Source organism: Pseudochaenichthys georgianus, chromosome 5 (assembly GCF_902827115.2).
Source record: "Pseudochaenichthys georgianus chromosome 5, fPseGeo1.2, whole genome shotgun sequence".
In the NCBI taxonomy this organism is placed as follows: Eukaryota; Metazoa; Chordata; class Actinopteri; order Perciformes; family Channichthyidae; genus Pseudochaenichthys; species Pseudochaenichthys georgianus.
In genome coordinates this window covers 43,733,706-43,877,884 of record NC_047507.1, presented here as the reverse complement: position 1 = coordinate 43,877,884, position 144,179 = coordinate 43,733,706, and the positions used below count along the sequence as shown (strand labels likewise).

At 42.3% G+C, this 144,179-nt stretch overlaps 1 protein-coding gene across 1 annotated transcript; it reads right to left on the bottom strand.

Annotated features, from left to right (window-relative positions):
* Positions 1–22,577: 22,577 nt before the first annotated feature.
* Positions 22,578–143,214, bottom strand: phf2 (PHD finger protein 2). The gene is given in 26 exon segments (XM_071203241.1): positions 22,578–22,717; positions 23,487–23,796; positions 23,876–23,985; positions 24,067–24,162; positions 24,813–25,099; positions 26,718–26,884; positions 35,215–35,282; positions 35,803–35,981; positions 36,066–36,181; positions 48,940–48,972; positions 48,974–49,058; positions 49,256–49,371; positions 49,373–49,636; positions 52,885–52,974; positions 53,059–53,123; positions 53,126–53,149; positions 56,339–56,380; positions 56,383–56,444; positions 56,730–56,817; positions 57,905–58,071; positions 58,153–58,335; positions 58,420–58,561; positions 61,169–61,329; positions 61,596–61,710; positions 63,902–63,987; positions 142,754–143,214. Coding segments are annotated over 26 exon segments (3,243 nt in total). The 5' UTR covers positions 142,852–143,214; the 3' UTR covers positions 22,578–22,628.
* Between the last annotated feature and the right edge of the window lie 965 nt (positions 143,215–144,179).

Genomic DNA, 144,179 nt, shown 5'->3' with positions numbered 1-144,179 from the left:
AGGAACTTGAAGATCAGCTTGTTTACTTCATTTCTTGATTTACTTTCGTGTATTGACTTGAAATCCATGTCCTTGATGTTATGTTGTTCCAGTGCAGTTTTCAGAATGAGTCTTTGTCTGTTATAATCCGGGAAGCTAAAAAATACATGATGTAATTTTTCTCCCCAATTTCCGGCGCCCCCGATGGGTTGATGCCCACTTAGCATTCACCTATACTGCCTATGCCAAGGGCCATCCCTGGTGAAAACAATATGACATCAACAAAAAATAAGACAGACAACTACAGATAGCACCACACATGATGGTTACTTGTTATTATTTAGGGCTGCCTGTATGGATCAGGTTTCTGCCAAAGTGAGCCGTTTTACAAGAATAATAATATGTTCTGCATTATATCAACCGTATTGGTACAATGACAGATTTTGGAACATTAATTCGATTTTTCTCATGGCAGTTAGACTCTGGAGACAAACCAGGGGACTTTATTTGTATTTTTAATCTGTGTTTGATCCAATATTACATTTGGTTTATATATTAGTCACTTTCTTATGAAATGTCAGGTTTTAGGCCTTGGTTTGAACATTCAATCCTGAAAATAAAAAATCAATCAATCAATCAATGTTTATTTATATAGCCCAATATCACAAATGTTACATTTGTCTCAGTGGTCTTCACAGTTTGTACAGACCAGATTAATGTTTCTTTAATCCTGACCAGAGGTAAGTAAATCTGTATAAGAAGACGAGTTCAGGGATAGAGGAGAAAAGATTATGGTATAATTACAGAGCCTGTCCATTTATAAATTGAGGAAATCAATGTTAGTCTGTTAACCAAAGTGCAGCCATCTGATAATGTACTATCTATTATTAAAGATCAGAGGAAAATAACAGAACGAGAGGGGTTAATCCGGAATAAAAATAAAGAAGCAAAGAGATTGTAAAGCAGTGAGAAGGAAAAAAGCTTGGTGTGTCAATTCATTACATTGCCAGTATTTTTCGTTGTTGTGAAAAAAAAATCGCTCCCTCAGATTTTTTTACAGCCCCCTCAGTCATTTCATCCTGGAGCCGGGCCTGTCCCAACCACAACCTTCAATTGTGTTGAACACCACACAAAAGTGAGTGCAGGGCAGTAAATGTCTTATGGACTGATGGAACCGCGGCCAAAAGACACCAGATGTGTGGCTGATGTTGTCAGGCAACATTTGTCCTTCTTTGTTGATACAAATGTGGTCTTTGTTTTCTCCTCACATATGCTCAAACTATTGTTTAAATATTCTAGACATTTAAACTGACAAACTTGTCTGTCATCCATCCTTAATCTTCTGAGACCCACGATTTGTCGATCTTCCCGCGTCCTGCACCCCGACCCTTTCCGAGCGCTTCCGAGCCGCTCCGATTACAACGAGAACGTGACGTCAGATTTACACTAGACGGATCCTTTCTAGCCATAACCATGGTTCATAAATACGGACGGTATTCAGCTAAAGAGAAATTGCCTGTGTAAAGTAATGTGCCAAACCCTGACACTAGAATTAAACTAGTAGACGTTTATAAATCTCCTGGACCCAGTATGCAATGAACACAGTATGAACACTTCGCCCTTAAAACTTCACCGCAGCCAAATAGCTGGTTATCATTCACCCTGTAAAGCAATTAGCTCGTTATTGGCTATGTTTACAGAAGCTCTGGTGTGAAGGAATTCCCCTGGAAATGGTGATTACTGCGGGATCTGGAAATCATTCGAAGAGGAACTTACACTTCAGTCAAGTTGTGTTACAGTGTGTTTTTCGTTGCCCATTTGTGATTTTAACAGCAAATATTAAAAACATTTCATGTTGGTCCCCATCACATCAGTGCCAAGGGTTATTGTGTTCACAGGCTTCATTTTACAAACCCCTGCTAAACGAAACACTTCATCACTAGGATTGAAGTCTTAGTGAAATATACTAGTTTGTTTTGTCTTGTTACAATAAATCCTGCAAAGATGAGTGGTGTGATTCCCTGAAGGAGCCCTTTGGTCAAATAGTGTTTAGTTTAATCTGCTCATGCATTGCTGTGAATAAATGCACCAGGTTATCTGCAATGTTTTAAAAAAATAATAATATGTAGAGTTATTCTAGAACAGCTCCACACATTTTAGCGGGACAGAAACAGACCAGAAGAGTTTACAGTCAAGCTTAGTAGGCCAGTGAGCATAAAGCTGAGTGAAATTACAATCATACAGCAAGTATCCTTCTTGGTGGGTGGTCCCTGCTCTGCTCGCTGTGGAAACTGAATTAGTGCCCGGACAGTTTCGCCTGAAATCTGGAAACATTCTTTACCTTCCAGAAATGAGCCTAATATAGAGCTGTAATAAAACACCTCCAGCCTCTAGCGTGTTGTTTTACCAAATAACATCTAACTGGCCATTACTCCCCATTAAGGCTAATGGTCACACTAATTAGGGTAACCCCATAAAAGGCTCTGTGTTTAGACCCAACTGTGGACAAGCATTCACTTAATGACAGAACTGACCACTTTAAAACAATGCCAGTGTGCACTTTTAAGCAGGCCATTAGTCCTCAGCCTTTTGCATATTGCAATGTTGAGAAGTGCCTGCAGTTTGGCCTGTTCTGAGGTTATATATCTCATCATAATATAACATTCAATTAATTAGGTTTCAAGCCATGGACATATTTAATGTCAGGATCCTACTAAGGTGATGAGATGCATGACAACTGTAACTCCACTGAGTTGGACGTCTTAAAGCTGCACTAATATGTGTAAGGAAATGGCTCAGCAGCTTAACGCAGTTCCCCTTAGCTCTTGAGAGCATTGTAGCTTCTTTCAGCCCACCATTTAGTTTGAAGACTTGTAACTGTACTCTTGACACGCCCATCAACTTTGTTTCAAAGCTTTGTTTCAAACTCACACGGCAGACACACACAGCCAGAGGCTAGCTGGTGATAAATGCTTTAGCAGCTAAAGACACGGATAGCCTTTCCTTCAGTCTTTGGTGAAACTAAAACACAGATACAAGAGGGGGAAAGTTGGACTAACACTAAAGGAACTATCGTTAAGCCAATCCAGACATTACAAAAATAAAGGAGCCCGTAACATTAAATTCAATCATTATAGGTACATTGAGAAGTTCAAATACTTCTGTCAATGTAATGATTGATCTTTGATGTTACAGGCTGCTTTATCTGTGCTAAGATAAACAGTCGTGGCGTGGCTAGCTAATGAAATGCTTTGCCGGGCCTTTGAACACTTGGACCAGGAAAAAAAGAGAGGAACGTTCTTGTGGTTCGATCGGTTGGGATTGTGTATTTAAAACAAAAATAAACACTTCAAGCCGGCTACAGTTGACGGGTTCAAAAGTTATCATGAGCAACTTAAAGTCAAAACTTAATTATACAAAATAGCACCTGGTATGAACAGAACACACAGGTGAGTTGTTGATCATCTCATCATTTGTGTCTCCCCCCGCTTACCCCTAGCTTGCTGCCCATCTTCAGTGGAAGTGCAAGTGAAAGTAATCAAGCATACCTCTGCAATCCTCTCCAGTAATGTCAAGTGACACTTATCAAAATCCAGAGGACGTGTTTGCTCTGAATGAAACAGAAGAAAATAATTGTTTGCAGTGGAGCAAAGAATGCTTTAAAAGCTGCTGATTTTCCCTCTTTTATCCGGTTTCCAACCAAAGTCTTTGAAATACTTTTAGCAATCAAGACGTTTTTCTCGGGATGTACCACACAGCTTCTACCGAATGTATAGAGCCGGTTTAAGCTGTAATTTTTGTTTTCATAAGTAAGGCGGCATGGTTGTATAGAGAGCCGGCATACCGTTTTAATTGTATTCTTGTGGGTACCACTGATTGCCAGTCTGCATTGCTGCTGATTAACACCGGCTCTGGAGCGCGCTGTTGTCCCAGGTGCTCTGTGTTTTGAGAGGGAAAGCTTCCAACATTAAATACTTCACAGAGGAAGTCTCTCCCAGGGCCAAGGCTGCGCAGCCAGACCACATTGAAACACTTTGTGTGCTTTTACTTCCTCCGCTTTGTGTTGGTTAATGTTAGGATTTGTGTAATGGTGATCACAGCGAGCAGCAAAATGACATTTGCAGGCTTACTGAATCTCTAGGCCAGTCAGAACAATTAGCTTTGTTTTCTTTCCCCGAGCATCCACGGCTGTTTGGATCTCTGCTGCGTAGCTCTCAACACCCAAGATTAACCTGAATTGTTGTCATCTGAGTGAATGGAAATTGGGGGATTAGTGCTATGTTGTTTAGGCTGGAATGGTCGTATACATTAGAGACAATTGTTGCTGCAGATCAAGCAGAATCATTTCCCTTACCCACCACAGTATCGCATGTTGCACATTTTTATGCTCCACTGATGATTTGTGTGAATCTTGAACAGTCCACATTTCAACACTTCCATTCTCCTCAACACGTGTTCCAACAGGCCCAAATAATAAGTGTTATTATCTCTGACTGGACTGTAGAATGGTGGCCTGAGCCGACAGCAGCGAGTGTGTGTAAGTGTGTGTGTTACGCAGTTTAGTGCAGCAGCTTGTGGAGCCGTTAAACTGACTTGATTAGTGCAATTGGAAAATTCAAGAACAGAGCAGCTGCTTTGATTCTGCCTGATTGCTGTTTGAAGGAAACGGCTGAGAGGCATGGTCAGGAACCCTCCCTTAAAACACGCACATGCACGCACACACACACACACACACACACACATATACACACGCACACACACACACACACACACACACACCACATGCCGACCTCCTACCATATTTTCACTATTCCTTAGCTTGCTCATTTCAACTCCTGCCTTGTGAATATTAGCCGTATGTCAAACTAACCATGAAATAATGACAATTATTCCCCTGACATTAGCGATGAATGAATCATGCTGCTTCTGAGCACCCAGAAACTTGAACACAAACAGCTTTAGATACAACCATTTGGAAGCTTGAGTGTGGATTGTTCCGTTGCAGTAAGAGGCTTTGTGTGGTTCTATGTTGCCCGACAGCGATAAGCCTCCACATGAAGCTGCAGATCTGTGGGCCAGCAAACATGAGTGATATTGCTCAGGGACTTGGAACGACCATAATGATAAACTCTCAGGTCTGCAAGGTCTCTGCTCACTGGACAGCCTGTTTTGCTATTTTTGTCGCTGGTACTAATTCTGAAGTGATGAATGATTGTCCTCGATAAGACTTTTCAAAAAATATGTTTCAAGGAGAAAATGCACAACGGTGAAATTAATCATATTTAATTGGATTGCTTTAATTTCCCACTAACTGCTTTCTTAATCTTTAAACACAAGCCACATGAATGCATATCCTGTGATGATTTTGTCACATAAAACTCCAGCTCAAATGTTTCAGCAAATAGCCACAGCCCTCCAAGACCAGCTCCAATACGGTATGTGCTTTGTTCTGTCACTCACTGAGCTGAAACACATTATTTCTCTCCACATGCCAAGTCTGCCGTAATGAATGTACATACATGCACTGTTTCCTCTAACTCCCTCACTGCTGAAACATGAATGACTCAAAATCAGTCCAGGAAAAGTGTTTCACAAAACATTTATGTAGCAGGGGAAAATATAGTAAGGTGAATGAAGTGTCATTTTGCTATTTTTTATTTGGAACAATCTACCTAAGTAAAGCAAATGGCAGGGGAGGAAACAGATTTGTACTCTAAAACAAAATGTCTATTATTTGTTTTTCTGTATTTTGGAGCACAAATAAAAAAATTAGTTCTGTCATCCATCAACCACTAATTAACTGCTCATTTGCCAGCCTTTGGGTTCAAGCGTTCAGCCAATTCATCACGCCCAGCAAACAGCTCCAGAGGGGGGGTCTCCTTGTACGGCTACAGTGGGATAACAGGAAGCTATAAAGATATACAGTATTTGTTGATTATTGCTACTCAACAAATGTTTTTCTTCCAGGCACATAGTGTATAACATCATCACACTTTGCTGATACACTATGTAGCTTTTACAATTTATTAACAGTAGATTATTGTTTAAAGTGTTTAATCAAATGTGAGTTGTGCACTTGGTGGTGTATGCCACTTAAATAAGAAATATTTATTCATGAGTCATAATTCGAGTGCATCATTTTACACATACTTACACAGTGCCTGACATATTTGAGATTTAAGTGAGCTTTGTTATCTCAGCAAACACTTGTGTGTGTGTGTTAAAATATGTGAAATCTGCTGTCATCCATAAACCAAAAAGCCTGTAGCTTACATTTGACAGTATATTGTGCTAACAGTAGGCCTTAGTATAAATACCAAACAATTCGCATATTGGTAATGAAACGTTAGCATGTCATAAAAATTTCAAATCTGTCACTAATTACCTGTTAAAAAAAGTAACCAGTAATTTATTTTAATCAACCCAATATTAAAAGTATGAATCTTGATTACTTTCCGTTACTTTTGGAATATCTCAATATCAATATGCAAATATGCAAACTATTCCAAGTATTGGACTCCAATACTGAGTTTGATGATGAAGTATCAGTTTAGCCCTAAGCCTGTTTTTCAGGTCTCAGGCTCGAAAATGACATTCCCAGAATAAATGTCCATATCTTCCCTTCTAAAAGGGTTAAATTAATAATATTGTTTCTCAAAGTAATGATAAACCTGTGAATTGGATGTAGAAAAGTCAGAATCAATATAGATGTTTTTTATTTTAAAGAAAATTCAGATTGAACATTGTAAAAAACTGTAAATTATTGTGTCCGTCCACTAATTATTTTTTACTTATAGTGAAAACTACCCTTGGATGATGGTAAGGTAGACTAAACGCTTTAGGAATCCAAAAACATATAAGTACCCTGTATAAAGATTGATGCAAAACAAGTGATTGACATCTCTTTCTGACCATTAGAGCCAATAGAATCAAAGGGGAATCTCCCCACTCACACACATGGTAAAACGAAAAGGTGGGGGCTTTGCGGACGCAGTTTTGCATGAGAGTGAAGCTATAGAGCTATAGCTCTAGCTCTGACATCTGGAAACCGAAACGCAGGTTTATTGCTCATGGATTATCAGAAATAATGTCAAAGGGACACAGACACATTGGATTAACATATGGATTAACGTCAGCATCGTTTTGATCGTTTTAATGCCATTGAAGACCACTTTTAACCAGACTAGACACAGGTGAGCCATGTTAGCGTTTTTAGCTGCCTAGCGCCATATGTTTTGATGTGTGTTCTTGTTATTATCTCCGCGAGTTCGTATAATTGAGTGATAATGAGGTTACCCATCGATTCTGTGTCTCCTCACGATGTGAAACGATATGTTGTTGGATGTGCACATTTAAATAATAAGGTTTTGTGAGTGAATTTCGGGGCAGTCATCTGTTAGCCTTTTACCGCTCGTTGCTAATCCAGCGTTAGCATTGTGTTTTTTTTTTTTATTTAAAATAAATAAAGTTAGATGAGTTTCTTCCCGTTACATGGATATAAAACATTCATAGTTTATTAAATGAACATGCCCTCAGACACTGTTTCCTGCAAGATGTTGCAGGAGGGCCCCGGTACCGGGCCTCTTGGGCTTACAGCAATCTATGTTCCGTCCACTACTTTACTAACTAATATTTGTGCTGTTAAAATTGTTTAGCCTAATATAATGTTTATGTCTGTTCAATGTTCAATTAGTTTCCAGGTATTCCTTCCTTCGTTATGATAATCACTTGTCAGATTAATAGCGGTCATTATACACGTAAATATACTTGTTAGGTATGCTATCCATACATACACTCAAACTTGATTTTTTTCAGTAGCTAGTAACATCAGTAGTAGTAGACATGTTAGTAGATGGATTTACCCCTAAATACTAAATTTCACAGTTGGCAGGCAAAGCTTGCACTTAAAGGTGGGGTAGGTAAGTTTGAGAAACCGCTCGAGATCGCTAGAATTTGAAAATACACAACCGGAGAAAATCTGCCACTTCCTTATAGAGCCCCTCCTCCAACACACACGAACACGCACATGACCAATGATAAGAAAAGACGCTCGCGCGGGATTGGAGCAGGATGTGACGCACATTTACAAACCCTTTAAGCTCTCTGATACCACCCAATGAATGCACTGCCTTGCTTGCAGAACCACGCTACACAAAGCAGATAGCAACAACACCTATAAAAACTTAAGCATAGACATTTAAAAAAAGGGGCTACTGTATTGACATTTTCAAATTATATTTAATGAAAAGGCCCTGACAAAACAGCAGGGCTCTATTTCAGTAACTATTAACTATAGAAAAAAAGACAGCAACAGCTGACATAAAATCTTTGCTGAGCCTAAGGATAATCATAAATGAATAACATAGTGAAAATAAATATATTGCAATGCTCAAAACAGCAGCATCCAACCGTCTCTAATCCTTGGATATGACATGTCACTGCATGCATGCACGGAGCAGCTGTAGCGCGGAGATCATCATCATCATTCTGTCTTGTATTACTTAACAAAAAAAACAAAAGACGTCTCGTTCACGGGTGCGAGCCGGCTCCCGTCGTTCACTTAAAAGAGCCGGCTCGTTCGCGACCGACACATCACTAGTTGGAAGATTTTTTTAACGCTGCTGTGTGGACTTCAGAGCATATCCACAGGCTTGCAAAGTAACACACACCTTTCTACAGTAACGGACTGCAAGTGAACGCATATTGCTCTGTGTATGGCTGTGAGAAAAACACACCCTTACTAAGATATGTGATGATGACTTCAGAGCCAATCAGTCAATCATTCCCGTGGAAATCTGTTCATGACTAAATGTTTCTAATCTGGCATATAGGGATCGTTTTCTTGGCAGACAAAGTGTGTGTGTCTGTGTGTGAGTGTCTCTGTGTGTGTGTGTGTGTGTGTGTGTGTGTGTGTGTGTGTGTGTGTGTGTGTGTGTGTGTGTGTGTGTGTGTGTGTGTGTGTGTGTGTGTGTGTGTGTGTGTGTGTGTGTGTGTGTGTGTGTGTGTGTGTGTGTGTTGTGTGTGTGTGTGTGTGTGTGTGTGTGTGTGTGTGTGTGTGTGTGTGTGTGGATGGATATGTTAAAGTGGGTGTTTTCGGCACAGTTGCCAGCAGGCAGTGGACACGTCTTCATGTCTCTTATGACAACGAAAGAGGGACATTACACTCTTGTTGTTGTGCAAATGGAAAACCATTTAAATTATGAAATGATTCAACCAAACCAATCTGTTGCTTTGCATGTTCCAATTACAAGCACAATTACTCAGAAATAGAATGCGTAGGGCTAATCCATTTAAAATGAATCACAAATGGTATGATGAATTTCAAGCTAACATAAATAGAGCAGCCCAATTAGGTCCATTTTAAATCCTAACTTCCCCGGCTAATCACCTCTTGGAGCAAATACAGAGCCGGTTTGATTTCACTTGGAGTGGTTATTAGGGGAAGGAATGCCCAGAGATAGTAAACAAAAAGTGCGACCCCCTCCCCCAGCAATTACCCTCGCTCTAGCATGCATGCTGAAGCCTATTGCCAAATTAGGTTGTTTCGTTTTGCTGCAATGTCTCTTCCCTGAGCAAATGTTTCAGGTCCCTTGTTCTCCAAGAAGCCAACGGACTGTTCACCAACAGCGTGTGCTTGCATGGAGGTGAGCAGCACACCTGTCACTCTATGGGGGGGGGGGGGGGGGCGGGCGTTAAGCTCTCCACTGTTGATGATCCACGCTGTCAGCAGGAGAAAGGGCTGACTCGTGTTTGCTTCTGCCTCACATTCCTATTAGATTATTAACGTCTGGACATGTAATTCACCCTTGCTACATAGAATATTTGTAAATAAGGTAAACAAAGGCCCTTTGGCTAGCGTAGTAATATTATGACTGTAGCCCTGCTCAGCTGAAATACTGCCTCAGTGTGCTCTGCGGCCGCGGCCCGCTCAGCCTAATGTGCTCCGATAGTCCCAGCAGAGGATTTTCTTACAACAACTCCCGGCCGCTGCTCGCTTGATCAGGCCCAGGTCTCAGTGTGCTCATTCATTCCGCGGCCCCCCCTAGCATGTGTGTGTTTCAATGTGTGTGGGTCGGCGTGTGAGAGCTCACCTCTGCAGTAATGACAGCCCACTGAAAGGGGACCTGTGGTGAGCCAGAGCCGACCAGATCTGTTCAAGATGGCTGCAATCAGGCGCTCAGGACCGTGTCATTGCTCGGCCTTCGCTCACAACACACGCCGGTTAGAGGCCGCTGATGAGCAAGCTTTCCTCCGCCTCAGACATGAGAGTGTGTGGCCCTGATGATGGGGATTTAAAGTGAATGTGTCCTGATTCTACTTCTGGGAGCTTTTTAGCCTCTCTGCAGATTCCTCTTTGAGTACCATTCAGTCAGCTTAGTCATAACCAATGGATTTTGTGAGCGCTCAAAGCGTCAAATGCTAACTGTAAACATTACAACTGTTAAATCTGTTTAACATAATCTGACTCAGGGCGGCGGTGAGGCCAATCTCTCTGAAGTGTAGTCCCTGTAACACATCATTTAAAGCCAAGTGTTGCTGACATGTAATTTAAATCACCATAAAAGGACTAAAGTGCAAATATTTGTGCCACAGGGAGGAAAATGTGTTAAATCAAACTTTAATTGTAATCATTTGAGCTTCCTTTGCATTTTGTGCCCACGCTTTGAAACCCGAGACAGAAAAAATAGACACGCCGCTCGTGGTAAAAGAAAACCTGGAAGAATTTACCCCACTCTGTCCTTGTGTTTAGGATAGTCCCACGTAGCAGGGACACACATTATGTACACCATTTACATCATGTAAAGAGAGGTCACATTTTGTAAAACATCTTAATAATGTAATGCATAGGTGTGCAATGTGAGGTGTTGTGAGACTGGCTGTGTGGACACTGTGAGGACACTGTGAGGACACTGTGAGGACACTGTGCAGCCGGCTCTCTGTGTTATTGCAGCTGTAAGTGTGCCAGCCAGGGGAAATGTGCCCGCAGTTCACCTGGATTAGAAGCGCTAACCCAGCTCCTCTGTGGCACGGCGTAATGGTTTGTTTGTTTCTGGGGCTTTGCTTTTAGAAAATCATTCCATATCTGTCATTTGGTTATTGTCACAATGTCCTAAAAAGTGTGGGGGGGGGGTTTACTGGCACGTTTACACTCTTTAGTTAAACAGTCCAACTCTGTGAACTCTGTAACAGGTTCCTGAGACGTGTTCTTAGCCTGTGGTTATAAGAGTCTCTCTGCGCTCACATTGTTTCAGCAGCCAAGTCTCTCTGTCGTCAGCAAGCCAAACCAATGAGGCCAACATCATGTAAATGATCACTGCATTGTCTATAAATCACATGGTCCACAAATATGGTATTGTGGCGGGTCATCTCAAATGAGCATGGGATAGTGTTATGCAATTTTCCATTACGCATTTCATTTTTTTACTTGTTTCCAAAAACAACATTTTAAATTCCCCTAAAAAGACCCTGAGGAGGGAAGATAATTAACAGACAAACAAATAGCCATTTGGAGGGAAGTTTAGCTGGAGTGTTCCTTGATGCAGCTAAGTGTGTGTAATGGCCCCCCAGATGTCTTTAGCGTTCCTCCCCATTGAGATGTGGTGGCTCACACACCACTGGCTCCCTGTCAGAGGCCTATCTGCTACCACTTACTCAGAAATGCAACAAATTTACTTATAATTACTTAAGATTCTGCTGTGCTTGTTGTGCTCTGACAGTTCATTTATTTTGTTTGATTGCTGCCAACTATTTATAGTCCTCTGGATTCTGCAATAAGACAGAAGTGTCCATGATGATTATCCCCTAGTTTCAGGGTGTTTATTTACTCACTGAGGTCCAGGAGAATGCGGCTGTAATTCACGTGCATTCAAACATCGATTGACAATTCTCGGGCTCTGCTCATTATCTTACAATCGTGTGTTCTCTGACGGCTTCCCATGCTCTGCTGTATAGAGGCTTGTCTACTGTGCGTTGGAACAATTCAGAAACGGAGTTTACAATCTAAACGTTTAGATAGAAAAAAATATGTCAGTTTTCGAGCATTGTTAATAATAAAAACTCCATTAAAATATATGAAGAAATAACCCATCGTGAAATGGTTTCATGTGGAGAAGGTTTTCTATTTCATGGTGCTTCCCCTTTGATAATGGAAACACAGATTAAAACATTAAATCATAAGGTCCATAGCTAACACATTTTCAATTAAACTTTTATTTTCAAGTTTGGATGTCTGCAATATACAGACAGCATTTTTTAAATAGCAGAAAGAGCACTGGCATCATATGTTATATTGTTAATCTACAAATGCAACGGATGGATGGAGGGTAAGAGTGCGGCGAGTGGCTGCCTCCAGCGGCGGCCACGCTCCATTTCAGCTCCACAAACACACCACAGCGCTTACCTGATTAAAGGCCTTGTGCCTGGCTGTGGAGGAACAATCTGGTTCACTAACGGCACTTTTCCACTGCAGCAAGTAGCACGTTTTTTTGCTTTCCCACTAGGAGTAGTTCCGGCTCAGGGCTACCTTTTCACCCTTTTCTGGCCCTCCAAAATCGAAGTTCTTTCCAGGCCAACAACCGGGCTGAATATGCTAAACTAATGACCTAAACACTCTCGACTGCTGAATGGTCTGAGAGAATCGCTGGCAAGGGGGCTACAACTACAACATAGTGAACATATTTTACCGTGATTTAATTGTAATACACGTTTCAAATGAATTAATGCTTTGACAAGTCTGCGGACAGACGGCAGGCGAAAAACCTTTTAAAATGCGTGTGAGGAGATCGGATCGATCAGGCTAAGCTAACGTTGTATGCTCTGACCGTCCACACTCACAACAACGGCCTACAGACATAAATAAACCAGCGACTGTATTCGCCATGATACAGGCAGTCTGTGGTTTGTACTTGTTTAACTTTTGTCTAGTTTCTGAACAGATATGAGGAGCTGTGAGCTCTGAGGGCTAACAGCTAACGGCTGATGGCTGATGTTTTGGTTTTGTGGTTCGCATTGAAGATGACGTCACGGCAGATATATGCAGAGTCGCTCCGCCCGCCGAACAGCCGATCGCCCCGCCTACACTGCGTTACTATAGCAACTAGGGTTGCACGATAATTATCGGCACGATAATTATCGGTCCGATATTAGGAATTATGACGTCATCCCGATAAACCCAATACCAGTATTAATAGCCCCGAAAATATACAATATATTTTTTGGGTAAAAAAAAAGTAAACAATACTGCGGTGTGGGTGGATTGGGATGAGGGGCGCTTGTTTTTCACTCGGCTCCTCCCGTTTTGCCAGTACTGTGGTATTAGTGATTTAGGAAGAGGGGGAGTTCTTCACAAATCCAGCGCTCCTAATACTTCGAACCTGATCAGTCACCTGAAACATCGCCATCGCTACGATGGTGTGTTAAAAAGCGTACGAAGACAATAATACAATACAGTGGTGTGTGTGTGTGTGTGTGTGTGTGTGTGTGTGTGTGTGTGTGTGTGTGTGTGTGCGCGCGCATCAAGAGAAGAAAGTGAGGGGTGATAGAAGAGTGAGAGGGTGATCAAGAGAAAAGAGAGAGGGCGATCAAGAGAAAAGAGAGAGGGTGATCAAGAGGAGAGAGAGAGGCGAGCGAGAGAAGAGAGAGAGGGGCGATCAAGAGAGAGAGAGGAGGGCCAGGCAAAGAGAAGAGAGAAAGAAGAGAGAGAGGTCGATCAAGAGAGAGAGAGTCAACTAAAGTGGAGACATGCAGAAACACTACAGTGAAGTGTTCTCCTGTGAGAGGGTGATCAAGAGAGGAGAGAGAGAGGGCGATCAAGAGAAGAGAGAGAGGGCGATCAAGAGAAGAGAGAGAGGGCGATCAAGAGGAGAGAGAGAGGGCTATCAAGAGAAGAGAGAGAGGGGGGCGATCAAGAGAAGAGAGAGGGTGATAGAAGAGTGAGAGGGGATCAGAGAAGAGAGAAGAGGGCGACTCCAAGAGAAGAGAGAGAGAGTGATGAGAGTGAGAGGGTGATCAAGAGAAGAGAGAGAGGGCGATCAAGAGAAGAAGAGAGGGTGATCAAGAGAGAGAGAGAGGGGCGATCAAGAGAAGAGAGAGAGGGTGATAGGAAGAGTGAGAGGGTGATCAAGAGAAAAGAGAGAGGGTGATAGAAGAGTGAGAGGGTGATCGGTGTGTCCTTGGGCAAGACACTTCACCTGAACTTGCTCCTGTGGGTATTGTCCACAGTTTTCTGACCATTGCATGTATGATATTTGTGTAATGTGTGTATATGTAAAAGCGCTTTGAGGTCATTGAAAAAGCGCTATAATAAATGTAAGTATTTATATTAATTATTATATTATCAAGAGAAGAGAGAGAGAGGGTGATCAAGAAAAGAGAGAGGGCGATCAAGAAAAGAGAGAGAGGGCCAGCAAGAGAAGAGAGAAAGAAGAGAGAGAGGTCGATCAAGAGAAGAGAGAGTCAAACTAAAGTGGAGACATGGCAGAACCCTACGTAGAAGTGTTCTCCTGTGAGAGGGTGATCAAGAGGAGAGAGAGGGCAATCAAGAGGAGAGAGAGAGGGCAATCAAGAGAAGAGAGAGAGGGCGATCAAGAGAAGAGAGCGAGGGTGATCAAGAGAAGAGAGAGGGTGATAGAAGAGTGAGAGGGTGATCAAGAAAAGAGAGAGGGCGATCAAGAAAAGAGAGAGAGGGCGATAGCAGATTGAGAGGGTGATCAAGAGAAGAGAGAGGGCGATCAAGAGAAGAGAGAGAGGGTGGATAGAAGAGTGAGCGGGTGATCAAGAGAAGAGAGAGAGGGCGATCAAGAGAAGAGAGAGAAGAGAGAGAGGGTGATCAAGAAAAGAGAGAGGACAATAGAAGATTGAGAGGGGATCAAGAGAAGAGAGAGGGTGATAGAAGAGAAGAGAGAGAGTAATGTAACCTCTTAATGTAACTGTATAACTAAATGTTCAAAAAGTGCTCAAACTTCACGTGTGCTAACAGTCCAGCCGTGAATACATCTACGGGACAGTTTTGAGATTTCTTCAAATGCTGTTGGCATGGCAACACAATGCTCACCATGAAACACGGTTTTCTCATAACTTCAGTGAAAATGCTCCAAACGGCCCAAAACTTCACAGCTTCGGTAACAATGCAGCCATCAACGCATCTAAGCGTTATTATGGGATGTCATCAAATGCCGTTGGCATGGCGACAGATCATTCGCAATCAAGTTAGTTAAAAAGTTTGCAGTTCAAATATCCTGATGCTTTTCCACAGCCTTTTCACTTTCTTTTCTTCTCTCATCACACATTCAAGCCCCAGTGTTCATGTATCATTTCAATCTAAATTCTTCACTTTCTTCAGTACATTTCAGCATAGCAGTTTAGCGTCAGACTTTCAGCATAAAGCATCCCCACTAGCAATTTCTTCAGGAATTGCATTCTCTAGTTATGAATGTTGTTACATCAAGGCTGAAAATTAGGATGAGCACCAACGGTCAAAACTTTTTTTTTTCCTGCGCCCCCCCCAGTTCTGGCGCCCTAGGCGAACATCTACAACGCCAGTGCTACGGGCCGGTCCTGCTGGCCTACCAAGGCCTAACCATACCGTACTAAGCCTTGCGAGGTGCTGCAGTGGGATACTGTGGGAGTCCTAAAAGAAAGACGAGGCATAGATTGACTAGATAACGTCCAAATGAATTACGGACGCATCACTGATCGCATTGATGCAACTTAATAGCCACAGGTTTTTTTTTAAAGGCAGGCGTGTCAGAGCAGCTAGTTGTGATTATTCATGAGTGATGCTGGCGTGGACTCCAGTTTGGATCCCCAGCACTGATTTGAAAGGAGAAAATCAATTGTAAATGTAATCCCTGATGATTTAAATTGCCATCATGTGCAGAGGTTGCATGGTAAATGCCTTTTGTACCAGCCTGGCCTCTAAACGTTTCTGTCTTGTAGTATAGCCCTAATGTCTGCAACTGCACAACATTCATCTTGATAATGGAGCCTGGCTGGATTTGTCCCCCATAAGGAGCCCAACTTAGAGTTAAAAGGAAAACATCCAGCCAGCAGGCATGTGACCACGTAACTTTAGCCAGAGAGGCCTACGCTTCCTCTGTTTGCTGTCATTATGCCCTCAGTAAGCCACATAAAGGCCCAGCCATCCTGTCCAGTTTAATGTGGAGATCACTGCACTCCTCGCCGCTGCGCCTGATTGGCTATTATCTAAATGAACCAATGTTCTATATCAGGGCTTGTGACTACATAACTACCCTGTTAATATTCAGAGGAAGTGCTGGAGGTCAGGGAGCTCTCAGCCGCTTGACCTCGGGGTCGCAGGAACCTGAGCCGCAGTGTGGCACATGGCAATGAATGAGCCCTAATGATTTAGATGGTATCTGTTACACAGCCCAGGGAAGCCAATCTCTCCGGGCAATCTGGCCGTGATGAAAAAGCAGGGGTTCGAAAATAAACCCCACTTGTTTCAGAGCGGGGTGGCGCTGCACGTCACTGGACCCAGTTAGAGCTCCAATAATCACACACAATGAGCACACAGCAGCCGTAGATGCATTTTGTTGTACAGGGAAAGTGAGTGCAGGAAATGCAGCCAATCATTTGGACTGTTTGTGTTAACTCAGTGCTTAAGTGACTTCAGCACCTTGTTGCATGAGGGCCTCGTGAAGGGGGCTATCGCAGCAGGCCTCTCCGGAGGATTAAGGGAGGGCATTCGCCTCAGCAGGGCGAAAAAACAGGCCATTCGTGCAGATGTTTAAGACACTTGTTGATGTGTGGTAAGGCTTGAGTTTCTCTAGATTACTCAGGTAAACATTGAGCTTATGCAGAGCCACAAAAGCTTGAGTTTAAAGAGTGCTTTCAAACTGTTTCCCTCCATACTGCATGCAAACAATGAGGGAGGTCATGATATCACCACGAACACCACCAACAGCCAACAGCCATCTCCAACTGGAATATCATTTACAAAAAACGAATTAATTATATATTGGCAAGTATACTCATATCATTTTCTATTACGAACACATAACATGACCAAACTATTTAAAATCTCATTTGTTTATAAAAATTCGTACACAAAGAATATTCAGTGATTTCTAACCGTTATAAAATTAATCATAATAAAAGCGGTCGTTAAAGGTGGGGTAGGTAAGTTTCAGAAACCGGCTCGAGATACCCTTTTTGTTATATTCCATGGAATGCTCTTAACGTCCCGATAGCAATGAATATCTGAAGTGCTTTGACAACAAATCCATAAAAAAATGTCATCTGTAGAAGCCGTGATACTGTAAAAAGTACAACCAATCCGTTTAGACGGGGCACACATTTATCTCGTGCTCTCATTGGTCATGTGCGTGTTCCTGTGTGTTGGAGGAGGGGCTCTATAAGGAAGTGGCAGATTTCCTCCGGTTGTGTATTTTCAAATTCTAGCGATCTCGAGCCGGTTTCTCAAACTTACCTACCCCACCTTTAATTTAAAAAAACTATAGAAAATAAAATGTGTTTAATTTGAAATAGGAAAAATGGTTTATTACACAACAAATGAAATAAATAATTTTGAACAGTTCAAGTCTTTTAAATGATGTGGCCTGATTTATAATGTCACCACCAGTCAAAAGATATGCATTAATAAAACACATCTTAGGCACTTGATATGATTGTTTGTTAGTGATTGGCAGTATTTATGCAGATCTGTGACAAGAAGCAAAAGACACATAATGATCCAGGAGGTGAGTCATTAAGGAAAGGAAAGGCTTCATTGATATGTATACCTGAACGCATGCAGGGAAGGAGTGCTTGTTTTTGCTGTATATGTCTGGCCATTTACATTGACTAGTTCTGGCAATTATACCTAAATAGATCCTTAAAATAATCCATTTAAATATGTATATATATTCCCAGACAGAATGATCAGGTTATTACTATAGAATTATTACTTGCTAGGAATATTTGATAAGTAGATTAAGTTAACGCTATCTCATCAGCTTGCTCAACATGTGTCTGTCTCTTGACGGGGATTCATTATAGGGCAGTCATTCTGACAATGGTTGGAGTAAAACGGTCTGGTCCAGTAGTGATGCTTTCTGTCGTGTTCCCTTTCCTCTAGTGTGTTCTATAGTGCATGTAAATGGTCTGCAAAGGCTAACATCCCTGTGTTCCCCCCTGAGGGAGTTTCTCCCCCCCCCCTGCCTGAAACATGCTTCTATTCTATTGCTATGGGCAGGACCTCTCGAAGCTGTTGGCCAATCACAACATAGCTGACCAGCATCTACTTTGCACGATGCAAAACAAGAAAATGACAAGGCAACAAAGGTAGACTTTGAAAAGTGTGTTGTAGAAAATAATTTCAACACTTACTTCTTTGAAATAAATACTATCTTCTGCTCGCTACCACACCATGACTTGTACTACAATCAGGAGTCCTCCTGCATCGCATTCGTGCCTTCTGCTTCTTCTTTCCAAAGATGTTGGGCATACGCACATAAGAAATGTAATTATGGAAGAATCATTAGTAACTGCGAGCGATGATTTTTAATTTCTTGCCGTAATACAACAATGATGTTACTCAGTACTAGTAAAACATACATTATCCAGCAGGTGCTTTAACCAGGGGTTTGTATTTCATTATAACATGCAGGTCGTCCAATGAGCATTGTTGGGCGGATAGAAACGTAAAAACATGGTTAACGTCCAAAGGTTTAATAAACTCATTTTATGGCACGTAGAGGAAGTGTTCTCTGCAGTCTGAGAATTAAACACCTTCTCCAGCAGGCCTTGAGCATGCTCACATTGATCATGCCCTCAGGTGGGTGGGCTCTCACTTCACTCGTCGGTCAGTTCCTCGATGTGCGTCAAAGATCAACGATGAAGTGTTGTTTTCCACTTTCAAACCTCACCAAAGGTTAAGGACACGGCACCAGAACACGAGCCTCGGTGTTTGTCGTTCACTTCTCCGTCCTCCATCCTCCATGTTCTCCATCCTCCATGTTCTCCATACCTCCATGTTCTCCATCCTCCATGTTCTCCATACCTCCATGTTCTCCGTCCTCCATACCTCCATGTTCTGCTGGCGTCGCTCTTTAAAGAGCTGGGACATCTACAAGCACTTACATACAAATAAAACAAATGCATCTACCTGTTGGAACGGCAGCATGTGACATCCCTGCTCAAGTATACATAGCACGTGACAGTCACATCATGTTGTACTTCCAGGAATAAAGGGTGTGTGTGTGTGTGTGTGTGTGTGTGTGTGTGTGTGTTTGTTTGAGTGTTTGCTTGTGTGTGTGAGAGAGGGGACTTCCTATGGTTGACAGAGCAGGTAATCCACGCAGAGGCAAGCAGCTTTAAACAGCTGCAGGTCTGCCACCTTTCATCAGTGCCCCCCCCCAGACAGCCTACAAACTGTCAGTAAGGCCGTGGCCCCGGGGCCCCTACTCACTCGTAGATCTCCAGCTTTACCAGTCTGTTGGCAGAGGAATCACCACACATTATTACTTATGACACCCTGAACTCAGAAGAATGGGATGCATAGATGGCAGAGGGGGGGGGGGGGGAGTAACTTTGCGTCCCCGCGCGGCCGGCCACACAACGGCAAAGCCAACCTGACATTCCTGTGTAATGAACACATCTCTCACACGGCACGTTTCTCTTGACCACTTGGGACCCCCATTCAGGACCGGAGGCTTTTCAAAGCAACCCGTTCACATCTGCGATCACTGAGCGCGCGGCGTGGCCATGAAGGCAGTTAGCCTGGAACACTCTGCAGGCATTGTTTTTAACACACTGACATTTAAATTGTGATCCCACTTGCCCTTTGGAGGGGAACAACTGGCTGCTGGAAGTGGCGAAGCAACTCGGAGCGAGATACTTATTTTCCTAACATTAAAGCATTTTGCATGACTTTTGTTACAACATTCTAACATTGGACACATTCACGAGAAACGATGGACACGTTTCTCACTTGTTTCTCTCTCAGTGGTAAGTTGGCCACATACGAAGAGTAACTGCTCTGATTTGGACTTCACATGTTAAACTGGAGCACAAAGAAAAGGGGCTCCGTTTAGTTCCAGTGAAACCAGTGTCTCTGAGGACACGTGGTTCATTGGCTGATGCCGCAGCTTGTGCTAACAATTAGCTAACAATAACAACTCACTTTGATGCTAACCAGGGTGGAAACAGGGTCGTGACCTTCAACACAGTCCCAGATCTGATGCAGAAATTAAATGAAACATCAACATGGGAAATGCACATTCCCATAAAGATCGCCATAAGCGTCGAATCAACTTTGTCCTGATGCATTTTGATTAGGGGGTAAACAAATGATTATTAATAGTGTTAACGTGTGGAGACTTCACATGACTTCCGCTTCACTGGATCAGTTCAGAAAGGCATCAAGTAAGTGTTAACTGACTCATTTAGTGTGTTGAATGTGCAACGATTCATGTTCTCAGAACGTCCTCATTAAAGTTCACAGCCTCTTCAGCCGGGCTGCGCTTTCCTCGTCACAGGATACGCACCAACACGCGGCTTACAATGAGCCGAGTGCGTTCTAACGTCGAGTTCTAATATGCAGATCATACTCAAATGTTGCTGCTCCATGTGTTGCTCTGACTGCGCAGCTCAGTCAGAGCAACACGAGGAATGGTTTCCATGAATGGATGTGAACCCTGGAGCTCAGGGTGGTGTAAAGAACTGGAGAGCACTTTTCCGTTAATACATGTTTAATGGTGTTGGCTTTGGCTGGGTTTAATTAATGACTTGGCTAAAGCTCTGCTTCAGCTCCGGAGGCCAGACCCTGAAGTGAGTGCAGAACCCGGGTCGCTTGATGCATCCTCAAAGCAGGAACTCGGTTAGTCGTCAGAAAGACGCCGTCACGTTGCAAGTGGAGAGGAACACATTACACGGTAGGTTTTACACAGTAACTGTATTGCAAAAGTAAACAAGGCGGACAGTCATATCATTAACAACAATATGTTTGTTCCTCAGGATTTCTCGATGTCTTAAAAAAGTGAGCAATGATCTCGAACAGAATAGTCTAAATACAGAAAAATATAGATTCAGGTCAAAAAGGATTGTAAATACTTACTAGTACTGCGAATAACAGTTAGGGAAGACGGCTACAACAGGTATGATCCACTGTCTGGCACAGCCGATGCATTTAATAGGTCGGACATACAAAAATAAATCACAACAAAACAACACAAATATTGTACAAATAAAAACCTGAAAATATGCCCCGCTGAAAGTTCGATGGGATCGATCTCCTCTGTGAGAAGTGGACGCATGGAGTAAAGGTGTGACTAAAACATTGCTGCTATACAGTATACAGCGCATTACACTGAACATGGCCTGACCAGAAGAAAGGGGTGTGGCTATAACTGGAGTATTAGCAATAAGATAATAACACATGGTTCCTATCATAACATTACATTAAGACAGTATGGAGATACAATGTGTGCTAATGGAGATCCTCGTGTGTAAAATGTTCCTGATGTCCCCTAACACACACGCATCCTAGAAAAGGAAAGGAAAAACAACAACTGTCTGCTAAGGGAAATTTCACAAGTTGATGAAATAATTAAAAATAATATTCTTAGGAATTTTACAAGTATAAAAAGCTACAAACATTAATAAATTACATCACTGACACATAAACAATTCACAAGGTGCTAGTAAAATAATTCCGAAAGCCTTCATGATACTACACGTGGAACAAGAGGCTGGTCGCAGACACACCGTTTCCTTTTCCTGTTGTTTCAATGTCCTCCAAGCTGCGTCTCTTGTTCAAACAGAATCACCATACGGTTAGCTTTGTGTGTGTAAGGCCAGATGACAATACAATGTGTTATTTCTTCAGTTGTTTTCCAGACAACACCTTTAAATCTAACGGGGTTCAAAATGAATTTCTGCCTTTAAAAATATTAATACAAATCTAAGTAAAGCAAATGAAAACAAAAGACATGTAGTGGAAATGTAGAATGAAGCCTTAAGGGAAAGGAAGGATAGAAAAGCAGTCATTTAACAGGTTATGTACACGCTACATTCTCTAAACTGTACTGTGTGAAGGTGCTGCCTGGGAAATGAAGAGGAGAGAGAAAGTATCCCCATGCCACTGCACACCTGACATAGATGAGGCTTATCATTGGCTACAGCGCCACCTACTGTCGCACATCCTATGCTTTTCAAGTCCAGACACTTGTGCTTTACAGTTGAAGTAGGCTTCCTGTCTATGACTCCAATCCAATAAATACTTAAGTGTTAACATAAAGAGAAAACTGTGGGGGGGTGGGCGCAATCATCAGTGTGGCAATGATAAGCTGCATCCATAGGAGAAGTCCCCATACCCTGCCTCAAGCGCACATGCAACTTAACACATGCAAGGGATACTTTCACATCCTGGAATGACTGCAATGTATTTTTACTTCATCTGTTTGCAACCCCTGATAAACTGACAGCTGTAGTAAAATGAGACATGTTCTCTTAAAAAATATTTATAGTAGGTTCTGTACATCTTAATATCTGAAAGTTATAAAGTATAAGTAGAGGCAAAAACCTATTTGAGTGATGTTCTTCATAGAAATTGAAAAATGTATGATCTTGGGGGGGGGGGGGGGGGGGTCCGGATGGAGTCCCAGTCCGGCAGCAGCTGCCGCTGCATGCTACAGGAGGAGCTTTCCATTCCGATGGATCTTTAAAATCTTTCCAAGTCTCTGTTTGGCTGTTGCCATGCCTTTCTTTAGCCGCTTCGCTGTGAAGAGAAGAAGAGAGGAAGAGAGGAAGACAGGGTGAGTGTTCCGCTGCTCTGATCACCTCCACTTCAGATACCATAAGGTCAGAACGGCTTTGTTTCCGGCCCATAAGTGCCACCAGCTGGCCGACAGTGGAACAACATGATGTGTGTAATAACAGATTGTCACCTGGAGGTCATCGTGTTACTGACGCTGCTCCACAGACAGGGGGGCTATCTGTTATCCTCCGATCACTGTTACGTGACTGCACTAGCCTTCAGCACAAGCACAACACGTCTGCAGCCCGTTCTCATGTCCAACTAGATGAATATACTTCGCACCTGCTCATTGATAACATTCACTAATTCCATATTGTATTCCACTGACTGGAGGAAGGCTTAGTCTATATTTGTTCATCATAAATGTTTGTAATGCCCGTCTTACTGACTCAGACTTTAATGTGTTACCAGTTACTGACACTTCTTGAGAAATCATTGGGACAGTCTTCTAGGTTTTATAAATGTCTCACAGATCAGAAAACAAGCCAACCGTAGCATGCTAATATTAGCTTATTAGCACAATGCAAAGGGTCTTAGCTATTGTCTCTGATGCTGAGGCAGCTGGAGGATCAGCTGTTGTTAGCGTGGCCGCGTGGAGGGCAGCTAGTTCGATAGCACGGCTAACAAGTCCGATAGCACGGCTAACAAGTCCGATAGCACGGCTAACAAGTCCGATAGCACGGCTAACAAGTCCACACATAGCGGCTCCGAACATGTGGTTCAGGCTCACCTTTGGCGTCTGCCGACACCCCGCGCTCCACCTTGGCCATGCTGCTGCTGGTGGTGCTCATGGAGTTGCTGCTGTTGTTGGGAGAAGAAATCGAAGGTCGCCTTTGGCTCAGAAAAACGCCGGGCGCCATGGGCTGCGGCCCCCCTGGCGACTTTACTGTCCCTGTGTTGAACTCAGGGTCCGTCAGGCTGCCGTCGTCCACAGTGTGCTCCGGCGAGCTGCTGTCCTGAGAGGCTTTCGGCGGCTCCTCGATTACTATTGCCTTCTTTTTGGTGCTTTTCTTCTTCTTCTTATTCTTCTGCTGCTCCTCCTGTCGACGCATACATGTGGTTGAGCAATGCTTATAGGAATAGTTGCTGTTGTGATGTGAAACTATTGCAGTGGCATACCTGATGAGAAAGCTTTGCTGCAGCTGCGGCCAGCCCCGTCTCGATGGAGGCCACGCGCGCCCCGTCTCTCGCCGGCCTCTCCTGCCGAGGAACCGAGGGTCCTACCCGCGCTTAAATCACACCCATTCGGAGGTTTAGAACACATACGCCTTTTAGAGTAGAACTTCCATTTCAGCAATACAAGAACTTACCTGTCGGGCTGTAGGGAGTGTCGTCACTGCTTTTTCGTTTTTTTGATCTGGATTTGAAAACCGGATTATCCTCTTCAGACTCCAACGAGGGATAAACTAAAACCCAAGATGGAAAGCATTACTGACAAGTTGGGCGGCCACGTTTCCGATGAAAGGATGTAAGCAACTTAACAGTACCGGCCAATCATGTCACAAATGTAGAACATTGAGTGTTACTAAAGTGCACTTCTTTCTGTTTTCCATGCATGTGAACTTTCCACTGACAGCATGCAGACAGCTGTGAGACAGCTGTGGACTGCACAGGAGAGCTCTCGTGTCTGACAATAAGATAATCAAGATCAAAATGGCCTGTTTACAAAGGAAGAAATGAGTGCCAGTGCTTCACACCGGCCTGGACATTTGTGATTCATGCAACTAATTAGACCCAAATCAAAAGTTCAAAAGGATGTAAATGAACGATTGGCAGCTCATGTTAATGGCTTACTAACAAGCTGAGCAACTCTTTGGATTGGACTCACAAAGAAAACACTTCAAAGAAAAAAAAACACAACTTGGAAAAACACCAAAGGCACATTTGGAATAGAAGGCACACAGAATAAACCCTATTGTGTGCTCTGTGTAATGAGAAGGAATGGAAGAGCCACATATGGGTCCGGTTTGTAGCAGCGCCTGTGCACGGAGGATCAGTCCCGACCACGCTGAGCAACATCAACAACGTCTTCCTAAACTAAAATAGGACGGCTTACCATAATCAGAGTCCTTGAAACACGCGTCCATGTGGTCCTGGTCGTCATCGTAATCCAGACTCTCAATGCTGCTGCTTTTCCTGGGTTTCTTAGGGAGCCGTTTGGTGGGTCGCTTGCTGTTGCCACCGCCCGCCCCCCCGCCCGCCTTCCTGCCGGCCGGCGTGCTGTGGGAGTTGCTCTTGGACTGGCTGCTCCACGGCTGCTGCAGGCTGTCTGAAGACGACAGGTTGGCCATGGACAGCATGCCCTGAATGGCCTCCTGTGTGCTGGGAGATGCAGGTGGCTGACTGTAAGTACGTCAATAAAGAATACACAACAACACAGCCATTACACAGCGGTCAGCACGCCGCAGAGGTGAAGAGTAACTCAGAGGTATGATCGGCCATGGAAATGTCAGCAGTATTGCTGTATTAGTATTATCATTTGACACCAGCAAAATATAATCAAATGTTAATCTGTAAATACTCTCCATGGAGATATACTCCCACACCTCGCACACTATGAAGCTGCTCGGCTGCACATGGAGCCGAGTGCGACCTCTTCATTCTCTGCACTCACCACGTTGCTCTTAAAGCCCAGAAACTATTTTACAGGGTACAAAGTAGACCATCACGCTGGGGGGGGGGGGGGGGGGGGGGGGGGGAGTTCTGCTGACAGAACCTGCTTCACTTGAGAGTTAGCGAAGATATAAAAGATCTACTTTTTCATCCAATTACATCGTTGTTGAGCATTTTTTTGCCAGTTGTTGCTCATGAAGGAGCATACGACCTAGAATGTGTCTGTTGTAGGGATGACTCGCGATGCATCGATTGTAGCGTCTTTGCATCGGTAAAAAAACGAATTCATATAATATCCCCTCATCCTGTCGGCACTCTGCAGACACAACCTTTGACCTCTGCTTCGCACTACGGAGGCCGAGAGTCTCAGTGATCAACACACATGAAGTCGAGGAGAAAGAGAAACACAGCGCACCCAAAAATACCTACAAATCAAACGTTTGGCAACACTTCGGATTGTTCAACAAAGACGGACAACTTGAAAAATCGCTCGCAAATTGTAAACGATGCCGAGCCGCTTTAAAGTACACACGTAGTACGAGGAACTTAGTGACGCACATAAAGAGGCGACATGGGGTCTGCGGCTGAAAAGAGAAACCTGGAAGTTAGACAGCGTGAAATCACTCAGAGGTGTTCTGTCAGAGAGAGGTGTTTAGTGTACAGCAGCCTGTGACGGCCAATAGCAGTTTAATGTCTGCCTCACTGTAAGCAGTTATGAAAGACCTGTTTGTGAAAGAGGTTGTTTCTTTATTGTTCCTATAGAAACCACTGCTTCCTGCTCACTGCTGAGTCAGCCTATGGATGAGTGTTCAGCACATCAGTCAGCAGCTGTATGGGCGTTGCTCGATGGTAGCTGTTATTTGCACATTGTTAATCACAGGAAATGCATCCTTACATAGTTTAACTGTGAGGTGTTGTACAATGGCGCTGCACTCTGGAGACAGAGAACACTACACTTGTGAAAAGGCCTGTTTGTAGGGTCAAAAAGGTCAAAAAGCAACGGCATGATGGCATGCACTAGTAGAGAGAACCAAATATGTAAAGCACTTTACTGTTAATGTATGATTTGCTGCATATGAGGAATAGAACAAAAATCCTCTGTCGTCCCAAATTGAAGTATCATTATTTTGCATCGTGTTGAATCGCACCGTATCGCATAATGTTGAATCAAATCGTATGGAACTGTATCGCAACAGGGGTGAATGGTATCGTATCGCATCGCCTGGTGCTTCAAATGTATCGTATCGAGATGCGCATCGCATCGGCCTCAGTGAGGGAGATGCACATCCCTAGTCTGTTGAGAGGAGAAACAAGAGGAACACTGCAGTGTTGCAGGAGCTCAGTCTACCTGTTGGTGCTGTAGTCAATCCCTCCCACTTGCTTGCTCGCCTGCAGGAGGTCAAGAATCCCTGCAGCGCTTCCGCCCTTTTTCTTGACCTTAGAGTTGCGACTCTTCACCTCAGGCTTGACCTCTGTGTCTATGTGCAGAGTCTCTTCATCTGAAGAGTCCACGCTCTAAGGAGAAAGAGACAAAAGACACACAGAGGAATATGGTGTAGCTTCAAAGTTGAGACACTTGCAGCCAAAGTTGTTTTCAATGTGACTTCTCTGATCACATTGTTCAGGTTGTGCCTGTTCATTACTTTTGAAGGTTTTTCTGCAGTTCTTACAGACACAACTGAGCTTTGGCCCACTTCTTTGTGGTTATTTAGTTCAACACAAATGTATTTGGAAATATGCATGTAGGACTACGTTACGGTCTGTAGGACTACGTTATAGTCTGTAGGACTACTTTACAGTCTGTAGGACTACTTTACTGTCTGTAGGACTACTTTACTGTCTGTAGGACTACTTTACTGTCTGTAGGACTACGTTATAGTCTGTAGGACTACGTTACTGTCTGTAGGACTACGTTACTGTCTGTAGGACTACGTTACGGTCTGTAGGACTACGTTACATACTGTCTGTAGGACTACGTTACATACTGTCTGTAGGACTACGTTACATACTGTCTGTAGGACTACGTTACCGTCTGTAGGACTACTTTACGGTCTGTAGGACTACGTTACGGTCTGTAGGACTACGTTACATACAGTCTGTAGGACTACGTTACGGTCTGTAGGACTACGTTACATAGTCTTTAGGACTACGTTACATAGTCTGTAGGACTACGTTACGGTCTGTAGAACTACGTTACGGTCTGTAGGACTACGTTATATAGTCTGTAGGACTACGTTACGGTCTGTAGGACTACGTTACGGTCTGTAGGACTACGTTATATAGTCTGTAGGACTACGTTACGGTCTGTAGGACTACGTTATATAGTCTGTAGGACTACGTTACGGTCTGTAGGACTACGTTACGGTCTGTAGGACTACGTTACGGTCTGTAGGACTACGTTACATAGTCTTTAGGACTACGTTACATAGTCTTTAGGACTACTTTACGGTCTGTAGGACTACTTTACGGTCTGTGGGACTACGTTACGGTCTGTGGGACTACGTTACATAGTCTGCGGGACTACGTTACATAGTCTGCGGGACTACGTTACTGTCTGCGGGACTACGTTACTGTCTGCGGGACTACGTTACTGTCTGCGGGACTACGTTACTGTCTGCGGGACTACGTTGCGGTCTGCGGGACTACGTTACTGTCTGCGGGACTACGTTGCGGTCTGCGGGACTACGTTACTGTCTGCAGGACTACGTTACGGTCTGTAGGACTACGTTACGGTCTGTAGGACTACGTTACGGCCTGAAGGATTACGTAGCTGTCTGCAGGACTACGTTACGTCTGTAGGACTACGTTACATAGTCTGCAGGACTACGTTACTGTATGCAGGACTACGTTACTGTCAGTTACATACAGTCTTTAGGACTACGTTACGGTCTGTAGGACTACGTTATATAGTCTGTAGGACTACGTTATATAGTCTTTAGGACTACGTTACGGTCTGTAGAACTACGTTACGGTCTGTAGAACTACGTTACGGTCTGTAGAACTACGTTACGGTCTGTAGGACTACGTTACATAGTCTGCGGGACTACGTTACATAGTCTGCGGGACTACGTTACATAGTCTGCGGGACTACGTTACGGTCTGCGGGACTACGTTTCGGTCTGCGGGACTACGTTTCGGTCTGCGGGACTACGTTACATAGTCTGCGGGACTACGTTACATAGTCTGCGGGACTACGTTACGGTCTGCGGGACTACGTTTCGGTCTGCGGGACTACGTTACATAGTCTGCGGGACTACGTTACATAGTCTGCGGGACTACGTTACATAGTCTGCGGGACTACGTTACATAGTCTGCGGGACTACGTTACGGTCTGCGGGACTACGTTTCGGTCTGCGGGACTACGTTACATAGTCTGCGGGACTACGTTACATAGTCTGCGGGACTACGTTACATAGTCTGCGGGACTACGTTACGGTCTGCGGGACTACGTTACGGTCTGCGGGACTACGTTGCGGTGTGCGGGACTACGTTGCGGTCTGCGGGACTACGTTACGGTCTGCAGGACTACGCTACGTCTGTAGGACTACGTTACGGTCTGTAGGACTACGTTACGGTCTGTAGGACTACGTTACGGTCTGAAGGATTACGTAGCTGTCTGCAGGACTACGTTACGTCTGTAGGACTACGTTACATAGTCTGCAGGACTACGTTACTGTATGCAGGACTACGTTACTGTCAGTTACATACAGTCTTTAGGACTACGTTACGGTCTGCGGGACTACGTTACGGTCTGCGGGACTACGTTACGGTCTGCGGGACTACGTTACATAGTCTTTAGGACTACGTTACGGTCTGTAGGACTACGTTACGGTCTGTAGGACTACGTTATATAGTCTGCAGGACTACGTTACGGTCTGTGGGACTACGTTACGGTCTGCGGGACTACGTCACACGGTCTGCGGGACTACGTTGCGGTCTGCGGGACTACGTTACGGTCTGCAGGACTACGTTACGGTCTGCAGGACTACGTTACGGTCTGAAGGATTACGTAGCTGTCTGCAGGACTACGTTACGGTCTGTAGGACTACGTTACATAGTCTGTAGGACTACGTTAGTCTGCAGGACTACGTTACTGTATGCAGGACTACGTTACTGTCAGTTACATACAGTCTTTAGGACTACGTTACGGTCTGTGGGACTACGTTACGGTCTGCGGGACTACGTTATATAGTCTGTAGGACTACGTTATATAGTCTGTAGGACTACGTTATATAGTCTGTAGGACTACGTTACGGTCTGTAGGACTACGTTACGGTCTGTAGGACTACGTTACGGTCTGTAGGACTACGTAGCTGTCTGCAGGACTAAGTTCCTGTCTGCGGGACTACGTTACGGTCTGCGGGACTACGTTACGGTCTGCGGGACTACGTTACGGTCTGCGGGACTACGTTACGGTCTGCAGGACTACGTTACGGTCTGTAGGACTACGTTACGGTCTGTAGGACTACGTTACGGTCTGAAGGATTACGTAGCTGTCTGCAGGACTACGTTACGTCTGTAGGACTACGTTACGTCTGTAGGACTACGTTACGGTCTGTAGGACTACGTTACATAGTCTGTAGGACTACGTTACGGTCTGTAGGACTACGTTACATAGTCTGTAGGACTACGTTACGGTCTGCAGGACTACGTTACTGTATGCAGGACTACGTTACTGTCAGTTACATACAGTCTTTAGGACTACGTTACGGCCTGCGGGACTACGTTACGGTCTGCGGGACTACGTTACGGTCAGCGGGACTACGTTACTGTCAGCGGGACTACGTTACATAGTCTGCGGGACTACGTTACATAGTCTGCGGGACTACGTTACATAGTCTGCGGGACTACGTTACATAGTCTGCGGGACTACGTTACGGTCTGCGGGACTACGTTACGGTCTGCGGGACTACGTTACTGTCTGCGGGACTACGTTACTGTCTGCGGGACTACGTTGCGGTGTGCGGGACTACGTTACTGTCTGCGGGACTACGTTACTGTCTGCGGGACTACGTTGCGGTGTGCGGGACTACGTTGCGGTCTGCGGGACTACGTTGCGGTCTGCGGGACTACGCTACGTCTGTGGGACTACGTTACGGTCTGTAGGACTATGTTACGGTCTGAAGGATTACGTAGCTGTCTGCAGGACTACGTTACGTCTGTAGGACTACGTTACGGTCTGTAGGACTACGTTACATAGTCTGCAGGACTACGTTACTGTCAGTTACATACAGTCTTTAGGACTACGTTACGGTCTGCGGGACTACGTTACGGTCTGCGGGACTACGTTACGGTCTGCGGGACTACGTTACGGTCTGCGGGACTACGTTACGGTCTGCGGGACTACGTTACGATCTGCGGGACTACGTTACGATCTGCGGGACTACGTTATATAGTCTGTGGGACTACGTTACGGTCTGTAGGACTACGTAGCTGTCTGCAGGACTACGTAGCTGTCTGCAGGACTAAGTTCCTGTCTGCAGGACTAAGTTCCTGTCTGCAGGACTACGTTACGGTCTGCGGGACTACGTTACGGTCTGCGGGACTACGCTACGTCTGCAGGACTACGTTACGGTCTGCAGGACTACGTTACTGTCTGAAGGATTACGTTACGTCTGCAGGACTACGTTACGGTCTGCAGGACTACGTTACGGTCTGCAGGACTACGTTACTGTATGCAGGACTACGTTACTGTATGCAGGACTACGTTACTGTCAGTTACATAGTCTTTAGGACTACGTTACGGTCTGCGGGACTACGTTACGGTCTGCGGGACTACGTTACGGTCTGCGGGACTACGTTACGGTCTGCGGGACTACGTTGCGGTCTGCGGGACTACGTTGCGGTCTGCGGGACTACGTTACATAGTCTGTAGGACTACGTTACATAGTCTGTAGGACTACGTTACAGTCTGCAGGACTACGTTACTGTATGCAGGACTACGTTACTGTCAGTTACATACGGTCTGCGGGACTACGTTACGGTCTGCGGGACTACGTTACGGTCAGCGGGACTACGTTACGGTCTGCGGGACTACGTTACGGTCTGCGGGACTACGTTACGGTCTGCGGAACTACGTTACGGTCTGTAGGACTACGTTACATAGTCTGTAGGACTACGTTACAGTCTGCGGGACTACGTTACGGTCTGCGGGACTACGTTACGGTCTGCGGGACTACGTTACGGTCTGCGGGACTACGTTACGGTCTGCGGGACTACGGTACTGTCTGCGGGACTACGGTACTGTCTGCGGGACTACGGTACTGTCTGCAGGACTACGGTACTGTCTGCAGGACTACGTTACTGTCTGCAGGACTACGTTACTGTCTGCAGGACTACGTTACATAGTCTGCAGGACTACGTTACATAGTCTGCAGGACTACGTTACATAGTCTGCAGGACTACGTTACATAGTCTGCAGGACTACGTTACATAGTCTGCAGGACTACGTTACTGTCTGCGGGACGGTCTGCGGGACGGTCTGCGGGACGGTCTGCGGGACGGTCTGCGGGACGGTCTGCGGGACGGACTACGGTACGGTCTGCAGGACTACGTTACGGTCTGCAGGACTACGTTACGGTCTGCAGGACTACGTTACGGTCTGCAGGACTACGTTACGGTCTGCAGGACTACGTTACGGTCTGAAGGATTACGTAGCTGTCTGCAGGACTAAGTTACGGTCTGAAGGATTACGTAGCTGTCTGCAGGACTACGTTACGGTCTGCAGGACTAAGTTACGGTCTGCAGGACTACGTTGCGGTCTGCGGAACTACGTTACGGTCTGCAGGACTACGTTACGGTCTGTAGGACTACGTTACATAGTCTGTAGGACTACGTTACAGTCTGCAGGACTACGTTACTGTATGCAGGACTACGTTACTGTCAGTTACATACGGTCTGCAGGACTACGTTACGGTCTGCGGGACTACGTTACGGTCTGCGGGACTACGTTACGGTCTGCGGGACTACGTTACGGTCTGCGGGACTACGTTACGGTCTGCGGGACTACGTTACGGTCTGCGGGACTACGTTACGGTCTGCGGGACTACGTTACGGTCTGCGGGACTACGTTACTGTCTGCAGGACTACGTTACATAGTCTGTAGGACTACGTTACAGTCTGCAGGACTACGTTACGGTCTGTAGGATTACGTAGCTGTCTGTAGGACTACGTTGCGGTCTGCGGGACTACGTTGCGGTCTGCGGGACTACGTTGCGGTCTGCGGGACTACGTTGCGGTCTGCGGGACTACGTTGCGGTCTGCGGGACTACGTTGCGGTCTGCGGGACTACGTTACGGTCTGAAGGATTACGTAGCTGTCTGCAGGACTAAGTTACGATCTGAAGGATTACGTAGCTGTCTGCAGGACTACGTTACGGTCTGTAGGACTACGTTACATACGGTCTGTAGGACTACGTTACATACGGTCTGTAGGACTACGTTACGGTCTGTAGGACTACGTTACATACGGTCTGTAGGACTACGTTACATACAGTCTTTAGGACTACGTTACATACAGTCTTTAGGACTACGTTACATACAGTCTTTAGGACTACGTTACGGTCTGTGGGACTACGTTGCGGTCTGCGGGACTACGTTACGGTCTGAAGGATTACGTAGCTGTCTGCAGGACTAAGTTACGGTCTGAAGGATTACGTAGCTGTCTGCAGGACTACGTTACGGTCTGCAGGACTAAGTTACGGTCTGCGGAACTACGTTGCGGTCTGCGGAACTACGTTGCGGTCTGCAGGACTACGTTACGGTCTGTAGGACTACGTTACATAGTCTGTAGGACTACGTTACAGTCTGTAGGACTACGTTACAGTCTGCAGGACTACGTTACTGTCAGTTACATACGGTCTGTAGGACTACGTTACGGTCTGCGGGACTACGTTACGGTCTGCGGGACTACGTTACGGTCTGCGGGACTACGTTACGGTCTGCGGGACTACGTTACGGTCTGCGGGACTACGTTACGGTCTGCGGGACTACGTTACTGTCTGCGGGACTACGTTACATAGTCTGCAGGACTACGGTACTGTCTGCAGGACTACGGTACTGTCTGCAGGACTACGGTACTGTCTGCAGGACTACGGTACTGTCTGCAGGACTACGGTACATAGTCTGCAGGACTACGTTACATAGTCTGCAGGACTACGGTACTGTCTGCAGGACTACGTTACTGTCTGCAGGACTACGTTACTGTCTGCAGGACTACGTTACTGTCTGCAGGACTACGGTACTGTCTGCAGGACTACGGTACTGTCTGCAGGACTACGGTACTGTCTGCAGGACTACGGTACGGTCTGCGGGACGGTCTGCGGGACTACGGTACGGTCTGCGGGACTACGGTACGGTCTGCGGGACTACGGTACGGTCTGCGGGACTACGGTACGGTCTGCGGGACTACGGTACGGTCTGCGGGACTACGTTACGGTCTGCAGGACTACGTTACGGTCTGAAGGATTACGTAGCTGTCTGCAGGACTAAGTTCCTGTCTGTAGGACTACGTTACTGTCTGCAGGACTACATTACAGTCTGCAGGACTAAGTTCCTGTCTGTAGGACTACGTTACTGTCTGCAGGACTACATTACAGTCTGCAGGACTAAGTTACGGTCTGTAGGATTACGTAGCTGTCTGTAGGACTACGTTGCGGTCTGCAGGACTACGTTGCGGTCTGCAGGACTACGTTGCGGTCTGCGGGACTACGTTACTGTCTGCGGGACTACGTTACTGTCTGCGGGACTACGTTACGGTCTGAAGGATTACGTAGCTGTCTGCAGGACTACGTTACGGTCTGTAGGACTACGTTACATACGGTCTGTAGGACTACGTTACATACAGTCTTTAGGACTACGTTACATACAGTCTTTAGGACTACGTTACATACAGTCTTTAGGACTACGTTACATACAGTCTGCAGGACTACGTTACGGTCTGCAGGACTACGTTACGGTCTGCAGGACTACGTTACGGTCTGCAGGACTACGTTACGGTCTGCAGGACTACGTTACGGTCTGCAGGACTACGTTACGGTCTGCAGGACTACGTTACGGTCTGCAGGACTACGTTACGGTCTGCAGGACTACGTTACATAGTCTGCAGGACTACGTTACATAGTCTGCAGGACTACGTTACTGTCTGCAGGACTACGTTACTGTCTGCAGGACTACGTTACTGTCTGCAGGACTACGTTACTGTCTGCAGGACTACGTTACTGTCTGCAGGACTACGTTACTGTCTGCAGGACTACGGTACTGTCTGCAGGACTACGGTACGGTCTGCGGGACTACGGTACGGTCTGCGGGACTACGGTACGGTCTGCGGGACGGTCTGCGGGACTACGGTACGGTCTGCGGGACGGTCTGCGGGACTACGGTACGGTCTGCGGGACTACGGTACGGTCTGCGGGACTACGGTACGGTCTGTAGGACTACGTTACGGTCTGAAGGATTACGTAGCTGTCTGCAGGACTAAGTTCCTGTCTGTAGGACTACGTTACTGTCTGCAGGACTACATTACAGTCTGCAGGACTACGTTGCGGTCTGTAGGACTACGTTGCGGTCTGCAGGACTACGTTACTGTCTGCGGGACTATGTTACGGTCTGCGGGACTACGTTACGGTCTGTAGGCTTACATTACGGTCTGTAGGATTATGCTGCGGTTATGATGGTATGGTGTCAATGACCACACAAGCACCTGCTTCATATTCATGCCCCATCTTTTACTTTCAGCTTAGACAACATTGTATCTCTACACTTGGATTTGAGTTTTAAAGGAGCATTGCAGCATGGTCTTGTCATGGAAAGCTTGATAACCAGGAGTATGCCATCTGTAATACGTACCGGTTTCACCAAGGGCTGAAACTTTGGTTTCTTGGCTGGTTGAATGGGTTCTTTAATGTCCGACAAAACTGGAAGAAAAAACATTGACCATTGAGCAACAGCTCAAACACAGGATGCAATGGAAATATTGCTTCATTTTGGACAGTAAGGCTGGTTGTTAGTGCCAATACCATACTCGATAAAAACAACAATCTATACTTTACTCTGGTGAATACACATTCTAACATATCTGAAATGTCTTTCACAGGGTCTCACTTTCACACGCTATGTTGTGTGGTTCTAGTGATCTAGCTAGGAAGACAATGTCTCAAAGTGCCCAGTCCCCATATACGCAGGTTTTATCATTCTATTGAAACGCCGCTCACGCAAGCACAGTTTAATAAATGTACACATAAAAAGCAACACACACACACACACACACACACACACACACACACACACACAGTATTAGCTCGTTGTTTGACACAAGATAACCTGTGACCTAAACGCTGTGTGGGTGTGGCCAACATGCAAAGAAAAAGCTATGTTTACATAAATACTGTGAACGTGAGGTCAAGGCCTCCATCCCTGCCACAAAGGGACACTCACAGGACAGATCTCTCTTGACCGCGTTCTTTTTCCGCCTGATGGGGAACTCGTCAATCTTCAGCTCCCCCTCATCTGAGACGTACTCGTACTCGTCTCTCACCGGCTTGGATTTGTCCTCTTTTAGGTTTTGTAATGATCCAAACACACTTGAGTTGGTCTGAGGTTTCAGCATCTTGGAGCTGAAAAGCAAACACAGGATAATGACGCAGTGTTGGAGCTGCTGCTATGATCACTACAGAACACCTGAGAGCGGGGAAACATACCCCAGCGTCTTCTTGTGAGACATGGTGAAGCTGAATCTGTCTTTATTGCCTGACAGTGGTGTTCTGTCAAATTTGCAATCTTCTTCCATTTTCAGCAGGGAATCTGGTTTACTATTCTGTAAAGTTACACAGGACATATCGTAAGTTCACTTTCACATCATAGCATTTTTATGTTTTACATTTTAGCCCTTTGTTTTGCAGCTCTCATCAACCTGGTGAACTTGGTGGAGCCTTTATTATTTTGAATGTTTCAGATAATAATTAAATAAGATGATTTAATGTTAATGTGGTGTTGGCAGCTAGTTGTATTTCCTCCAGAGAAACAATCTAATGAATGGAATCCATGCTGGCGGCTTTCACACTGCCCATTCAGTCCTGCCGGTCAGCGCGTTATGTTTACTTAATAGTGAAGTCTTTAGTTCAGATGTTTATTCTAAGCTTCATAGGATTGATTTTTATTTTATTTATTTTCCATTCATACATTATATTGTAGGGGTGTAACGGTACACGTACCGAAATTATTCGGTACGGGCCCTTCGGTTCGGTACACGTGTGTACCGAACGAATATAACGTTAAACGTAAAAAGTTGAGAAAGTGAACAACGTCTTGGAAGTAATCTGAGGTGCTGCGTCGCAGCATTCAGAGTAATTTGCTCCCATTGGGCTCAGCGCGTCATAGAGCGAGCAAGTCATTTCATTGGATGAGAGGGCATGCTATGAGAGCTGGTCAGAGGGATGCGTTCAAATTTAGTCGGTAATTTGAGGAACTGTCGAAATGGCGAACGCAGATAAAGTTGAGCTCGAAAATCCTCCAGCATCATTGAAGTCTCCGGTTTGGGAACATTTTGGTTTCGCAGTTACGAACAAGGATGACGGACAAAGACAGGTGGACCGAACCAAAGCTGTTTGTCGGCATTGTTCAACTAAAATTGGTTACGCGGCTGGCAATACATCAAACTTGCACACTCATTTGAAAAGGCATCACCCGAACGTGAATATAACCGGTACCAAAAGAAAAAAGACTGAAGTGCAAACCCAACTCCCGCTAGCATTTAGCCTCCACCACTCGCAAAAAGTTCAGACCGAGTCAAAGCTATTACAAACGCCAAATATCCTTATGTTGCCATGTTAGCAGAGCGCTACCTGGCTGTATCTGCTACCTCTGTCCCTAGCGAGAGGGTGTTCTCCACAGCAGGAGACATTGCTAGTGCCAGCAGATCTGCCCTTTCGGCAAGCAATGTGGACAAGTTCATCTTTCTTTAAACAACATGAAAATACAATGACAAGCAAGTCATAATGTCAAACTGGCTGCTTAGGTACTAGTACAGTACAGTTCAGATACAGATTATTTCAGTTCATCGAAATGCTGCACTGTTCATTTGATTATATTTTGTATTTATTTGAGTGAATATTCACAGTTTAATAATAATTAAAAACCCAAAACTAATGCTGCTGTACCGAAAACGTACCGAACCGTGACCAAAAAACCGAGGTACGTACCGAACCGAAATGTTTGTGAACCGTTACACCCCTATTATATTGTACTAGTTGCTTTTATAGTTAATTTAATTTACAGTGAAGATGAATGTACGGTTTCTCTATCTTTTAATTACGACTATCCATTTCTGTAAACGGCCATGCTCAATACACGATACAATGGGTTCAACTTCAGGGAACATTTTCTAAATAAATCATGGGACCAAAATGTGAAGCCAAGACAGGAGCACATACTGGTGTGGCTAACCGAAAGCTATTGCTCTTCCAGGATTCTTGCTTCTGAGATTTTTATGTTCACAGTTGATGGCATTTATTGTAAGAGGCTTTGGATAAAAGCATCAGCTAAATGTCCTGTAATGATGTTTCTCAGAAACATTCATATTTCAAACACAAAATGCCGCTTAGTAGCCTACTGTAGCAGCCACCAAATAGCTAGAATCAGCACATGTACGGATGCAACATATGCAGTTATATCGGATGTAAACTGCTGTTATTTGACTTAAAAAGGTCCCATGTCATGCTTTTCTGGTTATTGCCCGTCCCCTTGTGTGTTATGAAGGTTTTTATGCATGTAAACGGTCCGCAGAGTCAAAACCCTCAAAGTACACCCTGTAGCGAGTAAAACTCTAACAGATCTATGGAGATATCTGCTGTAAAATGTATTATCTCTTGGATTTACACACAGCATCTATTGCACGTCTGTCCGTCCTGGGAGAGGGATCTCTCCTGTGTTGCTCTCCCTGAGGTTTCTCCCATTTGTTCCCTTTAAACTGGGGGGTTTCTCTGGAAGTTTTTCCTTGTACGATGTGAGGGTCTAAGGACAGAGGGTTTGAGGACAGAGGGTCTAAGGACAGAGGGTCTAAGGACAGAGGATGTCGTTTTTCTCATACTGATATTCTGAACAATCTGTGTTGTTGTATTTGCTGTAAAGTGTCTCTACTGTAGGCTATTTTTATTATGTACAGAACTTTGGCTCCACCAAAAATCGTTTATAAATGTGCTATATAAATAAAACCTGATTTGATTTGAGATACTCATTGTCCATTGTTTACTTCCTGGGTACTGTGTGTGCTATGACGCAATACAGTAATGCCTTATCCGGAACGAAATGGACCAATCCGTGGAGCCGTTACGTTACGTCCGCGGAGCCGTTACGTTAAGCCCCCGCTGATTGGTCCAAATTGACCAATCCACGGACTTCCTCACACACTCAGTGCAGGCAGCTCTGCTGATCTCTCCTCCCTGGCTGCAGGCTGATAACAGACAGTTGGGATCTCTCTGCAGACCCATTCTCACAGCGTTTATCAACCTTTTTCTTACTCAATATCAAGCCACACTTATTGTTTTTACTTCGGCTGTGACTTTGTGTGTGCTCAGGATGAGTTTGGCTGTGTTTCGCTGTGTATCGCTAAACAAGGAAACCACACCTCCACGGAGCTCAGCGCGATTCACAACGTCCCGACCAATCAGAGCACACTGTGCTCACAGGGAGGGGGGGGGCTGGAGCTACAACGAGCCGTTAAAGGCAGAGAGTGAAATTCAGTGAATACACGTCGTTTACAGAGATGCTGAGAAACCAATGTGAGTTTGGAACATTGCACAATATAAATCTATTCTAGTGGATCAGTGGAAATGGCCGTGACATGGGACCTTTAAACTTAGGATGGATGATCAGTACCTGTTAGGGGTGTAACGGTACACGTACCCGTACCGAAATTATTCGGTACGGGCCCTTCGGTTCGGTACACGTGTGTACCGAAGTGTACCGAACGCATATAACGTTAAACGGAAAAAATTGAGAACGTGAACAACTTCTTGGAAGTAATCTCAGGTGCTGCGTCGCAGCATTCAGAGTAATTTGCTCCCATTGTGTTCAACGCGTCATAGAGCGAGCAAGTCATTTCATTGGACGAGCTGGTCAGAGGGATGCGTTCAAATGCAGTCAGTAATTTGAGGAACTGTCGAAATGGCGAACGCAGATAAAGTTGAGCTCTAAAATCCTCCAGCATCATTGAAGTCTCCGGTTTGGGAACATTTTGGTTTCGCAGTTACGAACAAGGATGACGGACAAAGACAGGTGGACCGAACCAAAGCTGTTTGTCGGCATTGTTCAACTAACATTGGTTACGCGGCTGGCAATACATCAAGCTTGCACACTCATTTGAAAAGGCATCACTCGAACGTGAATATCACCGGTACCAAAAGACTGAAGTGCAAACCCAACTCCCGCTAGCATTTAAGCCTCCACCACTCGCAAAAACTTCAGACCGAGCCAAAGCTATTACAAACGCCAAATATCCTTATGTTGCCATGGTAGCAAAGCGCTACCTGGCTGTATCTGCTACTACCTCTGTCCCTAGCGAGAGGGTGTTCTCCACAGCAGGAGACATTGCTAGTGCCAGCAGATCTGCCCTTTCGGCAAGCGATGTGGACAAGTTCATCTTTCTTTAAAGAAACATGAAAATACAATGACAAGCAAGTCCTAATGTCAAACTGGCTGCTTAGGTACTAGTACAGTACAGTTCAGATACAGATTATTTCAGTTCATCGAAATGCTGCACCTTAATGTTTATTTTATTTTATATTTATTTGAGTGAATATTCAGAGTTTAATAATAATTAAAAACCCAAAACTAATAGTTTATGTTTTGTGAGTACTAGTACAGTAAAGTTCAAATACAGATTATTTCAGTTCATCGAAATGCTGCACCTTAATGTTTATTTTGTATTAATTTGAGTGAATACATTATTCACAGCTTAATAATAATTAAAAAAATATATGTTATGTTTTGTGATAATTTTTTCTGCTGTACCGAAAACGTACCGAACCGTGACCTAAAAACCGAGGTACGTACCGAACCGAAATGTGTTGAACCGTTACACCCCTAGTACCTGTCTAATCAACTCATTGCAAGACAACAAATGCAATCCCTCTTCTGTGATTGAGAGATTGTATTTAAAAGAAATTAGTGAAATCAGAATGATCACACATGCTAAACTAAATGTAGGAACGCAGGAATGGCCTGACAATCACCAATGAGCACACTGTGTGGTTGACTGTGATCCAAGAATATTCTTTTTCAAAAAATCCCTCTACAACCATTTTGTCTTCTAAATAAAAAGGCATGTGAGGCGTGTCGTGACCAGAATGCTTTCTGTTCACCGAGGATAACGGAGATCTTGATGACTCAGCAGAGCATCAGGGACCTCAGGGTCTCTGCTCCAGCTGCAAGTGTTTGATGTGAGGAGATCATTTGGCATGGAATGTTCCATGAAACCAAAGTCCTTTTTAAAGAAGAGGGCACATGTAACTACTTGGATTGAAGGCGGCCGATGGGGACGAGGTGTGATTTCACGAGGTGAACTCAACAATACTTTTGGAGGATCTTACATGTTGTTCCTGTTCAGCTTGAACCAGTGAAAACTCTTTGAGTCCTTTTACCAAAAGTCTGAAATTATAAAGGCTTGTGATATTCTTGACTTTTACATGCAGCCATTAGTTTAAATCATCAATCATCGACTTCCGGTTATGGTGGCTCGCTAGAAAGACGCAACTATCAGTGCTCCGCCAATTTCTATCTTAAATACTGTTTTAAACATGTTTTATGACAAACCATCGCATCTACGGAGAAGAGAGTGAAATGTCGGATGCAGCCGGAAAATCGACTAAAGACGAACGAAATCACTTCAGTCTAAACTAGAAACCTCGGAGCATCCAAGCTACACGTGGAAGCTAAGAAAGTTTTCCTAGCGCTAGCATAGCGCCAGCCATGGCCTCTGTTGAGACGGGTGAGATCGGGCTGGGGAAGCTGGCTCGGAGAAAATCCTGGTTGCCATAGGCTCTCTAAAGTCTGACACAAGGACTTGATGGCATTATAGGGAGTGAGAAAGGAGGTACGTGAATGCTCAGAACGAATTGCAGAGGATGAAGTAAGAATGTCATCCACCGAGGATGACGTGAGCTCCTTGCAAGCTAAGGTGAAAACACTCGAGGCTAAAAAACACCAAGCTAGAGGATGAAGTGAAGACTTGGAGGCAAGATCCAGGTTATCCAACTTGAGACTGGAGAATCTGCCAAAGACGCCAAAGGAGGGGATGCTCGTGCTTTCCTTGGAAACTGGATCCCAGACGTGTTGAATTAGGACCAGCTACGTTCAAAGTTTATACTGGAGAGAGCTCACAGAATCGGCCAGAGGAGGGATGCTAATGCCCCACCAAGAACATTTATCATGACATTCCTAAACTATAGGGACAAGATGGTTGTAACGAAGGCAGCCAGGGCAAAACAACAAGATCCTATACAAAGACCAGCAGTGAGATTTTACCCAGACTTGGCTGCAGGAGTGCACAAGCGGTAGAAGACGTTCGATAATGTCCCGTCAGAAACGACTGAACCTGGGGATCCGGTACGGCATGCTATTACCGGCTCGGCTCCTGGTAACCTACAAGGACAAGTCGCACACTTTTGAGAACCCGTCTGCTATGGAGAACTTCATCGAGCGGATTACAAGAGAGGAGGGACAGGCTGAGTAACGTTGTTAGAGTATAACTTGAGTCATGACAGCTGGCGTCATTCTACAGTATTATTTTAGACAGGGGCGTGGCCTTTGTTGAATAACCAGGAAATACACATTTCGATCGCTTCTTCTGTCGTTTCCATAGATCTGTTGGTATATTTGGCTCCATAGGAACACTTTGATGCACATTCAGTCCCAGTGTGTGAGGTTGTGGTTGCGATGCCGATATGCGGACGTGTACAGCGAGGACTACAAAAGACACACGATGGTGACGGGGGATGTCTGTTCAAAACATTGCAAACTTGAATAAATAATTTAAACCATTTTAATTTTGCCAGACTTATGACTGAATATCGTTCTTAAATGTGATACCAAGTCCATCTGAGACCTGTGAACACCTTCAGACAGCCTCAAGTGAAGCACACGTTGTTTACTCACAGTTTGAAAGCAGCGTGGAGAAGTCTTTTCTAACAATATATAACATTGGGGTCTGATTCCACACATGAGTCGCTAATTACGTTAGCCCTGACCTAGCTTTTATTTCTGGGTTTTTTATATTCACACCATACGTCTCAGTATCTCGCCAACGTTGCATGGCGTATTTAAGTTAAATGTTTGAAAGCAATAGCCTTATGAGGTTGAGTTAATAAGTACTGCAGAGGCCAGCTCTTATGGAGATTGCTGATTTAAGTTAAATCTGAAGCTGATAATTAGCTATTCAGCTACATTTGTGTTAAGCCCTGCAATGGCTGGTTAACAAAACGGGTGTGTGTCGTTTTATGACAAGGGTATGTGGAGCCTTCAGTTTAAGATTGAAGAATGAACGCATCTTTTTATTTTATTTAGGGACTTTTATAATCTTGAATTTTGCGGCATAACATTTGTTGGCTCCTCCTGAGCTCCTGATTTCTTATGATTACATGGCGGTTAGTAATGTAAAACAAAGGTTAGGAATAGAAGAATATTGGAGCTGAAGCACATGCTGTGTTAGTGCGGTGACTGTCAGCTATGAGGGGAAGTGTCAACATGAGGAGAGGGGTGCGGCCCGTTGGGGTGGATGCATTTGGGAAAGGGGTTAAAGTTCACATGTTGGATGTGGTTTTGAACAACCGTGTTATGTTTCTTAATGTTTTTAATGTATTTCTTATTTTTATGTACATGTGGGTAACCTAATCTGTGTCAAAGGTCATGTTGCAGGGTTTGGAGGTTACATTTACTTCCTGGAATTGCAGAGGCCTGCAAAAACGTAAAACAATTAAACAGGTTATGAATAGAGTAAAAAAGTAGAAAAAAAAGTAAAAGGTCTGCAATCTAAAATAGTTTTTTGCAAGAGACACATTTACTGCCAAAGGCTGATATTAGAATTAGGAGGAGGTGGGCGGGACGTGTGTATTCAGCAACCATTTCTCCTCTGGCTAGTTTCTAAATCAGTAACATTTCAGGTAACAAATGTAATCAAGGACAAGGCTGGTAGATACTTAATTGTTCAGGGTACTCTACTAACGGAGAACTTGAATTGAGTTAATGTATATGTCCCCAATAATGATGATCCAAAGTTTTTTAGGGACCTGTTTTATACACTTTCAACACCTTTACTGGTAATTACATCATAGCAGGGGGTTTTAATTGTGTATTGGATCCAACAAAGCATCGGTCAGGGGGCTCAGATAAAGCACACACCAAAAGCAGGGAAGCCTTACTTAGTATTATGAAAGATTTAAATTTGAAGGACATCTGGAGAGAATTAAAGCCTGATGCTATAGAGTATTCTTGCTATTCTGCTTCTTACAAATCGTATTCCCGTATTGATTACTTTTGATATCAGAAAATGTGGCTTCTAAAATCAAAGACGGCACTTATGATGGAATCCTATTTCGGACCATGCACCAAACTCACTGCTTCACTCAACGCTGGTGAGACATTCTTCTAAAGGCGAATCCAACACAAACGGTTGCAAGACTCAGACGTATATTGGCAAACCAATTGATTTATATTTTGAGACAAATACATCGGAAACATCAGCATCTATAAGATGGGAAGCTTTTAAAGCATGTACTAGAAGCCACATTATTAACTACACAAGCTCTAAATCCAAAAAGCTGGTCATAAAATGACAGGGTATATGCAGGAATCCTGAAGTCAAATGTAATACCTTTTAAGACCTTTTCCATACATTTTAAGACCTCATCGCAACTTTGAGTTCTAACCGGTTACCTTGGCGACACACTTTACCTCACATTTACTATATTGATTGTAAGATAGCACAACTAAACAGAGTGCAGACAGACTACTGAAGCCTCCTCTCCACATGAACTTCAACCTCTCTGTGAAGGTCAGGTTTAGTGCAGCATGCTGCTTTGCTGCTTCTGTGCTCTGTGCTCTTTCATTCCAGTAGAACCATCAGAAACCAGTATTTGACCAATAAACAAAATAATTGACAAAACTTTGAACTATGAAATATATGAAACTTTGGTGAAACTTTGGGGTAATGCCATATAGGAGCTCCCTCACAAATACCCAGGGGTTAAATTGGGCTGGGGCTGTCCGGGGCTAAGCCCGGCACATAGGACGATGCTCTGACGTCATCACCCTCACACGTTTGTCATATGTTTACAAAAAACGATAATATGTTAAGACTTTTCTCGTTCTTAATATAGGACTATATTTAGGGTCGATATGTGTTACTTTAAAATAGCAGATCTCTGTGACGGATATAGTTTGGCTTAGACCCCAGGCCTGTAAGTGGCGCTGCTGCCAACGAAACTTAAAATAAGAAGCAGCATTTTATGCACGCTATGCATGGGGCCGCCTTGAGGGGTTTCCCGACATGTTGTTTCAGTAAATTAAAGGGTGTTTCATGTTGTCGTTGCTGTGGACCTTCTTAATACCTTGGAAAATGCCGGTTTAATACTTTTTAATAGCCTTAATTTCGCTAAATTGATTGATCAACTTTTAATACTTTTTAAGACCCGCGGACACCCTGAATGACTGTTAGAATCAAAAATAAAAACCCTGGAGAGTGAGGCCTTTCAGAAACCCTGCCCTAAAGTACAACAAGAACTGCTGGTACTGAGGTCCCAGTATAATGAATAAAATATATATATATATATATATATATAATATAATGAATGATCAGCTTCTAAAGCAGTGGCAAGTCTACTAAGACTCAAACAAACATTTTACGATCAAGGAGAAGCCTGGAAAGATATTAGCGTGGCGCATTAAACCAATTACAAATGGTCTTATTACGTCAATACAGAACAATAAGGGAGATAATATAGTCGATCCTATAGAAATAAATTAGGCTTTTAAAAATGTCTATGAAAATCTATACGACTGACAAGTCAAAATAACTTCTTAGACACTCTCAATATACCGAGTATCCCAGCAGAACTCAGACGTAGTCTGGAAGGGGAATTATCACTAGAAGAGATCTCTAATGCAATTGATCACATGACATCTGGAAAAGCTGTAGGGCCAGGTGGCCTACCTATAGATATCTACAACAAGTTTAAATATAAAATACAAACTCTTAAATATGTTGCTAGAATCTTTAAAAAATGAAATCCTCCCACCATCACTGAGAGGAGCCTTCATTACATTGTTACCAACACCAGGGAAACCCTGCAATCGATGCAAACATATAAGACCAATAAGCCAGGTGCATTCTATTTACGATCCTATGATGGAATCAATTACAAGCACAATAGATAGATGGAAGCAAATGCCGATCTTTTTAATTGGGAGAATTAATATATAAAAAGTAAACATACTCCCAAGTTGCTGTATCTATTCCAAAACATCCCCCTGCCTCCTCCTCCAAACCTATTTTCAAAGTTAAGGAAATTATTTTAGAATGTTCTGTGGAACGACAAACGAGCCCGCCTGGGCTTGGCCCTCCTGTATATGCCCCTATGATAGCCTGTCCTAGCCCTCTCTGGTGCTACTGGGCAACTCACTTTAGGACTAGTATGTTTTATTTTACAAACCACAACGAGGGATGGAGTCCCAATGTTTAGAGTTACTCTTCCCATGTATTTGTACTCAACTAGTGTGAAGACGGGACGGGGTGGCGCAGTGGTCTGTGCATCCGATCATCAGATCAAGGGGGGTGCTGGGGAACTTCAGTTCGAAACCCGCTCCCGCCGCCACTGCGTCAGGCCGTTGTGTCCTTGCAAGACACTTCACCCGGAGTTGCTCCTGTGGGTATTGTCCACAGTACATGTATAATACTAATGTGTACTTGTAAAAGCGCCTCGATGACCTCGAGGCGTGAAGATGGACGGTGTGGCGCAGTGCGCTGTGCAATGATCATAGATCAAGGGGTGAAACCCGCCGCTGCTGCGTCTGTAAAGCCGGTGTGTCCTTGGGCGAGACACTTCACCTGAACTTGCTCCTGTGGGTATTGTCCACAGTGACCATTGCATGTATACAAATATGTGTAATGTGTATATGTAAAGCGCTTTGAGCATCTGGAAAAGCGCTATAATAAATATAAGGAATTATTATTAATTAAGACACTTTTTTTTATAAACTAACCCTATTACTAGGAACATGATTAGAGTCTGGCATGAAGCGAGGAAGTACTTGGGCGAACCTTTCTCTCTCACGTTTGAGTCCCAATTTAGGGAATGATGACATTACTCCAGGCAGAGCGGATAGTGGTTTAAGATTTGGTCAGATCAGGGGGGTCCAGAGAATTCAGGATCTATATAGGCTCGATGATGAGAAACTGATGTCTTTGAGGAGCTTGCAATCAAGCACAACATTTCACCGAAGCATTTTTCAAATCAGGGGTAGACTTATTAAGGGTAACATGCCACTGCCCCTTCCGGGCAAGTGGATTTTCTATTATCACCGGCCCCACCATTGTAACCACTGGCCCGGAGCATTCATCCAGAAAACATTGACTAATAATGAAGAAAAATAAAACATTTGTTGCCATAGTAATGTATGCACTAACTACATTACTACTTGTACTACAAACATTTTAATTCATCAGTTCTTCCTCATTTCCCTCAATTGTTTCATATTTGGTTTATTAAAATACTGATATTGTGGTCATGCTAAAAAAATTCTGCTATTATGAGTATAATGCGCTTTCTGCCTTCCTGTCGTCAGGAGTCAGACATGTACTGGCTATGTAATAGATTAGAACCTTCATTATCCTGAATGCTGGGACATTTCCCTCTAGCCAATACCTTTATATTGTCTACTCTTCACTTACTTGTCAGCAGGTCGGCATTGATGTACAGAGCCGACAGAAGACCTTGTTATATTGCCATCATATGAGAGGTGCAGTGACGCGATACTCTGTAGTGAAGGAGCGTGCTGCCGCTCACGGGAGCCTGCTCGCGCTGCGCTCTGCAGAAAACAGCCGTTTGCTTTTCCCCCAACAACGACGAGCGACTCACGGAACGCTGTGTTGTAGCGTTAATAAACAAAACTATTCAACTAAATTGTTAGTCAAAATACCAATACCACAGGACCATTTTTTTTAAAGCAATATCTTTAGTGGCCCGAGCGGGCAAGTGGGAAGTAGGTTATGCTGGCCCGGTGTGTCTAAATAGTGCTTCGGGCCAGCGGGCCATTCATGTCGAGCCCTGGTGATGTTTACAAATTAGAAGCTATATTGGAGCAAACCAAAAACAATTACTAACTTTACCTCCATACTCACTACTAGAGACAATAATGTTAAGGGAATGTTGGGGAAGACTTCATTCTGCACTTTATATCTGGCTCCCTGAGTCCTCTGAAGCTAAACGTGGAAATTGGAGGTAGGATTTGCAGGAAGACAATTGATGAGTGGGAAGGTGCCTTTAAGAAAGCTCAATCACAAACAGAATACCCGTCTCAAGCTCTTACAATATAACTGGCTGATGCGTATATATACGACCCCAGAAAAGCTAAACAATGTAATGGTAATATCCCGGACTTATGTTTTAAATGTGGACAATCTAAGGGAACTTTCTTTCATTGTGTTTGGGAGTGGACCACGATATATATATATATATATATATATATATATCTATATATATAAACGTTATAAACGTTTTGGGAAGAGGTCAAATGTATGATAGAAGAGATTTGATCAATGCAGACAACGCATGATGGCACTTTAATGGAAACGTTTTGTAACAGCCAAGTATTGGAAAATGGCTAAAAGAACTGTCTGCATGCGTCTCATTAGAGAAAATAACCAATTCAGTTAAAGGAAACAAGAACTATTAAAAAAAGTATGGGGCCCTTTCCTAACTACTGGAACATGCGATCTAGAGAGTATTCTGCAGATGACTGACGTCCCTCTGCTGGAGGAAGGATGGAAGCCTTCACGTCTGGCTTCACAGGGGCCGATACAGGAACAACTCCTGCCCACTGCAACACCACTCTGTACCAAACCACCTTCTGCTCCAGCTTCTCTTGATTACTGGACTTAAACTTCCACTGTACATTTTTACATTCATTCGAAATTTGTATTTCCACTTGTATATTTTCCACATGTATATATAGTTTATTTTTTGTTTTATATTCTTACATTTTAAAAATGTTTAATGCTATTTTATTTCTGAAATATTTTGGACTGTTTATTTCATGCGTCTTAATTTCTCTTATTGCCTTGTGTTTTTTATGCGGCTGCAACGCAAACATATCTATCTATCTACATGTACATGTTTTTATATTTCCTTACTTAGCATATCCACGATTCCACGTGTTTGTGAAGTTAATTTTAGTTATGTGACTTGTAATGTACTTCATTTTGTTATGTCTTGTGGATGTTTGTGTACTGTCTTATATATTGTCTATATAAACAAAACAATTAAAGAAAGTGTTTAAAAAAATCATCAATTTACATCAGCTTACCTTATACTTCCATTTTGCTTCCGTCTTGTTTTTTATTCTGCTCTCTGAATTCAAACTTTTCTGCGTTTTTCTGCTTCGATATTTCCTTCTCCGATATACTCAGGACCGTTTTTAACAGCCTGAAGGAGACACAATTATCAACAGTGAAAAGTAACTGTGGGTTCCTTCTCTTCTCTGCATGTTTGGAAGCAAATAAAGATTACTTATAAAGCGTTCTGCTTAATACAACATGGCCTAAGTGAAGTCACAACTAAGGATACAAATAATCATTCCACAAAATAAGAACATATCATTAACAGTTACATTACACACTCACCTTGTCTTTTTGGGCTGGTCCATTTTGCTCAAGATGTCTTTGGCATGGGACTCAAGAGCTGCAAAGCTGGAGGGTTTGGGAGGCGGCGGCGACGACGACGACGACGACGACTCCTGCAATTTTTTTCGCTTTCTTCTTTCCTCCTTCCTTGACCTTGGGCACCTTTGGAGGCTTGGGGGCCTTAGGCATCTTGGGGGGTTTGGGAGGCTTCGGAGGCTTGGGGGGTTTGAAAGCTTTCTTTCTGGCCTTCTCTCTGCTGGGCGAGGGGACATGGGCCGGTGAGACAGGCTCTTCAGGCTCTTCAGGATCTGAGTGTGTGGGTGGGGGGTCCTCCACTGGAACCTTGATGCTGGGCTCACTCTTAATGGCTTTTGTTGCATTCTAAAGGAAACACAGGGAACGTTAAAGCGTATACATTTGAATCTGCAGTTAAATCCCTCTTGAGACTATTTAAGTTCCCCTGAACTAGTGCTGAAATTATACGTCAATTCATTTATTTTAAGATCACAAATAAATGGGTGAAAAAGTGAAAAATCAATGCAGTGTAAAAATAGATAGATTAAAGCTTATTTGATTGTATTTGAGACCTTTATTCAGTTTGTATTGTGCTGATGGTTTGGGTGTTTTACTGGTGTGTAGAACCTCGGCCCTGTGAGCCAATAGGAAGAGAGTAGAGGCGCTAACATTTTCATTAACTTTAAATAAGGTTTGTGTGACAGCAATATTATTTGCAGAAGTAAAAGGCTAACATGGTTGAGTTTTGGAACAGGGGGTGAGTTTAAACACCCCCAGAACAGGGGGCGAGTTTGACACCCCCAGAAACAGGGGGTGAGTTTGACACCCCCAGAACAGGGGGTGAGTTTGACACCCCAGAACAGGGGGTGAGTTTAACACCCCCAGAACAGGGGGCGAGTTTAACACCCCCAGAACAGGGGGCGAGTTTGACACCCCCAGAACAGGGGGCGAGTTTAACACCCCCAGAACAGGGGGTGAGTTTGACACCCCCAGAACAGGGGGCGAGTTTAACACCCCCAGAACAGGGGGCGAGTTTAACACCCCCAGAACAGGGGGCGAGTTTGACACCCCCAGAACAGGGGTGTCAAACTCAAGGCCCCTTTGTATGTGGCCCGGAAGGGTTTGCAAAGAATATAATATACAATAGGTGTAATAGTTGAATGTATGCCTTCAATGATGTTCCTAGACGTGTGCTTTCAAACATAGTTATTTATGAAGTTACAACCAGAACTGAAATAATAAAATGTAAAGGTCCCATGTCATGGCCATTTCTACTGATCATGATCCCCTTGTTGAGCTCTACTAGAATAGATTTACATTGTTCAATGTTCCAAACTCACATTGTTTCTCAAACAGCATCTCTGTATAGTCTGTGAATTCACTCTGTCCTACACGGCTTGTTGGAGCTCCTGCCCCCCCCTCCCTCCCTCCCTATGAGCCAGTGGCCGAGACAGCGAGACACAGCGAAACTCAGCCCGAACACACACACACACACACACACACACACACCCGCAGCCTGGCTGGGAGTTGGTGTGTGCTCACACACGACAGGCCCTCGCCGCGTCCCGCCGTCTCAGGGAGGAGAAATCGGCGGAGCTGCAGCTGTGTGTGTCAGGGGCGGTGCCAGGGGGGAGCTAGGGGTGCTGAAGCACCCCCCCAGGATTGCCTAAGCACCCCAAGAAATATGTGTTTTTTCCCCCCCGAAAATTATTTTTATTAAATTAAATTAGAACAATTATTGATTACATCAATGCAAATGTGAAACAAATAAATGTTTGACAAAAACATAAAGCCAACACAGGTGATATGATTAGGCCAATGGCCAGCACCCATTCGATTTTTGACCTACCCATAGCTAAATGACTTTGACACTTGAGTGACTTTCTGTTAGCTGGAGCCCCAAATGATTTGCTAACCGCAAAGTGACAAAGGATCGTTTTTTAGTCCTTAAACGTCCACGTGTGGACACTCAAAACTACCTGAAAGCGAGAGGGATTGTGCACATAATAGGCCTCGTAAGTACAAGTAGCTTACTTCTGGGTCTGTTTCATTCAAGCTCTGCGCGTGTGTGTGTGTGGCACGAGCCATTTTGTGTGCGTGCGCAAGCGAGAGAGAGCTCGCGCACGGTGGGTATCTACCGGAGATCGTTGTGGTTAGCATCTGGTGCTAGCTAGCCAAGCTAACGGATATAAGGAGCTTTTTCAACAACAAGGTGGAGGGAGAACTCTCTCCTGTCAGACTGAGAGTCTCAGATAACCTCAGCTCAGGTGAAGTAAAGGACTCTCAGTGTTTAGATAGTTAACTGTAATCTAGTTATCTCAGTGGGTCTCAAACGGTTTGTTTTAAAAAGGGGAGTGATTTGTAAAATATCTATAAAGAAATAGAAAATCTGTTTACAGTGCTGTTTCATATGTATGTTGAGAGATACTGTATATCCATAGATCTCTTCATTTTGGCTCTCAAAGTGCACCAGATTGATGCTTTTAACTTCAATATTTAAAAAAAATATCTTTTACTAGAGGAGGTGAGGACCCTCCTAGAGGAGGTGAGGTCCCTCCTAGAGGAGGTGAGGTCCACTCCCCACTTGAAAAATAGCACTTTACCCCTGCTTACACCTGTATGCCGTGAGCTGATTACCGAGCCTTCATTGTAACAGTCGCGGGTGCACTGTGTGTGTGTGTGTGTGTGTGGGGAGTGTTGCAGTAGAAAATGTAACTGTAGCGCTGGTGCATTAATGGAAAACGCTTAATGTTTGAGCACCCTCTATGAAACGTCAAGCTACCCCACAGCACCCCCTAGAGAAAATCTCTGGCGCCACTGCTCTGTGTGTGTGTGTGTGTGTGTGTGTGTGTGGCACATCACTGTACCCAGGAAGAAAAAGAGACAGCACAGACAGGTCTTCTCTGTGTTAGAGCTTTACTCCCTACAGGGGGCACTTTGAGGGTTGACTCTGCAGACCGTTCACATGCAGAAACACCTTCATAACACATGGGGACGGGTAAGAACATGACATGGGACCTTTAATATATATTATATATTAAGTCTTAAAGTTACAACCGGCCCTTTGAGTGCAACCATAATGTGGACTGCAATGGACTTGAGTTTGACGCCCCTGTGTTAGACCATGACTGTAAGTTAGCATGTGTTATAGTCGTTATACCTTAAGATACCAGGCGGTCTTGACCATGTGCAACGACATAGTTCACGATGTGGTTGATTGACACGTTTTGTTGCTGTTTATTTTCTCAGTGGCCAGTGAGTGCACATAACCTCTAAATAATGAATATTATGGATTTTATAGGCTACATATAAGAAAACGATTTATATTATAACTCTTTCCGCAAATCATTATTATATCTTATTATTGTTATATAGCCACAGTCTATGGTCAGCAGATTGAGCAGCTGAGAGACCTATATTAGGGCAATATGAAACACTGCAGCTGAATACGAACAGCGCAATGTAAGGTAGTGTTTGTGTGTTAGCCTGCGACACACACTTCTCTGTCATGCACACAGCGGATTGATTCAGCGCTTGAGATATCCTTGGACTCGCTCTCAGATCGCACATCCCAACAATGGCTTCTTCTCGATGTCAATAATGAAATATGATACCTCTGAGAGCCGGATCTCTTTTGCAAGATCTTTGATGAGCTGTGATGGTTTCATGTTCTCTGGAAGCTCATCTTCGTGTTCGAGTAGCGCCTGTTGGGAGGAGAGCAAAGCGTTTACACGTTCCACCACAGCATGGGCGGTCAGACACACATGGTGATGTGCGTATGTCCATACCTGCTTCTTAGTCCAAGCTCTGAAGGCTCCGTTAATGATTTTGGCACCGTGTATTAGGTATGGGCTGGTTGCTTATTGGCTTTATGTAAACCTGCAGGAAAGAATGCAGTATGTTATCATTGGGAAACTGTCTCATGTTCACTGTGCGCTAAGCAGTTCTGCATGCTCCATGTCCACCTTCCTAAGAAGCCCGAACAGCACTCTGACGCTGTCTCACTCCACATCAGAGTGAGGTACAGCACTCTGACGCAAGTCTCACTCCACATAGGTATCATCACATCAGAGTGAGGTATAGCACTCTGACGCTGTCTCACTCCACATCAGAGTGAGGTATGCACTCTGACGCTTGTCTCACTCCACATCAGAGTGAGGTTATAGCACTCTGACGCTGTCTCACTCCACATCAGAGTGAGGTATTGCCACTCTGACGCAGTCTCACTCCACATCAGAGTGAGGTAATATAGCACTCTGACGCTGTCTCACTCCACATCAGAGTGAGGTATAGCACTCTGACGCTGTCTCACTCCACATCAGAGTGAGGTATTGCACTCTGACGCTGTCTCACTCCACATCAGAGTGATGGTACAGCACTCTGACGCAGTCTCACTCCACATCAGAGTGAGTATTATAGCACTTCTGACGCTGTCTCACTCCACATCAGAGTGAGGTATAGCACTCTGACGCTGTCTCACTCCACATCAGAGTGAGGGTACAGCACTCTGAACGCTGTCTCACTCCACATCAGAGTGAGGTATTGCGACTCTGACGCTGTCTCACTCCACATCAGAGTGAGGTATTTGCACTCTGACGCTGTCTCACTCCACATCAGAGTGAGGTACAGCACTCTGACGCAGTCTCACTCCACATCAGAGTGAGGTATATAGCACTCTGACGCTGTCTCACTCCACATCAGAGTGAGGTACTGCACTCTGACGCTTGTCTCACTCCACATCAGAGTGAAGTAGTATGCACTCTGACGCTGTCTCACTCCACATCAGAGTGAGGAATAGCACTCTGACGCTGTCTCACTCCACATCAGAGTGAGGTATTGCACTCTGACGCTGTCTCACTCCACATCAGAGTGAGGTATAGCACTATAGAGGACTGGGCACGTTGAAGAGAGCTCGTGTGCTCCTGCATCAAGAAGCCTTCTGGACGCCTTGTCCAGAAGGCTTCTGGACGCCTTGTCCAGAAGGCTTCTGGACGCCTTGTCCAGCATGGGGCCTCTTGTTCCAATACAGTTTCAAAAAGGTCAGATAACAAGAATGTTTAACGGCCAATAATCATTTTTAGACAAGAACAGATTACATAAACAACATGGATGATCTTTTCTCAAGAATGTAATGAAGATGTATGGAGTAGAAGTAGGTACTGTCAGGGCGCTCTGCAGATACTGATGTCTGTGGGAGGCTCTCTCACAGACTGGAGAGGTCACACCCCTCCTCATCCACATACATGACTATTTGTTTTGTGTTGTGTTAATTATTTTGGTTAGTGTTTTTGAAAATACTCACCAGTTAAACTCCAGCCTGATTTAAAGTAAGCTTTTGTAGAATTCTCTGTAATTCAGTTTGATGGCAAAACAGCATTGTCTTAATCAGGTCCCTCTTGTTACGGTGTGTGAAGCAGGTAGGACCCAAATGCAGATTAACGTACAATAATTCCTTTATGTTCAAGGCTATACTGACAAATACAGAACAGAACACTCACCGAGGACAAGCCAAACCACAAGACAACCCGACAAAGAGAGGACAGAAAACCCAGAACTTAAATACCCCAGGACTAATCACATAAAACACGAGACAGGTGAGGAGGGAGCAGAAACACATAGGTACCAGGTGAACACAATTGGGTATCAGAGAGGGAAACCGACAGAAGCAAACAGGCAGGAAACGGGGGTGAACACTTTACAAAATAAAATAGGAAACCAAAGATAGAAAAGGACAAGAAAAATACCAACGCAGACAATCCTAACACCTCTCAGGCCATTAAACCCCGTGTGGACTGGGAGAGGTGCCCGTCAGACTGGAGCCTCTTCGCTCTGCCACCTCTCTAATGTCTGCACCCTACACCTGTATTCCAATGCACTGTGTGTATTTGTACTGTGTGTGTATTCCAAAAGATATATAAACAAAGTGGAAAAGTGAATTTCCACTAGGTTAATATCAGGGTTTCCGCTAGGATTTTTTCTCGCCGGTCAATGTCCGGGCAGAATTTATTTTACCGGACTAATTTGAAACTTACCGGTCATATTTCAATAATAATAATAGTTGTGTAAGCAGAGTTTCCGTTAGCAGGTAATCACCGGACTATGAGCAGATATGCTTCAGTTTAAAACTCAGTTCACGGGGCTCATTTTTATATTGCTTCAGTTTATAATCGTAACAGATCGAACAATTCAGATTCATTTTTCAATAATGATTTCCAAAACAACAAACAACATAATTATTACATTCAAACAAACTACTTGTAGTAGATAACGTACATTATTCAGAAGTTTACATCAACTTTGAATAATAAACGGGGAGAAACGGATCCTCTCTTTCCCTCTCTCTCTCCTCTCCTCTCTCTCTCTCCCTCTCTCTCCCCTCTCTCTCCTGAAGCAGGTCAGTTTCTCAAGCAGCTCGCTAACAGAGGGCGGGGCTTCAGGTGATCATGCAGAGCTGCGTGTCTCGGTCAGACTCAGCAGCTGATCTGATCTCTCTCTCGCTCCGGTTACACTTCACTCGCGTTTATGTCCATATCGATCAGATCCAGCTCTCCTGATCGGCCTTTATAGAGAGCACCGATCAAACTATTAAGAGTGGAATATCGGCCGATAATGACCGGCGGCCGATCGATCGGAGCCTCCCTAATTATTACCAGACATTTTGACCGGCAGGTTTTGAATTTACCGGTTTTTAATAAATTTTACCAGCTAAAAACCGGTAATTACCGGCTAACGGAAACCCTGGTGATAAAGGTTCATCTGTATGGGTATAGTACCAGCAGCCTTTTTCCAGCACTGCAAAAGCTGATCTTCAGTTAAAAGAATAGTGTTGTATGGTGTGTGACACGTTGCGTGCAGCACACACAACCAGCCTGGCTTTACCGCTTACACACCCACAGAGCAGAGAGGAAGCAGCAGCCAGAAGGCGGTTGATGGGGGGGATTGATGTGAGAGCATTGTGCTCTTCACCTGTGCAGCAGACATGCTCACACATGTATCTCTGAGAGGGACAGTACATTCAAATACTACAGATGAGATCCAGTCATACATCCAGCTGTGTTGATAGGTTACCCTTGAATCGCTCGAGGAGATGCCGTCCGACATACCAGCACGCGTCTCGAAGTTGGGGAAGGGGGTGAGAGTTTTGACCTTTAGCCGCTTCTCGATTTCATACGCTCTGAGCAGAATAAACAAAGATGTGTCAGCTCAACATTAACATGCATCATCAACAGTCCTATTGCAATACACAAGTTAAATTCATAATCAGATTGGTGGAATTTAAAAACAAGTCCTTAATGAGGAGAAAAGCTCAGCCAAGGACAAATCTGAATGTCATCAAGTCACACCGATCCCCCAGTTTAGGACACGACTGCCTGCAGGCGCCATGGCGACAGCACTTAGAGTAAAGAACAATATATACCTGAGGAGGGCAAGGCGGCGTAAAGCATGAGTGAGTGCTCACCTCATCTGCATCTCCACACTCAGGTTGTGGACGAAGTGTCCCGAGAACGCCAGGCAGTCCACCGGGGTCAGGATGGCATTGATCCAGCCTGAGGACACAATCACAGCTCAAACACCGTGGGGACATTTATTGTGTCTGTTGAAGGACACATTATGACTGGTACAGGTGTTCTCAGATACAGACACGTCTCTGAAGTGTTTGTCTGAACACCAAACAGATCATCGCAGCATTACCCCACAATCCCCTCTGTTCAGCCGTTTCCAAAGTGCTGATTCTCTGTCTGTTACTGTAGATGAAAACAAGGAGCCCCTCCCCACGCCCCTCTGAGAGACATTTGGTTACAAAGAACTCAATGGAGCTCTAGAGGAGATTCAGGTGATAAGGGGGGGGGGGGTTACCTTGGTTGCTGATCGGCTAATGGTTTAACAGTGGTTCTCAACTGTTGGGTTGCGACCTAAAAGTGGGTCGCGGACCCGTTTCGAGTGGGTCGCGGACCCGTTTCGAGTGGGTCGCGGATGTGTGAGTGAAGACAAATTTGGAAAAAAAATGTTTGGGAAAAAAGTCTAACTTTTATTTTGAAGGCCCGATTTTCTAACGCTGTGCATGCAGTCGGCGTTAGACTGGAAGTACCGGGGACCATACACGGTTTTGAAAACTTCTGTCACAATAGGCGCGTTCACACTGCGGTACTTTTCCCACAAAGGTTCATGATCGCGTTCACGCCAAAGAGAGCCGGTACTAAAGTTCATGATCCACGCTTATGTATGCCTGATTCAGCTAAATCAGACAGAGCTGAACTGAATATCATTTATTTATATTAACAAATATCTTAAGTTACTTCTTTATCACAACGTACCATATATGCTTTTTTGTTGAGTATCAAAGTATTTGAAACTCTTTAACCCTGATTTCTCCTACATGTAGGACTTTGAAATACACACTTTTTTTAATGAATAATTAACATTACCTTAATTAAAAAGCATAAACACAAGACATCCCATTTACAGAGACAAAACAAAGTGACAAGAAGCTGGAAGCATGTTTCGGTTTATTGCATTGACTGATTCATTCTCAATGTGCTAATAAAAGTGTTCCCCTCTCTGATACGCACAGCCTCCACTTCCTGTGGGCCGGTCTGAACTCGTTCTGCCTGGTTTGTTATATTGGAAACATACCTGATGGGATGAACAGCGTCTGCCCTTGCTTCAGAGTGCATTTGTAACACTTGTCCACCTGGTCGGCAAAGAACATCTCGCTGTGATTGGACGACGACCTCCAGCGCTCGTACAGAGACAGGTTGGCAGAGGTGGGCTTGATGAGAAAGAAGATCTTCTCCCCCCTGCAAACACAATCACATGTTCTAGCACCATCACTGTCGTACGAGAGATGACAACAGGCGTGACGCTGAGGGTGACAGACCGTCAGGACGTGGTACCAGACGGAGGCGCCACCACACTCGATGTGGAAGTCTGTGTAGCTGTCTTTGACACAGATCAGACAGTATTTAGTGACTTTGGGCTTCCCAAGCAGAGCATCATCAGGCCAGTAGTTTTCTACCCAGGACAGCTGACGTACAATGTGTGGACTTTCAACCATAGTATTCATCCTGACGCAGCAAGAGAGAAGCAAGATGAGTACAAGCACTTTCTCACTTCATTTCAAAAATCCCGTCAGGTAAAGAGCATGTTACCGTGTGTCCGAGAACTCCAAGTTGATGACATTCAACACCTTCTTTCTGTTTGTGCTGTAGTAAAAATCTACAAACTCTTTGAGCTTCATCTTGCTGTCGGTCTGTTTGGTGACGTCCACCACGTCCACGCCCACATCTGGACCTGAGACAGAAGGGACAACACGTGAAGAAAGCTGAACCGCACTGGCTAACATCTGCTTCTGTCCATGTGTTCCACGTGCCCACGGAGGCAATGGAGACACGTACCTGCCCCCATTCAAAGGGTTATTGATGCACTGTTTTTATTTACTTAATAAAACACAAACAGTTTGAAAGGATCCACTTTGATACAGACTGGGCGGCAGACCTAAGCGCTTGGGTGGGCATTTCATATGTAGGTACGTGGTAAACACACTAGCTTAAAAACTAATCGTGCTGATTGATCACAAGCATATATCTGCATCTGATCGCTGAGCGGACAACAACATGCTTAAAGTGCATCTCAGAAACCAAAACCACATTTCCCGGAGCATCACCGATATATTCTCTGTAAGGGGGTCCGGCCATGCTTTGGACACACGTGCTCTATTTGTTTACATTCTGGCTCATTTACATGCAGAGAACACACACAAACACACACACACCACACACACACACACACACCACACACACACCACACCACACACACACACACACACACACACACACACACACACACACACACACACACACACACACACACACCACACCACACACACACACACCACACACACACACACACACACACACCACACACACACACACACCACACACACACACACACACACAACACACACACACACACACACACACACACACACACACACACACACACACACACACACACACACACACCCGTTTATTCTGACTGACTGTTAGGTCTATCTCACACACGTTTATTTTAACTAGATATGTTACAGACCCAGACAGTTTTGCCGCTGATTTCTCCTGGGAGGGCCCAAACTCTACTATTCCTGCATTCAATATACAGCAGCAATAGTAGTGATGATAGAACTCATTGAAGTTGTACTGCAGTAGGCTGGTTGTAGTACTAGTACACAAGTAATGCTTGTAGTAATAACACATGTGGTAGTTGCAATACTGCAGTATTTTTAGTAACAGTAGTTTTGTTTGTAGCCTTTATTTAACCAGGTGAAGCCCCTTGAGATCAAAAGATCTCTTCTTCAAGGTGACCTGCAGGACATTAGTTACACATATAACATAAAAACAACAGAACAACAATAAGGACGACATACAACATAATGTACAGGGTACAGTTTACAAAACTCTATTTACAGTGACAGGTACCGTGAGTATCAGACAGCATGGCACCCAGCGGAGTTTCAGAGTGATGCAGGGGAACCAAAGTGCTCAGTTTCAAACAGGTTTGCAGACTGTTCCAATTTAGTGGAGCTGCTCAACTAAAAGCTTTCTTCCCTAAGACAGTCCTAGCACTTGGCACATTTAATAAAACAACATCATGAGATCTCAGGCAATACGTACTTTCAATTCGTCGAGAGATCAGAGAGCAGATATAAAAAGGTAGTTAACCCAACATAGCTTTATAGATGAACATGTACCAGAGACTGAGCCTCCGTACAGTTAGTGAAGGCAGACCTGCCTTCGCATACAGGGTACAGTGATGAGTCAGTGCTTTACAGTTAGTCACACATCTCAGAGCACTGTGATAGGCGGCATCTAACTTGACCAGGCAATGTGCAGGTGCATTCATATAGATCAGATCCCCATAGTCCACCAGCACAGGTAAAAGGTCACAGAGCCTTTTCCTGGCCTCAAGGAGAAACAGGACTTGTTCCTGTAGAAGAACCCTAGCCCTCAGCTTTTTAAGCAGATTAGTGACCTGAAGTTTAAAAGAGAGACAATCATCAAGCCAGATACCAAGGTATTTGTAACAGACAACAACTTCAAGTTTTGTTCCTTGCGTAGTTACAATATCTAAAACAGGCTCTGGTGACTTTTTAGCTTTTGAAAAGAGCATTACCTTGGTTTTATCCACATTTAAAAGAAGCTTTAATTCAGAGAGCTGAGTCTGAATAGTGTTAAAAACAGCTTGTAATTTAACAACAGCCTCTTTAATGGAGGGACCTGCACAGAACATCACAGTATCATCCGCATACACATGTAAAGTAGCTTCATCCACATTATCACCTACGCTGTTAATATATATGGAGAATAAAAGTGGTCCTAAAACAGAACCTTGAGGAACACCATTAGAAATGTTTAACCACTCAGAAGACAGTCCATCAAAATGAACACATTGGGACCTTTCAGAGAGGTAGTTCACAAACCACCCACTGCATGGCTGGATATGCCAATACTGAGTAGCCTCTGCTTTAAGATGAGATGATCAACGGTGTCAAGCGCTTTGGAAAGGTCAATAAACAGAGCTGCACAACTCTGCTTATTATCTAAAATAGTAGTAATGTCATTTACCACTTTCATTGTGGCAGTGATGGTGCTGTGTTTCTTTCTGAAGCCTGACTGATGTTTACACAGGATGTCATTTGTACAAGAACCTTAGCCAGAACTGACAACTTAGAGATTGGCCTATAGTTATTTAAAATAGTTGCCTCCCCTCCTTTTAGTAAAGACATTAGCTAACAGAAGTTAGCAGAGAGCAGTCCTGCAGTATTTATAGTAACAGTAGTTAAGTCATTAGCTAACAGAAGTTAGCAGAGAGCAGTACTGTAGTAGCTGCTCAGATTCTTACCAACGTAGTTCTCCACATCACTGATGTAGAAGGTGGGGGGGGGCACGCTCAGGCCCAGACCCTCCTTCTTCAGAACCAGGAGGGGCTCGTTGAAGCCCCCGTCCTCAAGGTAATCCATGGTCAGCTGACCGCCGCTCAGCTTCACCACAACATCATCAGCACTGACACACACACAAAACAATTGTAAAGCAGAATTTGAAAAGTAATTTGATACTGCCCCCTAGTGGACTTATTGTTAAGTGAGGAATACTTTGGGAGATTGAACAACTCTTTCGAGTCACTAATGACATTTCAAGAAGCCTAATCAACAGTGACAGTTCAATAGAGTGTATTGTAGGGAGATCTGATTCTGATTATACACAACGTGTCCCTGTTTGTAGTTCAGTAATGAGACATGAGCACAGCAGGATGTGTGTCATGTCTTTACCTTGGAAAGGTCCTGCTGCGCAGCTCCTTTATGAAAACCTGGCTGCCGTTCTGAACAGCTTTGATATCTGTGCTTTGTCCTGTGTCATGTTTGCTCCAGTTCTTTTTCTTTTTCACTGAAAAACAGAAAAACAAATGACATTCAAGAACAGTAACAATGCAGAACAACACAGCAAGACATGACCTGGGGCCTCATTTATAAACGGTGCGTATGCTCAAAAGATGGCGTACGCCAGTTTCTAAACAATGTTTGCGATTTATAAAAAACAAACTTGACAGGAAAACGTGCGGTCCTCCACGCAAACTCTGACCCATCCGTATGCGGTACGCACAAAAACGGGAGATACGAGAAACTGCGACACCGTTGGCAGAAGGAAGAATGGAGAGAAATATGTGGAAATAATACCATAAATAAAACGTTACCTCTCATTTATCAGATATGAAGAATTAATTCGCAAAAACTGATTGAAGCCAATCTTAAAATGATTTAACAAACGCCTGTTTGAGACTCCTCAGTGCACACAAAAACATAACTTAGAGAAATAAATATATACAGATATGTTATTGAAAACCACCTTGAATATGTTGTCTTAATGTTATGACATGTATTCTCATAAATGATGCGGTCTCACTGTCTAAGTGAACTGTGACTGTAAAAACTACACTGCGCATGCTCAGAGTATTGTCCTATTTAATGTGTGTGGCAAAAAAATAATGACCATAGGGGCATAGAGCTGCCATCCCCACCATACGTCATCTCACATCATTCAGAGCTGATTGGCTGTAAGTACGTGTGCCGCGAAAAGTGTGGTGGGTGAAGAGGAGACGAGAGAGACGCCTCCTAAAACCAGGAAGTAAGCTGCGCATGGCTTCCCTCCACAAAAAAGCAATGAGATTTCTCCATAGGATTTTAGAAAATAGCTCAAGATAAGATCTGTGGGAAACGTACCTGTTAGATAAATGCACTTTTTGTTCAGCCGGATAATATCCACATGTCTACCCTACTTTTATCATTTTCAAATCATAAATCTATCGATTAGATTTATGATAGACTTTTGAAACTACAAGAAGATAAGGAGGACTTTTACAAAAAAGTAATAGAGATTTTTGTCCAGAAGGATAGGCAAATGGACTTCATCTTCAAGTCAAGGTAAGACTGCAATTGTATTGAAAATGGGATCTTACTAAGAGAGAACAATTCAATATGTAAATGATAAAATTACATTTTTTGGGTATCCTTTCGTTGAACTGTCTGTTTAAAATTAATCGAAGCATCAGACTAAAGAGGCTTTTGAAAATAATATTATATTTTGATTTAGGTCAAAATATAATATTTGTAAACCTGAAGAGTCAGTGCCAGTGCCTCACCAGCCATGAACCTCACTGCAGAAGCTTATATATAAACATCAAGTGTTTTGTGCCCCACCACTTTTGTACATATAGAAACGCCACTGTATACTATCATGTTTAATCATGTCTTATGCCGTTTGCTAAGACTTGATAAGTCGCTAATAAAACACAGGAGGTATGGAAACTAAGAACACCATATGTTTGGTAGATTTGGCAGCTGATATAACACATTTGTTTTATTTCGTTTAACTGGTGGATATAGAGTTGCTGCGGGGGGTTGAGACGCACAGGCTGCAGTGGAGACGCTGCGCACAGCTGATCGACAGCTGGAACACAAACCACCAAATAAAAAAATAAACATGAATTGACTCCACTCCGCAGGGATCCCCCGATACTTTCTTACAGTCTCTCATCAAGGGGGGGTCTCCTGTCCCCGGCACACACACACACTGCCAGAGGAAGTATGTGTATTTTGTCATTAACCTTTTTCGGACCACTTATTTATTTCTGTTGGTGACGATCCGACCTCCTGCTTGCTGCTACTCTGGTCAAACGGCATCCACCAAACAATGTGATTTATCTCCACCTCCCCAAAAGAACCAACATCTGACACGGTGTGAGACGTCTTTTTTAGCTGTTCTGTCGTCATTTCCTGCTCTTCTTCCTGCAGTCAGTCAGGATGAATATTAATACGGGGTGTTTCTTTGACTTTGATTGTGATTTATAAAGGGCAACCGGTGTAGGACGTGCCGCACGCATCGGAAAATGTCTGTGCGTATTTATTTGCTTTGTCCTACGTAAGCAACCTTCCCACGTGAATCCTACGCAAGGCTTTATAAATGAGGCCCCTGAACACATCATTTTATTTCATATTAAGACATTTAATAATGTTTTTCTTAGAAACACAGTTTGATTTGGAGGGGAACTCTGAGCTAGTTAGCACTACTTGCTACTTACCGGTGGATTTGCCGTGGTTCTTCTCACAGTTTGGACAGTGATATATGTCAATATCTGGAGCGTCATCTTCATCCACCTCAACACAGCTGAAACAGAAGCATGGTTTAAAGGTTAGGAATGTGAGCATAAAGAGCGTTCTGCAGAGCATGTGGACGCTGCTGGGCTCTGAGGTCTCTGTCTGCTGTCATGGTGACAGCATGCATGTTTCAGTTGTAACCATTATTTTAATGATCAAAACATCTCTGGGCTGTGAAAACTGAGTAGCCACCCTGAAAGTCCCGCCCACCTGAGAGGTTTGTGTCAGAATCGCAAACAAAAAATGACCGAGCCCAAAGAGAGAGCTGCAGCGTAGCCGCAGAGCCCCCATAGAGAGCAAACGTCTGATCATTGAGAAAGAAGCAAAGGAAACTGCAAACAATAAGAGATGTTAGAAAAAGAAAAAATACTTAACATAATTACACAAATGATATACTTATACTTTTGAAATTACATTATCTTTGCTTGACTTAAAAAAAAAAAAAAAAGGGTTATCAAACTCTTATTGTGCTTGATACTGAGAAAGACACACACTGCTGGTGGCCTTAATCACATTATGAAGTCAAACAAAACTCTATGCTGGAGCTGCAAAGTTTCAAGTTATCAACTTAAAGGGGACCTGTGCTGTCTAAGACGCTGTCTTATTCCAGCCAGCAGGTGGTGCTGTTACTTTTTGTTTCTTCTTCTTTTGTTAGTACCAGCCAATGGGAAAGACTTACATTAAAAACACAGGAAGTGATACCCACATGTGAGTCGTGGTTGAAAGGGACAGAGAGGAGAAATATCATTGTTTGAATCTGCATCCATCCTTCTTTGCGATGTTGTTGAAAGCATTGCTTGTAAGTATTTTTGGCTTTTGTACGTATTCTTAAGAGGATATCAACGATTATTTTGAGGTTTCAATGTTTAAGTAGATTGCTATTCATTGATGTTTGATGTATGGTTAGCACATGTTTTGTAGTGTGTATTACACAGCACTTTTGCATGTAAACATTTGATATGCATATGTTGTGATGTTTGTGAGTGACGTAATTAACCGTTGTATTCTATATTTCTGCATCACAGCTAAGTGTCTAATTTCAATGTATATTATGTTTCTTTCAGTTTTACTCTGTTGACTTGTGGATGTAAACATCTTATTAAAGAAGATAAACGCTTGCCACTTGTCGAGGAGTTATCTGTCTGCATATCTGTACTCATAACGACAGTGAGGGCAGAACAGGAACTATTATGCAAAATGCACTTTTTAATGTCTTTTATACATAAACATGTGTCCCCGGTGTGTAAGGAGACTTCACAAAGTTTCAGAAAATACAACCCTCTCTCTTTTCCTCCTTACCCACATCTCTAAAAGAACGGGGGTGCAAACGAGCAGATCCAGTATTTTTCTCCTCTGACGTCAATGGCGAAATGTGGCACATGTGATACGTCCCAACCTATCATCTCCGTATACAGTCGTCTAGCGGAATCCCCTCCCCCAGCTGTGTGTCTGTGTATTTAGCAGGATGTCTGCAGGAGGGACTTAGAGTAAAGTTGTTATATATAATCCATATAATGACACTGTTCTAGCGGTAAACACTTAAGAAAGCACACGTCAGATAACATGACGTAGAAAAGATCACTTTTGCCATTTATGTGCTAAAGTTTTACTTTTAAGTTTGACTTGCTTGTAAGCGCTTTGAGCACCAGGAAAAGTTCTTTATAAATGTAATGTATTATTATTATTAAGTAGCCCCGTTAGCCCGTTTCACTAAGTGTTGATTTTAGACTCTTGGTGTTGGACTTCTGTTCCGTGTAGGTAAAATGGTTAATATCGTCTGTTGGCTGAGTTTCTTCCCGTTAAGTGGGTATGCATCATTAATAGGTTGTTAAATGTTAAGAAGCCTTGAGATGCTGTTTCTAGCAAGATGTTGCGTCTGCCCCTAGGTCTGCCCCCGGGAGTCTCACAATAATAAGAGCGCTGTTAGGAGAGATGACGAGTGGCATTCACAGTGGCCAATCAGAGTGGTACTCAAACCGGATACGTCCCACGGGATGAGGGTTCCCAACCAACCAGAATTGTTTAAACTAAGGAAGTAGCGTAATCCATATACCGATAGCAGCACCATTTGTCCAGCGGCTTAACGGTATACCGATACCGTCCAATCGGCTGCCGGGAATGACTTAGTACCGGTTCTCGATACCCATCCCTAGGTCTCACTAAAAAATCTATTAGAAAGCTGCAGCTGATTCAGAACGCCGCTGCTCGAGTCCTCACTAACACTAAGAAAGTGGATCACATCACTCCTGTTCTGAAGTCTTTACACTGGCTTCCTGTGTGTCAAAGAATAGATTTCAAAATACTGCTGCTGGTTTATAAAGCACTGAATGGTTTAGGCCCAAAATACATGTCTGACCTCCTGCTAAACTATGAACCATCCAGATCTCTCAGGTCTTCAGGGACTGGTCAGCTTCCTGTCCCCAGAGTCAGAACTGAACATGGAGAAGCAGCGTTTAGTTATTATGCTCCAAACATCTGGAACAAACTCCCAGAGACCTGCAGGTCCGCTGCAACTCTGACTACTTTTAAATCCAGGCTGAAGACTTTTCTTTGTGTCGCTGCTTTTAATTGATATATTCATATCTTAAACTGCACTGTAACTTTTATTCACATATTTTTTCTTTTAATGTTTATTTTATTATCTTTGCTTTTTAATGATTGTTTTTAAATGCCATTTGCTTAATGTCTTTCATTTGTCTAAAGCACTTTGAATTGCCTTGTGTTGAAAAGTGTGTGACAACCCTGTGGTTGTCCACCAGGTGGTGCTGCTGTAACCTGTGTGTTTCTTGTAATCAGCAGTGATGGGACCCACCTGTGGCACTTGATTCCAGTAGATAAGAGGGCTGCAGCACAGGCTCTCCCTCTCTCTCAGCTGCCCTGCTCGGTGCAGCAGGACACCGCTCCTCTGTGTGTTTTATTGTTGGTTGTAACCACTGTGTTGGGTAAAATAAACGATTGTTTTGGGCAACTCCTGTGTGGAACTGTTGTCCTTATGTTGCAAGCAGAGCCAGCTTGTAACAGGTGCTATATAAATAAACTTGCCTTGCCTTTGCATATGAAACTTTGTTTAACATTTTGTTTAACAGCTTCATCTGAGTTAAGCATAAAGACTGGAAACTGGTGGTTAACTGCTTAAATAATTTTCTTTTACCTTTTAGGGGGCAAAAGAAGCCCAAAACGCTTTATACAGCTATTAACAACCTGATTTGGAACAACACAAGCTTCAATAGCACCAAAGGTTTGTTGCCAACTGTATATCAGAGGTCGTCTGCTGATGAGTTCTGTGGAAAGGGTTGGTGAGAGAGTTGAGACTGAGCCCAGAATTTAAAGAAAATTGAGCTGCAGAGTTACACATGTTCTGCAATAAACACAATCATTTAATACAATGCTAATATTGAACAATACTGACTTGCATTGCTATTGGTTGTACTCACAGCTGTACAGCTAGCCGCTTGTGGAGGACTCCAGTGACACACAATGAGTGCCAGGGAGACATTTAGACCCGGTTTAAAGGAGGACGATACGGTTGTATCCGCATAGTTTATATTGCGTATAGCCCTTTCGTTTACACAAGGCCGTAACAAAACAATAGAAACGGACCCCGCAAACGATAACGGGTCCCAAGGTGGATAGATCTGCAAACGGAACGCTCTGGCGGGGGCAAACGGCTCCGTTTGTACGCCTCTAAGCGATCATTTCCCTCTCCCCACCTCTCCTGCTCAGAGATCAGCTGCTGGGCTGTCAGGAGAGGGGGAGGAAAAGAGAGGCTCCGTTTATTATTATTATTATTATTATTATACAGAGAACAGAGTCGTTATCAATTAGTTTTAAAGCTCAATAAATAACAAAGAAGACCTCTGACCAGCACTTTTCTAATTTTGTCCGGAAGATTTAAACTTTAACGGACATGTTTTTGTGTTTTTCATCTGCTGGTGGACTACCGGAGAGCATTACAGCAGGAGCACACAGCAGCAGCAGCAGCGCCACTTACAGGCCTGGCATATGTACTACAGCGTATCCAACGGTCTCATGTGAACGGACACGTTTATTGAGCCGAATGCGTGTGAACGGAAGACTTTTTTGAAAACGCATACGGTGCGCAAGCGTTCCCGTATAAATGGGGTCTCAGACTGCTTTATATGCAGGGGTGCACATAACCTGTTTGCCCTGGTTCTCAAAGGAGCACCTGGAGATGTTGCTTGGTGCTCATCCTTAAAATGAAATAAACCGTAACTTTTGAGGGGTCTTGACTTTATTTGCCAGACACACGGTACTGAACACACGTGCAAAGGTGAACACTGGACACACATGCAGAGGTGAACACAGGACACACATGCAGAGGTGAACACTGGACACACATGCAGAGGTGAACACAAGACAACATTAGCACGACCAGTAATCAAGCTGTCATCACTCCCCTCCTGACTGTTCTCCTCTCTGTCAGACATGGTAGCTGAAGATGTAGGCTACTTCTTCCTCTCTGGTTGAGTCTGCCATTAGCTGCTTGCATCCACAAGTCAACAGCTGGGTTTGGGTCGAAAGTCTCTGTCATCTTAGACAAGTGGATGTAATCAAATAAGTATGTGAACATAACCAATAACCTACCATAGCCAATAACAAATTAATGTAACTTATTTGATTTGTGTTGTTCATTCATATATATTTATGCATTATTTTTTTAATCTCTCCAGTTTTAAAGGATATGTCTGGTTTACTGTCCTATAGTTTACATTGGAATGATTTCACACCTCTTTATCCTAATAATTATAAAGGAGTGCCTTGAAAATATGTGTTTACATAAATTGTGACCAAACGGTTTGAACTTAGATTAAAGTGAACTATCTAAACCCTCAGAGTCCTTTACCTCACTGAGCTGTAGTATCAGCCTCAGTCTGACTGGAGAGGACTCTCCTCCACATCATTGTAGAAACATCTTCTTCTTACATCCGTTAGAGCAGCTAGCACCAGATGCTAATAACAACAGCGGAGCGCCGGTACCGGGCGGTGCGCCCTTCTCTCTCTCCCTCGCTCACTCGCATTTTGGCTGCGAGCTGCGGGCGCCAGATAAGCCAACATCCCCCATTTTCATCACTTACAGCGCCCATCGTACAGGGCAGATGAAACGTGTAACCGGGGTGAAAAGGGTGTTACATTTACTTAATTATGAATGTTGTTACATCAAGGCCGAAAATTAGGATGAGCACCAACTGTCAAAAATGTTTTTTTCCCTCCCAGAGCTGCCAGCGCAGCGCCTCCTTTTTTTGGCGGAGGTGCGCATGCGCACCTGCGCACCAGTTATGTGCAGCCCTGTTTATATGAGATCTGTTCTCTAGTAACTGATCGGTATTTACTGTATCCCCTATTATGAATTATTTGGGAAGTACTCATTAATGATTTGTGGATTATGAAGTCCTTTCTGATTCGATCATCACAAATGTAATAGTTGACTATTTGTTAGCTACTTTATAAATTATGATTAGGAGTACCACTGCCAGTTACTTCCTTATCTCTTCCTCGTTTGTTTCCTGCTTTTTGATTCCAGTTCTTATACATGGGCTCAGATCAGTCTCAAAGTAAATAAATGCACACAGAAGGACTCACAAATGTAATTCGTGTAAAAGCGCTTTTTGTGTGTGAGTCTGCATTTGTGTGTGGATTTTTGAGACTCCCCTGACGACACTAGATTCACAAATTATTCACAACCCCCCCCTGCCACCTCTGTAGTACACATTTAATAAACAATTCATCATTTGTTGTAGACCCAAATAAATAAAATAAAATAATAACTCATTTTCAAAAAAAGATAAAAGCTATTCTTAAAATGGATGAACGAACAATAGATTAATATTTCTTTGAGTCCACATAAGAAATAAAAATAATTGAGAAAAGAAAAAGAGATAATGTTATCTAACAAAACCCAGTTTGATTAACATTCCCTGGATTGCACACTTTGTTTGTGTGTGTGGATTTGTACAAAAAAGCTGTTCCTGCTGACAGACATTAAATCCGTCTCTCTTTATTTGTATTGTGTTCATAATAGAAATGAATTGGAGATCATGAGAAATGTTTCCTATAAATGAACACAATGTTTGTCCACTATCAAGTAGTCACATATTTTTGACTAGATTATACATTAACAAATAAAATAACAGTATAAACTGAGGAGTGATTCCCTTTAATCTGTTATCTTGCGCTTTTTGATAGAGCTTATAGTTAGGGCTGATTAGATTCAGCCCCTAGTTTTGCTGCTATAGGCTTAGACTGTCGGGGGACACCTTACTTCGTCCTTCTCTCTGTCTGCACCTGTGTACTCATGTTCCGAATAACCCGGCTTCCCCAACATTTCTTTTTGGTGTCTATCTGCGCCGGGATCCTGAGTCATGGCTGATCCTGTTGCTGCACTGAAAAAGGTGCAACGACTGTCATTTAATCAAAATATATTTAGAAAATTGGTCTAATTAAGAATCATGGTTTCCGTTTGCCCAGAAGCAAAACACACCCCCCCTGAAATAACTTAAAAACAATATTTAACCTAAATCGTTATTTTCACTTTAAAGCATGTCACATGACCACGTGACGTACAAAGCAAGGTGACTTCAAGATTTGCTGCAGCCGCCATTACACCGCTACCCACTGTCTGTGAGAGTGTCTGACCCAAAAACACTTTTAAATAAGGTAAGGATTTGAAATGGTTGTTTTTTTTGTTTTAAACTATGTTTAAATGTTTATCCATTTAGTGTCGTGTTAAGATAAACAACTCATGTACCATCTGTCTTTGTATTTGGCTATGTGTTAGCAAAGTGTAACCACATGTAACCATTTATTTTAAGGATGGCTTAACCAGATAATTTTCATACATTTATCATGCAAGTGGCAATTTTGTGTTGTGTCGGTTTGACTAGCGAAAAGTTTAAATAGTTGCAAATGTTATATTGGTTTCACATAAGGTATTTTATATGGGGCTATGGTTTAGCAAGTTTAGCCACGTGTTAGCTAGTTTTTAAGCTAACCAGGTCATTTTCATAAATGTATCATGCATGGGGTGAACTTCTGTTGTGTCAGTTTGACTAGTGAAAAGGTTGAATTGTTGCGAACGTTATTTATTTTTATATACGTTGAAATGCATATAACTGTGAGTGGCATGGGCCTTTGGAGTAAAATGAGTGTTTAATTCAAGCTTGTTTATGAACAGGGGCTGGGGCTAAACAGAGCACATAGAACAACGCTAACTTAATCAGCATCGCATGTCTTCATCAAAAAAATCTATTTAAAATGCGTGCTCCGCTCATAAAAAAACCTGCAGCAACGCTTCTGCCCATTCACTTTGAATGGGGTGACGTCACGCTTTGCCGAACTGCATTGTGGGAGCAAAGCGTATTGTATGAATTGTAAGGTGTCCTTGGGTGCTTTGAAAGGCGCCTCTAAATATAATGAATTATCATTATTATTTATCATTATCTGAAACGATGTAATACCTTTTTTAACTTTTTCCAGTCACTTGCCCCATGCATTCAGCAGCAGCAGGCCTTTCACTTTGATTTTATCCCGTTATGAAATGTCATAATTTCGACAATAAAGAAATGCTACATAAACGTTACACAGATATGCCGGTAATGAATATTACATTTTGTGAGGAAACTTTTCCACCAATAATTCCAATAAGTATTACAAAAAGTATTCACTTCAGGTTTACGAAAGTAACTATAATCAAATGTAACGCAAGCTGAATACAGTTACTTGAATTTTGTATTCTGATTACGTAACGCCGTTACATGTATTCTGTAACAACCCAACCCTGGCAGTAGGCTAAATAAAGGGGTGATAGACAGGTGTTCACATTACATTACATGTTACTTGTTAGACGCTTTTATCCAAAGCGATTTACATACTCAATACTAGGAATGGGTGTCGAGAACCGGTACTAAGTCAGTACCGACACCCGATTAGATGGTATCGATATACGTTAAGCCGCTGGACAAACGGTGCTGCTATCGGTATATGTGTTACGCTACTTCCTTAGTATAAACTAGGGATGGGAACGATTAATCGAATATTCGAAATTATTCAGGTATTCGAATATGAGAATGAGTTATGAATATTTTTCAAATTTTTTCTAACTAATGGACAATTTTCGATTTAAACCTCGATTTTTTTCTGTTTTTTTCTAAACAAACCAGACCAAGGCAACATTTAAATACATATTTTCTTTATTAACACAATACAAATAAATGAGATTACCAAGTAGTCTAGGCCTATGTGAACAAATCAGTTGTTCAAGAATAAAAAAAATAAAATAAAAACAGCACCACGGCACTTGGCTGTCATTTATGCGTAAAGATTTTTTTTAAATCAAACTGAAAAAAAAATCTCTTGTAGGCCATCCCTGAAAAAACTTGTAAAATGAAATACAACAAATAATAAATAATGATAATGAATAATAAAAAAATACCCTCAAACAAAATAACATCCGTTTAACTTTCTGGGAAGTTGTCTTTCCACAGACCTTACACAGAACAGTTGTGTGTTCTATGTATGACCGCTTGTACCCGAACCACTTCCATACAACTGAAGTAGCACCTTTTTTAGGAATGAGTTCTTCATCTGTGTTCGTGGACATTGTTATGGTACGTCTGTCGGTGAAGCGGTGAATGTGATTGTAGTAGGCTATGTGACTACCCGATCTGCAGCTCTGCACATGCGCACAGTGTTATAAATTAAAATCAATGTTTTGATGGCATAAAGTACCTTAAACATACCGTCAGTTTAAATGCTGTTTTATACTGAAAACCAGAAGTTCTCGTGCGCAGTTGTTAAGCTTTTATTCTGAAAATCCTTCATCTCCGGTTAGCATTTAGCATGTGGCTAATATACCATTTACTATAGAGGTGAATTTAGTAGCGATATGACACGGAGTGTTGCACACCGAAACCTACTGATTTCAACACTACAACTACTGTATAGACGTCGAGATATTATTATTGCTGAATATTAAATGAAGGTACAGTTTATTTGAATACGTTTGTTTACAGACGTGGGTAGCATGAGACAACAACCGGAACTACCAGAAATGAAACCAGCCGTGAAGTTTTTCCTGTATTGAGTATTGATTACAGCGTTCAAAACCATATAAAATGAAAAGTCATGAAAGAGATAAGGAGGAGAAAAGGCGTGTTTAGTTATATATGTAATGTACAATGTCTGAGTCCTCTGTTATGCTCAACAACGAACAACGAACACAGCATAACAACAGCAGATCGGGCAAAGCTACAGATCGGGTAGTCACAGGCAATGTGGCTGAGTTTTGTGCGCGTTCTGGAAAGTGAGAGAGTAAGCTACTACGGAGTCCCTTAAAGCAAAACAAATCTGCGGAGTCTAGAAATGTTTTAAAATCGTGATTTTTCGGTTCAGCCATTTCACAAACCGTAGGAAAGTAAAAATGCAAATTAATCGTGAAAACCGAAAAAATCGCCCAGCCCTACGACAGTGCCATAGCTAAATGTGTTAGGTCTAAAGGTATTTTGCTCCGCTCACCGGTCCCTCACAGTGGGCAGAGCTGCAGGTGCTGATCTCTCTCTCGCACGTCCGGTTATACTTCACTCACGTTTATGCCCAAATCCATCAGAAAACCAAGTTATGTTTTAAGTATGCACTATATTGGTTTTTTGAAACCGATACCGATAACTTCCTGCTTCTCAAGACCGATACCGATAACCGATAATAATATTATATATATATATATATATATATATATATATATTAAATGTACCTGTAGTTTGTGCACACCTGGTGGTAAAAAAAAGACTAGTAGTGAGCAAATGACATGATCATTACTAGGGCTGTGGCGATACACTAATCTCACGATACGATACGATACACGATATTCAGCCAACGATACGATATATATATCACGATATTCAGCCAACGATACGATTCGATACGATTCGATATAAATCGATACACTTATATCATTTTCTGAAAGATTTTAAACGGACAGTGGGATTTTGGTGACATCTTGTGAGTGTTCCATTGACTTGGATTGAATTAATTCAACTGAAAACTGAAAGCATCCATTATACAATATATGGCTCTGACAGAGAGTCTCCAGCTTGCAAATACTGGACAAAATTAATCAAAAGATGTGGTGAGAAAATTTGTTTCATTTATTGAAACAGTGCAAACTCTAGCTGTAAAGTGCAGTATCACAATGGACAATGGAGAATGAAAAGGTGCAGCAGGTGGCGGAACACGGGGGATTTGAATGGGACTTGTTAGAAATTAAAATCAATGTTTTGATGGCATAAAGTACCATAAACATACCGTCAGTTTAAATGCTGTTTTATACTGAAAAACCAGAAGTTGTTGTGCACAACCAGTTGTTGAGCTTTTATTCTGAAAATCCTTCATCTCCGGTTAGCATTTAGCATGTGGCTAATATACAATTTCCTATAGGAGGTGAATTTAGTAGCGATATGACACGGAGTGTTGCACACCGAAACCTACTGATTTCAACACTACAACTATAGACGTCGAGATATTATTATTGCTGAATATTAAATGAAGTTACAGTTTATTTGAATACGTTTGTTTACAGACGTGGGTAGCATGACACAACATTCGGAACTACCGGAAATGAAACCAGCCGTGAGGTATTTTTGGAGTATTGATTACAGCGTTTAAAATGTATTAAATGAAAAGTCATGAAAGAGATAAGGAGGAGAAAAGGCGTGTTTAGTTATATATTTAATGTGCAATGTCTGAATCCTCTGTAATGCGCAACAACGAACATTGGAGACGTGGAGGGCCGATCCCCAGCAGCGCCAACCGGCCCACAGGGAGGATTCAGCAGAGGATATTTAACAGCTGGAAAGGTGGAGCTCGCTCTCTTCCCTTCGCTCACGAGAGCCAGAACACAGCTGTTTTTCTGACTGAACCATCTTCTGCTTGTAACATTACCGCGCTTTTTATTAATTAAAGTATACATTTGAACATTCTCAGAGACTCACTTAGTCTCCTTTTTAAAGCTTCTCTCCTGGACGCGAGTATAACGAACACAGTTATCAGACTTAATGTATCGATACCCGCGGCTGAAATATCGATACTTTCTCGGAAAATTAAATATCGATATATATCGCAAGATCGATTAAATTGCACAGCCCTAATCATTACTACTATGAACAAAACAAAGCCAAGAACAGTTTTGACTCTTCAAAGTGACCATATTTATTTTCCCAAATAAAGTTCTTGCCTTTTTCAAAAGCCTCGTCGATAGCGATAGGTAAAAGCCCCGGTGCCTTTGCAGCTGGCTTTGGATTCGCCGCTAGTTTAGCAGCGCAGACGTCTTCGTACGCTTTTAACACACCATCGTAGCGATGGCGATGTTTCAGGTGACTAATCAGGTTGGAAGCAGGGCTCGAGCTTAAGGACGTCCCGTCGTCCCGGGGCTGAAAAAAATAGTGTCGGGGAGGATAAAAAATAATTTTGGGACGAATTTGGGACGAGAGTTAAAATAAAAATATCCTGCTAACTCTACTACAAACGGCGATGAAAATGAAACCGACTGCACGTTTTGTGTAGCACACAGTTATTAAACCTCCTTGTCAACATAAACACACACGCACAAAACATTTAGCAACCAGCGAAATACACACACATGTAGCCACTGCTGTGCCGCTGGCTGTCAGCCAGCCGCCCAGCTGGCTGTGCCCGCGAATTCCTGGTCCGCAAATTCGCGCTCTCTATGGTCTAGCCAGATTCATATAATATGGCTCTGGGTCTAGCTATGTACTGAGTGTGTGTATTTCGCGGGTTGAGTGATGTACAATGACAATGGCATCCCGTGGAGGAATTCTGAAATGTTTTACCGTTACATCACAAAAACGCACAGCAGAACCAGACCCTGGAGCACCGGCCTCTTTATTTACTTCATCCCCTATGAGTAATAAGGCTGAGATGAGAACCCTCCATCGTATTTAGTCCTTAGCAATATGCTGCGCCTCTCCCCATGTAGGGATGGGTACCGAGCCCCGGTATTAAACGGGCCCCGGGCCGGAATTATTAAAGACAGTGGTAACGTTAAGCTCCGACGTTATCAGACTTTTTATCGGTACTGGAGACATTTAAAAATATATGTCACAGGGCTCGACATTAAGGATGGCCCCGGGCCATCTAGCATTTAGCATTTAGCTCGGGCAATGAAGCCTCACCTGCCCGATCAGGGCAATCTATTATGCCAGTATCATGCAGCTCGCGGATCCAGTAATGAGTGACCCGACAGTAAAAACTAAACATATCTATAACTAGTTTAGGTAGTTTGAGAAGTAATTAAAATAGCTACGTGTCACGTGTGATATTCTAACCTGAAGTGTGTGTTTTGTCCGCTCACCGCTGCATGTGGTTATGCAGAGCTGTGTGTCGACTCGTCAGCAGCAGGTGATCTCTCTCTCCCGTCAGATTAGACTTCACTCGCGTTTATGTTCCATATCGATCAGATCCAGCTAGTTCTAGCTAATGATATGACTACCTGCTTATTAAAAGACACCTAAACAATAAGTGTCCACTATGCAACCGGGTGAGGCCGCAAAGTATAGCACAGCATTATGCATTTGTTTACATGCCCACCGGAACCCTGAGGCATTACCAACAGATCAACGCACAATCAACCCATACAGGACATCTCTTTCTCCACATTAAGTGTTAGACATTAGAGTTGACTATTCTTGTCTGTCACATAAGTGGCGCAACTGAATACTACCCGGACAATGAATCGAATGCAACACATTTTCGCGGGAATTTCAGTTTGTTACGGATTCTGATGCTGAATACATAATGATCAAATAATTGAAGTCAGAGTGTATTACAATGTTTCTTAGTCCACCAAAGCAAGGTGAACAACCTGGAAAGAAGAGAAAAGACTGAGCTGTAGCCCCCCCCGAAAAAAGAGAATCAAAGTCATAGGTATGTGCCCAATAATATTTTCTTCAAAGTAAATATTCAATATTTTTTCTTCATAAGTAAATATGGGCATAACATGTTTTAATAGATAATTTTTTTATGGTGGGCCAGAGACAGGAATATAATTTCACATTTGTTAGTGATATAAATGATTTTTTATGGTGGTTCCAGAGACAGGGATTATAATTTGACATTTTGTATGTGTTTGCAGATGTGCTCATCAAGCACCTGGAGAAAAGATTCCAAGATCTCCAGAAAGGGAGTGTCCCTTCAAAATGTTCCATCTTCAACCCCAGTCAGAGGGCCATTGAGTCCGTTGAATCAGCAAACACAAACAAGAAGAAGTGAAATTAAGAAATAAAATTGAAATTGTACAATATAATATCGTGGTGGTTCATCTTATAATTCTAGAGAATGCACCAGACAACATCTAAGACATGCAGGTCCCCAAACCTTTCGTGAGTCATTTCGTCCGCGCGCATTTTTTCAGGGCCATCTCTATTGGACTCAGGGCCACTGTAAATTAGCTTAGATAGCCCACAGGGCCATCTCCCCAAAATCCTTAATGTCATGCACTGTGTCATATGTATTATTGCTACATACACATTATATCGCAGTTTTAGTTTCACCAACTCCGTTTCTAATATGCAATAAGACTAAAACATGCGTCTATGATGTATTTTCGAGCTTTCCAATCCAGATGAGATCTCTCTGTCCGTCTATGTGCGAGGGGGCGGGGCCGTTTGTAAGGTCTCCTGACTGTGTTACAGGACTGTCATCCTGGTTAGTGGTTACTCTGGGTTCTGTCTTCAGGACACAGTGTTGGAATTTTTTTTGATAATTGGATGGGACTTGATTGGATTCAATATTAGAGTAATTTTCTCGTTTGTGTGGTTGGTTTATATATATAACGTTTGTATATTTAACTATATTTGGCCTTTGTTTATGTGATGAATGATTTACTTAAAATAAAAGGTTGATGATTTGTATGATGTTTTATTTATGTTAAAGGTCACTTTGAATGATTTTACTAATTATAATGTAATTCGGGACGGTCCACATTAATTTCGGGACGGCTTGGATTGTATTTTCGGGACGGTTTCCGGGAGGATGGGGAAAAAAGTTAGTCGAGAGGCCCTGGTTGGAAGTATATAAGCTCGTTTGCCTTTTTTCCTCCTCGTGGAACTTCTGCATTTGCATTTGTTAATACAAATAGCAAGCGAACTATCTAACTCTGAAACAGTCCCCATACTACCGACGACATGTTTGTTTACTGTCCTGGCTTCATGGCCCGCACACCATTTACGTCACAGCCAGGCATGAGGGAGCATTAGGGAGCGCTGGATTTGTGAAAAACTCCCTTCTTCCTAAACCACTAATACCACAGTACTGGCAAAACGGGAGGAGCCGAGTGAAAAACAAGCGCCCCTCATCCCAATCCACCCACACCGCAGGATTTTTTTCTTTTTTTTTTTACCAAAAAAATATATTGTATATTTTTCGGGGCTATTAATACTTTTTATCGGTTTATCAGGATGACGTCATAATTCCTAATATCGGGCCGATAATTATCGTGCACCACTAGTTTTTAAGCCTGAAAAGCTCTAGGTCTATAGCTGTCAACTGTTCAAACTGTGATCACCAGTTCAATACATTTGACAAATTCGACTTGGTTTTCTATACTTATTTTGAACATGTATTTATTTACATTTCGGTTAATCGGTTAACCATTTTTTTGGGGGTCGAATATTCGAATATACATTTACTTTCAAATTCCCATCCCTAGTATAAAACCATTCTGGTTGTTTGGGAAACCCTCATCCCGTTTTGATGTATCCGGTTGAGAGCCCTCTGATTGGCCACTGTAAATGCCACTCGTCATTTCTCTCAACATCGCTATTATTATTGTTGTGAGACTCCTGCAGGCATGGCTGACAGAGCGAAGTGGATCGAAAGTCTGGGTGCACTTTAAAAAATGTAGTGGCGATGGTGCAATCTATGTACTCAATTAGTTACTTGTACAGTGTAGCACCTCATTCCAGAACTCCAGCTTACAGCCCTCGACCTGCCTAAGACCAGTAATCGAGGAATTGTAAGCCCTCCCACTATTTTCCAAGAGGGCGTTGCCAGATTTTCAATTTCAGGTTTTTAACCAGGGAGATGGCGCTTCATTCACAAATACAGAAAGACAAGTTTCATGGACTTGCAGTTGTGTTTGAAGAGCATTGAACACATCAATATTTTAGATCAACTAAGTATCTAATCTTGTAATTCAATAATATATAGTCTTTATATAGTAAATAATCATAATGTAATGTTTACATTACACTTTTATTTGTTATGCTCATACTTTTACCTTTACAATTGTTTGCTTTAATATACAGTATATTTTTTTGTATATGTGTTTGCTTCCTCCTGCTCCCTTTCGCACACATACTGTATGATTTATTATTAAAAAACAGGTCTGATTTTAAGACTATTTCTGCGCTCATAAAGAATGATAAGAATAAGAATAATGCGTATTGAACTGGTTTCATTAATTTGTGAGTTTATTTAACACTAGAACCGCCAATCGGGTGTGTTGTGTGTGGTGCAATGTAACTTTTTCCAATAAAATATTAAAGTCTCCCAGTCCGGACTTTTCCTGAAAGTGGTGGTTATGTGTTATGTTATGTGTTATGTTATGTTGTGTGTTAAAAATTGCATTCCAATAGCGGGATTGACGGTGTTTAGGTAGGCCTATACAAAAACCTCTGGCGGTTCTAGTGTTAAGGTAATTAGGTACTGTAGAAGCCCTTTTTTATCAGTAACGAATTTAGCAGTTGAACATAAAAGTCCAAGCTAACACTTGCAATGACAGTGTTGTTCTAACTGTAAGCTTGTTCACTCCATTGCGGCTTTCACACCAGCGCTTTCAGGTTCTAGCTTCCGAGCGGTGAGCTTTGCTGGTTCAGCTCCGGTTTCCCTTTTCAGCTCCCGCTCTGTTCACACGGCCCAACTGGCCGCCCCAGAGTGCCCCTGCTGCGTCATGACGTCACCGTTTATATAAGCTGATTTGCTCCCCAACGGCACCCATTACGGCGCTCACACAACAACAAAACTGCGTCGGGTCGATGATCGTGTTGCTTTTAATCACACGAAGCCAGAATAAATTGAAATAACGCCTTTTCCCAACCTTATACTTTGCTCCAGAGTGCCGTGGTTCATTGTTTATTAATGTGTTTCTGCAGAATTTACCGACCGCTGCAGTGCTGGCTGCTCTTCCACGGGAGTTTATTCTCCCGTTAGCTCCCGGTTTAGCTCACACTGCAGCGGCCCGCTCTAAAGTATTCACTGTCCGACTCACCCAAGCAGCTGATGCATAGCCCCAGTTCCCCTTAGCCTAAGTGAATGTGTGTCAGTCTGAATTGACGCTGTTTGGTATCAACAACGCTGTTATGAAAGTTTCTCTGGTATAAAACGGGTGATGTTAGCATAGCAACCGAAGCTAAACTGACTACTTGCATCCGATAGCTGCAATAATCAACACAACACGTCTGCCTCTCTCTAGGGCTGCACGATTCTTGCTCAATGTTGAATCACGATTTTCCTCCATAAGAATTGAGATCACGATTCTCACACGATTCTCATCGTTTCAATGAAATATGTATTGCACTCTTACTCTTAGACGTCACGTCTCTCTTGTAACAAAAACATAACTTTGTCTTTAGTCTGTAGTTGCTGAACATTACAAACATGTAAACTACATTCAAAATGTGGAACCTGGAGCCAACTATTGTGGCTCTTGAAACGGACACCATCAACATCAAAGTGCGTTGACTTAAATCCAAGTCTCAGTTTCTTGGCTTTAAACAAAGTGCTGACTTAAACTCAAGTCCTCTCTGGTAACAAAACATACAGTAAACTAAAATAAAGATATTGCTGCTGCCTGAGTGCTTGAACATAAAAAATAGAATTGTTGCAGCTTTATAATAACAAAATGTAAACGTTGCAGTAGCACCTGTCCACAGTGACAGGAACACCCAACTACTGTACAACAACACCAACCTGTTTGTTACAGGGAGGAATGCACTTCAGTTACTCAAATACCTCACCACAGTGCTGAATATAAAAACAAAACAGTCACAGCTTTAGAATAATAATATAAAAAAAAGCCTAGCCGGCTAGCACCCAGTTCAACTACTGCACTTAAAGGTTCTTGTACTGAAAAAACATAAACTTAAACAAAGTGCCAGACTCCACTGAGTAGTAATGTCACTGAATCAAAAGGATTAACTTAATACTGCAGTCAGTACTGAATATAAAAACGGAACAGAACATAAAGTTACAGCTTCAGAATAAATGTAAATAAAGCCTAGCTGCCTAGCTACTAGCACAGTCCATCTACTTTTTTCGGCACAAGCACAACTTCCCTCTCACTCTCGCCAGAGTCGACAGAGTTTACTTTGACGCGGGGGGGGTGAGCAGCAGAGGTGGGGAGAGGCGGGGCTATTGCCTCATCATTATCAGAAAATGATCGTATAGGGCATACACACGGAGCCGTTGGACCCCCCAGAGCGTTGCGTATGCCGTTCTATCCACCTTGGGACCCGTTATCGTTTCCTCAGTCGTTTAGTGCCGTATTCGGTCGTCCTCGTGTGGCCCGAACGGTCTATATGACACTAACAGTAACGCAAACGACCGTTTCATCCTCGTGTGGCCGCAGCCTCAGGACTGTTTAAAAAACGGTAACAACGGACTATTTTTCTTAGCGGATGCATGTCAATTTAAATCAATACAACTATTTTTTAAATCAATAAAATATTTTCTAAATCCATAAAAGCATTTCAATTAATCTTGGGAGTCATGTCGAAGCGACTTGTTCCTTATGGGGAAAATAACACCCTTCATGCAGATCAAGATCCCTCCGCTACGCGTTGGGATCCTGATCTGCCAACGAGGCTCCATTAAAATATAAATATGTTTAGTGAATTACTGAGTTTAGGCACGTTATTAACGTTTTAATGAAATTGAATTACAGTATATTCATATGTGTCAGTGATTTCATGTCAATTCGGCGAACATAAACATAAATGATCGTGGTGAAAATGATGATTAAATTAGGATTAAAAATCGAGAGCCGAGCTGCATTTCCTCCCGTTCGTTTTTTCGACTAAAACAACATAATTTGTTAAATAAACACATGGTGATGTTTTGTAAATGATTACATGTCTCTTATTTAGCCACAGAATATGACATCCGTGACATATGGATCTTAACAAAGTACCGCTGTACATCCAGCGTACTGTATCTGACTTTATTTCACATGAGCTCCAGTGTGGAACCCCACTGCACCCCCTGGTGGATCAATGATCCATTGCAGCTGGCTTCATAATATTACATTTATTTATCACGGGGGAGGTCTCAAGTCAAGCTGGAGGTTTTCCCTTGAGCGACGGCAGATCACGTACCAATCACGGCCCTCGCGTTTCACACTGTCTGAAATGAAGCGCTACATCTGTAAAGGGGGTAAACAAGCAACTTAATGAAGCATTTGCAAACGAGACACTCATTGAATCTAAAACGGTGCAGCGTATTTGACAGCCTAAACAATGTGGCTGCTAGCGATACTGCTAATAGTGCTAGCACGCTAACAAACGTCCTCCTCAGTGCAACCTGATACGATTTGCGGGACAAATGGGCTCAGATCAGTCTCAAAGTAAATAAATGCACACAGAAGGACTCACAAATGTAATTCGTGTAAAAGCGCTTTTTGTGTGTGAGTCTGCATTTGTGTGTGGATTTTTGAGACTCCCCTGACGACACTAGATTCACAAATTATTCACAACCCCCCCCTGCCACCTCTGTAGTACACATTTAATAAACAATTCATCATTTGTTGTAGACCCAAATAAATAAAATAAAATAATAATCATTTTCAAAAAAAGATAAAAGCTATTCTTAAAATGGATGAACGAACAATAGTTAATATTTCTTTGAGTCCACATAAGAAATAAAAATAATTGAGAAAAGAAAAAGAGATAATGTATTAACAAAACCCAGTTTGATTAACATTCCCTGGATTGCACACTTTGTTTGTGTGTGTGGATTTGTACAAAAAAGCTGTTCCTGCTGACAGACATTAAATCCGTCTCTCTTTATTTGTATTGTGTTCATAATAGAAATGAATTGGAGATCATGAGAAATGTTTCCTATAAATGAACACAATGTTTGTCCACTATCAAGTAGTCACATATTTTTTGACTAGATTATACATTAACAAATAAATAACAGTATAAACTGAGGAGTGATTCCCTTTAATCTGTTATCTTGCGCTTTTTGATAGAGCTTATAGTTAGGGCTGATTAGATTCAGCCCCTAGTTTTGCTGCTATAGGCTTAGACTGTCGGGGGACACCTTATTCGTCTTCTCTCTGTCTGCACCTGTGTACTCATGTTCCGAATAACCCGGCTTCCCCAACATTTCTTTTTGGTGTCTATCTGCGCCGGGATCCTGAGTCATGGCTGATCCTGTTGCTGCACTGAAAAAGGTGCAACGACTGTCATTTAATCAAAATATATTTAGAAAATTGGTCTAATTAAGAATCATGGTTTCCGTTTGCCCAGAAGCAAAACACACCCCCCTGAAATAACTTAAAAACAATATTTAACCTAAATCGTTATTTTCACTTTAAAGCATGTCACATGACCACGTGACGTACAAAGCAAGGTGACTTCAAGATTTGCTGCAGCCGCCTTACACCGCTACCCACTGTCTGTGAGAGTGTCTGACCCAAAAACACTTTTAAATAAGTAAGGATTTGAAATGGTTGTTTTTTTGTTTTAAACTATGTTTAAATGTTTATCCATTTAGTGTCGTGTTAAGATAAACAACTCATGTACCATCTGTCTTTGTATTTGGCTATGTGTTAGCAAAGTGTAACCACATGTAACCATTTATTTTAAGGATGGCTTAACCAGATAATTTTCATACATTTATCATGCAAGTGGCAATTTTGTGTTGTGTCGGTTTGACTAGCGAAAAGTTTAAATAGTTGCAAATGTTATATTGGTTTCACATAAGGTATTTTATATGGGGCTATGGTTTAGCAAGTTTAGCCACGTGTTAGCTAGTTTTTAAGCTAACCAGGTCATTTTCATAAATGTATCATGCATGGGGTGAACTTCTGTTGTGTCAGTTTGACTAGTGAAAAGGTTGAATTGTTGCGAACGTTATTTATTTTTATATACGTTGAAATGCATATAACTGTGAGTGGCATGGGCCTTTGGAGTAAAATGAGTGTTTAATTCAAGCTTGTTTATGAACAGGGGCTGGGGCTAAACAGAGCACATAGAACAACGCTAACTTAATCAGCATCGCATGTCTTCATCAAAAAAATCTATTTAAAATGCGTGCTCCGCTCATAAAAAAACCTGCAGCAACGCTTCTGCCCATTCACTTTGAATGGGGTGACGTCACGCTTTGCCGAACTGCATTGTGGGAGCAAAGCGTATTGTATGAATTGTAAGGTGTCCTTGGGTGCTTTGAAAGGCGCCTCTAAATAAATGAATTATCATTATTATTTATCATTATCTGAAACGATGTAATACCTTTTTAACTTTTTCCAGTCACTTGCCCCATGCATTCAGCAGCAGCAGGCCTTTCACTTTGATTTTATCCCGTTATGAAATGTCATAATTTCGACAATAAAGAAATGCTACATAAACGTTACACAGATATGCCGGTAATGAATATTACATTTTGTGAGGAAACTTTTCCACCAATAATTCCAATAAGTATTACAAAAAGTATTCACTTCAGGTTTACGAAAGTAACTATAATCAAATGTAACGCAAGCTGAATACAGTTACTTGAATTTTGTATTCTGATTACGTAACGCCGTTACATGTATTCTGTAACAACCCAACCCTGGCAGTAGGCTAAATAAAGGGGTGATAGACAGGTGTTCACATTACATTACATGTTACTTGTTAGACGCTTTTATCCAAAGCGATTTACATACTCAATACTAGGAATGGGTGTCGAGAACCGGTACTAAGTCAGTACCGACACCCGATTAGATGGTATCGATATACGTTAAGCCGCTGGACAAACGGTGCTGCTATCGGTATATGTGTTACGCTACTTCCTTAGTATAAACTAGGGATGGGAACGATTAATCGAATATTCGAAATTATTCAGGTATTCGAATATGAGAATGAGTTATGAATATTTTTCAAATTTTTTCTAACTAATGGACAATTTTCGATTTAAACCTCGATTTTTTTCTGTTTTTTTCTAAACAAACCAGACCAAGGCAACATTTAAATACATATTTTCTTTATTAACACAATACAAATAAATGAGATTACCAAGTAGTCTAGGCCTATGTGAACAAATCAGTTGTTCAAGAATAAAAAAATAAAATAAAAACAGCACCACGGCACTTGGCTGTCATTTATGCGTAAAGATTTTTTTTAAATCAAACTGAAAAAAAAATCTCTTGTAGGCCATCCCTGAAAAAACTTGTAAAATGAAATACAACAAATAATAAATAATGATAATGAATAATAAAAAAATACCCTCAAACAAAATAACATCCGTTTAACTTTCTGGGAAGTTGTCTTTCCACAGACCTTACACAGAACAGTTGTGTGTTCTATGTATGACCGCTTGTACCCGAACCACTTCCATACAACTGAAGTAGCACCTTTTTAGGAATGAGTTCTTCATCTGTGTTCGTGGACATTGTTATGGTACGTCTGTCGGTGAAGCGGTGAATGTGATTGTAGTAGGCTATGTGACTACCACCGATCTGCAGCTCTGCACATGCGCACAGTGTTATAAATTAAAATCAATGTTTTGATGGCATAAAGTACCTTAAACATACCGTCAGTTTAAATGCTGTTTTATACTGAAAACCAGAAGTTCTCGTGCGCAGTTGTTAAGCTTTTATTCTGAAAATCCTTCATCTCCGGTTAGCATTTAGCATGTGGCTAATATACCATTTACTATAGAGGTGAATTTAGTAGCGATATGACACGGAGTGTTGCACACCGAAACCTACTGATTTCAACACTACAACTACTGTATAGACGTCGAGATATTATTATTGCTGAATATTAAATGAAGGTACAGTTATTTGAATACGTTTGTTTACAGACGTGGGTAGCATGAGACAACAACCGGAACTACCAGAAATGAAACCAGCCGTGAAGTTTTTCCTGTATTGAGTATTGATTACAGCGTTCAAAACCATATAAAATGAAAAGTCATGAAAGAGATAAGGAGGAGAAAAGGCGTGTTTAGTTATATATGTAATGTACAATGTCTGAGTCCTCTGTTATGCTCAACAACGAACAACGAACACAGCATAACAACAGCAGATCGGGGCAAAGCTACAGATCGGGTAGTCACAGGCAATGTGGCTGAGTTTTGTGCGCGTTCTGGAAAGTGGAGAGAGTAAGCTACTACGGAGTCCCTTAAAGCAAAACAAATCTGCGGAGTCCTAGAAATGTTTTAAAATCGTGATTTTTCGGTTCAGCCATTTCAACAAAACCGTAGGAAAGTAAAAATGCAAATTAATCGTGAAAACCGAAAAAATCGCCCAGCCCTACGACAGTGCCATAGCTAAATGTGTTAGGTTCTAAAGGTATTTTGCTCCGCTCACCGGTCCCTCACAGTGGGCAGAGCTGCAGGTGCTTGATCTCTCTCTCGCACGTCCGGTTAGACTTCACTCACGTTATGCCCAAATCCATCAGAAAACCAAGTTATGGTTTTAAGTATGCACTATATTGGTTTTTTGAAACCGATACCGATTAACTTCCTGCTTCTCAAGACCGATACCGATAACCGATAATATATTATATATATATATATATATATATAATATATATATTAAATGTACCTGTAGTTTGTGCACACCTGGTGGTAAAAAAAAAGACTAGTAGTGAGCAAATGACATGATCATTACTAGGGCTGTGGCGATACACTAATCTCACGATACGATACGATACACGATATTCAGCCAACGATACGATATATATATCACGATATTCAGCCAACGATACGATTCGATACGATTCGATATAAATCGATACACTTATATCATTTTCTGAAAGATTTTAAACGGACAGTGGGATTTTGGTGACATCTTGTGAGTGTTCCATTGACTTGGATGAATTAATTCAACTGAAAACTGAAAGCATCCATTATACATATATGGCTCTGACAGAGAGTCTCCAGCTTGCAAATACTGGACAAAATTAATCAAAAGATGTGGTGAGAAAATTTGTTTCATTTATTGAAACAGTGCAAACTCTAGCTGTAAAGTGCAGTATCACAATGGACAATGGAGAATGAAAAGGTGCAGCAGGTGGCGGAACACGGGGGATTTGAATGGGACTTGTTAGAAATTAAAATCAATGTTTTGATGGCATAAAGTACCATAAACATACCGTCAGTTTAAATGCTGTTTTATACTGAAAAACCAGAAGTTGTTGTGCACAACCAGTTGTTGAGCTTTTATTCTGAAAATCCTTCATCTCCGGTTAGCATTTAGCATGTGGCTAATATACAATTTCCTATAGGAGGTGAATTTAGTAGCGATATGACACGGAGTGTTGCACACCGAAACCTACTGATTTCAACACTACAACTATAGACGTCGAGAATATTATTATTGCTGAATATTAAATGAAGTTACAGTTTATTTGAATACGTTTGTTTACAGACGTGGTAGCATGACACAACATTCGGAACTACCGGAAATGAAACCAGCCGTGAGGGTATTTTTGGAGTATTGATTACAGCGTTTAAAATGTATTAAATGAAAAGTCATGAAAGAGATAAGGAGGAGAAAAGGCGTGTTTAGTTATATATTTAATGTGCAATGTCTGAATCCTCTGTAATGCGCAACAACGAACATTGGAGACGTGGAGGGCCGATCCCCAGCAGCGCCAACCGGCCCACAGGGAGGATTCAGCAGAGGATATTTAACAGCTGGAAAGGTGGAGCTCGCTCTCTTCCCTTCGCTCACGAGAGCCAGAACACAGCTGTTTTTCTGACTGAACCATCTTCTGCTTGTAACATTACCGCGCTTTTTATTAATTAAAGTATACATTTGAACATTCTCAGAGACTCACTTAGTCTCCTTTTTAAAGCTTCTCTCCTGGACGCGAGTATAACGAACACAGTTATCAGACTTAATGTATCGATACCCGCGGCTGAAATATCGATACTTTCTCGGAAAATTAAATATCGATATATATCGCAAGATCGATTAAATTGCACAGCCCTAATCATTACTACTATGAACAAAACAAAGCCAAGAACAGTTTTGACTCTTCAAAGTGACCATATTTATTTTCCCAAATAAAGTTCTTGCCTTTTTCAAAAGCCTCGTCGATAGCGATAGGTAAAAGCCCCGGTGCCTTTGCAGCTGGCTTTGGATTCGCCGCTAGTTTAGCAGCGCAGACGTCTTCGTACGCTTTTAACACACCATCGTAGCGATGGCGATGTTTCAGGTGACTAATCAGGTTGGAAGCAGGGCTCGAGCTTAAGGACGTCCCGTCGTCCCGGGGCTGAAAAAAATAGTGTCGGGGAGGATAAAAAATAATTTTGGGACGAATTTGGGACGAGAGTTAAAATAAAAATATCCTGCTAACTCTACTACAAACGGCGATGAAAATGAAACCGACTGCACGTTTTGTGTAGCACACAGTTATTAAACCTCCTTGTCAACATAAACACACACGCACAAAACATTTAGCAACCAGCGAAATACACACACATGTAGCCACTGCTGTGCCGCTGGCTGTCAGCCAGCCGCCCAGCTGGCTGTGCCCGCGAATTCCTGGTCCGCAAATTCGCGCTCTCTATGGTCTAGCCAGATTCATATAATATGGCTCTGGGTCTAGCTATGTACTGAGTGTGTGTATTTCGCGGGTTGAGTGATGTACAATGACAATGGCATCCCGTGGAGGAATTCTGAAATGTTTTACCGTTACATCACAAAAACGCACAGCAGAACCAGACCCTGGAGCACCGGCCTCTTTATTTACTTCATCCCCTATGAGTAATAAGGCTGAGATGAGAACCCTCCATCGTATTTAGTCCTTAGCAATATGCTGCGCCTCTCCCCATGTAGGGATGGGTACCGAGCCCCGGTATTAAACGGGCCCCGGGCCGGAATTATTAAAGACAGTGGTAACGTTAAGCTCCGACGTTATCAGACTTTTTATCGGTACTGGAGACATTTAAAAAATATATGTCACAGGGCTCGACATTAAGGATGGCCCCGGGCCATCTAGCATTTAGCATTTAGCTCGGGCAATGAAGCCTCACCTGCCCGATCGGGCAATCTATTATGCCAGTATCATGCAGCTCGCGGATCCAGTAATGAGTGACCCGACAGTAAAACTAAACATATCTATAACTAGTTTAGGTAGTTTGAGAAGTAATTAAAATAGCTACGTGTCACGTGTGATATTCTAACCTGAAGTGTGTGTTTTGTCCGCTCACCGCTGCATGTGGTTATGCAGAGCTGTGTGTCGACTCGTCAGCAGCAGGTGATCTCTCTCTCCCGTCAGATTAGACTTCACTCGCGTTTATGTCCATATCGATCAGATCCAGCTAGTTCTAGCTAATGATATGACTACCTGCTTATTAAAAGACACCTAAACAATAAGTGTCACTATGCAACCGGGTGAGGCCGCAAAGTATAGCACAGCATTATGCATTTGTTTACATGCCCACCGGAACCCTGAGGCATTACCAACAGATCAACGCACAATCAACCCATACAGGACATCTCTTTCTCCACATTAAGTGTTAGACATTAGAGTTGACTATTCTTGTCTGTCACATAAGTGGCGCAACTGAATACTACCCGGACAATGAATCGAATGCAACCACATTTTCGCGGGAATTTCAGTTTGTTACGGATTCTGATGCTGAATACATAATGATCAAATAATTGAAAGTCAGAGTGTATTACAATGTTTCTTAGTCCACCAAAGCAAGGTGAACAACCTGGAAAGAAGAGAAAGACTGAGCTGTAGCCCCCCCCGAAAAAAGAGAATCAAAGTCATAGGTATGTGCCCAATAATATTTTCTTCAAAGTAAATATTCAATATTTTTTCTTCATAAGTAAATATGGGCATAACATGTTTTAATAGATAATTTTTTTATGGTGGGCCAGAGACAGGAATATAATTTCACATTTGTTATGATATAAATGATTTTTTATGGTGGTCCAGAGACAGGGATTATAATTTGACATTTTGTATGTGTTTGCAGATGTGCTCATCAAGCACCTGGAGAAAAGATTCCAAGATCTCCAGAAAGGGAGTGTCCCTTCAAAATGTTCCATCTTCAACCCCAGTCAGAGGGCCATTGAGTCGTTGAATCAGCAAACACAAACAAGAAGAAGTGAAATTAAGAATAAAATTGAAATTGTACAATATAATATCGTGGTGGTTCATCTTATAATTCTAGAGAATGCACCAGACAACATCTAAGACATGCAGGTCCCCCAAACCTTTCGTGAGTCATTTCGTCCGCGCGCATTTTTCAGGGCCATCTCTATTGGACTCAGGGCCATCTGTAAATTAGCTTAGATAGCCCACAGGGCCATCTCCCAAAATCCTTAATGTCATGCACTGTGTCATATGTATTATTGCTACATACACATTATATCGCAGTTTTAGTTTCACCAACTCCGTTTCTAATATGCAATAAGACTAAAACATGCGTCTATGATGTATTTTCGAGCTTTCCAATCCAGATGAGATCTCTCTGTCCCGTCTATGTGCGAGGGGGCGGGGCCGTTTGTAAAGGTCTCCTGACTGTGTTACAGACTGTCATCCTGGTTAGTGGTTACTCTGGGTTCTGTCTTCAGGACACAGTGTTGGATTTTTTTTGATAATTGGATGGGACTTGATTGGATTCAATATTAGAGTAATTTTCTCGTTTGTGTGTTTGTTTATATATATAAACGTTTGTATATTTTAACTATATTTGGCCTTTGTTTATGTGATTGAATGATTTACTAAAATAAAAAGGTTGATGATTTGTATGATGTTTTATTTATGTTAAAGGTCACTTTGAATGATTTTAACTAATTATAATGTAATTCGGGACGGTCCACATTAATTTCGGGACGGCTTGGATTGTATTTCGGGACGGTTCCGGGAGGATGGGGAAAAAAGTTAGTCGAGAGCCCTGGTTGGAAGTATTATAGCTCGTTGCCTTTTTTCCTCCTCGTGGAACTTCTGCATTGCATTTGTTAATACAAATAGCAAGCGAACTATCTAACTCTGAAACAGTCCCATACTACCGACGACATGTTTGTTTACTGTCCTGGCTTCATGGCCGCACACCATTTACGTCACAGCCAGGCATGAGGGAGCATTAGGGAGCGCTGGATTTGTGAAAAACTCCCTTCTTCCTAAACCACTAATACCACAGTACTGGCAAAACGGGAGGAGCCGAGTGAAAAACAAGCGCCCCTCATCCCAATCCACCCACACCGCAGGATTTTTTCTTTTTTTTTTACCAAAAAAATATATTGTATATTTTCGGGGCTATTAATACTTTTATCGGGTTTATCAGGATGACGTCATAATTCCTAATATCGGGCCGATAATTATCGTGCACCACTAGTTTTAAGCCTGAAAGCTCTAGGTCTATAGCTGTCAACTGTTCAAACTGTGATCACCAGTTCAATACATTTGACAAATTCGACTTGGTTTCTATACTTATTTGAACATGTATTTATTTACATTTCGGTTAATCGGTTAACCATTTTTTTGGGGGTCGAATATTCGAATATACATTTACTTTCAAATTCCCATCCCTAGTATAAACCATTCTGGTTGTTTGGGAACCCTCATCCCGTTTGATGTATCCGGTTTGAGAGCCCTCTGATTGGCCACTGTAAATGCCACTCGTCATTTCTCTCAACAGCGCTATTATTATTGTTGTGAGACTCCTGCAGGCATGGCTGACAGAGCGAAGTGATCGAAAGTCTGGGTGCACTTTAAAAAATGTAGTGGCGATGGTGCAATCTATGTACTCAATTAGTTACTTGTACAGATGTAGCACCTCATTCCAGACTCCAGCTTACAGCCTACGACCTGCCTAAGACCAGTATCGAGGAATTGTAAGCCCTCCCACTATTTTCCAAGAGGGCGTTGCCAGATTTTCAATTTCAGGTTTTAACCAGGAGATGGCGCTTCATTCACAAATACAGAAAGACAAGTTTCATGGACTTGCAGTTGTGTTTTGAAGAGCATTTGAACACATCAATATTTTAGATCAACTAAAGTATCTAATCTTGTAATTCAATAATATATAGTCTTTATATATTAAATAATCATAATGTAAATGTTTACATTACACTTTTATTTGTTATGCTCATACTTTTACCTTTACAATTGTTTGCTTTAATATACAGTATATTTTTTGTATATGTGTTTGCTTCCTCCTGCTCCCTTTCGCACACATACTGTATGATTTATTATTAAAAAACAGGTCTGATTTTAAGACTATTTCTGCGCTCATAAAGAATGATAAGAATAAGAATAATGCGTATTGAACTGGTTTCATTAATTTGTGAGTTTATTTAACACTAGAACCGCCAATCGGGTGTGTTGTGTGTGTGCAATGTAACTTTTTTCCAATAAAATATTAAAGTCTCCCAGTCCGTGACTTTTCCTGAAAGTGTGTTATGTGTTATGTTATGTGTTATGTTATGTTGTGTGTTAAAAATTGCATTCCAATAGCGGGATTTGACGGTGTTAGGTAGGCCTATACAAAAACCTCTGGCGGTTCTAGTGTTAAGGTAATTAGGTACTGTAGAAGCCCTTTTTTATCAGTAACGAATTTAGCAGTTGAACATAAAAGTCAACTAACACTTGCAATGACAGTGTTGTCTAACTGTAAGCTTGTCACTCATGCGGCTTTCACACCAGCGCTTTTCAGTTTCTAGCTCCGAGCGGGAGCTTTTCTGGTTCAGCTCCGGTTTCCCTTTTCAGCTCCCGCTCTGTTCACACGGCCCACTGGCGCCCCAGAGCTGCCCCTGCTGCGTCATGACGTCACCGTTTATATAGCTGATTTGCTCCCCAACGGCACCCATTACGGCGCTCACAACAACAACAACTGCGTCGGGTCGATGATCGTGTTGCTTTTAATCACACGAAGCCAGAATAAATTGAATAACGCCTTTTCCAACCTTATACTTTGCTCCAGAGTGCCGTGGTTCATTGTTTATTAATGTGTTTCTGCAGAATTTACCGACCGCTGCAGTGCTGGCTGCTCTTCCACGGGAGTTTATTCTCCCGTTAGCTCCCGGTTAGCTCACACTGCAGCGGCCGCTCTAAAGTATTCACTGTCCGACTCACACAAGCAGCTGATGCATATCCCCAGTTCCCCTTAGCCTAAGTGAATGTGTGTCAGTCTGAATTGACGCTGTTTGGTATCACAACGCTGTTATGAAAGTTTCTCTGGTATAAAACGGGTGATGTTAGCATAGCAACCGAAGCTAAACTGACTACTTGCATCCGATAGCTGCAATAATACAACACAACACGTCTGCCTCTCTCTAGGGCTGCACGATTCTTGCTCAAATGTGAATCACGATTTTCCTCCATAAGAATTGAGATCACGATTCTCACACGATTCTCATCGTTTCAATGAAAATATGTATTGCACTCTTACTCTTAGACGTCACGTCTCTCTTGTAACAAAAACATAACTTTGTCTTTAGTCTGTAGTTGCTGAACATTACAAACATTACTACATTCAAAATGTGGAACCTGGAGCCAACTATTGTGGCTTTAAACGGACACCATCAACATCAAAGTGCTTGACTTAAATCCAAGTCTCAGTTTCTTGGCTTTAAACAAAGTGCTTGACTTAAACTCAAGTCTCTCTGGTAACAAAACATACAGTAACTAAAATAAAGATATTGCTGCTGCCTGAGTGCTGAACATAAAAAATAGAATTGTTGCAGCTTTATAATAACAAAATGTAAACGTTGCAGTAGCACCTGTCCACAGTGACAGGACACCCAACTACTGTACAACAACACCAACCTGTTTGTTACAGGGAGGAATGCACTTCAGTTACTCAAAATACCTCACCACAGTGCTGAATATAAAAATAAAACAGTCACAGCTTTAGAATAATAATATAAAAAAAAGCCTAGCCGGCTAGCACCCAGTTCAACTACTGCACTTAAAGGTTCTTGTACTGAAAAAACATAAACTTAAACAAAGTGCTAGACTCCACTGAGTAGTAATGTCACTGAATCAAAAGGATTAACTTAAATACTGCAGTCAGTACTGAATATAAAAACGGAACAGAACATAAAGTTACAGCTTCAGAATAAATGTAAATAAAGCCTAGCTGCCTAGCTACTAGCACAGTCCATCTACTTTTTTCGGCACAAGCACAACTTCCCTCTCACTCTCGCCAGAGTCGACAGAGTTTACTTTGACGCGGGGGTGAGCAGCAGAGGTGGGGAGAGGCGGGGCTATTGCCTCATCATTATCAGAAAATGATCGTATAGGGCATACACACGGAGCCGTTGGACCCCCCAGAGCGTTGCGTATGCCGTTCTATCCACCTTGGGACCCGTTATCGTTTCCTCAGTCGTTTAGTGCCGTATTCGGTCGTCCTCGTGTGGCCGAACGGTCTATATGACACTAAACAGTAACGCAAACGACCGTTTTCATCCTCGTGTGGCCGCAGCCTCAGACTGTTTAAAAAACGGTAACAACGGACTATTTTTCTTAGCGGATGCATGTCAATTTAAATCAATACAACTATTTTTTAAATCAATAAAAATATTTTCTAAATCCATAAAAGCATTTCAATTAATATTGGGAGTCATGTCGAAGCGACTTGTTCCTTATGGGGAAAATAACACCCTTCATGCAGATCAAGATCCCTCCGCTACGCGTTGGGATCCTGATCTGCCAACGAGGCTCCATTAAAATATAAATATGTTTAGTGAATTACTGAGTTTAGGCACGTTATTAACGTTTTAATGAAATTGAATACAGTATATTCATATGTGTCAGTGATTTCATGTCAATTCGGCGAACATAAACATAAATGATCGTGGTGAAAATGATGATTAAATTAGGATTAAAAATCGAGAGCCGAGCTGCATTTCCTCCCGTTCGTTTTTTTCGACTAAACAACATAATTTTGTTAAATAACAACATGGTGATGTTTTGTAAATGATTACATGTCTCTTATTTAGCACAGAATATGACATCCGTGACATATGGATCTTAACAAAGTACCGCTGTACATCCAGCGTACTGTATCTGACTTTATTTCACATGAGCTCCAGTGTGGAACCCCACTGCACCCCCTGGTGGATCAATGATCCATTGCAGCTGGCTTCATAATAATTACATTTATTTATCACGGGGGAGGTCTCAAGTCAAGCTGGAGGTTTTCCCTTGAGCGACGGCAGATCACGTACCAATCACGGCCCTCGCGTTTCACACTGTCTGAAATGAAGCGCTACATCTGTAAAGGGGGTAACACAAGCAACTTAATGAAGCATTTGCAAACGAGACACTCATTGAATCTAAAACGGTGCAGCGTATTTGACAGCCTAAACAATGTGGCTGCTAGCGATACTGCTAATAGTGCTAGCACGCTAACAACGTCCTCCTCAGTGCAACCTGATACGATTTGCGGGACAAATACGGCTGCCTCGACCTCGACGACAACATTTGATTTTTTTAATAACTCGGAGACAGTAAGCAACTTCTAATGTATGTTCCTGAATAATCCCATAGACAACGTCAGTCAAGAAGCGGCAGCATCCACACAGGATAACGTTAGGAGAAGTCAGACAGCGATGGCCTCTCCATTCTCTATAGCTAAACGAGAGATAATGGCACAGGATCAGAAAGCAACCTGTCATAGGGCTGTCGCAAAGTATATTGTGAAGGATATGCAGCCCTTCAGTACAGTGGAGTCCAGTTGGTTTAGGTACGTTTGGTAGCCGGTAGCTGGCTTAGCATAAATCGCTATCTAATTGTTAGGTAAGTTAGCCCTAGTTTTGACTTGCCCAACGTTTGAATAGAAGCAGACTAGGACGTTGTGAGCATTCTTGCACTCTGTTACTTATTCTTAAATTGGATGTTCTGAAAAAGCTACAGCATAGAGTATTGGCAGGTAGCATATAACCAGAAGTGCAAAGATGTAGCATAGTATTTACAGAGTGTAGTAAGTTATTCAGTTTAAGTGATGTAATAAGTTACAATATACGTATATAATTAAATATGTATGCTTGTTGTTATGTTTACAACTGTAGGGAGATGACCACAGCCATTAACTCTAATTACCACCCCCCTTCCAGAGACACACTGTCTAACACACTCATTCCTGCTTGGTATGACATTGCAAAAGAGAATCTGAGCTTGCCAGTGTGGCAAAAGTTGCTATTACGAGTGATGGGTGGATCAGTATTACACAGGACCACTACATAACGGTCACACTCCACTACATTAACCAAGGCCAGTTGAAGCAGAAAGTCCTTAAGACACAGGCAGTATACGAGTCTCAGAGTGGGCCTGTTGTTGCTGAACAAATAGACGAAGTCCTGGCTGAATTTGGGGTAAAACAGAAGGTCGTCGCCATAACTGTCGACAACGCTCCAAATATGGATGTGGCTGTACGACAGCGCCAAACAATAAAGCTCAGATGCTTTGGGCATACTCTAAACCTTGGGTCTCAAAAGGTGTACAATATGCAAGCTATCTCTAAGTGGTCAGCAAGGATCTGAGATTTGATTGTTTGGATCAAAAGATCCTCAATCATTAAGACAATTTTCAAAGAACAGCAGCGTCTCCTGGGTACGAAACTTTGCCTCATTGTTTCAGTGTAATTCAGACAGGACAGGAGGAATAAATACATTTTAATTGGTCATCATTTATATATTTCTGGCCTGCCTGACCATTCCGTGGTCCTTGATGTAAAAAACAGCTGGAATTCTCTTTATCTCATGGTGGAGAGATTTGTGGAGCAATATCCTGCAATACAAGCAGCATTCATGGACCCGCGTGCCAAAAAGCTCATGAAGAGAGACATGAAGATGAATTCATTAATGGTCTAAGCAAACATAATAATGCTATTATAATAGGTCTTTAAAAAATAGTTAATTGTTGTCAGGATGAAGAAAATCAATGTCATGATATAAACAAATAATTGTATAACTAAATGGTCAATATACAGAATACATGATCATTTTGTAATTTAATATCAGACAACAGATCACAGATAAAGACTTAGGAGGGCTGAGGACATTATCAGTCTGATGCTCATGCTGTATACAATAGGGATGCTCCGATCGATCGGCTACCGATCGATATCGGCTGATACTCACTCTCTGCCGATCGATCGGTGCTCTCTAAAAATGCCGATCGTGAGAGCATGACGTAAAATGATGACGTAAAATACATCACACTTTTCTCTGTGCGTGGCAAAACAAGCTCGCCAAAATGGCTTCACCAGTCTGGCAGTATTTTAAGGTGTCCGAAAATGACAGTAAAATAGCGGTATGCAACGTGTGTGAAGCAGAAATCCTGCAGCTCCACCCGCTGTGACGGACCATTGAGCGGAGCAAAACACACACTAAGAGTTAGACCTAACACACTTAGCTATTTTATTTACCTCTGGACCAAGCTAAACTAGTTATAAATATGTTTATTCTTCACTGTCGGGTCACTCATTACTGGATCAGTGAGCTGCATGAGATACTGACTGGCTGTCAGGAGAGAGAGAAAAAGAGAGGAAAGAGAGCGCTTCCGCTCATTTCTCATGTGTTATTATCCAAAGTTAATGTAAACTTGAATAATGTACTTAATTTGAATGTAATAATTATGTTGGTTGTTGTTTGTGGAAGCGCCAGTAAATGAGCCCCATTAACTGAGTTTTAAACATCACTTTAATGGAAGATCCCCATAGGCCCCGCCCACTCGATCGGATCGGCCGATACTGATTCCGGCGATCGGGACTTTCATCAACAGTTATAAATAGGGTTGGGTATCGTTTGAATTTCCACGATTCTGATTCCGATTCTACTTTTCGATTCCGGTTCTTAACTGTTCTCAATTCCGATTCTTTGAGGGGCAAGGGAAAAAAATTATACATGCTTCTTCCACCAAAGAAAATTACATTTATTCGAGAAACTTTTACACAGGTTAGTTTACAGTAATATTCACATTCATCAGTTTATTTGTATTCACTGCTATGTAACTGTAACCTGAGAACCACTGAAGCTACAACAGTACAACAGTCCAACTTTTAAAGGAAACCCCCCCCCGATTTAAAAACAGTTCTTGTTGAGAAAAACAAGCATGTGACTTTGAGGGGCAAGGGAAAAAAATTATACATGCTTCTTCCACCAAAGAAAATTACATTTATTCGAGAAACTTTTACACAGGTTAGTTTACAGTAATATTCACATTCATCAGTTTATTTGTATTCACTGCTATGTAACTGTAACCTGAGAACCACTGAAGCTACAACAGAACAACAGTCCAACTTTTAAAGGAAACCCCCCCCCCGATTTAAAAACAGTTCTTGTTGAGAAAAACAAGCATGTGCCTTCTCAGGCATACCGGGAAGAAATGTTTGAACATTTTAAAGTAAAATGCTTCAATCTGGTGAACTTTAAGCAGAATTACTAGAGACTAAATCTAGGGGGTACAACTCTAAACACCCATATGAAAAAGATCGGTTTACATTTGAATAATTAAATAAGTATGTGAACATAACCAATAACCTACCATAGCAAATAACAAATACATGTAACATATTTTATTTTTGTTGTTCATTCAGATCTTATTTTACTATTTTATTTATGCATATTTTTGTATCTCTCCAGTTTAAAACGATATGTCTGGTATACTGTCTTATAGTATACATTGGAATAATTTCAAACTTGTTTTATCCCAATAATTATAAAAGAGAGCCTTGGAAATATGTGTTTACATAAATTGTGACCAAAACGTTTGAGACCCACTGAGATAAATTAGACTAAAGTGAAATATCTAAACACTCAAGAGTCCTTTACCTCACTGAGCTGTAGTTATCAGCCTCTCAGTCTGACTGGAGAGGACTCTTCCTCTAGATTATTGTAGAAACATCTTCTTCTAATATCCATTAGAGCAGCTAGCACCATATGCTAATAACAACAGCGCTGGTACCGGTTTACCCTCCCTTTCTCCCTAGTTATAAATTGGTTTGAATCCTACTTAAAGGACAGAAACAACTTTGTTTCTATAGGTAAATACAAATATGAGTTGACAAATATGACATGTGGGGGGTACCTCAAGGCTCCATCTTGGGGCCTCTTCTCTTTAACATCTACATATCTCATATACAACATCTCAGATAATGAAAAACAACAAAATAAGTGACCATAGTTATGCGGATGACACACGAATTTACATAACCATTTCACCAGGAGACTATGCTCTAATTCAAACACTGAGTAATTGCATTGAACAAATCAATATTATATCTGCTCTCTGATAACACAGAGAGTTGCAAGCAGCTATTGTCTGAGGTCACATGATGTAGTCTTGTTAGATGTGCCAAGAGCAAGGACTGTCTTAGGTAAGACAGCTTTTATGTGCGCAGCTCCACTTGCTTGGAACAATCTTCAGCAAGAATTGAAACTGAGCAATCTCATTCCTCTGCATGTTTTTAAAGCTAGGCTAAATGAAATGCTTGCTGATACAATGGGCACTTGTAAATGTCTATAACTATGTATCCTGTAAATATAATGTATAATGTCCTTTATTGTTTTATGTTTCATGTGGAACCTATATGCTGCAGGTCTCCCTTGAAAAAGAGATCTATGATCTCAATGGGACCAATCTGGTTAAATAAAGGTTTGAAATGAAAAATGAAATGAATGACTGGGTGTGTCAGAACTTTCTCCAATTAAACAAAGACAAAACTGAGGTAATGTTTTTTGAAGCCAAGGCAGAACATATAAAAGTTAGCGCTGTGCTTCAGTCTACTTGAAAGGTACCACGATACCCTGCCGTTAAAAATGTTACGATTCCTCCGTTTCATTAGTATCGGTACTTTAAGAATGACGGGGAAAAGTACTCCGGTGAGAAAGTGCCATTTTAATAAGAGCCGTGTGTTCAGCGCTCTGCTTCCACTCCCTGCACTGCAGCCGTGCCTGCAGTCCCTCCCCTCTCAAGCACGCTCTAAGTCCCTCCCCTCTCTCGTGCACGCGCTAGCTGCCAGAGCATGTGAGAAGACGAGAAGCATAGCTGCAAGTGGGAGTGAAACTGCCGCTGCGCCTCGGCTTGTTGACAAAAAAGACGCCAGAAGCGAAAAACAAAAACGTTTTTATTAGTGCTGTCAAAATGATTGCGTTAACGGCGGTAATTAATTTTTTTAATTAATTGCGTTAACATATTTAACGCATTTAACGCATGTGCAGAATGGCCCGCCCCATACGTGCCACCAGTGGCAGCGCCAGGGTATGGCTGGGGTAGGCTACACCCATACCAAGAAATGGCTTAGCCCCACCATGAAAAATGATGTTAAAGTTAGCAAAATAAAGTCTGCCAGACAGCAGTTAGTAAGATTGATTTCAGTAGCCACGGTTTTGAAAACTATTGTCACGAAGTGATCGTCTTCTCAATAGAACATCTTTGATAACGGCGTGGTGTTGTTGCAGGAAGTCCCGACGGAGAATACTTTTGCTGTAGTACAGGGCAGAGCCATATAATAGTAATAATATGGCTCTGGTAGAGGGGTGCACATAAATGGTACGCAGTTTATGTGCGTAATCTGAAATGCATACCGTCACTTGTGTCACTCACAAAGCGCATTTGCGTACCGACGTACTTGTGAAGCTTTTCCAGAAAGCGGTTAGATCACCGGACGACAGAGTCGGTCTCCGTGTGCTAGGGGTGTAACGGTTCACAAACATTTCGGTTCGGTACGTACCTTGGTTTTTAGGTCACGGTTCGGTTCGGTACGTTTTCGGTACAGCAGAAAAAATTATCACAAAACATAACATATTTTTTTTTAATTATTATTAAACTGTGAATAATGTATTCACTCAAATAAATACAAAATATAATAAAATAAACATTAAGGTGCAGCATTTCGATGAACTGAAATAATCTGTATTTGAACTTTACTGTACTAGTACTCACAAAACATAAACTATTAGTTTTGGGTTTTTAATTATTATTAAACTATGAATATTCACTCAAATAAATATAAAATATAATAAAATAAACATTAAGGTGCAGCTTTTCGATGAACTGAAATAATCTGTATTTGAACTGTACTGTACTAGTACCTAAGCAGCCAGTTTGACATTATGACTTGCTTGTCATTGTATTTTCATGTTTCTTTAAAGAAAGATGAACTTGTCCACATGGCTGCTGAAAGGGCAGATCTGCTGGCACTAGCAATGTCTCTTGCTGTGGAGAACACACCCTCTCGCTAGGGACAGAGGTAGTAGCAGATACAGCCAGGTAGCGCTTTGCTAACATGTCAACATAAGGATATTTGCCGTTTGTAATAGCTTTGGCTCGGTCTGAAGTTTTTGCGAGTGGTGGAGGCTTAAATGCTAATGGGAGTTGGGTTTGCACTTCAGTCTTTTGGTACCGGTGATATTCACGTTCGGGTGATGCCTTTTCAAATGAGTGTGCAAGTTTGATGTATTGCCAGCCGCGTAACCAATTTTAGTTGAACAATGCCGACAAACAGCTTTGGTTTGGTCCACCTGTCTTTGTCCGTCATCCTTGTACGTAACTGCGAAACCAAAATGTTCCCAAACCGGAGACTTCAATGATGCTGGAGGATTTTCGAGCTCAACTTTATCTGCGTTCGCCATTTCGACAGTTCCTCAAATTACTGACTACATGTGAACGCATCCCTCTGACCAGCTCGTCCAATGAAATGACTTGCTCGCTCTATGACGCATTGAACACAATGGGTGCAAATTACTCTGAATGCTGCGACGCAGCACCTGAGATTACTTCCAAGAAGTTGTTCACGTTCTCAATTGTTTACGTTTAACGTTATATGCGTTCGGTACACTTCGGTACACACGTGTACCGAACCGAAGGGCCCGTACCGAATAATTTCGGTACGGGTACGTGTACCGTTACACCCCTAGTGTGCACAGACAGGGCTGCTGTTAACATCGGTCTGTACAACGGAATTGTGCCAAACTACGCCAACCGGCTGCGGAGGGAGACTCCCCCCCCCTTCACTGGAGAACTACGCTAAAACAGCTGATCACAACGTTCACACTCTGTGGTCACGAAGTACTCCACTAGCCGCCGCCCCCCCCCTCTGTCGACTTTCCTGAAGTACTCCCCCGTTGATAGAAATCAACACGTAATGAATTAAGACCCCACGATGATGATTGATAGGTGTGTGGGCTGTCTTTCATTTTGACATGCAGAAAAATGTTATAATAAACATAGATACTGTATGTTAAATGGATATATCCGCCATCTTTCATTTATCTTTCCATTCCCACAACAATATACATAAATAAATGGCATATTTTGGACATAGTTCGAATGGTGATTAATCATGATTAATTAATTTTTAAGCTGTGATTAATCTGATTAAAATTTGTAATCGTTTGACAGCCCTAGTTTTTATAGATGATGCTTAATTGTATTTAATACAAATTCTTGTCATTGTTCTCATTGTTTAAACGTTTGTTATGGTTCTGGTGTGAAATAAAGCACAATAATTAAATGTAAGACTGTTTCCCTTTTTTTAAGAAAAGTATCGAAAAATAATCGGGATCGCAATTCTTGACTTGGTATCGGTATCGAAACCAAAATGTTGGTATCGTGACAACACTAGTCTGCAATGTTCAAAACAACAGATAGAGCAGAAATCTAGGTGTAGTCATGGACTCTGACCTGAGTTTCAATAGTCACATTAAAACAATTACTAAGTCAGCCTACTATCACCTAAAGCATGGTTCTCAAACTTTTTTCAATAATGCACCCCCGTTAAAAAAAAAAATTCAGCCAAGTACCCCCTGATCAGCGCAAAAAACGATTTGTTAGGGAAAAAATGCCTATATAAAGAGGTACAGTGCGCTGCACCATCAGTGTCTGATTTATTAAAACAACATTGTAACTGAGAAACACTTAAATGCTACATTTCAAATGTTTACAATCCATTAATAAATTCATGGCAAACCAATTTTAACATCATGCAATAACACTAAGACGACATTAGTTGCATTGAATTGATATTTTTAATAAGTTGTACTTACAATGTAGTGAGAAACATGGGCTTGTCATTCTCGGTGACAGGAAGGCCATTGCAGTTATTACACTTCGCGTTTTAAAAATATGTGTAACTGTTAATATAAAACCCACACTGCTCAAACGTTGTTACTTTTCCTAAAATTGGTATATATATATATTTTTTTTTTTTAGCGGCGCAAAATACACTAAGAGTTAGACCTAACACACTTAGCTAGTTTATCTACTCTGGAACTAGCTAAACTAGTTATAAATATATTTATTCTTTACTGTCGGGTCACTTATTACAGGTTCAGCGAGCTGCATGAGTCAGGAGAGGGAGAGGAAAAGAGAGCACCCCTTTTATTGTTCCCATTTTATTATCATCCATTACTGTAAACTTTTGAATAAAGTAGTTAATCTATTATTAGTAGTTTGTTTAAATGCATTCATTATGTTTGTTTTTTTCATTAACATAAATAAATCTCACGTACCCCCTGCAGTACTCCAATGTACCCCTAGGGGGCCGCGTACCCCCATTTGAGAACCACTGACCTAAAGAAACATATCTAGGATTAAAAGACTAATGTCACAGCATGATTGGAAAAAACTTGTCCATGCTTTTATCTTCAGTAGACTCGACTACTGCAATGGTTGTCTCACAGGTCTCACTAAAACATCTATTAGAAAACTGCAGCTGATTCAGAACGCCGCTGCTCGAGTCCTCACTAACCTAAGAAAGTGGATCACATCACTCCTGTTCTGAAGTCTTTACACTGGCTTCCTGTGTGTCAAAGAATAGATTTCAAAATACCTGCTGCTGGTTTATAAAGCACTGAATGGTTTAGGCCCAAAATACATTTCTGACCTCCTGCTAAACTATGAACCATCCAGATCTCTCAGGTCTTCAGGGACTGGTCAGCTTTCTGTCCACAGAGTCAGAACTGAACATGGAGAAAGCATGCGTTCAGTTTATTATGCTCCAAATATCTGGAACAAACTCCCAGAAACCTGCAGGTCCGCTGCAAACTCTGACTACTTTTAAATCCAGCAAGAAGACTTTTCTTTTTGTCGCTGCTTTAATTGAAACTGAGCGGTTGGGTTTCGTTTTTGGTTAATGAACATTTGGGGCTAGTAACCCCAGGGAATCGTGTCTGGGGACTTGTCCTGGCTGGTTTTCTCTGTGTATGCTGCTTGGGACGTCTGTGCCATACAAGCGTACACAGCTCATGTTCGGAGAAACCTTAAAGAAAGGCATCAGTAAAATGGAACTTCTGTGTGAACTATTCATATCTTAAACTGCACTGTAACTTTGTATTCATGTACTTTGTATTCATGTATTTTATTATGTATTTTTTTTTAATGTTTCTTTTATTATCTTTTCTTTTTAATGACTTTCTGAATGTCTTTCATTTTTGTAAAGCACCTTGAATTGCCTTGTGTTGAAAAGTGCTATATAGATAAACTTGCCTTGCCTTTCAGCGTCATGTTGTCAAGAAACCCAGGGTCTCTGCACTGGAGGAACTCTTCGCTGAAGATGATAAAGAGCTGCGGAGGAGCCCTATTCAACAGCAAAAAACTGTGTCAACAATCCTTGAGAACATCAGGAATGAGCTGTCAGTCTACAGAGGCCTCCTTCCCATCCATACATCAGAAGACCCTGCCCACTGGTGGTGGAGTAAGAAGGAAACTTTTCCTATCCTCTCTCGGCTCTCCACCTACCTCTGTGTTCAGGCTTCCTCAAACGCCTGCTGAGAGAGTGTTCTTCACAGCTGGCAAACACTCTCAGTAAGGAGAGATCTCGGCTCCTCCCGGAGAAAGTGAACATGCTTATCTTTTTAAACAAACTGTTGAGTGCAGCATTTTGGGGTATTTCGTTTTCATTCTTGGACATGTTTCCATCTATTCATTTAAAAAAAAAAAAAATGCTTGTCTCATACTACCTTTTTTCATCTTCTGTATGAGGGAAAACCACAAAAAAAATGATAGGGCGGGGCCCTTTAAGTGATTTTATCTATTTTTGTCTGCTTCTGAGAAGCTAATGTATAAGTTATTTCTGCAAGAAAATCACAATAAAATGACTGTTTAATCGTCACATCTTGTATTCATGTCTATCATTTTGAACACCAAATTATTGAAAAGTATCGATAAGAGTATCGATAAGCAGTATTGGTAAACAGTGAAGTAAACTATTCGACATGTCCAAAAAACAAAAATACATTAAGCTGCTAAGCCCCGAGCCTGTTTTTCAGGTCTCAGGCTCGAAAATGACATTCCCAGAACAAATGACCATATCTTCCCTTCTAAAAGGGTTACATTAATAATCTTTTTTCTCAAAGCAAGGTTACACCTGTGAGTTGGATGTAGAAGTGTCAGAATCAATATAGATGTTTTTATTTTAAAGTAAATTCAGATTGAACACAGTAAAAAAAATTAAATTATAGTGTCCGTCCAAAAAAAATAATTACTTGTAGTGAAAACCACCCTTGAATGATGGGATGATAGACTAAAAGCTTTAGGAATCCAAACTATAACATATAATAAGTACCCTGTATCAAGATTGATGCAAAAAAAATGACATTTGACCTTTTTAGACTTTTTAGACTTTAGGATTTCACCTATCTCTGGCCCCCCTTGCTCAATTTTGCTGATTGACATCTCTTTCTAACAGTAGAGCCAATAGAATCAAGGGGAACTCCCACATACTCATTATTTGGTAATATGTGTGTGTGTGTGTGTGTGTGTGTGTGTGTGTGTGTGTGTGGTGTGTGTGTGGTGTGTGTGTGTGTGTGTGTGTGTGTGTGTGTGTGTGTGTGTGTGTGTGTGTGTGTGTGTGTGTGTGTGTGTGTGTGTGTGTGTGTGTGTGTGAGAGACTGCCGCATAGCCAAGACTGGAAGCTGCGATAACTCTGGTGGCTACTAGGGATGCCAGCGATTATTCGATTATTCGTTACAGTCTCCATAATCGAATATTATTTTTAAAAATCGATTTTTTTTAATATTTTTTTTAATTATTATTTATGTTTTTTTTTTTTTCTGGCTTAGTTTCAACCAAAATAGACTAATGCTAATAATAGTAATAGTATTAATAATTGTAAATGGCCATTGGTCACACCACCAGTTTGTTTTAATGTAAACTTGGAGGAAGCCAGCATGCATTGCAGAGCAGACTGCTGCTGCAGCACACACCGACCCCGCCCCGACCCCCCCCTCCCTCACACCGACTCCGCCCCGACCCCCCCTCCCTCACACGTGCGAATAAAGATGGCAGGTAAAAAGTGTTCCTCCTCGTGGAATTACTTCGAACTTACAAGTCCAAAGGAAGTGAAATGCAAGCTCTGCGAAAAGACGTTGGTATATCATAGCTCAACCTCCACAATGCGTTCGCATTTGAGTGCGAAGCACGCCAAAGAGATTACAAAGAAAGACGCAGCACAGCCGGCCATTACCAACTTCACGTCAAGGCCACGTCGTTGTGATGACATGCGTGCAGGTGAAATAACTGCGCTAATCACCAATATGCTAGTGAAGGACATGCTGCCAATACGTTTCGTGGAAGGAGGGGGTTTCCTTAAGCTTATGGCATGCGTGGAACCAGAGTACAGGGTCCCGGGCCGTACTACAATGACCACACGTATAGAAAAGCTGTACAAGGATAAGGCAGAAGATCTGCGCAGAAGCTTGTCAACTGTCTCAAAGGTGTCGATAACCACCGACGGGTGGACAGCACTCACAACAGAATCGTACGTTACCATAACCTGCCATTACATCGACAGTGAATGGAGATGAAGAGTGCGGTTCTACTACCCGTGCAACGCCGAACGGCACACGCAAGAATTTAGAGCCGAGCTAACCGAGTCCTGGGGGATACTGGAGAAAGTGCTGCGTGTGTACATGACAACGCGAGCAATGTCACTCTCGCCAATAATGAGTACTTGGATTGGGATTCAAGTCCATGTTATGCCCATACACTCCAACTTGCAATCAATGATGGATTCAAGCTGAAGGCCATCCATCATATTGTCGCTGGTTCCAGTCGACTTGTGTCACATTTCCACCACAGCACAGTAGCAACACAGCGCTGTGTCAGAAACAGGTTGTTGTTTGTTTCTTGTTTGCACGTTGCACCCCTTTCTTTTCCTTTCATTTTTATGGAAGTAACCAAAATGATAGAACTTGCATACAAACACGTTTTTTGCTTCTTTTTCTTTTACTTAAAACTGTGATGTGACAAAGCTAATTCTGATTATGTTTCAGGTTGATCAAACACAATGCCAGTTCACCGCCTGATACAGTACTGCCGTACAAGGTGGAATTCCATCTACGACATGTTTGATCGCCTGCTGGAGCAGCGCTGGGCTGTTGCTTGCGGTTCTTTCTGACCGAAGGTGGTCACAACTCTGTCAGACTCTAGGACCCTTGACCTGGCCGATGACAGCTGGATCGTGATGGAAGAGAGTCTCCCGTGTTGCGCTCCCTGAAATGCGCTACTTACTGCCCTGTGTGGAGAGTCAGGGGTTTCCAGCTCCCATGATTTATCCTGTAACAGCAACGTTGCTGACCAAACACCTGCCTGTTGCTCCAGGAGAGTCTAAAAAGGTTTGCGGAGTACAAGCAAAACCGTGTCTGTGTCACTGAAACGGCGACTGAAACCCGACAAAGTGGAGAGTGCCAAGAACGTTCCGTTCATCGCATCGTTTCTTGACCCGCGGCATAAACATCTGAAGTTTGCTAACGATGCGCTCAGGGATGCTGTCAAGGCCAGAGTCAAGGAGCTGCTTTCAGCTTTAGGAGCAGACGCCAGACCAGAGATCACCGAGGACTCCTCTCCTCCTCTGATTCAGCGAGGGGGGTCTGCAGCGAGGGGGGTCTGCAGCGACCAAGAGACCAAGTTACGACAACAAGTCAGCAATGCTAACACTGTTGGAGAAGAATACCACGCGGAGGAACCTGTAACTCCTGAAATGGAGTTAAGTCCTACTGTGATGAAAAGTGCATCGCTCCCCATTTGGATCCCCTCGATTGGTGGAGAGTAAAGGAGACGAAGTACGGAAGGTTGGCACAACTTGCGAGGTCATATTTGTGTGTGCCGGCCACATCTGTGCCCTCGGAAAGGGTTTTCCTCGGCGGCAGGACTAATCCTTAACCGCTGCGCTCTCGGCTACACCCTGAACCACGTTGACCAGCTCATCTTTTTGAACAAGAACAACTAAATACAGTAAGACGTTTTGTTGTTGCAAGTGAAGCTTTAATTTGTATTATTTGGAGCCTAATTTCTATAGCCTAAAAGACTCACTCGCTACTGTTTGTTAATGTTCAATACAATAGGCCTACTGTTATGTTAATAGACTATAATGCCATTTTTGATTTATTATTTCGATGCAATAAGCAAGTGGATGCTATTGTTTTTGTTAACTGATTACTGCATTATTATTTATTCGTGATTGTTAACTAGGCTATGAAGGTGAAATTGTAACGGCCTAATTGTTCTAGTGCCTGCCATTGCCTTTTTTTTTGAAGATGCGAGATGCACGCACACACAATAGGCTATTTATTGAATGTATTTAAATGCTGCTTATTAATACAGGCTACATGATGGTGGTTTATTTTTTGTTATTGTCTAAAGTGCCTGCCATTGCCTTTATTTGAAGATGCGCGATGCGCATCTTCGGCGGTCGGCGGTCCGGCGGTCGGTCGAATAATCGATTATTATTCGACAGGGGCTGCCGAATAATCGATTATGATCATGGTCGGTTTCTGGCAAACCCTAGTGGCTACCATTAGCAGCTAACTTTTACTCTCCGATTTTTACATACAAATTGAGTTATGGATTTAAATAAAAAACAAATATTACACAGAAACATTATCAACCTATGGATTAATTGATTCAGCCGAGTTTTTTCTCATTTTAAAAGGCCATTGAACCAGTCTTTTGATCAGATTGACAGCTACGGTGAGACGATCTCCCGTAAAAGCTCCGTAAAGGTACGTGTTGTGATGTCTGTGTTTGCTTCCCCTGCGAGTTCGGATCACTCAGTGATGATATATATACCAGGGTTTCCCACACATAGACTATACTTGGGCGGGCCGCCCACGCCTAGGTATATTAACGGCCGCCCAAGTATATTTCGCAACCCATTTAGTTTTTTTTTTTTTTTATTATATAATCTTTTGTATTCTTCCGTGACCACGACGCCATCTGCGATCGATTAACTTGTGGACAATGATCCCTTGCTCCCTTGCTCTGATCTCGCCTCCTTCTGGCCTGTTAAGTGGCCTGCCTCACACAGGGTGACTGGCTGTCCACATGATGTGGCCTGCCGACATGGCCACTGTCATACAGATCATAAATCAAAGCCCTTGATTGGTCTCTGTGTGTCATTCAAGCTCGGGATAACCTCAGCTCAGGTGAGGTAAAGGTACTCTCTGAGTGTTTAGATAGTTAACTTAGTCTGAGTTCTCAGTGGGTCTCAAACGGTGTGGTCACCATTTATGTAAACACATATTTCCATTTGAGAGGGTAGTGATTGGTCTAATGGATAGCGAGGTGGGGCTGAAGATCGGAAGGCTGTGAACACCACCACTAGTGTGCACCACTTAGTCCTTAGTTACTCCAGGGAGAATGTCACTGTAATCGGTCATTATAAGTCGCTTTGGATAAAAGCGTCAGCTAAATGAAATGTAATGTGATTAGTAAAATATGCATGAATAAATAAATAAAAAGTTTTACTAGGTGAAAAAAGGTAAGATACACTTTTAAAACTTGTTAAGAGAAAACTAGTCTTTGCTTCTGCCTCAAAGAGGAGCAGGGGGAGAGGAGGGAGACAGGAGAGGCTGATTCAGGAGCACAGACACACTCACAACTATAAATGAACCAAAAATAAATTAATAAACAAGTTTCAGTGTTTTTTGAATATTGGAAATGAGATGTTTGGTTATGGCCATGATTTTATGATTATTGAAATGTATACAGTTCTGTTTAATATAGGGTGTTTTCCATAGATATAGTCTCTTTATTTTCCCCTCAAAATGCACCAGATTGATGCATTTAACTCCAAAATAAAAAATGTAATCTTACCGGGGGGGCATGCCCTGGACCCCCCTAGAGGATTTGAGGTCGACCCCCACTAAAAATCACATGATAGGTTCCTAAATACATTGATAAATACATTTATGTGTTTTAAATAGTAACCCATATGTTCATGTGTGGGTAGTAATTTAAACTATAGGGCTAATCATTATGGGCCCTGCCTGTACCTGTTCGCTCGAGAGGGGTCTGGCCTGCAGACCTCCACTCTCAGTGACAGTTCCGGTGCAGACCTCCACTCTCAGGACACCTCCACTGTCAGTACAGGAAGTGCACTCTAAGAAATTCCAAAATAAAATCACCACTATCAGTAACAGTGCCACTTTCCAAATAGGAAATGCACGCAAATACAAAATAAAATCGGATCGTGACACTTATATAATACATATGTATATGTATATATACGGACATCTTGTATTGTAGTTACTATCAGTACAGCCGCAGCGCCACTTTCAGAACAGGAAATGCACGCAAATACAAAATAAAATCGTAGTGACACTTATTATATACATAAAGTATATAGATATATATAAAAATAGGGACACCTTGTATTGTTTACTCTCAGTACAGCACCACTTTCCGAACAGGAAATGCACGCTAATACAACATAAAATAGCACTGACACTTACTATCTATATATATATATATATTTATATATATATATTTATATATAAATACGACATCTTGTATTTTAGTTACACCCTCTAGACAACAGTGGAAGGTTCGAGAAACAACCGTGTTTTGCCGGGTGCAACCGCGGCGGAGGTGGAGAGGTTCCAGCTGAGACCTCCACCCCGCTGCGGGACCTGTGGGACCCCTGGACGGTGCGTTTGGTCACGCTTCATATCGGCCGGTGCGGAAGCCCTCCGACAGTGGGTCGCGTTTGCCATTCGATCAGTGAGAGGAGAGGAGAAAAAATGCAACAACAATTGTCAAAATCCGTTAATATATGGATGAGTGTGGGGGGGTGACACCCGAGACCGGGCAATGTCCCCCGGTAGAAACCGGGTGAAATAGCCTAAAAAAATAATAAAAACCGGGAAAAGTGGAAAAAAGTGTCCGAAAATAGGCACTCGTGAGGAGGGCAGAGTCCCCTGTCAATTCCCGTTACATATCTCCATGGTGTCATTTGAGCGAAAAACTTTTACGAGAACCAGGCTGGGGGGGTCAAAAGGGCTTGAACCAAGGCCGACCTAAAGTGCACGGTGGTCGGACTCATCACCTCCGTGATGAGTCTCCATTGTGATTTGAAAACTTCCATCAAAACGAGTCCTTCGGTGGGCGGGGAAAAAAAACGCGCGTCAGAATCGTCACTTCCTGTACTGACAGTGGAGGTGTCCTGAGAGTGGAGGTCTGCACCGGTAACTGTCCTGAGAGTGGAGGTCTGCAGGCAGGCTCCCATGGTTCGCTCTGCCATCGCGTGAAGGGTCTGCTAACAGCGACCAACAGAAAAGTTAATGTTAATGGTTGTTGCAACGTCACCCTCAAGGGGACTTGGGGCTTAGCAGGTTAAAGGACACCTATCATGCTATATTTAAATGATATATTGTGGGCCATACCTATATAAGGTATATTTATACGTTTCTGTTTTCAAAATATCAAACAGATCATGCCTCATTTCGCTCTATTTGCTGTTCTCCAGCCCTGTTTTTGCAGGGGGCTGATTCTGTGAGCTGCAGCTGACACGCCACCCCTGCAGGAGAGGGGAGCGTGCTCTGATCAAGTCAGAAGAGGGGAAGAAAATAGATCTCCGTCCTCCGTGTTTTATTATATTATTATATAGAGTCGTTATTCATTTGTTTTAAAGCTCAATAAATAACAAAGAGAGGCCTTTGAACCGTCACTTTTCTAATTTTGTCCGGAAGATTTAAACTTTACCGGACATCTTGACCAGCGAAAGAAAACCTAACTCTGCCGCACGATCCCCTCGTTCCTTGGAAGAGGGCGGAGAGGTGGGTGTTTGTCATCTGCTGGTGGCAAACCGGAGAGAATTACAGCGCTTGCCTCGACGGGGAGGGATTGCATTGAATTACAGCAGCGGGAGCAAACGCTTGCCTCGGGGAGGGAGAAAAAGAGCCACAAGCGGAGAATAAACAGAAGGGCACCATGCAACCATGCAAGGGAAGTCTTCTTCGCTGCTTTTGTGGCAGACTACAAGCGCCACTTACAAGGCCTGCATATGTACTACAAGCGTCTCCAGCGCTTTCGAGCAGCAATGGCCGGCCGTGGCCCAAGCTCATCATTTCCCTGATAGGTGGATATTGACCAATAGCCGCAGCGCCACCGTCCTGACGGTGTTCAAATCTGGATCAGTTTTATCAGATCCGTTGCAGCCGCCTTTTAGAGATTTGGGTATGGAGGAAAATAGAGAGGGTTGTGTTTTCTGACACTTGGTGAGTTCCCTGGAACACCGGGGACACATTCATGTATAAAAGACTTACAAAAGTGCATTTTGCATGATAGGTCCCCTTTAAGCAAACTGGTTAACACTATGGACAAGCGTTATGCAATGCCATCTCTGCATCATTTCACCAGATCTGCACTGCCTACCCTATATGACAAAGTTGAAAAGGATGTGGCTTCAGCTGAATACTTTGCAGTTGAATTATACTTAAAGTTCAGGGTAATCAACTATTAAAAATATACTGTTTTTAAAGTTCAATAAATGGATGTTTTCAAAGGCAATGAATAATTGTATGTAATGATCGTGTAATGATATTGACCAACATAATCTTGATTATGTTTTTTTATTTATGTATATTTTTTGGGGCCCCAATGGCATTGACCGGTTCACGCAGTCTTCAAAGTAACCAAGCAACCTAAATTAATTTGTAATTTGTCTGTCCAATGACCTTGCTCCCTTTCATGTCATGTGATACCTTGCATGACAAGCGAACCGTTTAATCAACCTGTACTGTAGCTAGCAGCAGCAAGTTTGGCAGCATTATAAAAACAAAAAAAAAAAGCACAAGAGCGCCGCTCAAAAGAGAAAGGACAAGAGAGAACAAGGAGATGTAACGGCTAAACTGACACAATTAGACTTTTTTCTGACGTTAGCAATGTTGACGTGCAGCGGCAGCCGGAGCCGGGGGCTAACGATAGCTCACCTGCCTTACCACCATCATTGCCATCTAGCTCCACAAGTGAAGCTGTATCCGTGGCCGTGGTGTGCAACCTCCTTCTCCCAGCCAGCCAGGAGGAGAGGCTGGATTTGGCTGTGCCCGGCGGTGGTCCTACAGTCCCCCCATGGGCACCAACCGATAGGGGACTCTATGGCGCTATTGAGACCCCCGACGCCAAGATCAAAAGCTATATTATAGCAACTGGTCCATGTAGGCCTACCGGCCCATTCCCCAGAGACAAACATCAAGGAAACAGGTGTTTCTCCATGACGTATTACACCACCACTACCAGAGCAGGTATCAAACTGCCACGGACATGGCTGTGTTACTCCCCCAGCCTGGACTGTGCCTATTGTGAGCCGTGCTGGCTGTTTGCAGACCGAGGTGCACCGTTCTACAGTGATGCGTGGGTCAAAGGAGTTCGCGACTGGTAACATTTGTCGGCGAGGATTGACTCACATGCACAATCTCAGGTCCATGTCGGAGCATGTGTCATATATGAACAGCGGAAGAGAAACGGGAGAATGGATGCAAACATGGAGAGGAATGCAAGGAATGCTGCTAATTACTGGAGACAGGTACTTGAACTTGACAGCCCAACAGTGGGAAGTTTCTCAGTATAATAGAACTTTAAGCATGTTACGATCCGGTTCTGAAATAACTTGTTGAGCTATCACAAGGTTCTGTGAAATACTTGAGTCCAGCTGTTCAAAATGAGATAATCTACATAATCGGAAAGCGGATACAGTGCGACATTCTAGTAGAAATAAATAATGCTCAGTTTGGTTTTTTCTGTGATCATGGACACCACCCAAGATATTTCCAAAAGAGACCAAATTGGCCAATATGTGACAATCCAGAGGGATGAAAACGATAACCTGATAAACTAAGCTTTCTTGGGGTTTGTGGAAATGTCCCAGCCTGTGACTCCAAAAGAAAATCCTGGACAGCATAGAGAGTAACGATTTGACCCCGCCCCCGAGGAGTGACGCGTCCAGAGCCCATGTGAAAAAATCATCTTCCAGGCTGTTTAATATTGTTACTGCTTTTTACTCTCTGTAACGTTAACATTAACCCTGGTCCCTGAGTGTTTCTCTGCTTCCTTGTAGCATTTCCAACATCCGAATAAGTTTAGTTGTAGGCAAGGATTGGGTTTTCTGCATGTTAATGCTAGAAGCCTAGTGCCCAAATTAGAATGTTTTCAAGGCCTAGTTTTTAGTTGCTAAGCCTGATATTGTTGTAGTTTCTGAAACCTGGTTAAAACCGTCTGTCACGGACACTGTTATGCACATTGATGGATATAATGTATTCAGAGCAGATCGTAAGGGCAGAGCTGGTGGTGTTGCAATATACACTGCTGAGAAACTACAGCGCTCTGTCCTTCATTCTATTTCAATTCCAAGGCAATTTGAGTTGCTAACAGTCCAAATAACTATAGCAAATGCTCCTCTCACTGTTATGGCTGTTATAGGCCTCCATCGGCCATCATGGATGCAACTACTAGCCTTACTGAATTGTTGTCTAAGTTTTCTTCTGAAATCATATTATTGGGTGATTTAAATTGGGACTGGTTGAGTGATACATCTTCACAGTTTAAGCAGCTTTGTGATTCTTTGAACTTAACTTATTGATAGTCCCACTAGAATAAACCCTGCCAAACCCAATAACGATACCCTTATAGATGTCATTCTAACAAATGCAGCTCATATGTGTCTGTTGGTGTTTTTCCTAATGATATCAGCGACCATTGCACTATTGCTTGCGTTAGGAGCACTAAGTTGCCCAAAGCCAAGGGCCTTATTGTGCTCAGGCGCTGCTTCAAACACTTCTCTGAGCAGGCTGTCCTACACGATCTGGCGGAGGTTAAATGGCACTTCATAGCATTAATTCCATCTGTCGATGTTGCTGTCCAATTCTTTATTGATCACTTCTTATCGATTATTAATAGACATGCCCCCCTTAGAAAATTCAGAGTTAAGAATAGGAACACTCCATGGTTTACTAGAGAACTATCTGATCTCATTCATGATCGAAATAAGCAATGGTCTTTAGCTAGAAAGTCTAACACTAGTGATGACTGACTTCTTTTTCGTGTCCTCAGAAATAAATGTTAAGCCCTTATTAAAAAAGCTAAAGCTGATTACTATCTGATAGGGGTGTAACGGTACACGTACCCGTACCGAAATTATTCGGTACGGGCCCCTTCGGTTCGGTACACGTGTGTACCGAAGTGTACCGAACGAATATAACGTTAAACGTAAAAAGTTGAGAACGTGAACAACTTCTTGGAAGTAATCTCAGGTGCTGCGTCGCAGCATTCAGAGTAATTTCCTCACATTGGGCTCATCGCGTCATAGAGCGAGCAAGTCATTTCATTGGATGAGAGGGCATGCTATGAGAGCTGGTCAGAGGGATGCGTTCAAATGTAGTCAGTAATTTGAGGAACTGTCGAAAATTAATGGCGAACGCAGATAAAGTTGAGCTCGAAAATCCTCCAGCATCATTGAAGTCTCCGGTTTGGGAACATTTTGGTTTCGCAGTTACATACAAGGATGACGGACAAAGACAGGTGGACCAAACCAAAGCTGTTTGTCGGCATTGTTCAACTAAAATTGGTTACGCGGCTGGCAACACATCAAACTGGCACACTCTTGAAAAGGCATCACTCGAACGTTAATATCACCGGTACCAAAAGAAAAAAGACTGAAGTGCAAACCCAACTCCCGCTAGCATTTAGCCTCCACCACTCGCAAAAAGTTCAGACCGAGCCAAAGCTATTACAAACGCCAAATATCCTTATGTTGCCATGTTAGCAAAGCGCTACCTGGCTGTATCTGCTACCTCTGTCCCTAGCGAGAGGGTTTTCTCCACAGCAGGAGACATTAGTGCCAGCAGATCTGCCCTTTCTGCAGCAATGTGGACAAGTTCATCTTTCTTTAAACAACATGAAAATACAATGACAAGCAAGTCATAATGTCAAACTGGCTGCTTAGGTACTAGTATAGTACAGTTCAAATACAGATAATTTCAGTTCATCGAAATGCTGCACCTTAATGTTCATTTGATTATATTTTGTATTTATTTGAGTGAATATTCAGAGTTTAAAAATAATTAAAAACCCAAAACTAATAGTTTATGTTTTGTGAGTACTTGTACAGTAAAGTTCAAATACAGATTATTTCAGTTCATCGAAATGCTGCAGCTTAATGTTTATTTTATTATATTTTGTATTTATTTGAGTGAATACATTATTCACAGTTTAATAATAATAAAAAAATATATATATATATATATATATGTTTTGTTTTGTGAAAAAAAATTCTGCTGTACCGAAAACGTACCGAACTGAACCGTGACCAAAAAACCGAGGTACGTACCGAACCGAAATGTTTGTGAACCGTTACACCCCTACTATCTGAGCTTAACCACTGATTGTTTTAATGACCATCTTAAGTTCTGGAAAACAATTAAATCACTTCAGAACAAGAAGGTTTCTAGTTTCCCACAAAAACTGAAAGTCAGTGATTCTTTTATTTCAGATACAAATGATATGTCTAATGCCTTTAATGCTCACTTCAAAAAGGCTGGTCACATTTTTGATGAGCAAAGTCATGACTCTCTACAGGGTTGTACTCACAGCCCGAGTCAAGAGATGAACTCCACTGTTTTTGATTTCGCTTCTTTCTCGGTCTCTGAAGTCTTACAGGGTTTGCACTCAATTGATCCTAAAAAGTCTGCCGGGCCTGACGGCCTCGACCCGTTCTTTTTTTTTTAAATTGCAGCTCAGATTATAGCACAACCAGTAACTGATATTTGTAATCTCTCCCGGTCCACTCACACACTGCCAGCTGTGTGGAAACAAGCTCTGGTATCGTCCCTCTTGAAAGCTGGTGATCCCACGGAGTTAAATAACTATCGTCCTATCTCAAATATTTCTGTGTTTATCAAAGATTCTTGAGTCCCTAGTTTCTACTCAGTTAAAACTTTTTTTAAATTCACACAACATCCTTAACCCTATGCAATCTGGATTCAGATCAAAGTACAGTACTGTGACTGCCAGTCTGAAAGTCTTAGACGATATTAAGGCTGCTTTGGATACAAAATATGTTCTGTGTCGCATTGTTTATTGACTTAGCCAAAGCATTGACACAGTAGATCACCACATTCTGTCTAATGTTATGTTGGTGTCTCGTTTCGGTCATAACATTTGCTGGTTTCAGAGTTATCTAACCGACCGTACTCAATGCGCCAGGTTGGGTAGTACTGTCTCTGACCCTGTCACCTTGGAGAAGGGAGTTCCACAGGGTTCTATTTTGGGGCCCTTGCTCTTTTTACTATATGTAAACAACATTTGTAATCAGATACAATGTTCTACCTATCATATGTATGCTGATGACATTAGTGTATGCTCAAGTGCTCCTTCTCTGGATATGGCCGTTTCCAAGGGTTAGGGTAAATCTGATTTTATCCTGCTACAGCATGCGCTTCTTGATTCGAAACTGCTATTGAACAGTAAGAAAACCAAAGCAATGCTTTTTGCTCCCAAGTCGGCGTCCTCTTGCCTCTCCATTGACACCCTTGATGGCGTCTCCTTTGAGTTTGTCGATACATACAAATATCTGGGCTTTTGTTTGGACAGAAATCTAAACTTTAAACACCACATTGAAGTTCTAACTAAGAAATTAGGGGTGTGGCACAGTGGATAGAGCCTTGGTGTTGGGATCAGGGGGTCACAGGTTCAAACCCCACTGCAATCAGCATGTGGTTGTGTCCCTTGGCAAGTGGACACTCCACCCCAAATTGCTCCTGTGGGATTGCCCACTGTATTGAGTATGTAAGTCGCTTTGGATAAAAGCGTCTAACAAGTGACATGTAATGTAGACATCCACAAAGCTGTAAGTAAGTAAAACTTTATTTATATAGCACCCTTCTCAACACGGATGTACAAAGTGCTTTACAGTACAGTACACAGGACACAATTCACAGTACAACTATAAAATGTAGAATAAAAGGCATAAAACGGCAGCAGGTAATACATAGGATAAAACATACAACAAAACACCAATAATAAAAAAAAAGAAAAAAAGAAGACAGCCACTAACTCACCTCCTCCGACGACCCAAAGGCCTGTCGGAAGAGGTGGGTCTTTAACCGCCCCTTAAAAATCTCTATTGAGGCCGAGGTTTTTATTATTTGGGGGAGTTTGTTCCAAAGCCTTGGGGCCACCGCCTCAAAGGCATGGTCACCCTTAGTCTTTAGCCTGGTTCGGGGCACCCTTAGGAGGCCTTGCTCAGAGGACCTCAGGGCCCGGGTTGTGATGTGCAGGTGGATCAGGTCATTGATGTAGGCTGGGGCTTGGCCATGGACAGCTCTATATGTGAAGACCAGTACCAGTACTGTTGGTCTCCTCCAAAACACAATCCAGGCCCTATCTGTATACCGAGATGACTTTGACCAGGTCAAACGCACCGCTCAAAATCTTGCTGAGAGATGGGGAGCGCAGAGCGAGTTCTTCGCAAAAGAAGGATGAAACGCCACTTCGATGAACGGTCAAGATGAGAGGCTTAGTGATAACGAGCGCCGTTTCAGAATTAATGTGTTCAACGCCAGCCTGGACATCATTAACAGCCAGCTGTCACAGAGGTTCACTTCTATGCGTGAAACGAACAAACTGTTCCAGGCTATCCACCCGGGACATTGAACCGTGCGCAGGATGATGCCATTCACCAGCACGCGCAGCGCCTCGCGGACCACTACAGCAGGGATTTATCCCCGAGTTTCCCCGTCCAACTCCTTGCATTCAGAACCTGCTTTAAGACTGAAATAGCTAAAGAACCATCTGTGAAGGATATGACCAAGATGCTTATTGTGGACCACAGCTCAATGGCAGCCACATTTAGCGAAGTTTGCACAGCATTGCTGTTATATCTCACCATACCCGTCACTGTTGCGACCGCAGAACTCTCATTCTCAAAGCTCAAATTGATTAAGATGTATTTAAGAAGCAGCATGGGACAAGAACGACTCAGTGGATTGGCAACACTCTCAATAGAGAACAGCAGAGTCCAGGGGGGGGGGGCAAAACAATATTTGCACCGGGGCCAATCACAACCTTGTTATGCCACTGACTCCAGGTGTAACTAAAGTCTGATTTAAGACTTGATTCTATTTCACATCATTAACCTGTTTAGCCCGTGAGCCCCCAGTGGAGGAAACTGTGTCTCAGGTAGGGCTGCACGATATTGAAAAAAACTGACATTGCGATATTTTTTTCCCCTGCGATATATATTGCGTTTTTTTTAACTATATTTAACCGGATGAATGATTTTAATCACGGACGTCTGGATCTTAACTGGTTGACTGATCATACCTTAAGTCATGATCTAACATGTTGCTTACCCTCAAATAAGGAGGTTCATCTGTGAATGAAGAAGAGTGGTGTCTAGAAGGGATCCAAGAGATTAAACGTATTACATTAAACTATAGGAAGCTTCATTATCACATTAGGGAATTAACATACTATAATACTATAACAATACTACTTTTCAAGTAACAATCTGACAACGAACTACCAACATGCCCATAGAGATGGTCACTCTACAAGTACAGCACTTTCACAAATGACCGACGACTGGTTAAAGAGCATGGATGATAGGAGGCTTGTAGGAGCTGTGATGTTATACTTTAGTGCAGCTTTCGATGTAATCGATCATAGTCTGCTGCTGAACAAACTCAAATACTATGGCTTTGGTTCTGTTGCTAGGTGTTGGATGGAGAGCTACCTGACTAGGAGAAGGCAGCGAGTCTTTTTCAATGGGAGCTTTTCTGAATGTAAGGTGTTGCAGTGTGGGGTCCCACAGGGGAGTTCGCTTGGGCCTTTGTTATATTCATTATTCACAAATGACCTTCCTTACGTATTAAATAAGTCCAGTGTAATAATGTATGCTGATGATTCCACAATGTACAGTGCAGCATCAACATGCAGTGAGTTAAACTATCTACTTTCATTTCATTTAATTTCAAACCTTTATTTATCCAGATTGGTCCCATTGAGATCATAGATCTCTTTTTCAAGGGAGACCTGCTACTTAAAATAGAGATTAAAGCCATAGCAGACTGGGTAAACAATAACAAACTGGTACTAGGGCTGCCCGATTAATCGAAAAAAGATCGTGATCTCGATTCAGACACCTATGCGATCTCATTTCTAAATTACGCCGATCCTATGACGTCAAGCTGATTTTTTTCTTTTTTGGGATTTTTTTATTATTTTGCTTCTGCATAATACCAACTTGCAATGTCAATCATACTTAAACGATGTAAAGCAAATATACTCTATACATTTAACATTAAAGTACCATGATCGCATCCAAATGGTAGTGTTCTGTCTGTCTCTCCTCCTCTCATGCAGTGTTAACGCTGCAGCCACTGGGGTTGCCAGTTTTCGAGAGTGAGAGGGAAGTTGTGCTTGTGCCGAAAAAAGTAGATGGACTGTGCTAGTAGCTAGGCAGCTAGGCTTTATTTACATTTATTCTGAAGCTGTAACTTTATGTTCTGTTCCGTTTTTATATTCAGTACTGACTGCAGTATTTAAGTTAATCCTTTTGATTCAGTGACATTACTACTCAGTGGAGTCTAGCACTTTGTTTAAGTTTATGTTTTTTTCAGTACAAGAACCTTTAAGTGCAGTAGTTGAACTGGGTGCTAGCCGGCTAGGCTTTTTTAATATTATTATTCTAAAGCTGTGACTGTTTTGTTTTTATATTCAGCACTGTGGTGAGGTATTTTGAGTAACTTAAGTGCATTCCTCCCTGTAACAAACAGGTTGGTGTTGTTGTACAGTAGTTGGGTGTCCTGTCACTGTGGACAGGTGCTACTGCAACGTTTACATTTTGTTATTATAAACCTGCAAAAATTCTATTTTTTATGTCCAGCACTCAGGCAGCAGCAATATCTTTATTTTAGTTACTGTATGTTTTGTTACCAGAGAGACTTGAGTTTAAGTCAAGCACTTTGTTTAAAGCCACAGTAGTTGGCTGTCAAATTCATTTTAGTTACTCTATGTTTTTGCTACAAGAAACTGAGACTTGGATTTAAGTCAAGCACTTTGATGTTGATGGTGTCTGTTTGAAGCCACAATAGTTGGCTCCAGGTTCCACATTTTGAATGTAGTAATGTTTGTAATGTTCAGCAACTACAGACTAAAGACAAAGTTATGTTTTTGTTACAAGAGAGACAAATGTTGTCTGTTTAAATTCATTGTACTCACGTGACGTCTAAGAGTAAGAGTGCAATAAATATTTTCATTGAAACGATGAGAATCGTGATCTCAATTCTTATGGAGGAAAATCGTGATTCACATTTGAGCAAGAATCGTGCAGCCCTAACTGGTACTCAACATTGCAAAAACAAAAGCAATGGTGTTCGGATCCAGACATATGTTAAGCAGCAATCCTCATTAAGCCTGACGCCGGCTGGTCAGCCAGTGGAACAGGTCAACGAGACTAAGCTGCTTGGCATTGTTCTTGATTCTGGTTTACGGTGGACGAAGCAAATTGACAGTATCGTAACTAAAATGGGAAGGAGCATAGCTGTGGTGAGAAAATGTACAAAGTATGTAACACCAACCACTTTGAAACAAGTCATTCAGTCTCTGGTTTTGTCACATCTTGAGTACTGTCCGGTCACATGGTCATCAGCAGCAAAAACACATTTACAGAAATTACAAATAGCTCAAAACAAGGCTGCCAGACTAGCTCTCCACTGATCGAAGCGCACTCATATTGGAGTTATGCATAGAAACCTATCACGGCTTCCAGTTGAGAAACGTCTGCAAGCTGGTGTTATCACTTTTCTAAAAAAATTCCAATTTAGCAAAAAACCACTGTATTTTTATGATCAAATAGTTTACACAAGAGACGAGCATGACCATAAGACTAGACCAGCTACATAATAATAATAATAGCTTTGATTTGTATAGCGCCTTTCAAGGGACCCAAGGTCGCTTTACAAGTAGCCATCTACTGGCACCTAAACCCAGGACCCATCTTCTGAACTCTTCAGTGTCTTATAGAGGAATGGAACTCATTTCCAAACTACCTTACTGAAATAGAGTCCAGAGCCTCTTTCAAGAAGAGATTGAAGGGCCATCTACTAATGACCACGTACCCTTGTGAGCTGTGAACCCTAATTGAATTTGATCGCATGTTGTTGATGATATTGGTGATGTTTTTAATGTTGTTAATGATGTCAGGACTTATGTCCTAAATGTTGCTGTATTATTGTTGTATTGTTTTAAGTGTCGGACCCCAGGAAGAGTAGCTTTTGTCGAGAGCAAAAGCGAATGGGGATCCTTAATAAACATAAGCATAAACATAGGTGACAAAATAGGTAATTTAACTTTTTATTCCACAATTTAAACCTTTTTTGTGCAAATAGCAGCAAAGTAGTGGACATCTTTTAAACAACATTATAAAAATACAATTAAGAACAGCTATACACCAGCTCCCTGAGTGGTTTACAAAATTACAACTTAAAATAAATATAATTTGACATAAAACAAATAACTTGTAATAAAAATGTATCTACTACATAACAATATCAACTTGTGAACCATTTGGTTTAACAAACCTTTTTTTTTAAATCAAAGCAACAGTCAGTGAAACAAAGTGTTCTTGGTCATCATGGCTAGCCTAAACAAGTACATATCTGCTTTCTTTCTGAACAGAGCACCTAGCAGTTAAATCAATCTGAACATTTCTTTTTCACAATTTCAACTGTTGCATAATGTAGTCAAATATAATCATTTGACTTTTTAAGCATCTGTATGCATTGCTCAATCAGGCTTAGAGGCTTTTGGCCAAGAATACTAGTCTATCCACTAGTGTTGCACGGTGTACCGATACTTGAAAGGTACCGCGATACCCTGCCGTTAAAAACGGTACGATTCCTCCGTTTCATTAGTATCGGTACTTTAAGAATGACGGGGAAAAGTACTCCCGTGAAAAAGCGCCGTTTTAATAAGAGCCGTGTGTATTCAGCGCTCTGCTTCCACTCCCTGCACTGCAGCCGTGCCTGCAGTCCCGCCCCTCTCAAGCACGTTCTAAGTCCCTCCCCTCTCTCGTGCACGCGGCCACGCGCTAGCTGCCAGAGCATGTGAGAAAACGAGAAGCATGGCTGCAAGTGGGAGTGCAACTGCCGCTGCGCATCGGCTTGTTGACAAAAAAGACGCCAGAAGTCTGTGAACGGGCCGTTCAGGTGTTCAGAGCAGAGCTCCCTGTCGGAGCGGCAGAGCGTGATCTGCACTGAAAAGTGTTTCTGTCGCAATATTATCGTTGAGCAAACTTAACTAGCAAACTAGCATCACTATCTGCTAACGTTAGCTTTAGCCTTCGTTTTCTATTCGTTTTTTTCATAGGCTATAAACGGAGGTGGTATAAGTATATATCTTGTACTTGAGTAAAAGTAGAAGTACCCGGGTCTTGTACTTGAGTTAAAGTAGAGGTACCAGAATGTAGGAACAATCCTGCAATCAAAATGTTCCTCAAATAAAAGTACAAGTATTATCATCAAAATATAGTTAAAGTAGCGACAGTAAAAGTAGAAGTACTCAGGTCTTGTACTAGAAGCACCAGAGTGTGTAGAATACTCTGTTACAGTAAAAGTACTGCATTCAAAATGTTCCTCAAGTAAAAGTATTAAAGTAGCGACAGTAAAAGTAGTCATTGTGCAGATTGGTCCATTTCAGAATAATATATATGATGTGTTTTATAATGATTGATCATGAAAGTGTTCTCAAAGCTGGTAAAGGTGCAGCTAGTTTGAATCTTGTGGATTTACTCCAGGTGGAACTAAAGTCTGATTTAACACTTGATTATATTTCACATCATTCCTCCACATCTGTGAAGTAACTAAAGGGATTAATACATGTAGTGGAGTAAAAGTACACCATGTACCTCTGAACTGTAGTGGATTAGAAGAACAAAGTAGCAAAAGAAACATTGAAATACTTAAATAAAGTACAAGTATCTCAAAATTGTACCCAAGTAGTACTTGAGTTTATGAACTTGGTTACTTTACACCAGTGGCTATACAGATAGAAAGACTAAGCCTTGCACAGAGGCATGAAAATACATTTTCAAAATGCTCAACAGTGCTGCCAAAATGTTAAACTCACTGCTACACAATTAAAATAAATGCTTTTATATATATTTATATTAGATGTGACTCTTTGGTGTTTCTGTTCTTAGTAACACTGCTGCTTTAGTTGTTCTGACTGCTAAAATCATCTGTTATTCCTAATTTTAAAGCCGATATTCCGTGTTTCCCTTTTTTTAAGAAAAGTATCGAAAAAGAATCGGAATCGCAATTCTTGACTTGGTATCGGTATCGAAACCAAAATGTTGGTATCGTGACAACACTACTATCCACTAATGCAGGCTTGAGACGCCAATGTTGCCACTTGCACTGAACAGCCTCTCTGAGGGGGCACTTGTAGCAGGTATGCATAGGTACTTGCGGGCAAGCTTGGCGAGTTGTGGAAAGATTACATTGTGCGTTTTCCACCATGCAAGTGGATCTTCCTCTTTGTCTATTGAAGGTGTTTAACTCTGCTTCCACAGCATCCTTTAGGTCAGGGGTACACAAATACAAATCTTAAAGGTCCAAAATAAATGTTTCAATAAGACAAAGGTCCGTTTATTACGGTCATTCAAACTTTTAAACAATTGCAACAAGATTCTTAACACGAGGTTGCAAAAACGAAAAGTCTCTGTTTGCAGCCGTTTTCATTGTTATTGTGTCTGTGCTCGACCCTCAGAGTCGCAGTGTCAGAGCTGCAGTTATGAATAAAGGCAGCTGCACTCTCTTTCATTCAGCATTCCCATTATTGCTTTATAAATGTCTCGCCCCCTTGTGTGCCCACTGAGGTTCCTCAGGCCCAACACATATTCAACAAACTCCCCCTTTGCCTCATCATAAAAACTCACAAACACCAGCAACTGAGCATTGTCAGTGGTGTCAGTGGTCTCATCCACAGCTAAGGAAATGCACTGTGCATTTTGTATTCCATCACAAAGCTGATGAATCAAATCACCAGCAAGTATGTATGTTCTTCTGGTTGCTGTGGAATCTGAGAGGGGGTTTGCTTGATTTGACCTGTTATTTCCTCTTTGTGTTTGCCTTCAACATGGCCTCCATCACTTCAGTCATGCATTCTTTTATACTTCAGTTATTATCCAGTGGAGAGTCCTTACCTTCTGGCCTAGTTCAATCAAAGTGGTTACTTTCCGTTGGCTGGGCAGTGTAGTTTTACACACCGTCTTATTTGACTTTCTCAGGACTTAAAACAGTTTTTTGGGGGCAGACCCCCTCAAAGAAACAAATATATTATAATATATGTACACGCGTAAGGTCATCATCTTAATGGTTTTGTATGTTCATCCGTGAGCAGAGCATCAAGTTGACATGTCTATTACAGCTGAATGCGGCGATTACCATGTTGTTCAGCAAAACGCCTCACAAACGTATTAAGATCAACAGCTTTAGTGCGTTTTGATTCAATGCTGAGTACAGCCACACTGACAGTCTCTTCTTTGACAGCCTACTCCGTCCACACTCACAACAACGGCCTACAGACATAAATAAACCAGCGACTGTATTCGCCATGACACAGACAGTCTGTGGTTTGTACTTGTTTAACTTCTGTCCAGTTTCTGAACAGATATGAGGAGCTGTGAGCTCTGAGTGCTAACAGCTAACGGCTGATGTTTTCTGGTTGAATGTCAGTGGCTGGCTGAGATCCTCACCACTGCTCTGTGTGTGTGTGTGTGTGTGTGTGTGTGTGTGTGTGTGTGTGTGTGTGTGTGTGTGTGTGTGTGTGTGTGTGTGTGTGTTGTGTGTGTGTGTGTGTGTGTGTGTGTGTGTGTGTGTGTGTGTGTGTGTGTGTGTGTGTGTGTGTGTGTGTGTGTGTGTGTGTGTGTGTGTGTGTGTGTGTGTGTGTGTGTGTGTGTGTGTGTGTGTGTGTGTGTGTGTGTGTGTGTGTGGGAGCTATGTGCAACTCAAGGCATATGCTCGACCGGGAGCTGCCTGGACACTGCAATCATGTTGCACTATCCGTGCTGAGTGTGCTGACTTCTCATACAATGTCTCTCTGTCTGCTTCCTGCATCAAGTCAAGTGCTCGGCGCAGTTGTGGCGAAATGTCGCTCCTCTGTTTTCATTTAAACAGCTCCTTATATCCGTTAGCGCAGCTAGCTAGCACCAGATGCTAACAACAACAATGCACGTAAGGTCTCTCTCTCGCTCGCTCGCGCCACACATACACACACCCTCCTGGTCCTCCCAATAGCCAGTCGGTGCCTGCCGGTGAGCGTGGAAGTGTGGTCTGCCACAAGCGGGCAGCAGGAGCGGGGCTGTCAGCATCAGCTTGGAGATGGTATTTTAACCTCGATGCGCTCTGAAACTACGGGGCGGCCAAGGACAAAAAATACACATGCGTTAATCGCGTTCAAATTATTAGTGGCGTAATTTTTTTATTATTATCGGTATTGGTCTTGAGAAGCAGGAAGTTATCGGTATCGGTTTCAAAAAACCAATATCGTGCATCCCTAATAATAATACATTATATTTAGGGATGTCCCGATCACCTTTTTTTGCTCCCGATCCGATTCCGATCATTTGATTTTGACAATCTGCCGATACCGATTTTTCCCGATCCGATATTTATGCAATGCATTAAGAGAAAAAAAAGGTAACAGATAACGGCTGGTCATCCAACGCGATGAATTCAGCTATCTAGGCTGTTATTGTGTTGGCCTTTTCACTGTTCTGGGGCAGTTTCTCTTTCCTTTTAAAAGTCTCTGAAAGTGTCGGTTGTTTCAGTGCCGTTACCTGAGTGGCCTCTGTGTACTCGTCGTGTTGTTGTTGGTGTTTGTTTCTCAGGTAGCGTATTAGATTGGTCGTGTTGAACGTAGCTCTGTTCTTTCCACCACGCGGAACCTCTGCCTTGCAAACATTGCATCTGGCTGTTACACTGCCTTCGCTTTCAATTTCATAATACTTCCAAACTCCTGACATTTTCTCTGTCCCGACTCCCGAGTCACCAGCTGAACGTAGCCTCTCGTTAGCTTACTGCTACTATTAGACACTGCGCCCTGCCCACTAGGGCTGTGGCGATACACTAATCTCACAATACGATACGATACACAGCCAACGATACGATATATATCACTATATTCAGCCAACGATACGATTCGATATAATTCGATACACTTATATCATTTTCTGAAAGATTTTAAAGGGACAGTGGGATTTTGGTGACCTCTTGTGAGTGTTCCATTGACTTGGATTGAATTAATTCAACTGAAAACTGAAAGCATCAATTATACAATATATGGCTCTGACAGAGAGTCTCCAGCTTGCAAATGCTGGACAAAATGAATCAAAAGATGTGGTGAGAAAATTGGTTTCATTTATTGAAACAGTGCAAACTGTAGCTTACAAGCCTTTGAAACGTAAGTACATAAAGTGCAGTATCACAATGGACAATGGAGAATGAAAAGGTGCAGCAGGTGGCGGAACACGGGGGATTTGAATGGGACTTGTTAGAAATTAAAATCAATGTTTTGATGGCATAAAGTACCATAAACATACCGTCAGTTTAAATGCTGTTTTATACTGAAAAACCAGAAGTTGTTGTGCACAACCAGTTGTTGAGCTTTTATTCTGAAAATCCTTCATCTCCGGTTAGCATTTAGCATGTGGCTAATATACCATTTCCTATAGAGGTGAATTTAGTAGCGATATGACACGGAGTGTTGCACACCGAAACCTACTGCTTTCAACACTACAACTATAGACGTCGAGATATTATTATTGCTGAATATTAAATGAAGGTACAGTTTATTTGAATACGTTTGTTTACAGACGTGGGTAGCATGAGACAACATTCGGAACTACCGGAAATGATACCAGCCGTGAGGTATTTTTGGAGTATTGATTACAGCGTTTAAAATGTATTAAATGAAAAGTCATGAAAGAGATAAGGAGGAGAAAAGGCGTGTTTAGTTATATATTTAATGTGCAATGTCTGAATCCTCTGTAATGCGCAACAACGAACATTGGAGACGTGGAGGGCCGATCCCCAGCAGCGCCAACCGGCCCACAGGGAGGAGCCAGCAGAGGATATTTAACAGCTGGAAAGGTGGAGCTCGCTCTCTTCCCTTCGCTCACGAGAGCCAGAACACAGCTGTTTTTCTGACTGAACCATCTTCTGCTTGTAACATTACCGCGCTTTTTATTAATTAAAGTATACATTTGAACATTCTCAGAGACTCAATTAGTCTCCTTTTTAAAGCTTCTCTCCTGGACACGAGTATAACGAACACAGTTATCAGACTTAATGTATCGATACTAGGGGTGTAACGGTACACGTACCGAAATTATTCGGTACGGGCCCTTCGGTTCGGTACACGTGTGTACCGAAGTGTACCGAACGCATATAACGTTAAACGTAAAAAATTGAGAACGTGAACAACTTCTTGGAAGTAATCTCAGGTGCTGCGTCGCAGCATTCAGAGTAATTTGCACCCATTGTGATCAACGCGTCATAGAGCGAGCAAGTCATTTAATTGGACGAGCTGGTCAGAGGGATGCGTTCAAATGTAGTCAGTAATTTGAGGAACTGTCGAAATGGCGAACGCAGATAAAGTTGAGCTCGAAAATCCTCCAGCATCATTGAAGTCTCCGGTTTGGGAACATTTTCGTTTCGCAGTTACGAACAAGGATGACGGACAAAGACAGGTGGACCGAACCAAAGCTGTTTGTCGGCATTGTTCAACTAAAATTGGTTACGCGGCTGGCAATACATCAAACTTGCACACTCATTTGAAAAGGCATCACCCGAACGTGAATATCACCGGTACCAAAAGACTGAAGTGCAAACCCAACCCCCATTAGCATTTAAGCCTCCACCACTCGCAGAGAGTTCAGACCGAGCCAAAGCTATTACAAACGGCAAATATCCTTATGTTGCCATGTTAGCAAAGCGCTACCTGGCTGTATCTGCTACTACCTCTGTCCCTAGCGAGAGGGTGTTCTCCACAGCAGGAGACATTGCTAGTGCCAGCTGCCAGCAGATCTGCCCTTTCGGCAAGCAATGTGGACAAGTTCATCTTTCTTTAAAAAAACATGAAAATACAATGACAAGCAAGTCCTAATGTCACACTGGCTGCTTAGGTACTAGTACAGTACAGTTCAAATACAGATTATTTCAGTTCATCGAAAAGCTGCACCTTAATGTTTATTTTATTATATTTTATATTTATTTGAGTGAATATTCATAGTTTAATAATAATTAAAAACCCAAAACTAATAGTTTATGTTTTGTGAGTACTAGTACAGTAAAGTTCAAATACAGATTATTTCAGTTCATCGAAATGCTGCACCTTAATGTTTATTTTATTATATTTTGTATTTATTTGAGTGAATACATTATTCACAGTTTAATAATCATTTTTAAAAAATCTGTTATGTTTTGTGATCATTTTTTCTGCTGTACCGAAAACGTACCGTGACCTAAAAACCGAGGTACGTACCGAACCAAAATGTTTGTGAACCGTTACACCCCTAATCGATACCCGCGGCTGAAATATCGATACTTTCTCGGAAAACTAAATATCGATATATATCGCAAGATCGATTAAATTGCACAGCCCTACTGCCCACTCTGTTGCCAGATTTCAGAGAAATAAGCAACCAGGTCTATGAAAACAAGCCCAAAGAAAGCAACACATACATGATGTTGTGTAATTTTAAACCAAAACTAAGTCCTCAGGATGACTTTAAGACGTGAACATGGTCATTTTTGTTTTGTAACATTAAATAAAAAAAAGGGAAAAAAAAAAAAAATCCCGATCCCCGATTTTTTTTAAATCACGTGATCGGGACATCTCTAATTATATTTATAGCCTATAGGCCTAGCGCTTTTCTACAACTCAAAGACGCTTGCACGCTTACACATGTCCTGCAATACACATGCTGCAGCTGCCCAGCTGCTCACTGTTTGTAAAAGTAAATAAATAGTATTTTCATTTCAATAATGTACTTTCTATACCCTGCTTCATAAACAATACTGACATCCCTGTGCTCCTCCGAGTCTGGGGGTCCGGGGATGTGAGGACAGCGCGAGGACACAGACAGGGAGGCTGCTAAAGGAAATAAAGGAAAATAAAGGAAATGGTGGTCAATATTAACAACATAGGAGTTAAAACGCTTAATAACCTTCATTACGTGTTAGAGAAAGAACATGAGAAAGTTTGACAAAGACGAGGCTGTTAAACGGGCAGCGGAGCCGCTGTGTGTAGAAAGAGAGAGAGACGCTGAGCTGCGCCGTGCAGCGATCAGCTGATACGGAGCATAGAGAGAGAGAGCTGCAGTCCTCAGGGCTCGGCCTCGCCTCCTGTCCTCACAACTTTTGTGTGGACAGTTTTGCTTCCCAACCCTGCCTGTGCTACACTTCCCGCCCTGCCCCGTCTAACTGTACAGAAAACGGCGAGATGCATTTCCTTAGGAATCGACAAGCAGAACCGAAACTAACATTTCTAAACGAACAATGGCAGACACGGACAATTTGCGAATGAGTTCTGCCTTTTGTAAACTGAATGTATCAATAATTTGTCAATAAATCAGGCCGAAAAACGTCACTTGTCTGCCGGACAAGTCAATTGAAAGATCTACTTGTCCGATATTGTAAATAACACGTCCCGGACGGTGGGACGTGTACTTTTTCGCACACTGCCACACACACACACAGATCATGCGCCTTCAGGGGCGGCGCCAGGGGGTAGCTTGGAGTTGCTATAGCAACTCCAACAATTGGCCTAGCAACGGCTTAGCAACCCCATTGTTTTGTTATGAAAATGTATCTATATTTATACACATTCTCGCGAGATCTATCAGGGGTTGTTGTTCGCTCCCATCGCTCTAAACGCTCAAGTTTCACCAATGTTTTCACCGCGGCTGCCAGCTGTGTTTACTCGCATCATTCAAACAAGACGCGCTGGCTCAGGAGCTACAACTACAACAAAATGAACATATTTTACCGTGATTTAATTGTAATACACGTTTCTAAATGATGCCGAAGTAACAACATACTGATACAGGTTAGTAAAAACCATGAATTAATGCTTTGACAAGTCTGCAGACAGACGGCAGAGAAACACCTTTTAAAATGCTTGTTTTCTGAATGAAGATCGGGTCGACCAGGCTAAGCTAACGTTGTATATAGGCCTACTCCGTCCACACTCACAACAACGGCCTACAGACATAAATAAAGCAGCGACTGTATTCGCCATGACACAGACAGTCTGTGGTTTGTACTTGTTTAACTTTTGTACAGTTTCTGAACAGATATGAGGAGCTGTGAGCTCTGAGGGCTAAGAGCTAACGGCTGATGTTTTCTGGTTGAACGTCAGTGGCTGGCTGAGATCCTCACCAATGTCTGTGTGTGTGTGTGTGTGTGTGTGTGTGTGTGTGTGTGTGTGTGTGTGTGTGTGTGTGTGTGTGTGTGTGTGTGTGTGTGTGTGTGTGTGTGTGTGTGTGTGTGTGTGTGTGTGTGTGTGTGTGTGTGTGTGTGTGTGTGTGTGTGTGTGTGTGTGTGTGTGTGTGTGTGTGTGTGTGTGTGTGTGTGTGTGTTGGAGCTATGTGCAACTCAAGGCATATACTCGAGGTTAAATGCCACAGCATGCCAGTTGCAACAGTGAACGATCGCTATTGTGTACTTGTACGCTCAGGGTGTGATGGTATTATACAAAAATATTGTAGGAGCACAGAAACAGTGTTCAAATTCTGCTTTTACAAACTTATTTTGGTTGTGCTTACCTTGCAAAGTAATGTTATAAGTGTCAAAGGAATGTTTTTAATCTAAATATTAAGGATAATATTGTAGCGTGACCAAGTAGTTATTTCAGTTATCAGATGGGCACAGTTTTAGTACATTTGTAAAGTTATTTAGGCAATGTTGTTGGTGGGAGTTAGGGAGAGACCGCCCCTTCCAGGTGTGAGTGTGGAGGGAGTACGAGACGGTAGGAGTTGTCATAGAGTGTAGGGAAAAGTCATAATGAGTGTTATACTATTCATTGGTTCTGTAAGGCGTGGCTGTGGCCGTCAATACCAGAAAATAAAGAGACCGTTTTCGACATCGAAGGCTCGAGTGATCTGTGATCTTGAATAGCGGCGAACGCTACAATATGAACAGGCTCGTGCTTGGCCCACTGGGATTGTTGGTCGCCTTGGTGACTGGACATCTCCTTCATAAAACTAATAAAAGGGGGAGTAATCGGGCAGTTCGATGTGTGTAGAGGTGTGTGTGTTTAACACGTAGCAGCCTGCAGTCACTCTTAAGCTGTTCTGATGAAGGTAAACACAGCGAAGGCGGTGCGTAAAAAGGCACAGCTCTCGGCGCGCTGGTGCTGCACTTCTCAGAGACGGAGTTACACGTCCCGCTGCCTCCTGATGCTGCCTGCAGCCATTTCATGAAGTGAAGGAGGTTTTCCTTCTATAAAACAGCTGCGGGCAGCAGATACCGTGAGAGTCCCGGACATGAATTCATAGATCAAGGCAGACTGGTTTACTCTCCTGTTTTGCCGATCCGGTGCTTAAACAAATAGCTCTTCACCCCTGGCCGACATGTCCTTAAAATGAAGTCTGATATCTCAAATAATGTGCACGGTAGGGCTGTGCGATTATGGCAAAAATCATAATCACGATTATTTGGGCCAATAATTGATATCACGATTATTTTGACGATTATTCATTGACCATTTATTGAACTTTAAAACAAATAATATTTTACCAATAAACAAGAACAACAAATATGTTGGAGCGCACTTCCAAAACCATACTAAACATTAGGGGTGTAACGGTACACGTACCCGTACCGAAATTATTCGGTACGGGCCCTTCGGTTCGGTACACGTGTGTACCGAAGTGTACCAAACGAATATAACGTTAAACGTAAAAAATTGAGAACGTGAACAACTTTTTGGAAGTAATCTCAGGTGCTGCGTCGCAGCATTCAGAGTCATTTGCTCACATTGGGTTCAACGCGTCATAGAGCGAGCAAGTCATTTCATTGGGCTGGTCAGAGGGATGCGTTCAAATTAGTGTTGCACGGTGTACCGATACTTGAAAGGTACCGCGATACCCTTTCGTTAAAAACGGTACGATTCCTCCGTTTCATTAGTATCGGTACTTTAAGAATGACGGGGAAAAGTACTCCCGTGAAAAAGCGCCGTTTTAATAAGAGCCGTGTGTGTTCAGCGCTGTGTGTTCAGCGCTCTGCTTCCACTCCCTGCAGCTGTGCCTGCAGTCCCGCTCCTCTCAAGCACGTTCTAAGTCCCTCCCCTCTCTCGTGCACGCGGCCACGCGCTAGCTGCCAGAGCATGTGAGAAAACGAGAAGCATGGCTGCAAGTGGGAGTGCAACTGCCGCTGCGCCTCGGCTTGTTGACAAAAAAGACGCCAGAAGTCTGTGAACGGGCCGTTCAGAGCAGAGCTCCCTGTCGGAGCGGCAGAGCGTGATCTTCACTGAAAAGTGTTTCTGTCGCAATATTATCGTTGAGCAAACTTAACTAGCAAACTAGCATCACTATCTGCTAACGTTAGCTTTAGCCTTCGTTTTCTATTAGTTTTTTTCATAGGCTATAAACGGAGGTGGTATAAGTATATATCTTGTACTTGAGTAAAAGTAGAAGTACCCGGGTCTTGTACTTGAGTTAAAGTAGAAGTACCAGAATGTAGGAACAATCCTGCAATTAAAATGTTCCTCAAATAAAAGTACAAAAGTATTATCATCAAAATATAGTTAAAGTAGCGACAGTAAAAGTAGAAGTACTCAGGTCTTGTACTAGAAGCACCAGAGTGTAGGAATACTCTGTTACAGTAAAAGTACTGCATTCAAAATGTTCCTCAAGTAAAAGTATTAAAGTAGCGACAGTAAAAGTAGTCATTGTGCAGATTGGTCCATTTCAGAATAATATATATGATGTGTTTTATAATGATTGATCATGAAAGTGTTCTCAAAGCTGGTAAAGGTGCAGCTAGTTTGAATCTTGTGGATTTACTCCAGGTGGAACTAAAGTCTGATTTAACACTTGATTATATTTCACATCATTCATCCACATCTGTGAAGTAACTAAAGGGATTAATACATGTAGTGGAGTAAAAGTACACCATGTACCTCTGAACTGTAGTGGATTAGAAGAACAAAGTAGCAAAAGAAACATTGAAATACTTAAATAAAGTACAAGTATCTCAAAATTGTACCCAAGTAGTACTTGAGTTTATGAACTTAGTTACTTTACACCAGTGGCTATAAAGATAGAAAGACTAAGCCTTGCACAGAGGCATGAAAATACATTTTCAAAATGCTCAACAGTGCTGCCAAAATGTTAAACTCACTGCTACACAATTAAAATAAATGCTTTTATATATATTTATATTAGATGTGACTCTTTGGTGTTTCTGTTCTTAGTAACACTGCTGCTAAAATCATCTGTTATTCCTAATTTTAAAGCCGATATTCCGTGTTTCCCTTTTTTTAAGAAAAGTATCGAAAAAGAATCGGAATCGCAATTCTTGACTTGGTATCGGTATCGAAACCAAAATGTTGGTATCGTGACAACACTAGTTCAAATGTAGTCAGTAATTTAAGGAACTGTCAAATTAATGGCGAACGCAGATAAAGTTGAGCTCGAAAATCCTCCAGCATCATTGAAGTCTCCGGTTTGGGAACATTTTGGTTTCGCAGTTACGAACAAGGATGACGGACAAAGACAGGTGGACCGAACCAAAGCTGTTTGTCGGCATTGTTCAACTAACATTGGTTACGCGGCTGGCAATACATCAAGCTTGCACACTCATTTGAAAAGGCATCACCCGAACGTGAATATCACCGGTACCAAGAGACTGCAGTGCAAACTCCCGCTAGCATTTAAGCCTCCACCACTCGCAAATAGTTCAGACCGAGCCAAAGCTATTACAAACGCCAAATATCCTTATGTTGCCATGTTAGCAAAGCGCTACCTGGCTGTATCTGCTACTACCTCTGTCCCTAGCGAGAGGGTGTTCTCCACAGCAGGAGACATTGTTAGTGCCAGCTGCCAGCAGATCTGCCCTTTCGGCAAGCAATGTGGACAAGTTCATCTTTCTTTAAAAAAAACATGAAAATACAATAACAAGCAAATCCTAATGTCAAACTGGCTGCTTAGGTGCTAGTACAGTACAGTTCAAATACAGATTATTTCAGTTCATCGAAATGCTGCACCTTAATGTTTATTTTATTATATTTTGTATTTATTTGAGTGAATACATTATTCACAGTTTAATAATAATAAAAAAATATATATATATATATATATATGTTTTGTTTTGTGAAAAAAATTCTGCTGTACCGAAAACGTACCGAACCGAACCGTGACCAAAAAACCGAGGTACGTACCGAACCGAAATGTTTGTGAACCGTTACACTCCTACTAAACATATATTATTAATATGATAGATACAAATAAATTAGACCAAAATAAATTAAATCAAATATGTTGCAGTGCACGGTCACAACCTACTGAAAACTCCTTAACATATAGCCAACATTTTGGTAAAACATATTCAACATATTCCACTCAGTTAAACGTTGAAGGCTGGCCAACCGTCATGGTCCAGAAGTAACAGGAAATAAATGTTGAACTACAATTTAAGACCAAATAAAAATGTTTAGGCCACCATGGCAAATGCTGGTAGGGCTGCTCATGTCGTCTCTTAAAGATTGTTTACATGGTCTGGTTTCAGAAATGAGCGCAGGCAGGTGACAATATTGCCACCTGTACTGAAGACCCTCAGCCACGCCCCGACACAGGGGTGACGCCGGCCAATCACAAAGCTTTGATGCGTTCAAGTGCATTATTCTGGCACAGGAATGTTATGTTATGTTACAGGACATTAACGATAAAACAGAATATTGTTGTTCTATTTTTAGACACATCTCGCGATCGACTGGTTGGGCACCCCAGGGCTAGACCATAGGTCTGTTGTGGTCGCAAAGTAGTCAGCTGAAGCCACATCTCTCTCAACTTCCCCACGGCATTTGTCATATAGCGCAGGCAGCGCAGACCTGCTGAAATAATACCGAGACGGCATCGCGTAACGCTTGTCCAACGTGTTGACAAGTTGCTTAAAGCCCTGGTTGCTAACAGTGCTAACTGGGCACATATCTTTAGCGATGTGAAATGTAATGGCAAAGTACTTAGTGGAAATAGTTTTACCCTTCTCTTTAACGAGTTGCTGCTTTTGTTCTGACATCTTCGCTCGCGCTGAACACTCACAACACATGTCACTCGTGGCCGAGTGGGCTTTTAGGGAGGGGCGAAAGCGCACCCAGCAAAATAATCGTGTTTTCATAATCGTCGCAAACCATAATCGTAATCGCGATTAAAATACGATTAATTGCACAGCCCTAGTGCACGGCCATTTCCCCACATAAACACAACAGTCTGCAATGAAACGGTTGTCTCCTGTGCGCTCCTCTTCCTACTTGGCGCACCGGTAACTTTCTCGTGCGCACGAGAGGCTGAGACCTTAGGCTGAGCCGCCGAATCCCTCGGAACATCATAAAAGCCATTTTCAACGGTTTTCTGGTGAAAGATTAACTAGGCTACTGGATGAAATAATACCGGGGGTTGGGAACCCCTGCACTACGGGACTTCACAGATGCACTCTCAGGTGAGGACTTGTGTTTATTTAAATGTGTTATTATTTATATTTTTTTAATTAGAAAAGTGGTAATACAATCAATACAATAACCTGCTATTTGTCCTCTTTTTTTCTTTTTAGGTGAGGACTATGTGAGTGTGTCTTATGTAAAGCCAGTGCTTCATATTATTGCTACACACACATTATATTGCAGTTTTAGTGTCGCCAACTCCGTTTCTAATATGCAAAATGCGATTATTTTTAGTATTTTCGATCTTTCCAATCCCGTCGAGAGATCTCTCTCCCCTGCCTGCTTGGGAGGGGGCGGGGCAGTTTACACACACGCAGCTGCTCCATGCAGCAACACACACACACACGGAGGAGATGGCGGAGAGAAGCGCTCCGAGGTGGTTAAACTATAGCCGTGTCGATGTGGACAATGCTCGTTGCCAAAAGTGGAATAAAAGTTTAGCATGTAAGGGCGGTAACACGAGCAATTTGTCTAAACATTTAGCAAAAGAGCTCCACATTCAGACGGAGGAATGCACCGAGTTGGACTGTCTTTCTAGCAGCTCTGTAGCCCCGTCCACGAGGTACGTTTCCACGTCAGGTGTTCTGTATGCTAGCAGCAACACATGAGTTAACTACATTATACAAACATGGGTTAATGATTAGAGGAAACGGAGTTATTTATTTTGTTAAAGTTCCAGCTATTCTGTCATCAGATTATTTAATACGATTTGTTAAAGCATTGTTGTTTCTTTTGATGTGAAATATTATTTATTTAATTGAAATAAAAAGCAATGTTAGTTTTGTTCACAATTTGTTTAGTTAGTTTAACTTGTTTTTTTCTCCAAAAGAACCGATAAGAGTACCGTTAAAAGACCGGACCGATAAAAGTAGTATTACCGTTAAAACCTTTACGATCCCTAGCCCTCAGGCAGAAGAAAACCAGGGCCCCCACCAAAATAAAGCTAAGAAAACACTGGCCAGCTTTTTGAAGACCTCTGCTGTAACTGCAGCTGGCACATCTGCTTCTCCATCCCTAAAAGAAGCAATAGAGGCAGAATTGAAGTCCTACCTGTCCGTACCAAATGCAGACAGTGAAATGGATCCTCTGGAATGGTGGCAAAACCATGACGGAAACTTTCCAAGGGTTAGCCAATTAGCTAGAATGTATCTCTGCATTCCGGCAACTAGTGCTCAGCACTGGTGGCAATATTGTCACATGGCAAAGGGCAAGTCTCAAGCCAGAGAAAGTCGACAAACTGATTTTCTTGGCAACAAATCTGTGACTGTGTTCTGTCATACAACAAGAAAAGTAAAAAAAAAAAAAAACTATAACAAAAGAAAACTGATGTGAAAGCCATGCTCTAAAGCTGTCTAGTCAGGATTCAGACAGTATTGCACTTCATGTATTGTTTTGGTTGGCTTATATTTTATTTTATCAATAAGGTATTTATATTGTTTTTCCCTTTTGAAACAGATGTTCAGTTATGATAAAGTCTTTGATTGCACTTGTGAAGCCGACATTTGAGCGGCCTGACCAAGCAAGGAGGCAGAGGCAGAACGTCCAAAAATATAACCCAGTGTGGGCATTTATTACATTCGAGCACAGGACACAGCCTCAATCTTGCTGTTCCCGTGAGCACAGTCACCAGCCACAAGGATCTCACACACCCTACCAGCCAACACAGACAGGGAAACAGTGCCTAAATACCCACACACTAATCAGCAATTAGACGCAGGTGGGGGGGGGGAGGAGACAACACAGGGCACCAGGTGAACATAATCAGGAGTAACAGACATGGGGAAAGGGAAACACTTTTCAAAATAAAACCACATGTGCCGAAGCCGTCAGTCCACAGTGTCGAAGTTACCTTCGTCACAGCACTTCAAGTCTAAAGTTTACATTTTAATTGTTTGGCACCTCATTGATGTTTTATGTTTTACTTAGTTATGTTTTACTCTCCTATTCATGTTTATTGATGTTACATCACTGCTAGTGCTACCTAAAACAGAAAGTGAATTTTTATACTGAGAAACTGTGCCTTGAATATTTTATTTTATTTAGCAAGAGAGTGCCCTTTACTTGGTGAATAAACCAGTGTTAACGTTTGTTGTGTAGGGTGTAGGCCTACCTACTTGAACACTGAGGAAGCATATCGTCGGGTTACGTATTGTAACCCTTGTCATTTTAGCACAGGCGGAGCCCTCTACTGGACTCTATGGGTACTACCTTATCATGCAAGCATTCACCTACTGAGATTTCTATGGACGTAGCCGGCCCCGGGGCGGGCCTACCTGAATGCGTGCGCATCTCACTTCCGTATAAAAGGAGGCCTCGCCTCCTGACCATCATCCTACACCACTCTTCAGCGAGCGGTATAGGACAGGCAGTGCCCCAAGGTAGAGGGCTCCGCCTGTGTTAATATAACAAGGGTTACAATACGTAACCCGACGTTATATCTCTCACAGGCTTGTGATGCACGCACTGTCGTCCAGCACACCGTTCCACCTCACTGTCCCTGACCGGCTTTAGCAGCCGCTGCGCCTCACTCACCTCCCCCTCGGTTGTAACCGTGGAGAAGTCTGGGCTGCGGCCGATAGAGCACACCCTTACGCGCTTGCCTCGCGAAAAAAAGTGTGCTCGAAAAAAACAGTGCTGAGGGCTCCCCTGCGTCCACCTATAGGGAGACAGGGAAAAAACCCCAGCCTTGTAAGGGTTCACTATGCACTCTCCCTCCTGAGTCCCTAAAGAACAGCTCCTTATATCCGTTAGCGCAGCTAGCTAGCACCAGATGCTAACAACAACAATACACGTAGGGTGTGCGCATTCTCTCTCTCTCGCTCGCTCGCGCCACACATACACACACCCTCCTGGTCCTCCCAATAGCCAGTCGGTGCCTGCCGGTGAGCGTGGAAGTGTGGTCTGCCACAAGCGGGCAGCAGGAGCGGGGCTGTCAGCATCAGCTTGTACATGGTATTTTAACCTCGATGCGCTCTGAAACTACGGGGCGGCCGAGGACAAAAAATACACATGCGTTAATCGCGTTAAGATAATTAGTGGTGTTCATTTTTTTTTTTGCGTTAACGCGTTAACTTGACATCCCTAATAATTGCATCTATATTATTTTTTTTACTTATTTTTCAGATTTTGTGATTCATTTTGCTATGATATTATTATTAAGCATATGAAATTGAATCGTTTTATAATATCTATTAAATCTAAGTTTGTATTCGTATTTATTGTAAAGAAGCTGACAGAGTGGAGAGCAGACTGTCACACAAAAAAAAAATACAAGGTGATTTTGTTCATATTCTTAAAAGATGTAAAGAAGAAGAGACACAGTACTGCCTCCTTCTTATTTAGTTTAGTTTAACTATTTAACCCAGAACACATCGCACACAAATCAAAATGAAAGACGGGTTCAGATAAAAACCTTAAGCCCCTGGTGCACGCAACTCTTAATCTTCCCATAATGTTGTGACAAAACATAAGCAAAATATACGTATGAGTGCCACCCAGTCCAGAGAAAGTGCCTATTTAGAAACTGATAAGCAGAACCTTACTTTGACCCATATTTCGGTTACGGAAAAATCTAATGCAGTAACACAGGTTTTGACTGTAAATGTTCAAACCCAAAAGGCGACTAATGCAAATTACGTATTTCCTCATCCAAAACAGAAGATATAACAACCTTATTGCAATCGCTCCTCAATGCCAAAATGCTGAAAACGTGGCATACTAAAATGTAGCATTTTGTGAAGGTAAACCATTTGTGATATGATCATGAAAATGTTGTTTGAAGCATCTTTAACTTCTTAGCAGACAAAAAAACAGAATGCAAACTGGTATAGAGCAGTGTATCAAAGTACATTGGAATATGTGTGTGTTTGTTTGTTTTAGCATGCTCAAATTGGTATGGATAATCGTGAAACTGGTACTGACCACTACATTTCTGATACGATGACAACCCTAGCATGTCACCTCCTCTTGGGACATGCATGTGTCAAACATCAAAAAGCATCGTCCAACAAAGTGCTACTCTTTGCCACATGTGTTGTATGTGGAGTATTTAGGTAGATGAGACCCCCCAGGGTTCATGATGGTTCAATGCTTCTGGGTTTGTTGATGTCATCGGTGACACTTTGTCTCTGTATTACATCACATGAACCACGCTAAAAAGGAACGATACAATAACCTTCAGCGACTATTTCTGAACTGAGATCCACACATTCAGTTCCTTTAAGAACAATAGGTTAGTGCAGTAAGGATAACTTTGTTTGTCTTCATTTTAAACATACACAGCTATTATAGTACTAGGTATTTTAAGTTAAATAACCTCATTTAGTTTGATGCTGCTGAATGATTTTTTATATTTTGTATTCTAAGCAGGGATGTAAGGGAAACATATTTTTAACACACTTTCCTTTTGCTTCCTATTGATCATGTGTTGTAAACCTCTCAGACGTGAACTCTTCTGTAATAACAGCATCAAGCTAGTGTGGGAACATTTGTAGAAGGGTCTTCTTTATCATACTGCTTGTTTGGCTTTGCTGATGCATGAGTGGAGGTCATGGCTCATTCCCAGTTTTTAACTCCGCACTTCTTAATGTGATAAAGCTATACAGTACAGCCAAGCAGCCAGGGGGAGCATTAAAGGGTTAACATTCAGGCGCGTAAATACTGTCCTCTGATCTGAAGGGGATTGTTCACCTAACGAAACACGATTAACACCTGAGGTCTCCCCAAAAACACTAGCAGAGTGCCGCCGAAAGGCAACAAACATACAGCGGCAGCAGGGCATAAAGCCCGGCAATACACGCATCATTACAGCCCGCTGACACAGGCTTCAGCGCGGGCTACTGTATTTCATGTTACGGAGGGGAAAGTGATGAGCCCGTTTCATCACAGTAAAACAAAACAGTCATTATTTGCAGCTCGAAATAGCGTAACTGTGTCAATACTCAATACTGCTTAATGGACGATAATAACTGAGCCTGTCTGTTCCCGCTGGAGCTCAGGGCTCCAGTCCGGGCTATTGTCAGCCATAGCTTCTGCCGCCTGGCAGGAAGGCAGCAGAGGCTCGGTTCAGACTCGGGTCGTGATTTTCATCCGTGTTCTGTATAATTCCTCGGTGAAAGCTCGCACAGAACAACGGTTACACAAAATAAAAGCAAAGTATCGGCATGAAAGCGGCTATTAAGAGGGGGAATGGGGGACAAATGAGCAGCGAGTGTGCCGAGGCTCCCCTCGCTGCCTATGCCGCCCGCCCGCTCTCTAACCCGGGGAGGGTTCGTGTAGGCTATGCGGGATGTCAAATACACACAAAGTGCAGATAATAGACAAAGCACACAGCGACAGAGCTTTATAACCCAACAGAACTTTTAATAAGGGAATCTAATTTGCGAAAAAATGTCACAGCCCGGTCTGTCTATATTTAACTCCGCCTTCCCCTTCTTCTCCAGCGGCCTCTCTTCAGATGTACACGGCCGAGCGAGAGCCACAAAGCTGTCAAACGCGCCGAGAGCTCGCCATTTTTGTTTGTTTCCAGCAAATGCAACCCGCCACAAAAACACAACGTGAGCAATGTGGGCTTACCTGCCGTGGAACCAGTCCTTGCAAGCATCGCACTCGATCATAAACTGGGTCACGTCGTAAGGTAATCTGCAGATGCAATATACTGCTACAGTCGCCATGTTCAATTCACAACTACGTCGGGATAGACTGGGGGGGCTGCAGGAGGAACAACGTCCTGCAAACAATATGATCCAATATGATGTCCCCCAGAAAAAAAGCCAGGGGCAGAGCCGCCGGTCGGACACATGAACCTAAACGCACTACTCCATCACAAAACGGCCGGGGGCTGGAAACGACGGAGGCTTGTGTAGAAGGCTTTCCTCAATGCATTTATCATCATTATTATTATTTGTATTATTACTATGTGCATGCCCCCTGGTGACTGCGCGGCACCGAGGCTCTCATAAGAGGAGCCACTAGAAAATGTATCGTCGACTCATAAAGAAATAAAGTAAAAGTTACGTCAGAGACTGCTTAAAAAAACACGGTAGCCTTAATCAAATAATAATAAATAATTTGCAATTACATAATTGCTTTTATTATTACGTGATGAATGTTAAATCAATCTACATTTCATTAAAAATGAGCAAATTAATAAAAAGTAGGAAATCCTAATTTAATAATTTGTTAATTAGTTATAATGTTTCTTCAATCAAGAAAAAATATGACATGATGTAATTACAAAAGCCATTCACTGTTTAGTCATGCTTGTTAAATATTGGAAAATCTAAGTCATTTACTTTTCTAATGATTTCTCATAGGTCCTTTGTACCATTAGGATTTATACAGTCTACATTGTTATTTTTAAAAGCTGAGCACTTAGGCTATATTTGTTTCTTATGTGTTTTTATAGGTAAATAAAAAAAGAACGTGTGCGATCCTCATTGTTTTGAGTTACAGTTTTAGAGTTGATCAGGAATTATTAAATGAAAAGTAGTCACATCTCTGGCTTCATAATTCACATGCATTCATTTTTAGAGGCATTACGATATCTAACCTCTATATGACAGAATGGCCTTGCTGCACGTTTCCTCAGAAATGATTTGTTTGTTTTAAAGTACCCAGGGTTAAAATGTCTCATTTTTAAATTTCATGTAAAGAAACTGCTTAAAAAACTGAGGGTTAGGTTTCTTTTACAGAAATAAGTCCTGCTTCTCGCTTGAGGCCAGGAAAAGGCTAGTCACTGTGACCTTTTGACCTGTGCTGGACTATGGTGATTTGTTATATATGAATGCACCTGCCCATTGCCTGAGCAAGTTAGATGCTGCGTATCACAGCGCACTGAGATTTTTGACAAATTGTAAAGCATTACTCATCACTGTACCCTGTATACCAAGGCGGTTTTGCCATCACTTACTGTACGGAGGCTCAGTCACTGGTACTTTTTCATTTACAAAGCCATGTTGGATAAACTACCATCTTATATCTGCTCCCTGATCTCTCGGCG